Source organism: Macaca mulatta, chromosome 10, assembly GCF_049350105.2.
Source record: "Macaca mulatta isolate MMU2019108-1 chromosome 10, T2T-MMU8v2.0, whole genome shotgun sequence".
In the NCBI taxonomy this organism is placed as follows: domain Eukaryota; kingdom Metazoa; phylum Chordata; class Mammalia; order Primates; family Cercopithecidae; genus Macaca; species Macaca mulatta.
The window spans coordinates 110,360,181-110,500,969 of NC_133415.1; the positions used below are offsets into that span (position 1 = coordinate 110,360,181).

The following is a 140,789-nucleotide window of genomic DNA, read 5'->3' on the forward strand; positions in this document are numbered from 1 at the left end:
ATGTATGGATGACAGCACCACTAATAACGAATGCCAGTGACCTAAACAGGGAATAACTTCAAATGAAACAAAATGCACCTTATATCGTATTTACCCTGAAAGACACAACTGGCTGAATAAAATCTGATTAAATGAAACCTAGCAATGGGTTGATAATTTTGGTGGAACTTGATGATGTGTGCATGCCCAACACAGTGTGACCCAAGCCCCCTGGGAAGGTCCTCTAAGTGAGTTTGGTTGGAGGCTGCCATTCACAGTGCCTTGCATTTGCAGAGCGGCTCTTTCTAAGCCCAGTCCTGGGGTTATCTCCGGGATCATCCCACATCCCAGTGGGAAGATGGGCCAAGTCCCCACCTGACCTCATCTTAGGCAGAGAGGCTCCACGGAAGTGTGGGCTGGCTGTGGGGAGTTGAGGCCTAGCCCTGCTCTTTTGACGTTTCACCCCGTGTTCTCCAAACTCCAGCAAGCAGCTTCCATAGTTCATTAAATTGGACTGAAAGTCTGATGGCTTGCAAAGCAAATTCTTTAAAACTGTTATAAAGGTTTCATTGCTTAAGCATATAATCTAGCAAAACTGCCGTGCCGCCTCCACTCCCTAAACTCTAAGACTTGCCAGGGAAGTGAACAGTGTCTAGTGGACTGCAGGAGTAACTGCCCTCAGCCCAGAACTCCCTGGAGGACACAGGGAAGGTTCTGGAAAGTTGATGGTACCTCACAGGGAGGGACATGGTGCTCCAGGCCCCAACTTCCTCGTGTTCAGATACTCACTCTGCCACCCACCAGCCAGCTGGTAGTAGCTACACAGTCTCTGCCTCAGTTTCCCTATCTGTATATGGGTTGTTCATAGTCTCCACCTCAGAGGGTAGTAATAATGCCAAGCTCTTAGAACAGTGCTCAGTATGTGTGCATTCTGTGCCTACTCTATGCCAAGCACTATAGATAGAAAAATGAACAAAATAGGGAGAAATCCCTGCCCTCATGGAGTTTACATCTGGGGCGGTTGGGGGCACACAGCAGACAATCAATAGAGTGATTAGCCCCCAGTTAGGTTAGGTATTTCCAATCTTTGCCTATAAGCCACATATTTGCCCAAGTTAGGTTGCATTCTTCCCATGCACTTTGACTGTGAACTTTGACTGTGGGATGACATCTTATAGCTGTGGTGTTTTGCCAACCAGCAGCTCTTGGCACACAAAATGTGCTGCCAGCAGCCCTTGAAGTCCGGTAGGTGACCTGGGCAGCCTTGTCCCCGACCCCACCTGCCTGTTAAGAAAAGAGTGTTGTGTTTTGCATCAGCAGTAAAATGGGTCAAGGTTTAGTCAATTGGAAGTTGTGTCAAAACTCACTACGGTTGGTTGAGGGCCCGAAGTCTCCCAGCATTCATTAACAACTATTGTTCAATGATTATCTCCCTGGGGCGTGTTGCAGTGAGTTGGCTCAAAGCATAACTGACCCTGGCCATGATCCAGAGACCTGCCCCCTGATGTCAGTGGCGAGCCTCCCTGGGTGCAGCCAAGGGGCAGGACTATTCTTTTCCACGGTATTTAAAGCTGAGAGGTTCTGCCACGGAGCACGGCCTTCCCACTGGGAACACAAACTCGCCAGCAGGAAGAACCCGGAAAGAAACCTTGGATCTCCCTTCGAGATCGTCCAAAGAGAAGAAAGGTAAGTAGAGCTTTGCATTTACATTTCGAAAAATTACAAAGATGAACTCACTTTTTTCCTGAGAGTAATAACTATTTGGCAATGCACGGTCCCAGCTAAAGGCCGTCGAATGTGTTTGAAGATGTCTGTTATTGTTTTTGTTCAGGACGCTTGCGTTTTCTATTTCAGGTGACCTCACATTCGTGCCCCTTAGCAGCACTCTGCAGAAATGCCTCCTCGACTGCAAAACGGCCTGAACCTCTCGGCCAAAGTCGTCCAGGGAACCCTGGACAGCCTGCCCAAGGCAGTGAGGGAGTTTCTTGAAAACAGTGCTGAGCTGTGTCAGCCTGATCACATCCACATCTGCGACGGCTCCGAGGAGGAGAACACGCGGCTTCTGGGCCAGATGGAAGAGGAGGGCATCCTCAGGCGGCTGAAGAAGTATGACAACTGGTAAGCTCGGCCCCCACTGCCTGCCCCAGGCCCCTGCAGGCAGGGCTCCCCTGCGTCTCCTGGAAGTTGGTGGAGAAAGGTGAATGAAGGCCTCTCGGGAGTTTCAGACTCTTGAGAAGTTGAATGCAATGGTCAGAACAATACAGATTTGAGTTTTGTGACATTAGTGGGCTAGCCCAAGCTTTAAATGAGGTGGTGTGCACAAAAGCTCTGCCAACTAGATTCTTGATAAAAACGAAAGACAGCCCCTCTCCTACAGACTAGCTCCTAGTTGAGTAAACGCCCACCTGGCCATGTCTTAGATGGTCTGTGTGTTCACACGGATGGACTGTTGTTAGCATGCTCAGTGCTCTGCTAGGCATGGAAAGCCACGGTATTGAAGGAGATGGTTCGCTGCCCATGGTGCTTGGCTGAAAGGAAGCCTGTGATTTTTACAGCTGGTTGGCTCTCACTGACCCCAGGGATGTGGCCAGGATTGAAAGCAAGACAGTTATCATCACCCAAGAGCAAAGAGACACAGTGCCCATCCCCAAAACAGGCCTCAGCCAGCTCGGTCGCTGGATGTCAGAGGAGGATTTTGAGAAAGCGTTCAATGCCAGGTTCCCAGGGTGCATGAAAGGTGAGCGGAATATTGATTTGATTGGGAAAAATAGCAGAGAACCTTTTCTTATTACATCTATCCTAATGGTAATTCAAAGTGTAATGGAAGCTCCCACCACCTCAGACATCTTTCAGTTCCATACATGAAGTTGGCAATGTATCGAAAATGCACATCCCTCTTCTGCTTTTACAGACTGTCTTATACAAACGTGGAAACTATTTCCATGCATGTGGGTTTTAAATAGGTTGGTGGGACCTGGTTGCACATTTATGAAAACTCTTTAATTTCAGCAGGCTCTTCACTCTCCAGTGGCCTCCCCTAACCTAGGGGGGCTGGTGGCCAGCAGGGTGTGGTGGTGTTAGTGGAAGACTGTGAAAATGGGTCTACCTGGGAAAACAATGCTGGTTGTGTTCAAAATCCAAGGTCATTTCTCACCAGTGCCTACCCATCGCACCCTGTAGGTCGCACCATGTACGTCATCCCATTCAGCATGGGGCCGCTGGGCTCGCCTCTGTCGAAGATCGGCATCGAGCTGACGGATTCGCCCTACGTGGTGGCCAGCATGCGGATCATGACGCGGATGGGCACGCCCGTCCTGGAAGCACTGGGAGATGGGGAGTTTGTCAAATGCCTCCATTCTGTGGGATGCCCTCTGCCTTTACAAAGTAAGTGTATTATTTCACAATCAAAAGTCAAAATAAAAAAAGAAAGCTGAACAACAAACCCCAGCGGGTGCCTCGGGGACCCCCAAACAGAGCCCTGGCGCACTGACGTGGGAGGGGTCCTTGTTCACAGAGCCTTTGGTCAACAACTGGCCCTGCAACCCGGAGCTGACGCTCATCGCCCACCTGCCTGACCGCAGAGAGATCATCTCCTTTGGCAGTGGGTACGGCGGGAACTCGCTGCTGGGGAAGAAGTGCTTTGCTCTCAGGATAGCCAGTCGGCTGGCCAAGGAGGAAGGGTGGCTGGCAGAGCACATGCTGGTGAGTCTGCAGGAAGCCCTGACGTGCAGATGAGAGGCCCGGGGGGTGGCAGAAACAAACAGCATTACAGTTCCCATCCAGCAAGACCCAGTACACCTTTCCGAGCATGCAGGTTCCCAGACAGATTGGGAAACCCCACCAGTAATGATTAGTGCACACGTATACGTCACTTTTGAAGGGCCCCAAACACCAGGGGACCATCGAGATCCTTTGGACTTCATGATTCTGGGAATGTTTGTTTGCACTGATACCTGAAGAAATAGATCTTGAGGGCCTACATTCCAACCTCTGGGCTGAAGTACCAACCTCGGGGAGAAGGGAACAAAGATCACAATAAAGAATCTTGTCCCCGGTGGGCGCGGTGGCTCACGCCTGTAATCCCAGCACTTTGGGAGGGCGAGACGGGCGGATCACGAGGTCAGGAGATCGAGACCATCCTGGCTAACATGGTGAAACCCCGTCTCTACTAAAAAATACAAAAAACTAGCTGGGCGAGGTGGCGGGCGCCTGTAGTCCCAGCTACTCGGGAGGCTGAAGAAGGAGAATGGCGTGAACCTGGGAGGCGGAGCTTGCAGTGAGCCGAGATCTGGCCACTGCACTCCAGCCTGGGCAACAGAGCCAGACTCTGTCTCAAAAAAAAAAAAAAAAAAAATGAACCTTGTCCCCAACAGATCCTGGGTATAACTAACCCCGAGGGTGAGAAGAAGTACCTGGCAGCTGCATTTCCCAGCGCCTGCGGGAAGACCAACCTGGCCATGATGAACCCCAGCCTCCCCGGGTGGAAGGTGGAGTGCGTTGGGGATGACATCGCCTGGATGAAGTTTGACGCACAAGGTGACTCTTTTAGACCCAACTGTTGGTAACGATTGGACTCAAGTGAATTATCGGCCTTCAAAACATGCCACGTTCTCCTTGATCCAGTGTTTGGATTTTTAAATTCTGTTAGTCCAGAGTTGGCCAAACCTTAGAAATACGTATTCTGTAAGAATTCTTCAATTTAATATTCAATCTGGATTGAAACTGGGCCATATGTTGCTGTTTGTTTACATACATACATTTGTTTAAATGGTATTGGTGGAAAATTGTGGAGGAAGCAAGAATTGTAAACATCTCAAAGTTGCATATGATGCTTGGATGAAAAGAGATAAATGTACATTCTAGGGAGGGAAAAAAGATTTGAGAAGTTGGCATAGAAATTAGTCCGGCAAGATATAAGAGTGTATGTTCTGCTTTGCCTGGCACCCACTACTACTTCTCTGGTTTAAATCTCCAGGTAATTTAAGGGCTATCAATCCAGAAAATGGCTTTTTCGGTGTCGCTCCTGGGACTTCTGTGAAGACCAACCCCAATGCCATCAAGACCATCCAGAAGAACACCATCTTTACCAACGTGGCCGAGACCAGCGAAGGGGGCGTTTACTGGGAAGGCATTGATGAGCCGCTAGCTTCAGGCGTCACCATCACTTCCTGGAAGAATAAGGAATGGAGCCCAGAGGATGGTGCGTCCCCGCCAGAGGCCTCGGTGTGCTGGGCTGCAGGGACTGCCTGTTTGAGCCAGGCACTCATGGGCCTTTCTCCATCTTATAGGGGAACCTTGTGCCCACCCCAACTCGAGGTTCTGCACCCCTGCCAGCCAGTGCCCCATCATTGATGCTGCCTGGGAGTCTCCGGAAGGCGTTCCCATTGAAGGCATTATCTTTGGAGGCCGTAGACCTGCTGGTGAGGTTCTCGTTCATTTAGGCTGGGAACATGGGTGTGCTGGGTACCGAAGGGCATCTGTGAAATCTCTGCTTTTCCATGACCTTGTCAGAGGGTGTCCAGGGGCTTCCTTTCTTGAGCTTCCTTTCCAAAGAGCCAGAATAATTGGCAAGTTCAAATGTAGAACCCTTCTGGTCACCTGGAACCTTTCTGAATCCTTAATCTATCACAGCTTGATCAAATTTTACTTTTTACTTTGTGGCCTCAGTCACGTAACCTTGACTTAGCAGTTTTCTGCAGTTTAGCTTGGTGAATGCAAAACTAGCTCGATTACAAAGTTATTGTCTTTCCATGACTTTCCATGTTGTGAATAACACCACTGGTTGTAGAGGCTGAATTTTAAAGCCTCTAATGAATGTTTCTTTTTTTTTTTTTTTTCCTGCTAAAGGTGTCCCTCTAGTCTATGAAGCTCTCAGCTGGCAACATGGAGTCTTTGTGGGGGCGGCCATGAGATCAGAGGCCACAGCAGCTGCAGAATATAAAGGTAAGTCAAAGTCCTGATTTGAAACCACAGAGAAGTGGGATTAGAGCGCTCTTCTTCACTCTTATGTCTCTCTCCTTCTCTGTGTCTGTGTGTGGGGAAAGAGAGAGAGAGAGGAGAACAAAGCATGCTGATGTCAACAATCAATGGGGCCAGTTTTGCCTAGGAGAGCATCATTTACCAATGGAAGCTCCCTCTCTGTTTAACAGGCAAAATCATCATGCACGACCCCTTTGCCATGCGGCCCTTCTTTGGCTACAACTTCGGCAAATACCTGGCCCACTGGCTTAGCATGGCCCAGCACCCAGCAGCCAAGTTGCCCAAGATCTTCCATGTCAACTGGTTCCGGAAGGACAAGGAAGGCAAATTCCTCTGGCCAGGCTTTGGAGAGAACTCCAGGGTGCTGGAGTGGATGTTCAACCGGATCGATGGGAAAGCCGGTGCCAAGCTCACACCCATAGGCTACATCCCCAAGGAGGATGCCCTGAACCTGAAAGGCCTGGGGCACATCAACGTGATGGAGCTCTTCAGCATCTCCAAGGAATTCTGGGAGGAGGAGGTGGAAGACATTGAGAAGTATCTGGAGGATCAGGTCAATGCTGACCTCCCCTGTGAAATCGAGAGACAGATCCTTGCCTTGAAGCAAAGAATAAGCCAGATGTAATCAGAGCCTGAGTGCTTTACCTTTAAAATCATCCCCCTTCCCATCCATAAGGTGCGATAGGAGCGAGAGAGGGCAAGTTTTCCCAAATTGATGCCACCATAATAATCATCACCGCCGTGCGCAGATCTGAAAGGCACACTTTGATTTTTTTAAGGGGAAGAACCACAGAACACCAGCTAGTAGCTAATGAAAATGAGAAGGGAAATCTTGGCATGCCTCCAGAAATTCACACCCAATGCATAGTTTGTTCAAATTTAAGGTTACTCAGGCATTTGATCTTTTTAGTGTTTTTTCACTTTAGCTATGTGGATTAGCTAGAATGCACACCAAAAAATACTTGAGCTGTATATATATGTCTGTGTGTATATGTGTGTGCATGTACGTCCACATGTGTCTGTGTGGTATATTTGTGTATGTGTATTTGTATGTACTGTTATCGAAAATATATTTAATACCTTTGGAAAAATCTTGGGCAAGATGACCTACTAGTTTTCCTTGAAAAAAAGTTGCTTTGTTATTAATAAGTGTGCTTAAATTATTTTTATACACCATTGTTCCTTACCTTTATATAATTGCAATATTTCCCCCTTACTACTTCTTGGAAAAAAATTACAAAATAAAGTTTTATAGAAAAGATGGATTTGCTTTGCTCGGTTTTTCTTATTTGAGCTACCAAGCAGAGTGAACTCTGATTAAGCATCTTGTGATTTAAATCCCTGCCCCCTCCCCAAGAAGGTGTGGACGTTCAGAATCACACTTGAAGAGCGGGTGGGTTGTCTGGTCCCAGGGAGAAGGAAGGAGCAGATGGGGAGGAATGAGGCCGGGAACCGTGGTTGGGGTTTTCTGAATTTGTTGAAGCCACTAGTTGGCGCCCTTTAACAATTCTACAAACCTTTAGATGGTGAGGCTTCTGTGGCTGGACTGGGAAGGTTTAATGTCTGCTTTTTGACAATTTGGGTCTGGAGGGGGCTTAGGCTTCCACAAAAATTACTTTGTGGACAGTTTCATAGGCTTTTGCCTTTTAACTCTTCAAAGCAACAGTTTTCTCAACTGTCATCCCCGCGGGGGAGTGGGGAAGACAAGTGTTCTTGAGAAGGAAAAGCTGACAGGATCTGGGTTGAGCAAGCATTAATTGAGCGCCTTCTGTGTCCTGGACATCATGCCAACACCATGGGCAGCCCGAGAAGAGAGGTGGGTGGTTTGGACCCCAGCTCTGCCTTGAACCTCACCTGCTCTCCTCTACTCCCAGTGTTTATTGGATATTCCAGAACGGTACAAACAAACCATAAACCTTATATTACAGGTTCATTCTGTGTAAATACTATTATCTTCAAGTTGTAGTTTCTTTCTTGGGTCCAGGCTGTGAAATTGGCTTCACCCCTACCACACCCCAGCGGACAGGCTTGTTCTCATGTCACGCTCCACCCCTCCAGTCTCCTCAACTGGAAAACTTGCCTCTTTTCCTCACTTCCTCTGCTCCTTACGATGGCTTCACATGGAAGGTGAAGCCGAGATCACCCCAATTTTACAGGCGAGGAAACTGAGGCCAGGAGTGCCTATTGGGGCTGAGAAATTGCCAGGATTTCCTTCCCCATTAAGGAGCTGAGAGTCCTAGCTCCAGACTCATTGGCTTGTTCTAACATCAAAACCACTGATGGGAAAAACCACTTAGTGGAATTCAATGCTATCTGCTGTATTAGTTTAAATCAGTGGCATTCAAACTTGTTTCTCCTTTTCACTGCAGAACACGTTCTTGACATGTACTTGACTCAGAGTCCCACGACTAAAGGAGACAGAGCTCAAGGCAGCCCACCTGAGGCTGGGGAGGGAGTCCAGAGTGCAGGCCACCTGGCCTCCATTTCCCCACCCCTTGGGGGCCTTTGGGCAGCTCCTTGAACCCCTGAAAGGGGCCACCAGGATAAAGTTTGTTAAAATGCATGCCTTGTGCCCCACTGTCATATGATGGGCTTTTGGTACTCTTCACTCCCCCAGCAGGCAAAGACACTGGCCATCCCCAAATTCCTTCCCCTCCTGCACAGCGTCACCCACCTGCCAAGCAGCCTCATGTTGGACCATTTGCCAGCAGGCCCTGCAGGTCTGGGGGACAGCCTAGAGGTGGTGACTTACATGCGCAGCATAAGAGTTTTCAGGGGACCAAAAGGACTCAATACATGCCATTGGCTCCTGACTCAGTTTCCCCAAGCCATGCCTCCTGAGTGCTCCATCTGTCTCCAAATCCTGGTTTCTGTGCGGGGACCTCTGTCTACAATAAACAGGATACTATGAGCTCATTCTTCAATGTCCTCTTGTCATGCTTTCAGATGATTCAAAGTATATAAGCTAAGCCCATTTGCAGGAAGCTCATAGAGGGCGACTGGCTCATCACTTGAAAATACGGTTGGAGTGAGATGGAGAGCCCAGAGTCTCCTGATTCCTGGTCTACCACCGGACCACATGGCTCCAAAACCAACACTGGAACTGACGTCCTCTACTGGAATCCAATGTAAGAGCTGCCCCCTGACCTCCAGGAAGCTGTGCTGGAGTCTGGGTTAAAGACCAGAAAACAATAGTTACGCAACAAATATTGAACCAGGACAACAAACCTGCCCTTATTCCCAGTCGAGTCATTTAGGGGGCACTGGCAGGTAGGCAGGTGGGGTGGGGTGGCTAGGTGGAGCCGGGCACACTTGGGAGCCAGGAATTACAGGGCTCTCTCTCTTCTCTCTCTCTCCCCTGGGGCCCACCCTAACCTGGAGCCCCCTGGGCTGCTCACTCAGCCTTCTGGGTGCCAACAGCCTGCACCTTCCAGAGTGCACGGTTCTGGCTTTAAGACCGCAGGGCATGGGCCCTACCAAGCTCCCTTGACCTGCAACCCTGCCAGAGGGCACCAAGCCAGGGGAGTAGCCTCTGCTTTGTCCTCGCTGTCAGCAATTGCAGCAATGGCCCCAGTGAATTCATCTATAAGAAAGAGCTGGCCACCTGCTTCCTCCCTCCTGCCCTTTTTCCTTCCCTGGGGGCAGTAAACACTGGCAACCTTGAACATATCACAGCTCTGCCGCTGGCCAGTGGGGTCTTCTTCTGTCTCCTCTGTGCCACTGGGATCATAATATCTCTGGTGGAGTCCGATAAGGATGAAATAAACTAGCCCAGTGCAGTGCCGAATCTGTAGTCAGGAGGGTCTGTGTGTGAGCCACAGCCCTACATCTCCCTGGGAGTGTGCCCTTAGGTGAGTGCAGGAAATACTGAGCTTCAGTTTCCTCAGCTGTAAAATGGGCGTGATGATTACTTTCTCCAGGGGGTTGTTGAAAAGCATGAGATGATGCCAGCCAGGAACTTGGCACACAGCTGGGCCTGGTGGGGGCGGCTGTTCTTGTTTTTATTTTACCCCACTTCTCCAGGCTATGGGAGCTCGGAAGCTCGCTCCCCCACCAAGCCGCTGTCCCACTGATGACCGGCTGTGGCTCTGGAGTTGAAATCTGTCCTCGGTGCAGCCTCCACAACTCCTACTTTCACTGTGCATTTCAGGAAAAGGAGCTGAAGAGCGAAGTCAATCAGGAGTATCGGAAGCATTTTTTCTCCTGGTGTAGTGAACCCATCCCTGTAGGGAGCCACCTTCACCCTTCTCAAACATTTTAGCAAAAGACTCAGAGTTTGGGTCCAGGAATTCTACCTTTAAGAAATGTGTCCTAAGAGAAAAATCATGAAAGTCTGCATAGATTTCATTGCAAGGATGCTCATTATGGAGTTGTTTATCAAGGCCAAATTTAGGAACCAACCTAAATGACCAACAATAGGAGATTACCTAAAAGAAACTGTAGTTCTTTTGAGAACAGACAACTAGGCAGTCATTTAAAATGACTCGGCAAAAGATAAGTTATTGACATGCAATATTTGCCACCTGCTTCACCTGTCAAGGTAGATAATGAAAGCGTATCGAGTATTTGTACATTTATGCTTAGAAAAAAAAACCTTTAAAAATACCATACAATGGTAACAGTAGCAGCTGGGTCCTGGGTTGGATGGTTGGGGGAAGTGCACTGCGTCATTCATATTTTCACCATGTCATTCAGGCTACACGAACTACCCCCAGAACTTTGCTGCAAAAAAGGGAGCTTGGCAGAGGCAGGGGGTGCCCCCAAATTGAGAAAACCCTGAAGGAACTGACTTTACCCCAATGATATAAGATAAAGTTTCTTCCACGGGATGAAATGGGGGCTTGAGACAGAGATGAATTTCAGATGGGTTATCCAGCAGATGAACTTGTTTCTGCTTTCCTAAAGTTTTGTCTGGAGTTTTTCTGCTCCTCCTCACACAGGAAGCTCAGCACAGCGAGGGCCCTTGAGAGGGGTTCAAAACACAGGCACTTGTGAAGGCCCCGCTCCCAGGACCCCCAGGCAGATTACAGGAAGAGTGGCCGGCACCGGGTCGATGCCGGGCTGATTGTTGTAGAACTGTTTCCACGCACTATGTTCTCTCTACCTTCTGGGCCCTCTCTTAGCTCCAGGACTAAGCTCAGAGTTTTCTCCGATGCCGCAGAGCCGGGACTTAGGGATGCCGCAGAGGAGCAGCGGACGTCATTTGGTCCACAGTAGCACTGAAGTGGGACCAAGAACACATTTGCCTTGTTGACACCTGCTTGTGTCTTTGCGTTGGACACTTATTCCTGGGGGCGCTGGGCCTACGCAGCCTGAGCTGCCCCAGAGCTGTTTCGTCTGTGAGCCCCTTGGTAATGGGATATGTAAATGTGTGAGTGTTCACCAGTCTGAATGGCAAAACTCCTCTCCAGGCGAGGCAATTTGCAGCAAAATATGCTGTAAATATTTGTTCAGCCTGGGAAAATGACTCTAATTGCATAATTAAACTCGTTGTTGATGTTGCTTCCGGACAGAGTAACTGCAGAGGAGGGCCCAGCCTGCAGCTGCCCTTCAGAGCTTTTTCAATAGAGGGACTGACTGTTTGCAGAGATTTTCTCTGGCCCCCGTCTCTTCACAGGGAGAACGAAGAAAGGAACTGGAAAGAGGTTGTCTGTGGGGGAGATGAGGGTGTGGAAAGGTCCCAGAATCAGAGGACCACCAGTGTGGGGCCTCGCAGATCTTCCCTGAGGATTCGGGCTATCTTCCAAATGTCCAACACACGTTCCACATTCCACGGACAGCTGGTAACTTGAGCCAATGATTCATTCACTCAAATGGAAAAATATTAGTAGATTGAAAGAGATTTGCTTAAAAAGACGTTAGATCCCAACTGGATTCAAAACCAGCATTCCTTGCCAAGGTAACCACAGAAAGACAATGCGAAGTGAAAGAAGCAGGCCACACAAGACCCCTGTATTGCATGAGTCCATTGATATGAAGTGTCTGGAATAGGGAAGGCTGTAGAGACAGTAAGTAGTTAAGGGGTTGCCGGAGGTCAGGGAAGGAAGCAATGGGAAGGGACTGCTGACCCCTGACCCTGATAGCCGCAGGGTGTTTTGTGGGGGGTGATGAAAATATTCTAAAGTTAGATTGTAGTAGAGTTTCCAGAATCCTGTGAATATATTAAAAACCATTGAATTGTGCATTTGAAATGGGTAGGTTGTTTGTTTGTTTGTTTGTTTTGAGACAGAGTCTAGCTCTGTCGCCCAGGCTGGAGTGCAGTGGCGCCATCTCAACTCACAGCAAGCTCCGCCTCCCGGGTTCACACCATTGTCCTGCCTCAGCCTCCCGAGTAGCTGGGACCACAGGCGCCTGCCACCAAGCCCGCCTAATTTTTTGTATTTTTAGTAGAGATGGGGTTTCACCATGTTAGCCAGGATGGTCTCGATCTCCTGACCTCATGATCTGCCTGCGTCGGCCTCCCAAAGTGCTGGGATTATAGGCGTGAGCCACCGTGCCCAGCCTGAAATGGGTGGGTTTTATGATAGGTAAATTATAGCTCCATAAAGTTGTAAGTAAAAGAATAAATATAACTAAGATAAAATATACCAAAGGCTTTGAGTTAGAGGCCTGCATTCACCTTGTTGAAAGGAGAATTGAGGAAGGAAGAGGTGTATGCACCCCACTGAGACCCTCTCCTTTGAATCTGGAGGAGTAAAAAAAAATGGAAAAAGGATGGACTTTCTCCTTATAGATTCAATGTCATTTAATGCCAGGCCAATGATCCTCCTAAAACTACCACGAATACCATAAAATTATGTCATGTCACCTGCAACTGGATGAGAAACTGAGGCCACAGAGAGCAAAGACCTGCAAAAGTTACTTGGCTAGCAGGTGGGAGAGTAGGAGTCACCAGGAGCCTCAGCTTCTAGGCTGACCCCACTGGCATTGAGTCAGGAGACCAAGAACCCCACCCTAGCCTCTCGGCCCATCAGGAAACCCACACAAACTGCTTAGGCAGCTGCAGGGAGGGTTTGGCTCGTGTCACTGCATAGGGGAGGGTCTAGACACAGGGCAGGGGCCCTGGACCCAGAGGCTCCAATATGGCAGGAGGGTCCTATTTCCTTCTCCCCTCTCCCTAGCAGCAGAAATCTCTGGAATGGAAGTATTCAGTCTAGCCACTAAGCTCCTGGGGTGGCCTGAAGACAGTCCCTTCCTCTCCAAGTCTATTTCCCCAGCTGTACAATGAGCACTCTGCCTTGGTCCCTGAAAGTCTTCCCTGCCATGAGGTTGGAGTCACATGGTTCTTTGGTGGGACTCTTAGAATTAGGATTTGGTGAGTCCAGGTCTAGGCGTGGGGAGAGTGACAAGGCAGAGAGTGTGGCTGACTTCACGAAGACATGATGGGAACAATTCCACCCCAAGTAGTTCATTGCAGCTTAGCAGCGTGTCTGAAATCCCACCACTGGGGACGCCTCCCACTCCCCTGTTTGCCCCACTTGATGACACCGTCTATCCCCACCTGCTCCTGAGTTTTTCCAGTCCCAAGACCTGGGAAAGGACAGTGGGGAGCACGAGGTTTAGACTCATAGGCATAACCCCATATCCCCTCCGTTCTGGCCCAAAGCCTGGTTCATCCACAGGCCACAGAGGTCAGCTAGAAATCCCCAGCCTGCTGCTGGTTGGTTGTCTGCAGGGGCATGTGTGAGCTGTTTAGCTCAGACCTCAAGACAATTGATCTCTCTTTAAGAGAAGCCCCTGGCTTCTCCCAGGGAGATGAAATTGGACCTGTTCTATGGCCCAGAGGGCAGCATGAGGACCCTCATCCCAGTAAAGCCAGCATCTGGAAGACCTTGTCTGCCATGCCAGCTGCCAACCTCTGGAGGGTTCAAGGTTATTTTTCAAGGATAGGTGAAGATAGCTCCTTGCACCCAGTGGAAGCTGGAAGAGTTTGTGAAATTCTCTGCCAAGGCCAAGGCTCCCAAATCTAGGTGAGCGGACACATGAGCCTGGGCTGCCCAAGACTGGCCCTGGGAGACAAGTCTAGCTCAGTTGGAGCCTCCTGGGCTGAGCCCAGCCCCTGGAGTTGGCATTAGCCCCCTGCCCCATAGTCTCCCTGGTTAATAGAATACTCTGCCCACAGAGGTGAACTCAGGTCTGGCCTCTATGGGTGCGGAGGCTATGGCTGTCTGTTTGAAGCCTCAACAAGGGTTCATCACCATTAAGGACGGAGACCAGGGAGCCGGGGGGCCGGTGACTCACTCAGCAGCTGCTCCCCTGTTATGTAAAGTGGAGCTCAGAGCCATTAGCCGATAGGAGATGAAATTTACATTTTGAATTAACTCGGATCATCAGAATGCTTCATCTCGACCTAGGGAAATTAAACATCAAGTTGGAGGGAACTGTGGGCAGGAGGGGTGGGGGCTCAGCCAAGCATGCCGGATTGACTTTTTCTTTTCATTTTTTCAACAGGCTGCAGGCAAAGGGGACAGGAGGACGCTGCTGTGAAGTCAGTCTTAAAGAGAGAGGGAGAGAGAAAGTGGAGTTACTCTTTTTCTCTGTTTTCCTTGGGCAGAAGCACAATAAATCAGCATGGCAGAATTAAATTCAGATCTGTCCGATTTCCTCCATCTCACCCTCTCCTAATAATGGTTATTTATTGAACGCTTATTATGTGCCCAGCACTTAACTAAACACTTTATAGATAAGGCAGAAGTGAATTTGTCTTTCCCCTTCTTTGTTTCCCCAACCAGCATTCCTGAGGGGTCTGATGAGAGAAGTAGAGAGAACGAGTTTTATGAACACAAAGTGCTGAGTTATGTTAGGAAGAGTCTGCTGGGTCTTTTAGAGGCAACATTTGGGAATCTGAGTCCCTAAAGCCTCCTGTGACCACAATGCACAATGAAACCTGCTGCTCTGTCCCAGGGGCCCTGTGGACGGCACCCCTGGAGGTGTGCATTGTACCTCTCCTTTCGGAGCCCAGATGAGAGACTACACTGCTGTTCTGAGTCCAGCCTTGCAGGCTGGGATGGGGACTCAGGAGGAAAGGTGAAGGTGTTTCCATCTTCCTTTGGCCTCGGAGTTTGTCTGTGATCAGCTGCTAGTGACAGTTTCCTTCCTGGAAAGGGACTTAGTCCAGATGCCCTTCTAACTTGGTTTAGAACAGACTTCCTGTGTTCAGTCCATCAATCAGCAACCCTGCATCCATCCTCGATCTGCTGTCAACTCCCCAACAACTCAGGCTGTGGGAACAGGGGTTCTCTTTCTACTGGGTCTTCCTGGCCTCATGGACAAACTGACTCCCAGGAACTGGGTTACATGTAACTCAACTTTCTGTGGGTTCACTTGATGCAACCTCATGCCCTTCATGTCCTGCCCCGAGATGCGTCAGAAGTAGTCAGACCTCCTTGTACTGCGGGTATTGGTTCTATCCGTGAAGTGATGTTCCCTGGGGCCCCTCTAACATGGGGGTTACAGTCACTGCATAAGTGTGGAGAACAACTACTGATTCAAGGCTGTGCTGGTAACAGCAGGGTCAACTTTTCATGTTGCTGAGCATGAGAGAATGTGCTCTGAGGAGTGACATTTTTGTTCTGTTCCCAGCTGGCGGATGCTTCCCTAGAATGGCAATTCTCCAAGATCAATCTGTCACTTTCCAATGAATAGTTATCGAACAGCCTCTGACTGCCTGGCACTTAGAGTCAGTCCAAGTGCTTAGATGAGCTGATCAGGACTGTCTTTCATAATGAATTGGCCCCACAGGGGGCCCTGTCCTTTTCCCAGGGTCACTGAAAAACTTCAAGCCTCAAGGTATAAGGAGTAATATTTTGTCTAAGGAGAATCTACGTTACTATTCTGCCCCATTCAGAATTGCCTGATGGTCAGTCTCCTGTTCCATCCCCTCACATTTTGGAATTCTGCTTGGGCAGTGAGGGAAGGTGCATTTGCATTCTGCCTGCCTGCCTGCCTGCCTTCCTTCTTCCCTTCCTTCCTTCCTTCCTTCCTTCCTTCCTTCCTTCCTTCCTTCCTTCCTTCCATCCATCAATACTTCTGTCCATCAATCCATCCATCCATCATCCTATCCATTGATTCATCCATCCATCCATCCATCCATCCATCCATCCATCCATCCATCCATCCATCCATTCATCCATTTGTCTATCCATCCATCCATCCATCCATCCACCCATTCACCCATCCATCCATCCTTCTGTTCGTTTGAGTCATCCATCCATCCACCCATCCATACTTTTGTCCATTGATCCTTTTATTCATCTATCCATCCATCCATCCATCCATCTACTGTCCATCCATCCATCTGTCCATCTATCTATCCATCCATCCATCCATCCATCCTTCCTTCCTTCCTTCCATCCATTTATCCATCCATTCATTCATCCATCCTTCTATTCGTTGTTACAACCCTTTATTCTTCCATGTAATTATTCTTTCTCATATTCGCCAACTATCTATGCCTCTGGATGCTTGTCTCCATCTGTACATCCATCTAATGGTCCATCAACCTCCAATAAGTCACTCTTCTGATCTCCATTCAGTTCATCAATCAGCAACCCTGCATCCATCCTCAATCCGTCCTTTCATCTTATCACTAAGGACACATAGCTCCCCATCTGTGAGAGCCAGAGTTCGAATTAGCCCTGCCTGGCTTTTCCACATGCCTTCAGGATACAAAAAACTGCACCTGGACATAGCAGACCAGCTGGGTGCCCTGAGAGGTATAGACAGGTTGTTTCAAAGTTTCAGAGGAAGGAAAAGAGCATCAGGGAAAGCTCCTCAGAGGAAGCAGTGTTTGAGTACAATCATAAAATAACATCATATTTGGAAAGTCAAGATATAACTGGAAAAGTGTAGGCATTCCAGGGGATTATGGGATCTGAGTGAGGATTGGGTGGATGGAGGTAGAGTGGTTGGAGAATGAACAAAGGGTGAGTAGAAAGGCAGATGCTGTGTAGACGGCTGGAGGTTGAAGGGATGGATGAGTGGTTTGGTCAGATTAAAAGGTGTGGGAGTGGGAACAGAAGAAAGGTAGTGTAGCCCCCTCCCATGCTAGGGCAGATTATGAAAAACCAGGCCATGTAACTGAGCAAAGGTTGATTTTATTAGACAGGGAGGTAGAGAAGCTTGTTGATGACGAGCGAGCTCCCAGGGAGAGTGGCCTTGTCCAAAACCTCCTCTGGTATTCTATACCCTCTGCACGGGGGTGGTGATCAGTGTTGTTCTTCTCAACTTGGGGATATTGGGGCCAGAGACACTGTGGAGTACAGGCCCCAACCCTCTGGCTGTTCTGCAGTCTGCCATCAATCGATTGCTCATGGCTAAAACTCCAGCCAACAAGGAACTTGAACAGCACAAGTCTAGAAAACAGGCTGTTGTCAAGAGTTTGACTGATGGTTTGGAGCTCAGAAAAAGTTTCCCCATGGTCATTTCTTAATGGCCGTTTCAGAACAAAGGGGCAGAGGCAACCAAACACCTTCCCAGGGTCTCGCCTCTGGCAGGGGAGAAATTGAGGTCTTTGATAGTTTCAGATGTAAGTGCTGCCCTGCTGTTAGGCTAAAATTTCCAGTATTTGAAAAGTTCCAAGCTAATTTTCAGGGAGGAAATTAGATGAGAAGTGGCTTTTAAAACATGGAGAATCTTATGTTTAAAAACTTGGGTTGCCAAGGAAACTCTCTCTCCAATATTTCCTTGCCACCATGTTGTAAATTAAGCCCCTAACTGAAAGGTAATTAAGGTAATTGGTGGCACCGCTGCAGAGAGAATGTGGCAACGTAGCCGGAGAGAAGGAGCCCCCAACTTTTTAGGGCACACAATCCTCTTAGCTCTGGGGAAGCTACATCCATTACTGCATGTGGGGCCCTTGAAGGCACCTTTGGAGGAGAAGGCAGAGCAGAAAACAGCTGTGAGCCGTGCTCAGTGAAAGGCCACAGAAAGCAAATCTGAAATGTCATGCTGCTACCCTGTTGGTTTCGAATAGGTGAAAGCTCCATGAGTCAGTTAATGAGCAGATCGGGAAGGCTACAGTGTTCTGGCCCCCTGTGGCCAGGTTAATGTATGTGGTATCAGGAGAGAGCTTCAGCAATCGTTTTCTGCCACCTTCGGGAAGGAGGCAATTTAGCATTTAGTTTGTGGTCCCAGCCATCCAGCAATCCATCTGTCTATTCATCTATCTCTCTATATGTTCATTCATCTAACTGTCCTTCTGAACATCCGTCTACCCATCATCTATCCACCCACCAAGTCAGCCATCCACCCATGTATTTGTTTATCCACTCATCCATCTATCTGTTCACCTGTTCATCCATCTACCCACTCTCCCCACATACACAGCTGGATGGATGGGCATGTCAATGAATGGAAGGATGGATGTATGGATGGGTGGATGGATGGATGAATAATGGGAGGGGTGAATGAGTGGACGGAGAATAGACAGACGGATAGTGGATGAGTGCATAGCTACTATCCATCTGTCCACCTATCTCCATTTACCTATCTATGCAGCCACCCTCCTACACATCCATACATCCATCATCTATTCGTCATCCATCCTCCATCCAACCATCTATCAGTTCATCCCCTACCCATCCATCTAGTAAGTAAACATTTCCTAAGCATCCATAATTATAGTGACAACATCTCCCACTCACTGAGTGATAAGGTATGTCAAGGCCTTTCCGGGCACAATCTCTTTAGATCCTTTCCTCAACACTGTGACTTGAGTTATTATTCCCATTCCAGAAATAAGGCAGTAGAGAGGTTCTTACAGCTAGCAAAGGTGACAGCTTGGATTTTAACTCTTGTCTGCACCCTGGGTGCAGATTCCTAGGAGAGGGGCAGTGGGTTTTATCATCATCTATCTCTGCATCTTTGAGCCCGGAGAACAAGATGTGGAGGAGGGTGGGGACAGAGAGCTTGGCTGAAGCACTGGGAAAGAGACCTGCGTCTCAGGCTCCAGGGGCCAGGGGCTCTCAGTGGCCCAGGTCCAACTGCCTTGGCCCTGACCTCCTGCCCTAGCACACCCTTCTGCACTTTTCTAGGCCTTTCCTCTTCCCCCGGGGTAAACACTGCCAGCGTGGTCAGGTTGCTGGTGCCAAGGTGAAAAGTCCATGGATCAGAAACCTGGCCCCCCTGGGAAGTGCTGTTCCCAGAAGCTGAGACCTTTCTTCCAGTAAACTTTGGCCGCCTCCTTTCTGGCCCTGACTCCCCGTGCACAGGGAGTCCAGGTTCACATCAAAGGGGTGGGGAGGGGGAGAGAGGGGTGTGCAGCTGAGCACCCCACGGCCCGGCGCTGCACTGTGCTGGGGCTTCAGGTGCTTCTTCATAGTCAATTCAGTCAACATCCCAACTGGGGACAGGTCTCAGTCTTCTCATTTTGCAGAGAAGGAGACTGAGGTTCGTAGTGGCAAAGTAACTCTCCCCAGGTCACACAGTTGGTTTCAGGGAGAGAAGTCTCACCTTGAACCCTGATATCAGCAGGCAGCAGCTGGAGCCAGACTGTAGTGGGCCTAGGGGTGAGTAAGTGGGCTCCACTGTAAGCCAGTCACTTCTGAGCTGGGTGACCCTAAGTGAGTCCCTTAACCTCTCTGTGCCTCATCTCCCTCTTTCTACTTTCAGGGTTGAGAAGACTCACAGAAGGGGTGTACACCAATGCTTTGGATACTCTGGGCACTCAATAAATGCAGGCTCCATGTGGTAACTGTCTCCCATGTGTACTGGAGTTCTGCAGGGAGAAGTTCGTTGTGCGGAAGAGTCCCACGGCTGCATGCTGGCTGAGGGCTGCAGCTGCACATCGCAGAGGCTGAAACACCGGGAGAGGAGAGGATCGATCTGCTGTCATTCAGCCCCAGCAACAGCACCCCGAGGCGTGGCAGCTCCTCCACCACTGTTGCAGACTGCAGTCCCGGGAGAGGCTGCCACCTTGCTGAGGGGTGGGTGGGAGCCGGTCCCTGGGGGCGGGTGGTTCTCCTCCACAACCCTCTTCACAGGCAAAACTCAGGGACAGGTGTTAAGAGCTGTTTGTCATCCATCTAATGAACATTTGTTGAGTGAACCTCCTAGGAGCAGGAGCTGTCTTGTCCTTATCTCCTCTGACTCTGGTGCCCAGCACACTGCCTGGTGATACCCACTGGAGCTGACCCTCCCAAGGGCTCCTGTGTACCAGCAGAGAAGGCATTTCCAACAGGCTGCCTCTCCAAGCCCAGTCTACTCTCTAAGGCAGCCGTCTCCTGTGTCCTGCTCACCAGGCTTAGGGGGCCAAGATAACCAAGGTCACTGGGATCCCAAGGGACAGAGTGGGATTTGAACCCCAGTGTGTCTGCTCCGCCCCAGAGGCACTGCCTCCGCCACTCTCTCCATCTGCTGACCCCCAACTGCTTTGCAAATGTTACCAGTGTCCTACCGGTGGCAAAGGTTTGCTCAACCCGGGAGCATCTACTGAGTGCTGTCTCCATGGCAGGGGCTGGGGGACTCACGGGAAAGCCAGACACAGCCCAACCGGGGCTGAGGGCTTCTGAGGACACTGCGCCTGCTATGGTTTTCTGTCAGGGGCACCTGCCCGGGAGTCAACTATGGAAACACTTTGGAGCTGCTTCCCAAGGCCAGAGAGAAAGTCTGCCCCACTGCTCCTCGTGGAGTAAAATCGGAGTATTTACTCCCTGTGGAGTTTGCCCCAGGTGCCAGGGGCTGTACTGAGCCCCTTCCCACGGTCTCCCCTGAAAGCCCCTGAGGGAAATGCTGTCTTCATTCGCATGCTGTTAAAGAGAAACCCATAGGGAATTAGCCGTGAGCACCACCATCTTTCTTGTCCCTTCGAACATCTCCAAGTCAGATAATCATAACAATAGTGGCAGGCATTCCACATTCATACAAGCTGGCAGTCCATCCTGCCTTGGCCCCCGGCCCAGATAAGCAGAGGGACGTGGTGCTGCGCCCTGTATCTCTATGGATGGGGAAACTGAGGCTCAGGGCCGGGAGGAGGCAGATCTGAGGGCTCCCAAGTTTCTCCTCCTCTCGCAGACAGACTAAGAGAGTCACCCAAGGTCATCAGAGCTGCCGCGGCGGCAAGACAACAATGTTCTGACTTCTGGTCAGGTCCTCCTTCCATCACGACGCTCCAGCAAGGGAGGGGAGGCAGGCGTGGGGGCCGTCAGGGGCCTCTTTAATTCATGAGTTACTGGCAGAAGCACAATCTCCAGGGAAGATTGATGACCGGCTGCAGGTATTGGTGGGTGGATTCATAAAGCTGTCGGCAGCGGGCCGTAAATCAAATGAATATTCAAGATTCCGCCTCGGGAGCAATTCCCTGGCTCCGACAGTAACAAGATGGATGTGGGCAGGAAGGCAGGCGTGGTGGCCTCAGAAGCCCTTGGCCCCGGAATGAGGCACCGCACCTGCTCAGAACTTCTGCATCTGCCTGGGAAATCTGGGCAGCTCAGAAGAGGGAGGAGAGCAGATCATGGACCCCAGACCCCAACGTGGACCCTATGTTGAGGATTATGTTTTATTGAGGCATCATTTACTTGCCGTAAAATGCAGAGGTCTTAAGTGGAACGTGGGAGGAGTTTGGACACCTGTGTGTAATCACCACCCAGATCAAGGTCTAGAACACCCCATCATCACCCCAGAAAGTTCCCTTGTACTCTTCCCTGCTTACCCCCATCCCGAGCCCCACGCAGCCACTGCTCTTCTTTCTCTCACTGGAGTATGTGGACTTTTGTTGAGGACGTGGACTTGTCTGCCTGTTTTGCTCAGCTTTCTCTGTGTGGCTGAGCTGGGAGCAGCTCCCTGTCCTGCTCCGCTGTGCGGTCCCCCATGGCAAGCATCCGCCACCATGGTATGGGCCATTCCACCCTTCGTGGCCACCTGGGCTGTTTCCACTTTTGCCGTTCTGAAAGTCTGCTGTGAGTTCCTGCAAGGGTGTTTCTGGGAGCTTTTCTTCGGGTAAACACCTGTGAGTGGAAGGGCTGAGTGGAAGGGCTGGGTCCCAGGGCAGACATAGGTTTACCGTTTTAAGGAACTGCCAGACAGATTTCCAAGTGACTGTGCCTCTGCATTCCTGCCAGCAGCGGACCAGAGTTCTGGCACTCTGTGCTCATCCTTGCCAGCGGTGTTTATGACACCTGTTCAGCTGAGTGCAGTGGCAGCTCACCAGGAGACCCCCCAATCCTTTGCTCAATTCACCAAGTCTCCACTGGTCCTGGGACACAGCCTTTGCTGTCCTCTTACGAGCCTTTGGGGAAGGTAGCTCATCTTTGTGGCTGAGTTCAGGAGCTGAGTCTCCAGGATCTGCCCTCCCCACCAGGCTGCCGCATGTTCCTGGGGCTGCCGAGGCTGGGACTCAGAGCTGCCTTTTTAAGAACCCTCCCATGGCTGCCCACTGCTCTCAGGAGGCAATGCACTCTCCTTCCGGTGGACACGAGGCCCAGTGTCATCTGACCCTGGCCACCTCTCTGCCGCCACCCCAGGCCACCATCCCACCTGCTAACCATGGTCTACTGCCTGGGATCAGGTCCCACCCAGGACCTTTGTCCTGGCTGTTCCTTCTGCCTGGACTCTATTCTCCAGCCCCTTCTGTTGATAGCTGTGTCCAGGTGGAAGGAACGGCCACTGCCTCTGACAGTGATGAGATTGCTGTGGGCGAGATGCTGGGCACTCTCACCAGGGGGTCCCATCACCAACCTCATCCTCCAGACAAGGAAACTGAGGCCCAGCAAGGTCACTGGAACTGCTCAAGGTCATGCCACAGGTCAGGGGCAGAGAGGAGACCCGCCTGCATCTCAAGCCTGTGGAACCATCCCCTCCTCCGGAGTGGCCTGGCATCTTGTCTGGGAAGGAAGCTCTGGGCTGGCCTCGGGCACAGGCTAGATGATATGAAATGTCAGCCCCTCTTGGGATCCACACTCCCCCAGTAGGGCAAAAGGCACACTCGTGCCTCTTCCTCTACTGGAGAACATTTCCCCATTTCCCAACTCAGCATCAACTTCTTTCCTAATTCTGGGCCATATTGCTTCACCTCCATTAGCCCCTACCACAGACAAGTGTTCTGTGGGATGGAGAGGCTTTAAAAGTTAACACAGGAGAGAGGTGGCCAGCACCACTGGGTTTCCCCTACGATCTGGAGCCCCTGTCCATCCTGGTACAAGACCGGCCCCCAGGACTCATCAACATCCTGGAGGTCAAAGTCTCCGCAGGTGGGACAACCCAGAGCAAATCTTGTCCCACGAACTCTAGTCCCTTTGTATGCTGTTCTGTCCGGGGCAGGCTGGTGACAGAAGACACGGTGACCCCCACGCAGCCCAGGTAGCCCTGCCTTCTCTCCCCAGAGCCGAGAGCACTGATAGCCTCAATTGTTGAAGAAAGGGACCTGTCCCAGGGTCTTCACTTTCTAGGTCCTACCAGCAGCCCTGATGTCTACTGATGTCTACTGATGTCTACTGATGTCTACTGATGTCTACTGATGTCTACTGATGTCTACTGATAGAAATAGAAATCATTCTACTGATATCTAATATTGCTGTCATCCATCAGCGCCCCTCAAATCAACTCCCCAAAAAACAGTCACCTCAGATTCTCCCCGTTGAAGTAAAACTTTCTTTTCCCAGACTTCTCAAGTCCGAGAACAAACCTTAGCAACACAGGCACGTCTCCTGGGCAGAGGCGTGCGTCATGGAAAACTTGGAGGTTGGTGATTGGGCCGCCTCTGCTGCAGAGTCAAGTCCCCGAACGCTTGAAAAACAACATAATGTATTCCTGTCTGCAGCTCTGAGCAAAAGCTCATTTTGTGTCCTGTGTTTCCATTTCCTGAGGATTAATAAGTGTGGAGGGGAACTCGGGCTTCGTGCCGAATATTTATTTAGTCAATATACACATCAATTTAGCAAATTAGAGATCGCAAGCCATTTCTAAGCAATGCTGTAAAAATAATAGCTGTACTTTAAACTTGTAATGGATTTTGGTTTGGTGGGAGGTGGTGGCTACTACGTGCCTGGCACTTGATAAACACAAAGAAGTTTAGTTCTCCTTAAACTTCAGTGGATGTCTGAGTCATTGGAGATGTTTGTTTACAAAGCAGACAGATCCTGTTACCCAGGGCACAGGCTGAGGGGTCTGGGGTGGGGGCTCTGGAACACAGGGAAGAGTGGGCTTCTGGTGAACGACCCTGTGTCTACCCCCGGCTGTGGAGGGCAGGGTTTCTCGCCGCGGGGCTGCGGTCTTGAGGGTCTGCGTGCCTGTCCAGGGTGGGGGCTGCTCTGCGCACCGGAGAATGTTCAGCCTCACCCCCGTCTCTGTCCACTAGATGTCAGCAGCAGCAGCCCCCTCCCCAGTTGTGACAATCAGAAATGTCTCCAGACACTGGCACATGGCCCCGGGTGGGCAAAATCTCCCCCAGCTGAGATCTCCTGATGTAGCGCAGGGTTCTCAGGTTCTCTGAGCCCCATTTCTTCATGGAGACACACATTCTCATGAGCAAGGGTTCTATCCCACAACCCGGTGAGAGCACAGCTGCTGCTCACATGGCAGAGCTGAGAAAACTTTGATTCAGAGAGGCACACCGACTTGCCCAGGGGTACACAGCACCCGCAGCTGACCTGGGGTACCCAAGGCCCTTCCAAGTCCTTGGAATGCTCAGTGGCCCCTTCTCATCCCTCGAGTCTCTGTCCCAATGTCACCTCCTCAGAAGGGCCCTGCCTGTCTCCCTGTGCTAGGGTAGGCTCTTGCCCCTGCTCTTCTGATGCTCTTTCTTACCCCTCTGCCGTGTCCCCCACAGGACTTGGCCTAGCAAGCATCGTGACTGTGTGCGTATTGACTTGTCCACTTCACTGTCCCCCACTGACCTGTGGGCCCCTCAAGGTGGGGGGTTCCTGAATGTGCTCCCTGCTGTTGCTCCAGGCCTTGGTGCAAAGCAGACGAATCACAGAGCAATCAAATGGCTCACTGGAAAGGTTCCCAAGGCAAGGCTGCTGGCTGCACCACACCATTCATTCTCCACATATTTTTTGCTAACAAGGCCCCTGATTTTTAGCTCCTGGTCATATGGAAGTATGACCAAGTGCTGGCCAGTAAGATGTAAGTAGAAGTCTTGTGTGAAGTCTTTTGGGAAGTGTCCTTACAGGAAGAAGCAAGCCCCTGCTTATCCCTTTCTCTTTCCTGATGACTGAAGGTGGGATGTGATGGCTGGAGCACAAGCAGCTGCCTTGGACAACGAGGTAGAAGCTCTGTGTTGAGGATGGAGGGTCAACACGGTAGAAGGGATCTGGTCTTTGGAGACTTCTAGAAGTTGCCTTACCATGCCAAGCTGGGCTTCTGTTACATGAGGGTGAAGTCATCTTCTGTTTCATTTAAGCCATGCTGCCCCTAGGTCTCTGCTCCATGCACCACACTGAACCCTATCCAGTCCTCTAGGCTCTGAGACTGCCCAGGATGGAAAAGGGAGCAGATGTTGGTTCTGCCCAGGCTGTTCTCAAATAAGTGGGTCCCATGAGGTTCTTTAATTATTATAGAAGGAGCTCGCATATGCACTGTTGAGGCTAATCTGCCCATCTCCCAAGGTCAGGGGATCATTTGTGCCCCCAGGCGACAGGTGCGGTGCTGAGGGTCACAGGGATGTGAGGGGAAGTAATGAGCTAGGATTCAACTCCAGTGGTACCAGATCCTGGACCTGTGTTCCTTAGATGACACTGCTGCCTCTGACCTTCAGTCATGCCCATCCATCCATCCATCCATCCATCCATCCATCCATTTCTTCATTCACTCAATGAGTGTTCACACTATGCTTGCTAAATGCTGGGGACAGGGTAGTAAACACTACAGCTTCTAGAATCCTGGAGTGAAACAGACTAGTAGGTGGAGATAGACTGTGAGCCACCAGACAGAGAAACAGACATGGAGATTACAAAGCACTGGGCAGGGAGTCAAAAGGGGAGATGGAATTGAAAGTGACTAGTAGGGTGGCTTCAGAGAGAAGAGATGGGAAAGTATGCTCTGATCAGGGGAAGTGAGGTTGAGAAGTGAAGAAGTGGGGACTGAGAGCTGTGAGAGCTGGTAACGGTGCTCCAGGGAGAGGGAACAGCCAGTGCAAAAGTTATAGGCTGCGGGTGGCCCAGGCAGGTCAGGGGATGGGGAGGCTGGAATGGGAGGGGCCAGTCTTGAATAATTTTTGGTGAGGGGATCAGACCATGTGGACCCTGGTCAGGGAATTATAAGAAGAGCTGGTACTACACAGGCTCTTACTCAGTGCTTTGCATGTCATAGCTGATATTTTTGGTACCGACTTGTGTGCCCTTACTATTCATCCAGTGGTGACCAGCAGCAAACACCCATGACTTCCTGGGCTCGGAGACTTTCTCAGACCACTGCAGCTGCTCTTCCCATGCACTGGCAGGCTGTTCACACACTCCCTGGCTAGAAGCATCCTGCAACCAATGTCTGCCAAGATGGGTGGATAAATACCTCAGCTCCCTCACCTCCTGGCTGGAATAAACTTGATCTCAGGGTTATTGATGGTGCACTCTTCACTGGCTCCCAAAGTTCCCAAGAAGAGTTGAGCCCCCAGGGACAACCTACCAGCTAAGATGCCCTGTGTTGCTGCCTGCCTTCCCCTTCCCTGGCTCACTTTCTCCTCTCCTCTGCTAGGGCTTCCTGGGATCGCTCATGTTCTTGTCTCCCAGTCTGCTCCTGGGACAACCCAACCTGAAACACAGAATTTGCTCATTAGTCCTCATGGTGATGCCAGAGAGGAGGCACTATCATTGCTCCCATTGCAGAGAAGAAAATCAAACCGAGGCACAGAGACATTAAGTCATTTGCTCCAGGACACACAGGAAATGGCAGAGCTGGGACTTGAACTCCATGGAGGCTCTGAGTCTGTGTGTTGACCACCCCGTCTGCAGCATCGTTTATATTTGGTCCTGACTATGACTTGAGGTAGGCGGGGGTTCCATGCAGACCAGCGGTTCTTCAGCTGTGGTTCTTCCCTAGCGACAGCAGCAGCACCTGGGAATTTGTCTGAAAGAGCGATTTGGGTGGCTCACCCCCAGAGCTCGATTCTGTGGGTCTTGAGGTGGGCCCAGGAGGTTCTGGTGCACGCTCAAGTTTGAAAACCATTGGTGTAGGAGAGTGGTGTAGACATGACCTGCAGGAAAGGAATGGGAAGCAGCAGAGGAGTCTCCATCCCCGGGAGGAGAGGCTTCAGGGGAGAGAAGGGGTTCGGGGGGTGGAAAGGGGTCAGATTCAGGCCACATTGGGGGTTGAGCCGACAGACTTGGAGGTGGATGGGGTGTTGGGGGTGAGGGGAGGATAAACCAAACATGACCCCTAGATGTTTGGCTTCTGCCAGCAAGTGGATCTCAGCAACATCCCCAGAGTGGGGAACACCAGGGGAAGCTGGCTGGGCAGGGCTGAGGGGTCCATGTGAAAATGAGGGGGTGGCATGCATTGAAGGGGAGCTGCCCTTCTCCCCAACCCTGAATTTTCCAGAAGCAAGACTTTTTCTGGGAACCTGACTCCCTCTGAGAACAAGCCTGGCTGAGCAGCTTTGGGAGGAGTGGGTTGGGGCAGGAGCCGGGGCCACTGGGTGGTGGTGAGGGGGGAGGGGTGGTGCACACACTGCAAAGTCCAGTCCTGTGGCCTGTGAAAGGAGCAACAACTGTGGTACTTGAGGAACCTCTGTTCCTGGAAGGGATGGTCAGGCAGAGGCTAGCTCACCCCACACCCCAGCTGTGATGTCCTGACTCCAAAACATCTAAAGCTCAGGGGAAAAAATAAGATAGCCGCATTTCACCATTGCATTTCAAAGCTTTCAGACAATGGTTGCCACCCAAAGATGGAAGCCCCCAAGGCAGGTCACCCTGCTGTGCAAAAAGGGCTTTGGCTGGGACATCAGTGGGCTCCCTGTGAATGGTCACATTGGAGAACAGAGTTATCCTAACATCAGCAACTGATTTAAGAAGTAGGCGATTCTTTTAAAATAGCATTTTAAAATATTTTCATCATTTAATTGTGTGCAGTATTCATATGCCCAGAAAAGCAATCTCCATTACAACACAAGGATGCATGGGCAAGGATTGGGTAGTGGGGGAAAGGGGAATGCTTAGGACTTGCAGAAATATGGAGTTCAGTGGAGAGCTGTAGAATGGAAAGGATCTGAAGAGATGGCATATCAGGGAGGAGGACTGCCATGGAGAAAGGGATGGTAGTGGGAATGACCGTGTCTGGCCATCAGCTGGCAAGATGGCCCTCTGAGCTCAGTAGGAGATACCTGTGATGGGCCAGGTAAAGAAGCAAGTCTGACTGGAAAGGCAGGTGCGGATTCACTGAGCACAGGAGTATGATTTCTCAGGGCTGACAGGTAGAGAAGGAAAACAGACACTTGTTTCTGGAAGGGGATAAAATCTTTGATTTTACTCAGTCTGATCCAACATATATTAATTGTGCACCTACCACGTGTAGGCACAGTTGTACGCATGAAGATACAATGGTGAACCAGACAGACATGGCCCTGTCCATAGAGCACACACTCTGAGGGTGACAGCTTAGAGAGCATCACGTGATGTTTTGTTGGTGTCGCCTGATGGGGTGAGGGACCTGCCAAGGTCACACAGGGCTGGATCAGAATCCCAGGCCCTGACTGCCAGCCCAGTGCCTTTCAGCCTGTCCTTGAGCAGGGACTCCTGGGAACACACTGTGGGTGCACCAGGTGGCCCCAGTGCCCTCGTGAGCAGCTTCAGCAGAGGGTAGTGAACTCTCTACCCTGTGGATTCTTCTGGAAAGAAAAGATATGTTTTCTTGCTGCTGGTGGAACTTTAGCCACAAGGAACCTACTTTTCTGCCATATTTCTCCATACTGAAAGGGGTCTCTCAATTTGGGGCTGAATCTCAGACAGACTGAGGGGAGGGTGCCCCCCAGGCTCCTCGGGCATCCTAAGCATGTATCTGGAATTCACAGGAGGCATGGAATAAATTTAGACCAAGGGTGGAGAAGGCAGCTGTCAGAATTTTTAGCCTCCTTTCTTGGCCTGGGCAATTCTGCTCAGCCCAAACTTGCTTAGCCAAACCAAAGCCCTTTGGGGCATGGCTGTACCTCCTTAGAAGATGTCTGAGGTGGTATCTGCTGTTGTCCTGGCACATCTTCAGGAAAGAGGTCTCATCTCCAGTTCAAGTAATTTATCCTGGAATTCCTTGCAACCATAAACACACTAACCCTGAGAGGGGATTGGATAAATGTGAATTTCTCCATCTTATCACACTCTCACAGATGTCTCAGCAATGAAGCAGCTGGGGCCAGGGAGCATCTAGACTCACTTCTTAATTGGTCTCTCACTTAATGCTAAGCCTTCAGTACTTTCTCACCTGGGTGTCCTTTCTTCATGCTATTCACATATACAAAGCCACCACAGAATCATACGATTTAGGACCAGAAGGGATCTCTAAAAAATAACCAATGTGTTTCGGGTGCTACGAGCCAGGGACTGTGTTAAATGCTCAACCAGGATGAGCTCATTTGGCTTCCATTGTGAAACTGCTGCCTTAGGGAGCTGCCCAGCCCAGCCTCTTCATACACGCCACCTCAGCGACACAGACAGGGAGACAGCCCCCACCAGCCTGCAGGGCTCCCCTGATTTGTCCTGAACAGCCCTGGTCTTTTAAGGAGGCTTTTGAGGTTGATGTTGCCCAACATTAAGCAGAAGTGAGGAGGAAGCAAGATGGAAAAGGGGCACCCACTTGAGTGTGCTTGGACCCTCAAGCTGGCCCTGCAGACCCCACTGTGTCCTGGGAAGGCCTGGGGGGAGGTTCCGCCTCACTGTCTTCGGGGTGGTGATAGAGCCACCCATACTGCATCTCCAGCTCTTGTAAGCTCTGCCCGTGCTCTCATCCCTGCAGCCACGGGAGGTGGGGGCCACCTCTCATGCCCACAGCTGGCTCTTTGGGTCACGGTAAGAATTAAATGAGAAAACACATGTGGAGGGCTTAGCATGGGGCCCTGTGACTGGCAATCTGTGACAGGTGCAAGCTTCTCCTGAGTCCCACTTTACAGATGGGGAAACTGAAGCCAGAGAGGATAAGTGACCAAGCTGGGTTTATGACTGATCCTCTGGAGCCCTGATCCCATGCTCCTTGTGGACTTGAATGCTGGATGCCGCCCAGACCCCGAACACGTGTCCGGGGAATCAGGGCACCAGTAAGGAGGATGAAAATGAGGCTGTGCACGTGGAGACAGTAGTGTTTTCCCAGCATGCCCTATTAGGGAGGGGCTGTCAGTGCTCTCATTGTATAGATGGGGAGACCAGACCTTTTTGCCTGAGGCCACACAGGGAGGCAGGATTTGAATTCAGGTCTCTCAAACAGCAGAGGATGAGGGCTTAACACTACCATCCCTACTGGTTCCTTCTCACAGGCAGAAAGGCAGGATCCCCCTGAGGCAGGCTCCCAAAGGCTGCACCGTTTCTGCTGACACCCCCAGGACACACCTGGAGGTGGCCACAGTTTCAAGGCTGTTGGTGGCCGGAGGGTGTCATGGGGAGCGTAAGGACCCCGCAGCTTCACTGCCTGGGCTGGCGTCCTGCACAGCCACTTGCCACCTGTGTGATCCCAGCCTGTGTCTGCTGCTCTGAACCCGGCTCAGAGTTGGATAACTAGAGAAGAGCACATGGCACAGCTGGGATTGAACCCAGTCAGTGTGGCTCTCAGTCCATCCCAACTTCTTGCTACCCACTGCCTCCAGGTCAAGCATGTAAGGCTCTTAGCACCACTGGGCACACAGCAGGTTCCTCACAAGCCCCACTCCTGCTGTGTGCCACGAACACCCCTGCTGCCCACCCTCTGCTCTGGGCTGTGTTCTGACCAGGGCCTGGCTCCCCAGGAGAGAGGAGGTATCCAGGGCAGAGGTACCAAGTCTGGGGGGTGGCCCTCTGTGAGCCTCTGGCCTGCTGGGCTCCTGGCTTGCAAATAGCCCCCTCCCCCAGAAATGCCTCCAGATTTAAACACACTCATGTGCTGAGAAAAATACCAGGCCCCCTGCCCCCAGTGAGCACCAACCAGCACCAGGGATTTTGCTGTCCCGGCAGTGGGGGTGTCCCCCGTGTGTTCCCTTCAACATCCACCTCCCTCCCAGGTGGCTTTGCAAGGCCTTGTTTTTCTTGACCAAAGTCCTGAGCAGAGGGGACGAGCTCAGATGGGGTGGGGCTGCTCCCAACTAACCCATAGCCAGAGTCTCTGAGAGCTGGAAGTTTCCAGCAAGAAATCCAGCCCGAGCCAACTCCGTTAATCATTCTCCGTGGATTCGGGACTCGGCCTGGATAGAGTTTTCAGGCCACAGGACGGCCCGGGCCCAGCATGAGGACGGGCACAAACATTCCAATGGGGGTGCTCTGGTGACCTGCCCAGGGAAGGGGCAGGGGCAGGGGTGGGGAGAGCGAACGCCCACCCTGTGGCTGGACAGAGCCAAGGGAGGCCCTGCTGTGATGCTGGAGGAGTGCTCCCCTGGGCTTGCTCACACCTCCTTCACCATGCTCCTTCCAGAGTCAGAGGGGTGGGACGGGATAAGATGAGAAATGGACTGGGAAACTGACCCTGGACAGCTGCAGAGACGCCCTCCTGCAGCCCACAGAGCAGGCTTCTGTGTATTCCTAAACACCCATGCGTACTTTGCGGAGTGGACTATGCCGGATTCAGACACGAGAAAGAAAAGAGAAGCATGGTAACAGGTGCATGAAATCAACAAGGAGAGGCTCAGGCCTACTGGGCACATACTGTATGCCAGGCACCATGCCCAGCGCCCAGGAGCCACCTGTCTAATGCTCCCGCCATGCGAGCAGTAAGGACTGTGACTGTATCCACTTCTCAGGGGGAACACTGAGGCTCCATCGGGTTAGACCTTTGCCCAGGCCCCATGGTAAGAAATGGCAGAGCAGGCTGGACTTACATCCGAGCCAGGTGTGGAGCGGGCCTGGGTGGAGAGGGGCGAGGTCCACATGTCCCCTCAGAGACCCCGGTCCAACAGCCAGTTCCCCATGATGTGGTGTAGGGGTGGCTGTAAACTCTTAGATCCTGGGATCACAGACCCCAAGGCCAGGATCCAGACCTACCGCCACTAGCTGGAGTGGAGGGGACGTCACTGGCAGGGACTTGGGGCAGTGGGTGCAGTGTGGCCCCATGAGGGCCCAGCAGGGACCAAGCCGGGTGGGCAGCTGCACCCACTGACTCCTCTGCTTCTCCCTCTGTTTTGTTCTCTCCTCTCTCACAGGGACACCCACAGCCTCTGTCCAGCCAACTGAGCAGCTATTCATGGGGCCAGGGCGGTTCTCCTAGGAGAGCAGCCTACACTACAGGCCCATGAGCAAAGGTTGCCCAGAACAGGGCATCTGAAAGGGGCCTGGGGGCCTGAGGGCACGAGTGTGTGAAGAAGCGGGAAGGGAGCTCCATGAGAGGGAATAGCATTATGGCGGGGCTCAGAGACAAGGGCTAGGCCAGGTGCGCCTGGAACTGGCTGCACGGGCGCGTACGGTGTGCTGAGTTCTGGCTGGGGAGCAGGAGGAGGAGGAGGAGGAGGAGGAGGAGCAGAGGGCTGGGTCTGGCGAACTGAAGGCTGAGTTCAGGAGTTCAGTGTTCTGATCCTGGGGGCGATAGGGAGCCACTGAAGGTTAGGGCCAGGGAGTAACAGGACTGGAGTTGTAGCTCCCAGGATACCCTGAATGCTGAGAGAATGGACGGAGGGGCCAGAGGGACATGGGAGGCCAGTGGAGAGATTCCTTCCATAGCCAAGAGAGATGTGGTGGCTTGGCTGGAGGTGGTTTTGGAACTGGGGAGAATGGGTGAGTGGAGGATTCTACAAGTGGGTTTTGATGGGACCCTCCCCAAGGAGGCTTCACCAGAAGCAGAGAAGATCTTCCTGAGTCCCAAGGGAAGATGTGGGGACCCTACCCTGCTGCTGGGGTGCCAGGAGGGGCCCTGTTGCGTTTCTCATTGCTCTGAGGGCTCCTGCCCCCTCTTTGGGGAGACAGGCTCTTCCCGTTTCACCAAGGAGCAGCTGGAAGCCCTCAGAGCAATGAGAAGGGCAAGGAGGACACGGGAGCTATGCTGGGCCTTGTCACCCCCTACCAGGGGAGGACAAGCTGGTGGGGAAGGAGTGGGCCAGCCGGGAGGCCCCTCTGGATGTGCGGGCTGGGATTGAGGTTCGGGGTTTGGGTGGAGGCAGAAAGGCGGTTCTGCCTGGACGTTGACAGTCAGCAGAGAAGGTGGGAGGGAGCTTGTCACTTCCAGACCCATCCTGCAGCCCCTCATCTCAGGCAGAAAGTCTCTGGATGGTCTATGACACCTCCAGCCCTGGCCTTAGATATCCCCTGTCCGAAACTGGAATCAGCCAGAAAATCAATGCTTAATCTGGTGACTTCAAGAGGAACATTGGCCACCACCTCGGAACCTGGACCCAGACCTGCGTTTTCGTAAATACCCCGGCTTGGAGTGAAGTCCTTGTTCAAAGTCCCCCACTGGTTAGTGGGATTCAAACCCCAGCTGAGGTCCAGAGATCGTGCACTTGGTTCTGCGTGGGGGTGCGTGGCAGCCAAGGAAGTGGGTTCAGAGGCCATGGGGCTTACCAGGCACCTTGATCTTTCTGGGCCCAACTGTGGCCCCCAGGGAATCTGAGATGCATCCTGGCTGCCATGGCCCCGGTCCAGGAATCACAGTGGGCTGGGGTGATGGGACCAGCCTGCCTGGGCACAGGGGCCAGAGAAAGGAAGGGAAAAGATGGCATCCAGGGGCCTCCAGCTAAGGGCACAAAGGTGAAGAGGACACCGGGCCTTGGGGAGCTCATGGTGCTGTGGGAGGACAAGCGGAATGAGGGATCCCCATGACAAAAGCAGACACCCAGGCTCGGAGGGTCGCTCGCAGGCCGGTGGCAGAGCAGGGACGCGAAGCAGGGGGAGCCTGCTGCAGCCGCCACCTCTCTGGGTGGGAGTGTGCTTCACTCGGGGCTTGCTCTCTGTGTGAGGCTGACTTTTTCTTGTCCAACAAACACTTACTTGCTGTGTGTCAGGCCTGTCCAAGCGTGACGAGTGTCCACTCCCTAAAACTCCCACAATAACCCTGAGGTCAGTGCTGATGGGAAACCAGGCACAGGGTGGGTGGGCACTTGCCCGGAGCCAGGCAGCCTGGGAGAGGGCTCAGCTACCCAGACAGCTCCAGGGCAGAGCACATGCCCCGGAACAAGGAGGACCAGGAGGCCTCGATTTACCCTTCAGCCCGGGTCCCACAAAGGGCCAAGGTCAGGAACTGCCCCTTCTCTGTCCTTAATCTCACGCTAGGACCTGGGCCAAGTAAGAGGTGAGTCCTCAAGGCTGCCAGCCACAGCCTGTGTCGGAGCCTCCTGGGGAGGGGCTGCTGAACCCCTGGTCACACCCGACTTCTCCGCACAGTGCCTGGGGCCGGGGCCTTGGAGTTGTGATTTGCATCCCGTCCCTTGGCGGATGTCAGCTGCCACTCACACTGGGCTCTGAGTACAGGCCTGGCCCCCGAAATGGTGTTGCTCATTTGAGAAGACACAAGCGTCTCAAGCAGAGCATAAGGGGCCCATAAGATGTGGGATAGAGTTTACAGGACACAGAGAGAAACTCCGCCTCAGAGAAAGGCCCGGGAGGGCTACAGGGTGGAGGAGGAGGGCAAAGGGCCAAGTGAAGAGGCAGGACGTCCAGGCGGAAGGCACTGCCCAAACAGAGGCCCGGAAGCTGGAGAGGGGTGTTCCTGGCTGCCGTAATTAGACCCCGGGAGCGAATGAGGAAGAAGATATAAGAGAAGGAAGGTGGGTGGGTCGGGCCGGACCCCGAAAGGCCCCGAGGGACAGGTTAATCGGCCAGGTTTCCAGACCCACTGGGCATCAGGGTCACCTGCGGGAGTTCATTCCCTCACTCATTCAAGAGGTGCATGCTGAGTGCTACTGTGGGCCAGACATAGTTCTCAGCCCTGGGGGGCCCGGGGGGAGCTGATGGATGAGACCTCTACCCTGGTGGAGACAGAAGCGTCATCAGAGGACAGAGACTGTAATTAAAGAAACAGCATATAAAATAACGGCAGATCCCTCCGGGTGCTCAGAGGCAAATAGACCAGGACACAGTAGAGAGCGTCTGAGCTGGGAGAGGGGCCATTTGAAACGAGTCCCCGAGATGAGCCAGAGGAGAAATCTGGAAGTGGGTGGGAAGCCCCCAGAACAGATGGACGCTGGCAGCCCCTGTAGGGACTAGACACAAAGCCGCTGAAGGATGCATCGAGGCCATCACCTCTGGGCAGATGGTCATGCGCAAGGCATCACCTGTGCTCTGCAGATGAATGGCTTGACTTGGGATTTGAGGGTCTGCAGAGATGGGATGGATGTAGGGGGTCTCAGAATCAGAAACTCTGACCCTGGGTGAGACCTCGGGGACCAGCCCCTGGCCCAGGGGTCCTCAACCAAATTGAGGCAGAGGGCTGCATCCATGCCCCCGCGCCCTCCTGCCCTGGAATTCAACCGCGGGCTTTGTTTGCAAAAGCAGATCAGGGGCGCCACCTGGTGGCTAGAGCTGAGACCGTGGCCGCTTCAGCCCAGGCCGGGGTCCAGGGTGGCCAGGGCTCAGGAGGCCGGTCCCCTTAGGTCACTTCTGATTTTGTAGATGTTTGTGGTTACACAATTAATATGTGTACCTTGCAGATACAGTAGAAAACCCAGATAAAGCTGAAAGAAAGCAACCACCTGGAATTTCGCACCCAGAACAAACCCTTCTTCACGTGTGCACGGATTTCTTTCTAGGCTTTTCTTTATCCATCCAGGCATTTTCATACAAAAAGTGAATCATACCCCACGGAGAGTCTGTAACCTGCCAAGCTGTTTCCCACTCACCGCTAGATCGTGGCTCTCCTTCGTGCCAATAAATCTGCTTTTACAACATCATTCCTGTAGCTGTGCACGCCCTTTGGGTGTGGCCAGAAAAGTGATTGAGGCTGACTGAGCCCCTGTAGGTTGGATTTCTTTGGAGCAAGGTGAGTTTTCTGGAGTTTTTTCACTTTGTTTTTGACTCCCTTGGGGAAGATAGGAACTTTAAAGCCCTCATTTCTCTGGTGCAGAATGGGTTTTGACAAATCCACATTTAGGGGTAAACTTCATGGTGTCGGTCCAACCCCTGCCGCCTCCCTGTGTCTGAAGCTGGGAGCATTGGGGCACTTGCCACTCACGCTGTGAACTGCCCTGGGCCCCTCTGGTAGCCTGAGGGTTTACACCGCCTGAAGTGGACGCACAGGCAGATCATACGCCTCACAGGGCTGGTCTGTGTTCAACAGGTGGTCTTCGTAAAGCACTCCACGCGCGCTCAGCCTGTGGTCAGCCCTTGGTAACTGTCAGCTTTGTTACCATTCAACGGACCACAGGGTGTGGGACAAGAGCACTGCGGCCCGCCAGGCCTGTGTTCTCGTCACTGGCTGTGGGATGGGGGCCTGTTCTCGTCACCTGCTGAAGGGCTGGAATGCCTCCTTGGGGGTCATGGTGGGGCCTGACTTAGTGGGTACTGAGTTAGATCACCCTTTGCTATTCATGAGGCTGTGGCTGTGCCAGGAACCGCAGGCGCTGTGACCACATGTGGAAACGGAGGCACAGGAGGACTAGGTACTTGCCCAAGATCACACAACTAGAAACTGGTTGGGCAAAACCTTGGGTCTGGGGTGGACCAAGTTTGTGTCTTTGGCCCTACGCTGTTGTGTAGACCTGGGAGGCATCCACCCGCATGGTGAGCCAGAGGGGCCTGTGGGCCGACTGTGAGCTCAAATGGGCTCTCTCTTCAGGTCCTGCAAATGAGGCGCCGCCCCACCTCCCTACGTCCCAGACAGGAGGGTTGATGATGTGGGTTTTCTTCCACACTTGGAGGTTGTCTGTACTCATTTTGTGCTCTGGGTTTAATCCTAGAGGGCCATTCACTGGCTGTGTGACCTTGGGCAAGTAGCTTAACCTCTCTGTGCCTCCGCTTTTCTCCATGTGAAACGGGGTAAAGATTCCTTTCTTCGTGGAGTTGGTGGGGGGATGAAGTGAGTGAGTGTCTGTGGGAGTCCAGAGAGCATCAGCTCCTGCAGGGGTCCGGACTTCGATGCCACAGGAGGGCTCGCAGGCAGGGTCCTTGGGAGTCATGCAGGAGCTGGACTGGGGACTTGAGCGGGTACCCAGGTTGCAGGGGTGCTCCCCACGATAGAAGAAAATCAGCCTCTGAAGGGTGCTGGGTTTGTGCTCCTTCCCCCAAATTTGGGGCACTGGCATCAGCTGGAACGGAGGCCCCCCCCAGGGGAGAGCAGAGCAGGAACTTCACCTGGGGTCTGTGGACGGGCTGCAGACCTTGTGCACCACCCCGGAACCGTCGGGGAAACGCGTGTGTCTGGCTGCTTTGTGGGGAAGGAACAGGAGGGGTCACACCGGATCCCCTACCCCGCCTGACTCCACCTCAGGCCTTGGAAGTTTCCGAGCCCAGCCTGGTGAGTGGCGGCCGGCGGCGTGCGGCCAGCAGGGGGCGCTCGGGCCAAGGCTGTGAAAGTGCCGAGCGCCTGCGAGGCCGGCCCCGCGCTCCTCCCCTCCAGGCCGCCCCTGCGCCGAGACCTGCGGAGGGCGCGGGCCGGGGCTGGCTCGGCCTTAAGTCTCCGGGAGCCCGAATGGGGCCGCTGGGGCCACAGCTGGGGCAGCAGCCCACCAGTGCCCAGCTGGAAGCCGCCCCAGACATCTCAGCCCGGGGCGGGTGTCACAGAGTGAGTTTTGACAATTTCCCGGCCTAACCCCACCTGTACAGACGGCTGTCAATCAATCCCTGGGAGGGCCTAGGCTTCAGCCCCCAGGTCTGGGAACCACTGGGCAAGGACTCCCTTCATCCTCAGCATGAGCTCCGACCAGGCAGGGTCTGTCCCTATTTCTGCCCATTTTACAGAGTAGGAAACTGAGGCTCGGAGGTGGCGGGACTTGGCTGAGATTACAGTCAGATTACACACACAAGGGGCTGCGATGCCAAGCCCCATTATTTTTTTTTCCCATTTATTCTTTTATATTCGTGATATTAACAGCAGCAGCAGCAGCAGCGGCGCCTGTGACGGTACCTTCTCAGTCTGGGCCCTGCTGGCACTCTGAGCTGGATGTCTGTGTGAGGGGCATGGGGTGCGCTGCTCATTGAAGGGCATGGGTTACCCTGCACATTGAAGCACGCTCAGCAGTGCGGGCTGCGTGAGGCTTCCGAGGACGATGCCCGTGTTCTAATCCCAGAACCTGGAACATGTTACCTTACATGGAGAAACAGACTTTGCAGGGGTGATTAAGTTAAAGATCGTGAGGTGGGGGTTCATCCTGCATTATCAGGGTGGCCTTGATGTCATCACAGGGGTCCATCTAAGAGGAAGGAGGAGGTGAGAGGGAAAGGCGGAGGTTCAGAGCCGGTAAGCCGGTGCTGGGGGCGGAGAGGAGTCACAAAAATAGGGCGGGTCCAAGATTTACCACCAGGATCTCCCAGCCACGCAGTTCACCCCCCACGCCCCCGACCTGCAGGCACAGCTGGGAGGGCCAGGCCTGTCCCGAGCTCTGTAGCCAGGGGCGCCACACCCCCTCCCTCCCTGCCACCACCCCCGGACCCCCAACTGACACTCCCGCCTTCAGGGCTTTGCTGGCATTGGCCCTGCTGGGCTGCTTCTCCAGCAGCTGGTGGCACTCAGCTGATTGTGGCAAAGGTCACTGTGCCCCGGGGTGGGCATGGGGGGGCAGGTGAACGAGACATAGTGGGGGAGCTGACCAGCCAGGGGCTGGGTGGTGACAGCCAGGCCGCAGTGATATGTCCTAGGCAGCTTTTTCAGTAACATGTTTAAGAGCACTGGCTTGCAAGCCTGCCTGATGGCTAGGTTTGAATCCTATCTCTGTCCTGGGGCAGTAGTTCAACCTCCCTGAGTGGGCTGCCTGTGAATCATGCAGGGGTGGCTGCATCGTGCTGCGTATCCACAGCTGTCCAAGGAACCCGTTTCACAGGAGCTCTTGCAGAAGGAGGGATTTCGTGGAATGCAAAATCCTGGTCCTGCTGGCCCCTCCCCAGCTGAGGCGGTGTGGCTGCCTGTGGGTGAGTGCCAGTCTGCTTTCATCCACAGGAGCTAGCACCCTGGCGGATGGGAGTGTTAACTCCTCCGTGATGGGCTGACCACCAGGACTGGGAAAATCTGGTTTTCAATCTGAAATTTTGAACGTGGGTCTCACTTGTCAGCCATGTGGCTTTGGGCAAGCCTCCCTTGGTCCCAGTCTCATCATGTACTTAAGAGTAGGATTAAAGAATGCTTAGAAAATGCCCTCATCACAGAAGGTCCCCACCATTCTAAGCACCCCTAAATTCAGGGGTGAGCCTGGATTGGCTACAGCTAATGACTCTCATCCCCATGCCCAATTGGAGGTGGTAAATACTGGGGCGGTTTAGAAATTGCTTTTGCCCCCTGTGGGAATGTGAGGTCTGGAACCACTGCAGCCACTTTGTTGCCAGCAGGGAGGAACTCTTAGTGGCTGTAAAGTCTCGGTGTGGAGCCTGAAAAAGCTGAGTCTGTGGGAAGCCATGCAGAGAGACGGCGGGACGGTGGGTCCTGAATCACATTGTTTGAGCTTCTGGATGAGGCCTTACCTGAACTCTGATAGTTTGCAAGAGTCAATAAACACACTAAAAAAAAAAAAACACTCTTCTTGGTTTTGAGTCAAAAGTACCAATAGATCTGCAATATCCCACCTACAATATTTAACAGATGCCTAAACATACAGTCATCCCCTGGTATCCCCAGGGGATTGGCTCCAGGACTCCCTGTGGATACAAAATCCATGGATGCTCAAGTCCCTGATATGAGATGATATAGTATTTGCATGTAACCTATGCACATCCTCCTGTATACTTTAAATCATCTCTAGATTACTTATAATACCTAAAACAATGTACATGCTATGTAAGTGGTTGTTATACTGTATCATTTAGGGAATAATGACCAAAAAAGTCTACATGTGTTTCGTACAGATGCAGTCATCTTGTTTTTCAGATATTTTCAATCCTCAGAACCCACACATACGTAACTGACTGTATTTTTAAAAATCTTATCGGTTTCATTTTTCCCACTTGAAACTTTATTCCCACATTCACTCAGCCTTCCATTCCAGGCCACACCCAGTGGCTTCGTAGGTTTTCTGTGCAGTGTGAGGCTTCAGATTCTCACAACTCCTCAGGCAGGGTTGTTGGGTTTTTTGTTTTGTTTTGTTTGTTTGATTTTCTGTGTGGTCTTTCCTGGCATGTCTCCTTTTTTTCAGAGGGACCATCCACCAGTCTCTTCCTGAGAAAGGGGGCGTGGAAGGTAAGTGTATTAGTCCATTCTCATGCTGCCAGTAAAGACATACCTGAGACTCAGTAATCATAAAGGAGAGAGGTTTAATTGACTCACAGTTCAGCACGGCTGGGGAGACCTCAGGAAACTTAAAATCATGGTGGAAGGGGAAGCAAACATGTCCGCCTTCACTTGGCGGCAGCAAGGAGAAGTGCCAAGCAGAAGGGGGAAAAGCCCCTTATAAAACTATCAGATCTTGTGAGAACTCACTTAATATCATGAGAACAGCAGCATGGGGGTAACCACCCCCACGATTCAATTACCTCCCATCAGGTCCCTCCCACGACACATAGGGATTATGGGAACTACAATTCAAAATGAGAATTGGGTGGGGACACAGCCAAACCATATCAGAAAGTTTTCGAGCCATTTTATTGGATAATATTCTTGTCAATCCATTCTCCCAGTGAGCACTTTGCAGGGGGATAGCAAAGCCAGGGTGGAGGCATCTCCCTGAGGATTCCGAAGGCATTTTCCTCCACCCACCATGTTGCCACTGAGCCATCTTATGCCATTGAAGTTCCAATAGTTTTTCCTGGTGTGTGACCATTTTTATTTTGTCTCCAAAGGCTTTTAGAATCTTCTCTTTATTTCTAGTTTTCTAAAATTTCATCATAATGGATGCCTTGATTGGGGCTTTTGTATTCATTGTGCCAACTATTAGGAGGGCCTTTCCATCTAGAAATTCATGGTCTTTCATTTTGGGACTTTTGTATTTTTAAGATAATATATACCTCCCACTTTCCTCATACTTTCTACTTATGAGATGTAGGACTGACTTCATTTATCGAGTAATTTCTTTTTTCCCCTGTTGTTTTCCATCTTACAAACAAATCTTTACATCTGGGAAGCTTTTTTTCAACTTTATTTTTCCAACCACCATACTATTCCTTTTTAACATTTTTTCAGCTTTCATCCTTCCAATGTCAAGGAGCATGTTCTGGTTCTCCTAAACGTCCTTTATTCAACAAATCATTCTTGCTTTCTGGTTGTGATAACCTCGCCTCCCTTGGAGGGTGTTAGTGACTGAGCTTTGATGTTTTCTTCTGTTCACTGCATTTTCTCTTCTTCCTCCTAATTTCTCTTGTATGTTTGCTTGCTTTTGTCTGACCTTCATATTAAAAGCTTTCTTCAAATGTCTTGCGAAAACACCTTTTTACATAAAGAAGTTCATTTGAGTAGGGTTTTCTGTAACTAACAGGCTACTAGTGACCCCTCAGTCCACCCCACCTTGCACACTCCCAAAGTGAAAGCCACCACGACCATTAATTGCATCTTGCCCCCACATTTTGTGAGGGAGGCAGAGAAGAAATTCTTGGTGTTGCACAAAGTAGGGACAGAGGTACAGGGAGGGTCAAATGATGGGCCCCTGGCACAAGGAGGGCTGGGCAGCACCTAGACCAGAACCCATCCTCTGGGCTGCACCTGTCCCTGGCATCTGCCATCTCTGTGTAAGGCCACTGTCCATCCCATGCATCCAACCTGTAGCCAAGGAGGATGGTGGGAGCCTGACACCCACTCCCTGTAGGAACCTTGGAAGAGCCTTTAATCTGTGAAGTTCCTCAACATCACAATTGTCCTTCAAATGAAGGGATGTTTTGTCTTTCTTTCTCTAAAGAAAGGCTTTCTGTGTTTCAAGAATTCTGAAAAGTAACACCCATACATACACCATTCCCTGAAGTAGACACTTGGTTTTTGTGGGTGCAGCACTGCTTCCCTTTTCTGATCCCAGAACCACTCTTTCTTGGGGAACACATCCCACATAGAGGACCTCAGCCTCCCCTACTATGAGAGAGCACATTGGACCCCACAGTAGTCAATCAGGGAACTGCATTCTCCCTGACTGGTTCAAGGATCAGCATATGACCCATGCACAGCCAATCTGAATCCTCCCTGCAACATACTCCCAGCAGCATTTGGTTTGAGGATGGCTTTTTCTCCCAGGGTTTCCACATTGGCAGACCGTGAGCCTTCGGTGGCTGGGGCCCTGTGGAGAGAGCCTCATCAGAGGGATGGAGAGAAAGAAACCTGAAAGGAAGGCTTAAGCCTCTGGATCCAAGCATTCCTGAACATGAGTGTCCCTTGATTCCCCAGTTGCATGAGCAAATATATTCACCATTGTGTCTGAGCCTGGGGAGCTAGGCTTCTGCCATTCAAAGCCAAAATGCCCTTGAGTCCCTCTGTAGACTCTTCTTCCTGCTCTAAGCATCCGCTTTTGGTTGCCTGGTAAAATCCCACAAGTGAGGAGTCCTGTCTGAGGTCACCCAGAGAGGAGGAGAGCAGCTGGAATGAGAACATAGAATTGTATCTGTGAGCAGGTTGGTGGTTTCAGAAAATCATTTCCAACACCTGGAGCAAATTCCTCCTCCCCGCATCCAGCTCTTGGGGCTGCAAGCTCCATTTGCACACACCATCGCAGAAGGGAGGGGCAGATGGGCGGGCTAGCCAAAGCACGGGCTGAGAGGCGGATGGACTTAATCATTCTCTGCTTTTAACGGTATCTAGTTAATTTCCTTCACAAGGAGACCAACATTGACCTTCACCTCTGGCCCCCATTAACTGCTAGCAATGCTTTGTCAGCGTATTTATGACAAATTAATTACACAGGGAAAGTCTTGCTGGGAAAATGAGTATTCTGGTTCAGACTGGGGGTGGAAGCTGCATATTTTGATTCCTCATTGACAGGGGGCCTGGTTATCCACAGAGTTTGGCCAAACTTTGAGGCAAGCAACTGATTTGCAGCTCCATGCAGAAGGAAGACACGCCCAGAAAGAGAGCCAAATGCCATTCTCATCCCCTCCTGCCTAGTGACTCATGTTTGCAAACTGGATACTCCATGAGAAAATACTCTGGGGATCCCAGATCAGCATGGTGGTTGAGATAACTTTGCCTACAGTGTGGCTGAGCAGCTCCAGTCCATGGGACAAGAGCCCCTATCCCCCATAGTCAATACAATGGCCGTATGGACCCAGTCCTCCCTGTGGGCTGACTTGTGCAGCAGTGTCTGGTCCAAACTCCCAAGCAGCCATGGTCTGGTCCCTACCTGCCTCCCCAGCCAGCCTCCCTCCACTCTTCTTTGTGCTGGGCTCTCTGGCAATACCCAAACCACAGTGGTTCTCTGAATAACTCAGCTGGTTCTGATCTTCATGACTTTACCCCAGCTGTGCCCCTGCCTAGAGCACCATTTCCACCCTACACAGCCTCCTCCCGCTGCCTGGTCTTGAAAAATGGGCTCTTGAGAGTTTATTCCTCCTCCAGGAAGCCTCCTGAACCCCTCTAGGCTGTGTCTGCGCCCCTGTCCCACACTCCCATGATTCCCTGTGATTGTTCCTGCTCTGAACTCCCTGCCTGTGTGTGTCCCCCTCCTGGCTCGCTGTGAGCCACTATCAATGACAGGGTTTTATCTCCCACTCTCAGTAGCCCAAGAGCCCAGCACAGGGGTTAGCCTGCAGGATGTGGTCAGTGAAGGGCCTTGTCCAGCACACATTGGACCCTGGAGATATAAGAGTCAAAAGCCAGGGCCCCTGAGCCCAGTAAATTCCTCATTCGAAGCTGAGGAATGCAGCGGACTTCTGAGGTTCTAGCCTGTCCAGCATGCTTTTCCTGGTAACTTTAGAAAACAGCTGATCCATCACCCTTAGGCCATGTGACTGGGGGTGGTTGCTCCCCATCCTGGTTCCAGAGATAAGCTATGTGATACCAGTTGGCCAATCACTGCCTTCCATTCCTCTGGCCAATGAGTAGTGGGGAATGGGCATACAATTAAAGCCATCTGTTGTGGCTTTTGCTGTCAGGAGAGTCATCCCTCTCCACTGGGTAGCTAAGCTAGTGGTGTGGGGGCCTGGAGCTGCCAAGGGCTGTCTTTGAAAACAGAGGAAAGCAGCAGGGAGGTGGAGCGAGGCTGAGTTCTAAGACATCACCTGAGCTCCTGGATCTAGACATTCCTGAAGCAGGCTCTATGCCTGGACTTGTCCGTTAGAAGAGTCAGTGTATCCCCTTTTGTGCTGAAGCAGGCCTCAGCTTTCTGTCATCTACAACCAAATGAGTCTTGATGGACATAGAGCTAGACTAATGACAAGGAAATGTTGGGACACTGAAGTGTGGGTTTGATGTAGGGAGCAGAGGAGGCTTCAGGAGCAGACAGGAGGCATCCAGCTAGGCTGGGAGCTCTGAAATCTCCCAGTAAGGTCATGCCTCAGGTTGAGTAGCAGTGAGCTAAGGGGAGTGGGTAGGGGAGGTGAGGGAGCAGCTGCCCTTCAGAAATGGAAATCCCAGTGGAACCGGCTTCAGCACAAAGGGGACCTTTCAGTTCGTCTAATGGGTAAGTGCTAGGATAGGTTCCGCTTCAGGAATGACTGGATCTAGGAGCTTAAACAATGTCTTACAAATCCCCTTTAACGGATGAACTGTAAGTTCTACCTGTCAGTCTAGGTTCTGACCAATATGTCAAGGCATCTGCCTTAAAGATCCTCCCAGTTAAGTTGGGCAAGGAGACATGAGTTTGTTCAATAAGTGTTTTTACTGAGGCCCTGTGATGAGCCAGCCCCTCCCTACCAAGGTAGATATTAGCCCCAGGGGGCATCAGCTTTTGGATGTCAGATGCCAAGGCCAGTGAAGGAGACACAGCAGAGTGTGACAAACTCCCACCTGAGGGCTGGGTGTGGCATTGGAGTTGCGGGCAGCAGAATGCCTCTGTGTGTGCATGTATGTGTGTACACGTGTGTGTGCACATGTGTGCCTATGTGCACATTGAAGGAAGGACACAGCTCTTGTTCCACAATCACCCTGCCCAGCTGATCACCACCTCCCTCTATCCCCCTCTATCTTCCTCCCACCATGCCCCACCAAATCCCTCCACTACCCACCCCACCCCGTGGTTCGGGAAATGTTGCAGAGCCCATAGCCCTTCTAGGGGAACTTAGCCCCTAGCGGGGTGGTCAGGTCTGGTAAATAACAAGTTGACATGGTTTGGCTGCGTCCCCACCCAAATCTCATCTTGAATTGTAGCTCCCATAATTCCCGTGTGTTGCGGGAGGGACCCAACAGGAGGTAATTGAATCATGGGGATGGTTTCCATCATACTGTTCTGGTGGTAGTGAAGTAAGTCTCATGAGATCTTACGGTTTGATAAGGGAAACCCCTTTCACTTGGTTCTCATTCTCTATCTTGTCTGCTGCCATGTAAGATGTGCCTTTTGCCTTCTACCTTGATTGTGAGGCCTCCCCAGTCATGTGGAACTGTGAGTCTATTAAACTTCTTTTTCCTTATAAATTACCCCGTCTTGGGTATATCTTTATCAGCAGCGTCAAAATGGGCTAATCCACAAGCACTCTCTGCTGATTGGCTAGAAGAAGTCACCTGACCCATGGGTCAGCCAATGACTTCCAGCAGTGCCTGGGGACCAGGGGTGGGGGTGGGAAAGAATTTTCAGTTTGGGAGTTCAGCTGAAAATTCCTGAGAGATCAAGGCTGAGGAGAGAAGATTCTAGAAAGGTCGGGTGATAAGGAGGTCAGGTGGCCACGATGGGCCTTGAGGAAGTCAGACCTCAAGTGAGAAGAGAGTGGGGCAGTGTTTCAATTGGCTCAGGCTGCTATAATAAAATGCCTCACCCCGGGCAATTTATAAACAGAAATTTATTGCTTACAGTTTCAGGGTCTGGGAAGGCCAAGATCAAGGTGCCAGCAGAGTCAGTGTCTGACGAGGGGTTGGTCTCGGCTTTAACGATGGCACTTTGTTACTGCATCCTCACATGGCGGACAGGCAAGCGGGACTAACAGACCCCCTCAAACCCTTTCATGAGAGCGCTAATCCCACTCGCCCTCTTGACTCCATCCCCTCCAAAAGGTCACACCTCTTCATACCACTGCACTGGGGATTAAGGTTTTTTTTTTGTTTTTTGTTTTGAGATGGAGTCTCACTCTGTCACCAAGGCTGGAGTGAGTGCAGTGGCGCTGTCTCAGCACACTGCAACCTCTGCCTCCTGAGCTCAAATGATCCTCCCTCCCCGGCCTCTGGAGCAGCTGGGACCACAGAAACGCACCACCATGCCTGGCTATGTTTTTGTATTTTTAGTAGAGACAGGGTTTCACCATGTTACCCAGGCTGGTCTTGAACTCCTGAGCTCAAGTGATCCACCTACCTCAGCCTCCCAAAGTGCTGGGATTACAGTCATGAGCCACTGCGCCCAGTTGGGATTATGTGTTGATATGAATTTTGTTGGGACTCAAACATTCAAACCACAGCAAGTAGCCATGATGGAAGGTAACTCAAGGCAGGTGCCCCGAGCCCAGGAAAGAATGGAGAGAGAGGCCTGGGCCAGGCTAGGCTACCGAGCCCCACTCCCATCTACCCACCTCCTCTTGGCACACCAAGGGTTCCCCAAAGCAACTCCCTGTCATCTGCTCCTGGCCGTCAAAAGACCTGGCCCGAACTCATCCCCACACCAGGTCCATCCCCCAAAACTGACTCATGCAGGTTATGTCTGGAAGCAAGCAGGACAAACAAGACACTTAAGGAATGCAGAGAGCAGCAGGCTAGTGTCCCTAGCATGCACCCACCCCCACGTGTCCAAGCCCCACGTGAGGCTGTGCATGAAATCCCACCTCCCCACCAGCTCCCCTAGTGTGAGGCTTCATCCACATAGTCGCTGCCTTCTGCAGCTTTGTGACTCCTGTTTCCAAGAGTCATAGCTTCCAGCTTGGGGGTGAGCTTCGAGGAGTTTCGAGTGATGGGCTGACCAATGTCTTGAGGAAAGTGACTTCTGGATTGTGTGTCTGTGGGATGAGGACCTGGGGAAGAGAAGATGGGGGGTCAGCTTCATGGGCGCGTGGCCTGGGCGTTTCCACAGGGACCCGCTCTTGGAAGGATCTCAAGCTCAGCTTGAGCCTTTGTTGTTACTGTCTAGATTTGTACTAAGTCTTGAACAGGGAGCCCCACCTTTTCACTGTGCATTGGGCCCCCAGATCATGTAGCCAGTCCTGTCCTAGTTTCACAGCAGTGAAATGGAGGAGCAGAAATGATACCAGAAAGCCCCCATCCCAGGGCTCTCCCAGTCCTCCCAGGGGCCCCAAAGGATGGCTCTCCATGCCCTGGCACTGACAGTCTCTGATCAGCAATTTCCTCAAACAAAACAAAACAAAACAAAACAAAACAAAACAAAAACATTCCAGGCCTTACACCTCTCAGGATAAGGTCCTGCCTGCCACTCAAGGAGGAAGTGACAGGCAGACCTCATTTTATCGCACTTTGCCTTGTTGTACTTTGGTTTATTACACTGCATAGATATTGCATTTGTTTTTCATGAGTTGAAGGTCTGTGGCACCCTGCATGGAGCAAGTCTATCAGTGCCAATTTTTCCAGCAGCATATGCTCACTTCCTGTCTCTATGTCGTATTTTGGTAATCCTCACAATATTTCACACTTTTTCATTTTGATTATATGTGTTATGGTGGTCTGTGATTGGTGGTCTTTGATGTTGTTATTGTAATTGCTTTGCTTTGGGGTGCCACAAATATCACCTGTATAAGATGATGAAGTTAATTAATAAATCTATGTGTTCTGACCTGTCACTGCTCAGCCGTCTCCTCCTCTCTCTCCCTCTCCTCAGGCCTCCCTATTCCGTGAGACGCAACAATATTGCAATTAGGAAAATTCATAACCCTACAATGGGCCAGGTGCCATGGCTCATGCCTGGAATCCCAACACTTTGGGAGGCCGAGGCGGGCGAATCACCTGAGGTTGGGAGTTCAAGACCAGCCTGACCAACATGGAGAAACTTGTCTCTACTAAAAATACAAAATTAGCCGGGTGTGGTGGTGCAGGCCTGTAATCTCAGCTACCCAGGAGGCTGAGGTAAAAGAATCGCTTGAACCTGGGAGGTGGAGGTTGCAGTAAGCCAAGATTGCGCCATTGCACTCCAGCCTAGACAACAAGAGTGAAACTCCATCTCAATAAAATAAAAATAAAAAAGAACCCCAAATGGCGTCTATGTGCTAAAGTGAAAGGAAGAGTTGCATGTCTCTCACTTTAAATCAAAAGCTAGAAATGATTAAGCTTGGTGAGAGAGGCAGGCCCAAAGCTAAGACAAGTTGAAAGCTAGGTCAAAAGTTAATCAAATTGTGAAGGCAGAGGAAAAGTTCTTGAAGGACATTAAAAGTGCTACTTCAGCAAACACATGAGTGATGAGAAAGTGAACCAGCCTTGCAGCTGGTGTGGAGAAAGTTTTAGTGGTCTGGATGGAGGATTGACCAGCCACAATAGTCTCTGAAGCCTATACCTCATCCAGGGCAAGGCCCTTGCTCTATTCAATTCTAAAGGCTGAGAGAAGTGAGGAAGCTGCAGAAGAAAAGTTGGAAGTAAGCAGAGGTTGGTTCATGAGGTTTAAGGAAAGAAGCCATCCCCATAACGTGAAAGTACAAGGTGAGGCAGCACGTGCTAATGGAGAAGCTGCAGCAGGTTACCCGGAAGCTCTAGCTAAGATCATTGATGAGCACGACTGCATGACAGAGCAGGTTCTCAATGTAGACGAAACAGCCTTCTATTGAGAAAAGATATCATCTAGAACTTTCATAGCTCGAGAGGAGATGTCAATGCCTGACTTCAAAGCTTCAAAGGGGCAGGCTCTCTTGTTGGGGACTAATGCAGCTGGTGACTTTCAGCTGAAGCCTTTCCTCAGTTACCATTTTGGAAATTCTAGGGCCCTTAAGAACGATGCTAAATCGACTCTGCCTGTGTTCTGTGAATGAAGCAACAAAGCTAGATGACAGCACCTCTGTTTATAGCATGGTTTACTGAATATTTTAAGCCTAGCATTGAGACTTACTGCTCAGAAAAAAATATTCCTTTGAACATTTTACTGCTCATCGTCCATACCACAGGAGCTGGGTGTTCAGGATCCTGGGCTAAAGGCCAAAAAAAAAAAAGTTTGTTTGTTTGTTTGTTTGTTTGTTTTTTTCCTGCTCATTGACAATGCACCTGTTCATCCAAGGGCTCTGATGGAGATGTAAAAAAGAGTTAATGTTGTTTTCATGCCTGCTAGCACAGCATCCATTCTGCAGCCCACGGATTAAGGAGTAACTTCAACATTCACTTCTTATTCTTCAATAAATACATTTTACAAAGGCATAAGTGCAATACAGAGTGATTCCTCAGATGGATCTGGGCAAAGTAAATTGAAAATTGTCTGGAAAAAATCATCAATCTAAATGCCATTAAGAACACTTGTGATTCACGGGAGAAGGTCAAAATATCAACATTCACAGGAGTCTGGAAGAAGTTGATTCCAACTTTCATGAATGACTTTGAGGGGTTCAAGACTTCAGTGAAGACAGCAACTGCAGATGTGGTGGAAATAGGAGGAAAACTCGAATTAGAAATGGAATATGAAGATGGGACCGAATTGCCGCAATCTCATGAGAAAGCTTGAACAGATGAGTTGCTTCTTACGGATGAGCAAAGAAAGTGGTTTCTTGAGATGGAATCTATTCCTGGTGAAGATACTGCGAACATTGTTGAAATGACAACAAAGGATTTAGACTGTTATATAAACCGAGTTGGTAAAGCAGCAGCAGGGTTGGTGGGCTTGGTTCCAATTTTGAAAGAAGTTCTAGTATGAGTAAAATGCCATCAAACAGCATTGCATGCTACAGAGAAAGCTTTCGTGAAAGGGAGAGTCCATTGCTGCAGTGGACTTCATTGTTGGACTTCATTTTAAGAAATTGCCACAGCTGCCTCAACCTTCAGTAACTGCCACCCTGATCAGTCAGCAGCCATCAACATCGAGGCAAGACCTCCACCAGCATAGAGAAGATGACTGGCAGAAGACAGATGATGTTTAGCACTTTTAGCAATAAGGTATTTTCACATTAAGGTATATACATTGTTTTTTAGATACAATGTGATTGAGTGCATACCTAATAGACTACAGCCTCGTGTGACTATAACTTGTATGTGCACTGGGAAATCAAACATTTGCATGACTTGCTTTATTGGGGTGGTCTGGAGCTGACCCATAATATCTCTGAGCTATGCCTATAGATGTCTCTTGGCGACAAAGAGAGGTGGGTGGGTCAGGACAAGGGGTAAGAATGTCATCAGCTCCTCTGCTGGAACCTCAGAGAAGAATGTCAGGATGTGGCAGGACAAATTTGGGCGTGTGGTCATTTTTTAACAACACAGAGCTGTGTTCTTTCCAGAAAAAGGAGTCTTCAGTGGTCTGGCTTGAGACCCACAGGGTTCTGCAGACGGCCTGTGCTGTGGGGTCCTAAGCCAGGTGGGGGATGGAGGACTGGTGGCACACGCCCTCCTGGGGGTGCCCAGTGGCCTTGGAGGTTTCTGAGACTCCCTTTGCTGCTGGAAGGGAGTCCGTGCTCCCAGATGCTCATGGCCTGTGCTCCTGGCCTGTGCTCCTGGCCCCCGTTCCGCAGGTGTCACATGGGGCTCCCAGGGGTCCTGGAGGGAGAGTTTGAAGGCAAGGCACGTGGGGCCAGGGTCTCCTCAGTGTGCCGGGACAGCAAGGACATGGCCCTTGGGGTGAGGAGAGCCTCTGGACTTCCAGGACATGCGTCCCCTGGGCCTTCAGGCACTGGAAGGTGGATGCTGGCCAATCCTCCAGATTCTGTGAATCCACGTTTTCTACCCACTGGTGGGATTGGGTGTGACCCCTTATTCCAGATCCCAAAAGGGTAGGAGTGCAAATCCTCCTTCTAATTCTTTCTTCATATGGGAGGCATAAATCTCATCCTGCCCCTCTCCTGCTTAAGGCCCCCATGGCTCCCAGTTGCCTTAGCATCAACTGCCGCCTGGAGCTAGACCCTGGCTCTGCTCTCCACACTCAGGTCACCCTCAGACCCCTGTGGGTTCCTGTACTGTCATGTCCTCACCTCCAGGCCATTGTCCACACTGTTCCACCCACCAGGTACACCTGCCCTGTATGGATCCACCTTGTATGGACCTGCCCTATTCTCCAGCTGCCCCTACCCCAGGCCCCGAGCTCCCTTCTGCAGAGTTGGGATCCTCGGGCTCTGCAACCAGCCTGTGCAGCTTCCAGGGGCAGAACTGTGGCTGGGAAGGTGAACCGCGCTGGTGTCCCCTCTCCCCTCTTCCTGTTGGCAGTGGAGCCCCTCCCCTCAGTCTCTGCTGAGCTTAGGCTGCCTCGACACAGGCGGCACTTCCCAGATCCCCCGTGGCTAAGTGCTGGCCCTCGGAACAGCGCAGATGCGGTGGGTGGGCTTGGTCAAAGACAACAGCGGCTCTCTGTACCCTGTCTTGCCCCTCTGCTTGCTGGTGCCAAGTTCAACCCCACAGATGAGGATAGAGCCCCAGGGACAACTCATCCCTGAGGGAAAAGAATCCCTGGTCTGCTACCCTCACCCAGACATGAGACCTGGGCTTCGAGCAGGCGGGGCCACCATGTGTGGCGTCTCTGCTGCGGCAGGTCAGCCTGTGCCCTGATGCAGAACCTTATTTGCATGGCAACCCAGCACCTTTCTGGGCCCAAAACAATCATGACAGCAATAACACTCCTATCTCCTGAATGCTGGCAGGGCTGGTGCAGGGCTGAGCTCTGCCTTCAGATTTTATCTCAGCCTTGCAACCACTGTAGGGGTTGCTTCAGGCTATTCTTACCATCCCACTTTCCAGCTAAGGAGACAGAGGCTCCCGGGTGAAGTGACTTGGGTGGGCCCCTCCACTAGGCGGACGGAGCCTCGAGCTCTGACTGTAGAGCTGCTGCTCCTCGCTATGGGTGAGCATTGCCTCCAGACTCTGGGAAACCAGAGATTAGCGAATGATTGATGAGAATGAATGAATGAATGAGTGGAAGGTGGGGAGAGAAAGAGAACACACAGGGGTCCACTCGGTACCCCAGCTCACCTGCGTCCTCCCTTGGCTGCCTGTCTCCAGACCCTGCGACTCCTCCTGGGCCAGCCACCCCTGGGCTGATAGACATTTTGTTGCTGTTGCCGATGGTGGCATCCTCGAGAAAGCATGATTTCATGTAGATTCTCTGGGCGGCATCCCCCTTGGGGTGAATTCTTGGACTGGGCATTCTTGCTTCAAACAAAGCTTCTGGGCCGGCAGCAGTGGCAGAGACTGTGGGTCAAAGGGAGACAGGCCTGGAGCCAGGAGCAGCTGGATAGTGGCCCGGAGCCCTGACCCCCAGACTGACTCACCCTCCTCCCCAGACCTCCCACCAGCGGCCCACACCATCCCAGGCGCACAGCCTGTGCCTGCCCACCACACCTCCACACGTGCTGTTGGGCTGCCTGGGAAGCGTCTTTCCACCAGCTGGTGGGTCTGCCCCACTGATCCTGCCCAGCTGATCTGGACGCCAGTGTCTTCTGGGATTCAGCTCCTCTCTCCTCTGCTGCCTGCTTCCCACTGCACTGGAACACTGGCCCCCACTTTTGGTTGAAATCTTATGGGGGCTCCCAGCCTGGCCCCAGCCCCTGTCATCTGGCTCTGCCCTTTCCCACCCAAACTTCTGAAGAACCATCCACACTGAGTCTCACCTCCTCCACTCCCCAGACCCCTTCTGCTCCCTGGTTCCCAGAAACCACCCCCGCAAGGTCACCACGACCCCTCTCGCTGAACCCCACAGATGCTTCCCTGGGCTCGCCAGCCTGGCCGCTCTCTGGTGACTCCTTTCCCGGGGCCTCTGCTTTCCTCCTCCCTCTCTGGCTTCCCTGCTGGTTCTTCTCCCCCAGCCCATCTCTGCATTCCCACTGCGGGGGAGGCCTTTGCCCGGGGCCCTCTGGTCACTGCAGCCACAGCACCTAGTAGGGCACCTGTCTTCCAACCTCCCTAAACACCATTCCAGTATCAAACCATCACCCTACTCCAGCTGGCCCAGCCTCTGCTTCTCTGCCCATTTTACAAATGGGGAAACTGAGGTTTCCTGCAGTGGGTTGTAGGGGATGGGGATCCAGAGGGCTAGCTTTATTTTATTTATTTATTTATTGAGATGGAGTCTCACTCTGTCACTCAGACTGGAGTGCAGTGGTGCGATCTCCGTTCACTGCAACCTCTGCCTCCCAGGTTGAAGCAATTCTCCTATCTCAGCCTTCTGAGTGGCTGGGATTGCAGGCACATGTCACCATGCCCAGTACTTTTTTTTTTTTTTTTTTTTTTGGTATTTTTGGTAGAGACATGGTTTCACCATATTGGTCAGGTTGGTCTCGAACTCCTCACCTCAGGTGATTCACCCACTTTGGCTTCCCAAAGTGCTAAGATTACAGGTGGGAGCCACTGTGTCCAGCCTAGAGTGCTAGCTTTAAAAACCCCACCTGCTCTGCTCTGGTTCAGCTGCCTGGTGGAAGGAAAGGAATTTCCCATCATGCTTCTCTGCCCACAAAGATTCTGGCTCCAGTTCCTTCCAGTGAGGACCCACGGGGTGACAGGGGTGGGTCTGGCCTCTAGATCCCCAGTTACCTGGAGGGCTGCCAGGGGGGCTGTGGGCAGGGCCCTCGGACAGCACGCCGTGAAGCCTCATCTCATTGCTGTGTCCCAGCTGCACCCGTCTGAGCATGGACCGCTCCATGTGGATGTCCTGGGGCCCCCAGGGATCATTCAGGGTCCCCTGAGTTGAGGAATGACCTGGTGCCATTGAAGGGAGGTGGCGGGGACCAGTAGAACCTGGCAGGGGACAGTGGCACAGCCTCACCAGAGATTACTGCAGGCTTCTTCCCCCTCCTCACCACCACCCACAGTCCTGTCCTCTGAATTCTTCCTAGACACCATCAAACTGGGGGCCAAAGACTTCAGGCTCTGGCTTAGACAGCAAGAGTACCTGGCAGAATAGCTCATTTTGGGGCTCCCTGGGTTCTCAGGACTGGGGCTGGTGCCTGGATGTTGCAGGGACACTCACAAACCCAAACAATGAGCTCCTCGTTCTGATTCTGTCATTCCCGAGCCTTCTGATCTCATAGAGACAAAGTCTCCTTTGGTGCTAACACCAAAGGCTCAGAGCCTTCTGCAGTGTTTTAACTGCCAGGGACAACATTTATTTTTATGGTGATTTTAATGGTTTTCATTTAAAATAATACTATAAAATTGTTTTAAAATAAAATTTTAAAAATGTGCACTACTCAACATTAATTAAATAATCAGACATGGGTATGGCCAGAATCGGGAATGTGGGGCTCAGAGGATTAAAGCTGGGGAAACTATGATCTAGATTCTAGAACAAAGTTCCTAGTTTCACAATTGGGGAAACTGAGGCTGACAGAGGGGAAAGGTTCTCCCAAGGTTACAGGGAGTGTCCCGACTTTGGGGCTGAAGCTGTCACTCACAGGTGACAAGGCTGGGCTGACAGGTGGCTCTGTTCCCTCTTGCCACAGTGCCCAGCACAGGGTAAGGGCTCAAAGTGCAACACCTCATTTCATCCAAACCAGGATAGCACAGGTGGTGAGATGCACCCCAGTTTCCAGCCTGTTAAAATGTGGGGGAAAGTTGCGTGTCTCAGAACAAATACTGTGCTATGATCACCTCCCCTGTGGCATTCCCCGGAGGGAGAGGAAATTGAGTCGTTTCTCATGAAAAACACCGGACCCCATTGAAAATGAGGCACAAAGTCAGGTGCAACACAGAGCTACCCCATCTTAATTTTAAAATTTTATTAAAAAATAAAAATAAAATAAAATTTTAAAATGACGTAGAAGGTATCAGAATACAGGGAAATCAGGAGAGCTTTGATCCGGGCGTCCTCATTCTCAGGACGGCCACAAAGGTGGACTGTGGGGATCTGGAAGCAACCCTTTCCCCTTGGAGGGCTGAATTCCCCCATTCCCCATCCCTACCCTTTGCCCCCACCCAGTGGATCAGGTGGCCTCCCACCGAGGTCCCCTCCCCGGGCTCTCTCGGGTAACTCACCATCCTCCCTGGAGGCTGTGTGTCTTGTAATGATGTTCCCGTGTCCAATCTGGATGGCTTCGGAGTTTGCAATGGAAATCCGGCCATTCGGTCCATTCTGGCAGATCATGTTGATTGGATTGTGCTGGTAAATAATTGAGGCCGACTCTGCTCTTCTTCCAGAACCTTCTGCAAAATAATATTCAACTCTATCCCTTCGCCCCTCTCTATGGGTCAGGGGTTCCCAATACCAGTCGGCAGCACCAAATTCTCCTGGGGAGCTTGTTAAAATACCCTGGGCGTTCCGAGTCAGTAGGGCCAAGTGGGAGGCCAGAGCTGAGTGTTTAACAGACACCCCAGGTACCTCAGAGGGAGCCTCGCTTGAAAATAGCCCTGTGAGTCACCCTACCTGTGTCCTTTGCTGCCCCCATGGCTGGGCCGCCATGATTGCTGGCTGGGAGGCCGCCATGATTGCTGGCTGGGAGGCCGCCATGATTGCTGGCTGGGAGGACTGCAGGGGCCCCACACTGCTCTCCCTGGGGGGCAGCCACAGCCCGGACCCCCGAGCACCTGCACCATTGCCCTTCTCCCTTGAGTAGTGGCCGAGAGACAGCAGCCCATTGGCCAGATCAGTTGTGCTTTGCACCCATGACATTTTAGATATTTGAATTTGTCACTAGTGTTTAAAATCTGGTGACTGTCATGCATTATTCCTTCCTTATAGCAGCCCTAGGATGCTGAGACCCCCTCGGACACCCATCGTGAGTAGCTGAGTCGCCCTATGGCGGTCGAGGCAGGCACCTGCCCAGACTGTGTGGGGCCCATCACCACCCTCTGGGGTCTCGGCTCCTGTGCCTTTGTGGGCCCTTCCCCCATACACAAATATTTAAATTACATTGTATGTCAAGGATAACCCAGGCCGGATTTTTAAATTAAATTTAATTTAATTTAATTTTCTTTTGAGACAGAGTTTCACTTTTGTTGCCCAGGCTGGAGTGCAGTGGTGTGATCTCAGCTCACTGCAACCTCTGCCTCCCAGGTTCAAGCTATTCTCCTACCTCAGCCTCCCGAGTAGCTGGGATTACAGGCGCCGGCCACCAGGCCTGGCTAATTTTTGTATTTTTAGTAGAGACAGGGGGTTGCCATGTTGGCCAGGCTGACCTCAGGTGATCCGCCTGCCTCAGCCTCCCAAAGTGCTAGGATTACCGGCATGAGCGACCACGCCTGGTCCATTTTTAGATATTCATTATTATTATAGTATTCATTTCTTCTGATTTTAAATGAAATTAAAATTAAAACATTTTCAAGGACCCGTAAGAGTGCCATGGGCCTGTTGGATCTTGGCCCTGCGCCTATTAGATCTCACAGGGAAGACGACCCTGGGGCTCCACCCAGTAGGGGTCTGAGCCTAGTCTTGCCTTCTCTTCTGCCAACTTTAAAACCCCAACTTGGGCAAAGTGCTCAAAGAAAACTATTCCCAAACCCAGACTGATACCTGCACCTCAGAGCTGAGAACATTGGGAATGGGCCACCTCCATCCCATTCGCTGGCCTTCTGCAACTGCAGCCCTTGGGCCACGACTCCAGGAAGCTGTTCCTGGTTAATCCTGCCAGCACACCCCTTCCTCCTGGAAGCCCTTGCAGTGAACTGTCAGTGGGACCTCCAGAAGCTTCTGGCAGTTTCTGGTGAGCTTCTCAGCAGAGCACCCAGCAAAGACCAAGCGCTAGTGTCATGGTTTCCCTCTGCAGCCCAGGTGCAGGCAGCTGGGGGCCTACCTGGGCAGTAAATCGTCCACACTTTGGACTGCTCATCCACGTCCAGAAGGTGCCTGCTCTTCATCCTGTACAAGTCTGGGTTCACATCTTTTGCTGTCCTCATTCCCAGTGCCTGGGCGATGACCAGGGCCCTCTGGGGACCATTGTCTTTGAGAAACCTGTAGATGTCTTCCTCTGGGAGGCAGGACGGCCACGTGGTTAGAGAGGAGTCCTAGAATTTGCATCTGCCTCACCCACCGCTTTCTAGCTGTGTGGCCCTGGACCCAGCCCCTCGAGGCCTGGTTTCCTCATCTGTAAAATGGGCACCACGATAACGGGGTCATGATGACGCACCGCAGAGGTGCCCTGAGGATGGGGGATGTGCACGCAGTGCTCTGCCCTGGGCCTGGCACATGGTGGGTGCATGGTGAGGGTCAGCTATTGTCTGACTGGAGAAATCACTGCTCGACATTCAGATTCTCCCGCTGTCAGGGCTGGGTCTTGGCTCTGAACACTGTTTGGGAGCCACCTGGTGGGTGGGACAGGGCCCCTGAACACTGGTGAGATCTCGTACCCTCAAGGAGGGCCTGGGGTTCCTGAGGAGTGGGATCCTGTGTCCCGGGAGCTGAAGGGGCATGCAATGACTTACCCCGCTGTTGGCTGAACTGAGGGCTAGGGGTCTCTGGAACTGTAGCTACACATTGCTGGGGCCTCTCGGCTGGAGAAAGAAAGACGGGTCAGAGGGGTGGGGGACAGAAAACAGCACCAGGGCTCCACCCCACAAAGGTGGGCAGCACCCTAGGGTGAGCTGCAACGCCGGTAGTTGCAAACTCAGACTCCAGAGTTAAACACACTTGACATCAAGTCCTGCCTGTGCCCTGGCAGCTGCGGCTTCCTGCTGGTTTACTTCTCCGGGGCTCAGCCTGCTTTGCCTCCTGGGGTTGTGTGAGGGCTGGGTGAACCCTGAAACAGTGCCCAGCTAATCTTAAGTGCATGACAAATGGCAGCTCTTTCTGGCTGTGGGCTGTAAAGCTAGAAAAGGGGGGCTGGTGGGACTGAGTGTGTTCTGTGATTAGGACCATCATGTCATTGCTGTTTCCATCATGATGATTTTCTGTTATAATTGTTAGTGTTCCGCTGAGTACTTTCTGTGTGCAGGGCTGGGCTGAGCCTGATGCAAGGCCTTCTCTCAGCAACCCCTACCAAGCAGCCCTGCTGTCAGCTCCATCAACCAGAAAAAGAAACCAAGGCACAGAGATGAAACCCATGAGCTCCCAAGTGGCAGAACTCAGATTCGAACCCAGGCTCAAATCTGTGCTTGTCCATTGCCAGGATGGTCCCTGCCTGGTCAGACCCACCTCCCCAGGGTGGCAGTTACCAGGGCTGGACAGGGCCAGCTCTGCAGGACCCTCGCCTCCAGGACCAGTCCCGCCCAAGCGCCAGGTGGCGGGGGCTGTGAGGGAGACTTTCAGCTCCTTTAGCATTCGGTAGAGGACTTGGTTGAGCTCCCTCTTGGGTGCTTGGCATTCCTTCACCAGCTGGGCAAGCTTCACTGGGGAGCCAGCCTCTGTCAGCACCTGCAGGATCCTCTGTTCAAGGTGGCCTGGGGGAGTGAGCGGGGGACAGAGATAGGGACTGAGTCTCCCGGGTCCCCACAGATGAGCCCAGGCTGGAGGCTCCAAGAGGCACGTGAGGCCCCTTTTTGAGAGGTGTCCAGGGCAGAGGAGAGGGCAAAGACCCCAGCAGATGCCCCCTAAGAGCAGCAGAGCAGCTGCCCCTGCCCAGAGAGAGGCATGCAGGCTGATCAGAAATGGCCTGGCAGCCAGAGGAGGTGCCGCCTCGCCTGTGCCCTCCCCGGGTGTGGGTGCCAGGGGGCAGTGGGGTTCCTCAGCTCTCAGGTGTCCTCAGGGCAGAGGGGAGTAGAGGGCAGAAGGACGGAGCCAGAGGGAGGCAGGGGGACCTGAGAGCACAAAGGCAAGTCCTGCCTGGGTGTACCTGATGCCCATTGCCATCCTCCCTGGGAATCAATCGCCTCTTCTCAGCTCACCATCCTTCCATGGTGCCACTATCCATCGAAGCCAGAAACCGACCAGACATCAGAAACAGACCTTTCCCCCAGTGCCCAGTCGTGGAGCCCTGGAAATGCCATTCTTGGATTTTCTGGAATTGCCCCACTCCTCTCTTCTGCCGGCACCACCCGCTTCCTCACCACCATCTCCTGGGTGCAGCAATAGGCTCCCGGTTGGCCCACCAGCTCCAGTCGGGTACCCTCCAGATCTGGCTCTGCCGACCACCCAGCTTGACCTGCACCTGCTCCCAACTTCCCTCCAAGTGCTGGCCTGTTTGTGCTCCCTTTAGCCCCACTCACCCCAGCCCCTTTGCACACACTGTTCCGGCTGCCAGGAACACCCTTCCCCCACATCCCAACCTGTATGATGTCTACTCAACCTCCAGCCTCCTCACATGCCACTTCCTTGGGGAAGCCTGTCCCTGTGTTCCAGAGTGGCTGGGATCTGCTTGTGTGTGGGTCCCCTCGTGTCCCCTGCTGTACTTGCGTGGCTCACTGTTGTACCGTCAGCATGTAGCACAGTGCTGGGCACACAGGACGTGCTCAGGAAATGGCAGTTGAATGTATGAGTGACTGAGTGAATGAATGAATGAATGAATGGGACCAGGAGTGGTGGCTCACACTTGTAATCCTAGCATGTCAGGAGGCTGAGATTGGAGGACCCCTAGAGGCCAAGAGTTCTAGACCAGCCTGGGCAACATAGTGAGACCCCCATCTCTACAAAAACAGAAAAAAAATCAGGTAGGTATGATGGCACGTGCCTGTAGTTCCAGATGCTCAAGAGGCTGAAATGGGAGGATCGCTTGAGTCTAGGAGGTTGCAGCTGCAGTGAGCTATGAATGCACCGCTGTACTCCAGCCTGGGCAACAGAGCAAGACCCCATCTCTGGAAAAAAAAAAAAGGACTGAGTAAGTGAGTGTCTGTCTCTAGGGACAGACATTTACTCAGTAGACCCAGGCAGCTCCTCCTTGGCCAGTTGGCAGGTGCTGCTGTTTCCTGGCCTGAGTTTAATGAGCCCTAAGCAGGACCCCAAGAGATTCAAGGAGGAATTCTCCAAATGGCCCCTGCTCCTCCTGAGGCAGCTCTTAAAAATCAAAACCATTAGCTCAAACAATGATTAAAAAATCAAAGCCAGCCACTGCCCAGAGATGAGGCTGGGGCAGACACAGGGTACAGGCAGCACCTGCAGCCAGCAGCCTGGGAGAGCCACGGTGGGGGGGGGGCCCACCTGTCACCAGAAGGTTCTGCTTCAAGGAACCCGAGGGCAGTGTGTGGGAGAGCTCTTCTGGGAAAGACCCGAGTTCCCCTTCCAGGACAGTGACTCAGTCCTTGTCATCTGGGCTTTCTTCCTGTTCAGAGGATTCTCTAGGGTTGCCCAGGGATCTTCGGTCGCAGCACTTGTAGGGGAGGGAAAAATCAGTTTGTGCCTCGCCCTGATGGCTACAATGCTGACAGGCTACCGTGTGCAGGTGAAGAGAAATTAGAAGACCTGGGAATTCCCACTCCTGCGCCTACCAAACTCCCCCACCGGCAGCCAGCAGCATCCCCGTGCACCTGACTTCACACCTGGCTTCGCCTTGTCTCTTGGAGTTTTTTGTTGTTGAGACAGAGATTCACTCTTGTTGCCCAGTCTGCAGCTGCAGTGGCGCGATCTCGGCTCACCACAACCTCCACCTCCTGGGTTCAAGCAATTCTCCTGCCTCAGCCTCTTAAGTAGCTGGGATTACAGACACGCACCGGGTTCAAGCAATTCTCCTGCCTCAGCCTCTCAAGTAGCTGGGATGACAGGCACGCACCACTACACCCGGCTAATTTTTGTATTTTTAGTAGAGACAGGGTTTCCCTTTGTTGGCCAGGCTGGTGTCGAACTCCTGACCTTAGGTGATCCCCCCAACTTGGCCCCCCAAAGTGCTGGGATTACAGGCGTGAGCCACTGTGCCCGGCTGCAGAGTTTTGATTCTGGAAGGCTGACCCTAGGGAGCCACCACCTCTGCTCCACAGATCCAAGAGGAGATGGGGGTCAGAGGTGTGGATGCAGGACAAGCCCGGGTGCTGGGCTGGACTCGACCGCTAAGTCCCAGGCTCCTATGTCTGAAAATGGGAAATTGTAAAATGGAGCAGGTGTAGGCAGCAATTTGGTCACAAAAGGAAAATCAACTGGGGAGGAAGACAAGGAAAGCCAGCGAGGGCTGAGTCCGGAACCTCTGTCAGCACCTGTGAGTCCCCGAAGAGGAAGCACCACAGGAACTCGGTGGCCAGCGCGGCTCCTGGCCACACCCTGACATTAGCCCACCAGGGGCACAGTCTGGGTTGGTTTTTTAAAATTTTGATGGCTGATTTCCTGGGTTTGAGCTCCTAGCCCTGACAACTACTAGCTATGTGACCTCCCCCCGGCTTCAGGTTCCCCTTCTGTGAAATGGAGACAATAATAACTACTTCAAAGATTGCGGTGAGGATTAAAAACAAAACAAACCCATCCCCCAAACTGCAAAACCACACTTCACCTACAGTCCACAGCGCTTCGTGGAGACCCTAGAGAACAGCAATTGCTTGATACACTATTGGCTTTCATTGCAGCTCTTCCAGGAATAAAATGAATGAAATGTTAGTTGAGGAAAGAATGCAACAACAAGGAAAAAAGGCATACATGTACCTCATCAAAGCAAACTGCTTTGTTCTCGATATGACTGTGACATGGGTGTTCAAACGCTAGCACCAGTGCTCACCAGCTGTGCTACCCCGAGAGTGTCATTTCACCTCTCAGGGCCTCAGTTATCTATAAAATGGGAATGACATGGCACTTGTCCCTGCAGGCCATTGAGAAATGCTTGCGAAGCTTGTTTTGAGGTGCCCGGGGCATAGTCAGCTGTCGAACGACAGCTTTCTACTTTTCTTTTTTTTTTTCTTGAGACGAAGTCTTACTCTTATCACCCAGCTGGAGTGCAATGGCGCCATCTCAGCTCACTACAACCTCCACCTCCCGGGTTCAAGCGATTCTCCAGTCTCAGCCTTCTGAGTAGCTGGAATCACAGGCATGCACCACCATGCCTGGTTCATTTTTGTATTTTTAGTAGAGACGGGGTTTCACCACGTTGGCCAGGCTAGTCTCAAACTCCTGAGCTCAACCAGTCCACCTACCTTGCCTCTCAAAGTGCTGGGATTACTGGCGTGGGCCACCATGCCCAGTTGGTCTACTATTCTTTAGGATACCGGTATTGTCATCATGATCTGGGCCAAGCACAACAGGAAGAAAGAGAAGTGGAAATCTCACCCCGGGAGCCACCGCTGGTCCTTGGAAGGAAGGAGTACTGTACCTTCTCTGCCCGGGTCAGCAGGAGCCTGGGCCATGCTCACAGCAGCTGCAAGGAGCCGGGGAGACTTGGCAGGTGGTGCAGGCTTCTGCACTGTGGCCTTGAGAGGGTGGGCTAGATCAAGGCTGGGGCTTAAGTGGCCAAGCCTGGTGCTTCTTGCAGCTCTGAACCCGCAAGGGAAGGGACGCCAACTTCCACCGGGCGGGTGTCAGCTGCTTACAGTCCGGAAATAGATGCCTAGCCAGGCCGGCCAGATTAGGTTTCAGGAGAAAAAGAAAATGAAACTTCTCTGTGTGTCTTTTGAAAGAAAGACAATTGGAAGCTGGGTGGATGAGCAAGACAGAGTTGGGGCCCTGACTTGATGTTGACAGGGAGGAGCTGTAAACTTGGCAAGACCAGAGCATCCTCTGAAGAGGCCTTTGAGACAGAGGACTTCCCTCACCTTCCCAGTTCCAGACACAGCCCACCTGGACCTCCACATTTTTATTTTCTGAATCAGCATCAGAGAATTAAAAAAAAAAAAAAAAAAAAAGAGCATGCACCATCTGGAGGGGGGATGTCAGGGCGTGGCATCACTCTGATGATGTCAGGAGCTGGGGCTGGTTTCCCGGTTTCTGTGTTTTTGTTTGTTTTTGAGGCAGGGTTTCTGTCATCCAGGCTGGAGTGCAGTGGCGTGACCATGGCTCACGGCGGCCTCGACCTCCCGGACTCCAGCGATCCGCCCACCTCTCAGCCTCCTTAGTAGCTGGGACCACAGGCCTAAACCACCCTTCCCGGCAAATTTTTGTATTTTCTGTAGAGATGGGGTTTCATCATGTTGCCCAGGCTGGTCTCAAACTCCTGGGCTCAAGCGATCTGCCTGCCTTGGCCTCCCACAGTGCTGGGATTCCAGGCGTGAGCCCCCACACCCGGCCCCCCTGGTTCCTGTGGTGCTTCCTCCCCGGGGACTCACAGGTGCTACAGAGGCACCATCCCCAGCTCTCAGTGGCTTTTCTTGTCTTCTACCCAGTTTATTTCCCTTGCTCACACTAGGGGCAGAACATTTAGGTGGGTGAGTGCCCTGAGATTGTTCTTGTATGTATCCATGTGAGTGTCTTTAATGAACACCTACTATGTGCTTTCCAATCGCAAGTGCTCCTCCAACCCATCTACAGGGTAGGGGCCAGTTCTGACTTCTTCTCAGGGGGGAAACTGAGGCTAGAAAGGCAAGATCACTTGTCCAAGTCCACACAGAGTCCATGGCAGAGCTTGTCCTGTCCATTCCCCAGTTGTGTTTCCTTATCTGTAACACCTAGAAGTCATTGGTGAATCACCCTTAGTGCACAGATGGCATGGAGTTCCCAGCCTCATCATAAAACTGGCTTATTAATTCCAGAGTCAGATGCCTGGGGTCAGCATCTGAGAACCGGCAGCTGAGTGGTTCGGAATGCAAGCCTGCGATCAGCATGTTTGGGTCCAAACCTGGCTCTGCCATTTACCAGCTGCGTGACCTTGGACAAATTATTTAACCCCTCTGTGCCTCAGTTTCCCCATGTGTAAAAGGACTTAAAGGACCTAGCTCATGGGGTCGAGGTGAGGACTTAAGGGGCTAATCCAGTTCAGCTCTCGGGCTAGAGCCCCAGAGCCATCCGTAGTCATGGGCACCGTGGTCACCCTCACAGGAATGCTTCTGGGAGAGGACCCATTGCTCACACAACATTCTCAAAAGGTCCAGTGACCCCAGAAAAACTCAGAGCCACTGTTCTCTTCCAGACCACAGAAGGGGGAACTGAGGCCCACAGAGGTGAATGCTGTGTGTAAGGCCTCCCAGCTCTTGGTAGCCAATGGGGTCGAGAGCTCAGCCCTGAAAGTCCCTGGACTTGGGGTCTGTGTCTCATCTGCAGAGGGCTGGGAGGGCTAGAGACGTCTGCGCTCCTTGCAGACCCCATTTATGCATAAGGAGCAGCTTAGCAGCAGATACAAATGGAAAGGGGGTCTGGAGGTTTATCTTGAAGCTGTCTGTCTTTGCAGAGCGAGCACCTGGAGCCCAGGTCCTCGGCCCTGCCTGCATGTTAAGGGTTTGAAGAAAAAAAAAAAGTCTCAACGCCCAGGCTGGCCCAGACTAATCAACTCCAACCTCTGGGGCTGGGGCCCAAGGGCGAGATTTTTTATGCTCCTGGGTGACTTTTCCTGCTTCCAGGTTAAGTCTGTGGCAAGTCAGTAACAGCAAACTGCAGGATGCTTTTATTCTCCTTTTATGTAAAAGCGAAAACTGCGTGTGTCACCCTATGAAATAGCAATAGTGCTCTTTAAATGGGGGGTAGGTGGGGTGCTGAGGGAGACGATGAAGACGTCCTCCAGGAGGGACTCCTGCTGAGCCCTGCAAGGCTGAGCCCCTTGGGTGTCTGGGGTGCCATGCCCGAACTGGCCACCAGGTGACGCCGCTCACCAACCTGGGTTTGGGCCCACCTTGGCTTCAGGTTCCCTCTAATGTGCAGGGAGGAGCTCCTACCCCAACCGGTGGTTGGACTCCAGACTTGACGGCTCACAAGACAAGCCCACGGCTCCAAGACATGCCCACCCCTCCCACTGCCTTGTCCTGCATCATCCTTTACCCTTCCTGTCTCTTCAGTCACCCATCGTGGTTTCTTCACTCATCTTTTCTGGAAGGAGTGAGATTCTAGCTGTTTATCTGCGAAGCCTCCAGACAGTTCTTTGTGCTCCTCCAGCCTGGCCTCCCAGTGTTGGTCTTGACACAGCTCACCACTCCCTTGTGGGGAAACCGTCTCTCCCCCTTCTCAAGGGCCCATACTAGCTTCTCCCCTTCCTTCCGTGGCCTCTGCAGCTCAGGCCTTGACCCCAGGTCGCTGGTTGCGGGATATTAGCTCAGTCTTGGGTACCAGCCTTGCTTCTAGGAAGATGACTTCTGCTGCAGGGGTGGAGGCTGGTGACCCTCATGGCTGGTCTCCATCCAGACTGTGCTTGGATGACCCCTTTCTGTTCCCCTGGCCCTGTCCTGAAGCCACATGGAGCCCCCTGGGGCCCGAGCCATTCTTAGGAGTCTGTAGCAGGGACCGCCGTGCCAGCGGAGACCAAGGGCCTCGGGCAGTTCCCTGGACAAGGATTCTGTCTTGTCTCTTCTCCAGGGCAGGTTCTCCTTCCCAGCTGTGTGGCGCTACCTCTCTGAGTCGCAGTTTCTTTAACTATAAAACAGAGATAATAAGAAAAAGCATTTTTGACACTTAATATATGCTCACAAAATTTGCATAACTTAGAAAATGTGATGCATCTCCACAATATCTCTTTAGACACCAGACAAACGAAAGGGAGCAATAGACAAAGAGAAAGAAAAAACATTTCGCGTGGGTGGGTTCCACCTTTCTTTGCATTCTGTGGGACATCTGGAGATGAAGCCAGGAATCTGCTGTGTGCCTGTCACCCCACTGAATGGGAGTCTTACTTTTAAATACTTGGATTGCCTTTATTTTTCTTCTCTATTTAAGAGCTGTTTAAGTTGAGTTTGACCCTAAGGATTATCTTTATGCCTAAATACCAGTGGCTAAAACAATAGAGTTGTGTCTTTTTCTTGTAACAATTGTAGGCATTCCAGGTTTAGTGTGGTGACTCAGGGTCCTTCTATGTTGTTGGTCTGCCATTTGTGGCCTTCATTCCCCGGTTTGCCTTACATTTTACAATGGCTGCTCAAGTTCCAGCCATTACATCTGCATTCCTTCCAGCAGGGAGTAGGAAAGGGAACAAGGGCAGCTATCTCCCTTTAAGCACACATCTTGCCAGTTGCACACACATTCCACTAATACCCCATTGGTCAGTCTTGTGGCTCTTACCTGCAAGGCAGACCTGGAAAGATGGTCTGTATTGTGGGTCACCATGTTCTCAACTAAAATTGGGATTCTATGACTTTAAAATGGGGGACAGTAGATATTGGCAGAGACCTAGCTATCTCTGCCATTTCAAGGCTCCATTGTGTCCCCAAGGAAGGAGCAAAGATACCTCCTCTGCACCTTCAGGTGTGTCCATTCATGGGGTTTATTTATTCAGCAGTTGCTGTGCCTCCTTACTCTGCCTGGAAAGGGCCTCAAAGGCTGCAAGACTTCCAAGATGGCACCACTGCCTGCTGGAGTCCACATCTCCTTTTGCCTTGGAAGGCGCACTCCCTGTTCATGGCTTGTGTTTTTCTGGAAACTATTAGAGCTCTCCGCCCAAACCAGATGATAATTACATGTTACTGATCTTGAGTCTTTAAATTTTTCTCTCTCTCTTTTAAAAGAGAGATATTTTTACTGCACATTGTGTTGACAAAACCCGAGTCTCCTTTCTACCAGGCAGCCTGGATTTTATTTTCAGATTTCCTCTGTGAATTCATGCACAGGGAGGAGGTGGAAAGGTACTGAATGTGAATAATAACATGTCTTTGGTCAGGGACAAGGGTCAGAGGACCAGGGGTGGTTGAAGAGGGGAATGAAGATTGCCCAAGGTCACAAAGTCATCCTCCAGAGGCGGAATGAAGACTGAGTAAAACTGATGTGTCTAGGAAAGCAGGCTTTCATTGCAGTCCCTAGAGGAGTCTGCCCTGGCCCTGTTCTCTGCTCTTCAAGGCAGAGCTGTTGATGGGACCTCCGTTATTTATCTGTGTCCATAGGAGCTGAAGAGACCTGGGGTTCTGGTCCTGGCACCCACCTTTTTAACTCCGTGCCTTCAGCAAGTTACTGCTCTGTCTGAGCCTCAGTTTATGTCTTTGTAAAGGGGGTCATAGAAGTATTTACCTTGTGGGATTGTTGCACAGGTTAAATGTGATTGTGTATCTGTAGGTCCTAGTAGAGCATTGGGCACCACAGTATGTGCTCAATAAACAGGAGCTAGGCATGTTATCACCATGTGATGCTCAGCTGTCCCTCTCTCTAGTAATAAAGCAATCCTATTCACTCATCTGATCATTTGCCAAATACTTTCTCATGCCTTGCTGTTATCAGGCCACAAGCAGGGCCTTGCAGGGCATGGGAGAAACGTCTCTGTCTTCGTCTGTTTTCTGCTGCTCTAACAGAATGTCACAGCCTAGGTAATTTGTAAACAATAGGATTTTATTTGGCTCATGGTTCTGGAGGCTGGGAAGTCCAAGAGCATGACACCAGCCTCTGGCAAGGGACTTCATGATGTATTATCTCATGGTGGAAGGCAGAAGACAGAAGGCAGAAGGGCATACAAGCATATGAGACAGAGAGGAAAGGAGCTGAAATCCCAAGATAACCAAACTACACTGGCAAAAATAGCATTTGTCCATTCATGAGGGCAGAGCCCTCCTGACCTAATCGCTTCTTAAAGGTCCTGCCTTTTTAATACCATCACAATGGCAATTAAATTTCCACATGAGTTTTGCAGGGGACATTCTAACAATAACAGTTCTGTTTGCTGATTCCTGCCTCCATTTCCCACTCTGGCTGCAGAAGAGGCCACACTGCCTGGTCCTGGGATGAACAGGGTGGCTCAGATCAAGTCCTAGGGCTCCAGCACTGACTGGTAAAGGCGACCTGAGTGGGGGAAATCAGCACCTGCTCTCAAGTGCATATGAGGTCAGGGAAATGGGCATGGCCAGGGCATGGAAAGTCCTGGTAGAAAACTGAGATTTTTACCCAGGAGGTAAGGGAAGGGCTAGGGGAAGATTTTCATCTAAGGCAAGTGGAAGATTTGGAAAGGTGGCCCTGGTTGCTGGGAGAACAGGTGACAGGAAGTGGGCAGGGGGAGAGGGAAGGCAGCCACTTCATATTTAACTTTTATTATAATCAAAAGATTTTAAAAATCATTTTGCTTCCAAAATTATTTGCCTACAAAAAATTCACTTAATTACAATTGGTGACAATTTACCAAGAATTATTCTTGGGAATTCTTGCAAAATGAGGAAAATTTCACCACCTATAAATTCTTTTCAAATATAATGCAGTGTCATGAAATTTTTATGAGAACTAAATGGAACAATTAATGAACTTGCCATAATGTTAGTTTTGTAGATGTTTAATTAAACATTTATTGATTTTAATTTTGCAGTGGGTTTTTTTTTCTTCCATATTTTTGGGCACAAACATTTTCAGAGGCTCTTGAAATGTCTGTTGGCCTGATGTTCTAAGACTTTCACACCTAAAAAGTAAGATGGGGAAATGGAGGGACACACATCCAAGGGACAGGTTCCCTGACCTCCCAGAATAGTGGACAGGGTGTGAATTGATGGTGGCGTTGGGTGTTGCTGAGTGTGGGACAGAAGACAAGGCAAGGGGAGATGGTTTTACATGTTAATGTGTAACTTCTTTTCATTTGGTAACCGAACAGCAACTTACATTTATTTGGAGCTTACTGTGTACTCAATTTCCAGTGCCTTACATTTCATTGACTTCTTATAGCAATACTATATGGTAGGCAACTAAGATTAAATCTGCATTTCACAGACAAGGAAACTGAGGCATGGAGAAATTACCAAGTCGACTGGCCAAGATCATAGAGCTGGTGAGCATTAAAGATGGGATTGCTATCACACCCTAGAACCCAAGCTCTTAACAATTCTAATATTGCTAGGAACAAATCTGTTGTTATAATTCTGCAAAGATAAGAAGAAATGCTTTCTATGCCAGACAACTCTGCTATCTAGCAAAGCTTTTAAGTCCTGTCAGAAAAAATAAGTTGCAATGTCATTGTTTCCTAAGGTTTCTTTGACTGAATGTGCCCAAGGGAACAGGACACTGGGCCAAGTACTCAGGGGCATAGAAAGCTGACCAGCTAGAAGAAGAGAATCTAATATTTAAGATTTTTTCCTCGTTATGGTTTTTAAAATATTGACTACATGTTGAAACAATATTTGATATATATATTTGATAAAATATCATTAAAATTTTAAAAAATAGAACAAGGTGAATATTTGTGCACACTGATCTCATATACACAGCCCCGGACACACACATAGCCTCTCTGTGCTTTCACCTCCCTGAGCCCTTCTCCTCCAAGGTTCTCTGACTTTCTCACTTACTGACCACTGCTTTCTAGTTTGTCTGAGGCTGAGCACTCCCAGAAGCACACTCCAAAGGAGAGCTTTGAGTGCAAGTTGGTTATTTGAGAGGTGGTCTCAGGAAATTCTGGGAGGTGGGTGTAGAGGTGAGCCCAGGAAGAATGGAGAGCAGTCAAGGGTGTGCCATCTGCTGATGACTTCTGCGGGCAACTGGAGCTCAATCCTGCTTGACAATGCTGGGAGAGCACATGCCTCAGGGTTATCTACCCATGGGGCGAGGGAGCTGGTGTATTGATCCACCCACTTCCATCATCACTCAGTGAGGTTGCCCCTGGGGGGTGTTAATTCCCTGGCACACTTGGCCTGCTGCATGGGGACCAGAGGAAACTCCAGGAAAGGCACAGATGTCATCAGCTGGAAGCTGGACCCATGTGGACAGAAATGCCAAGGGCCAAGTGGATGTGGGTGGGATACCAACCACATGTGCAACAGATTTCTGTGTAAGTTGCTCCTTATGGCTGCTGAGGCCTGGAATGGTTAAGTAGCATGCTGGGGTTGAATAGCTGGGAAGGGGCAGTGGAGAGAATTTGAATTCAGATTGAATGACCGCAGAGCTGGAGTACCTGACCTCAGGCTTTGCAGCTTCCTCTGCCTTTGCCAACTCCTATGAAGGGCAGGCAGGACTCTAACTCCGTGAATTTTAAAAATTCATTTTTAAACTCAATCATTCACTCAATCAACTTAGAAGCTTTTAAAGACAAATTTAATAAGTTTGAACTCAATAAAAGCCTTTTAATAAGTTGAACGTCATGATTTCAGCCCTCTGCTCACAGAGTTATTAGGCAAGATGGCGAGGGGGAGGGGAGGGGGCAGGAAGGGAAGTGGGGGCTGAGGGTGAGAAGGGGAAGTGGGCTAACACACACAGACGGGCACACACACAGATGTATGTTTCTTTTTAAAATTTATTTGCACATTTAAATCGATGGTTTGTTTCAAATTGTTTGATTGTGAAGCTTTTATAATATTTTGTTTTATTTTTAGAAACAGTTCTTTTACTTCAGAACAACTGTACAAAGTGCTAAAGAAAATGCATTGCTGACTTGGCACGGGTTTGCTGTGTGTTCTGTCTCCTCGCTGGCTCACACATTCTTCCTCACACTGAACGTTCCGTCTAGGCCTGCGACTGAGACAGGAAGCCAGACACACATGCTGAACTAATTTCAACAAATATCAACTTAAAACCAACCTGAAGTCGTCGGAAATGGACAGGCTGGTTCAGACACGGTTGCCTTCTCCAGCTTCGTGCACAGGAAACTGCGCTGTCTACACAATGCAAGAGTGTTGCCATAGCTAGAAAAGTCTTCCTGTTTTTCATGATTAAAAACTTGTCCAGTGTAGTGAAATCTGTTCTTGCTAGCTGCCCAGCACCCAACCCCTTCTTCTGGTAAAATCACCTCAATTTTCCTTTGAAAACCTCCTCTCCCCTTCTCAATCCGTGTGGAGCGGACTCTACCTGCAAGGGTCAGGCCAGGGTGTGGGACTCAAGCCTGGCCAATTAGAGCATTCCATTCTTGTGGCTGCAGTGACTGGTCCAGAGATGGGCACGTGACCTAAGCCAAGCCAATCAGCTTCAATTCTGAGACTTTTGCTGGAAGGGCTGGGGACTAACTTCTTCCAGGTGGATTTATAAGTGTAAGGAAATGAGCCTAGAGAAAAGGTAGTGCCAGGAGGGGAGAATTTGAGCAGAAATCAGTAGAGAGAACAGCAGTTTGATGGTGGAGACAAACTCCTCCCTAACACCACCATGAGCATGTCTAGATCCCATAGCGAATAATCTAGCCCAGCTCTAGACTGTGGCTTTTCAATTATATGAGCCAACAATGTCCTTTTGGGCTAAAAGATCTCATTTAGGTGTAAGTCACTTATTATAGAAAGGTTTAACTGATACATAAACTTATTTTAATTTTGTTTTAACAGAAAACCAAAATGTTGAATCAACTGGTTCAAGATCACTGGGTGAAGGTCTAGAGATGAAAAGCATTTTTGAGAGAGTGTAGTCAGTCCAGAGAATGCCTCTGTCCCAACATTGCCATGTGGTCTCTGCTTGTTCACCCTCAGTGACGGGTCATTCGCTATGTGTGTGTAGCAGTGATAATAATCAGAGTTTCTTTCTTTTATCCTAGAGATAATATTACATTGTTCAAAGATGTATGCATGAGATGTTCATTACAGGATTGTTTACAAAGGTGAAGGAGGCACAAACAACCTAGATATCCAAACAAAAGGGATCAATTAAATGAATTAGGAAGTCTGTACAGTGAAATGCTCTGAAACTATGAAAAATGGGATCTAGAATTGTATTTATTGATATGGAAAAGTGTTCACAGTATATTGGGAAAAAATGTTCATAAATTGTATGATTCCATTTAAAACTGTCTGTGATTATCCATAACCCAGAAAAATACTGAGAGTATGGAGTGTGTCTCCGAGATATATAGGTGATGTGTATTTTAGATTTTCTTTCTTTCTATAGTAAAAATGGATTACCTGTGTTTCTTAGTCAGCTTGGGCTGTCATAACAAAATACCATGGCCCGAGTGGCTTCAACAATAAGTTTCTTTTCTCACAGTTCTGGAGGCTAGAAATTCATGAGCAGGGAGTAACCATGGTCAGGTTCTGGTGAGGGCTCTCTTCCTGGCTTGCAAATGGCTGCCTTCTCCTTGTGTCATTGACAGAGAGAGAGACCAACTAAGATCTCTGGTGTCTTTTCTCAGGGCACTGATCCCAGCATGATGGCCACATCCTTATAATCATATCTAAACCTAATCACCTCCCAAAGGCCTTATCTCCAGCTACCATCCCACTGGCGCTAGGGCATCTACTTATCAATTTGGAGAGGACACAACTCAGTCCATAGCACTGTGTAATAAAAATAATAGCAAAAATCAATTATTTACATTGCATGAGACTTTGCAATGCAGTGAACAATATTGGCATGCAACGCAATGAACAATATCGGCATAGTCACAATGTAAACGCTGTTTACTGAGTTTCATATTTAGAAACATCTCACAGGTAAAGTACAGATGATTCATTATGCTGCAGGGCAGAATCCAGATGTCATTAATGTTGAAGAGTTGGACATAACAATGAAGAGGCCAGAGGAGGCAGTGAGCTGGAGGCCAGGGTGGGGCTCCGGATTCTGCACTGGCACCATGGGGAGTGTAGAGCCGAATCCCCTTTTGTGGAACAAGAAATAGAGTCTAGATGAGGCAGGGAAGTGAAATTTTTCCCCTGAAGTTTTGGAAAATTGAGACTATAAAACAAACAGAGAGTAGACAGATTAACTGGAAAAAAGGAATACAAATGTGTTAGGTGCACTGTGTGCACAGGAGTCGTACAAAATATGAAAACTCAAAGAAATGTCCAGATGGCTGATGCTTTTATAGCATCGTGAGCTTACAGAAAGAATAGTTTGGCGTATGGAACACATGTTATGGCGGCAATGCAGGTTATGAGAAGGAGAGAAGCGGAGGAAAGGCATGGAGCAAAGACAATTTGTTTTGCAGATGAAACCTCCCCTCAGAAAGAATAGATGGTAGCCGGTGGGAATGTTTCTCTGTCAGAACTTTAAAGGTGTCAAACTCTCAGTTCATTTTTTTTAGATCCGGACAAGATGGGCTTAGAGAGAGCCTGTTCACATCTGTTGTTTACTTCACTGTATTTCCTCTGCAGATGCAGCTCTCCCCTACAAAAGACATCTTTGCAGGGCTAGCCTTAGGTTCACAGGCCCTCTTAATAGCCATCTAGAAATACGTCAAAGAGATATATTTTGGGGTGAAATATTTTTGGTTTCCTTTAATAACAGGCATGTATAGGAAACCCAGTCTAGCAACAAAAAATACACATCCTTCTCCAGGGCAAGTGAAAAATTATTCAAGATAGACCATATATGGCAACTGTTTCTTTAGCATGACACTGAAATTTTAAAAGGAACCAAAGAAAAAAATAGATAAATTGAACTTCATGAAAATGAAAAACTTTTGTACTTTTAAAGAACATTATCAAAAAGGTGAAAAACAACATAAAGAATGGGAGAACAATTTTGCAAACCGTATATCGGATAGAGATACACTATCTAGAGTGTATAAATACGTATTACAACTTAACACTGAAAAGAAAAATTGCCCAAGTAAAACATGAGCAAAGCATTGAAAATACATTCCCCCAAGAAGATGTACAAATGACAAATAAGCACAGAAAAGGATTCAGAATGTCATTTATCATTAGGGAAACGTAAATCAAAACTTCAGTGAGACACCACTCTATACCCACTAAGGTGGCCATTAAGAAAGAAAAGGAAAATAACAAATGTGGGTGAGGAAGTGGAGAAATTGCAGCCTTTATAAATTGCTAGTGGGATATAAAATGGTGCAGCCACTGAGAAGACAGTTTGTTTCTTCCTGCAAGTAGTTAAACATAAAACTACTATATGACCCAGCAATTAATTCCACTCCCTGGTCTATATCCAAGAGGAATGAAAACATGTCCACACAAAAACTTGCACATGAATGTTCATAGTGGTATGATTTGTAGCAGCCAAAAAGTAGAAACTACCCAAATATCGATCAATTGATGGATAAACAAAATATTGTACATCTATACATGGAATATTATTCAATCACAACAAAAAGGGATGAAGCACTGATTCATGCTACAACATGGATGAACCTTGAAAATATGCTGAGTGAGTGAAGCCACACACGGAAGACCGCATATCATATGACACCACTTAGATGAACTGTCCAGACAGGCAAATCTGTGGAGACGAAAAATCGATTAGGGGTTTCTAAGAGATGGCAAAAGAGGGAAGTGAGGGAGCAACTACTAATGGCAATAGGATTTCACTTTGGAGCAATGAAAATGTTCTGGAATTAGATAATGATAATCATTGCATAATTTTGTGAATATGCGAAAAGAACTCTGAATTGTACATTTCACAAAGGTAAATTTTATGGTATGTGAATTGTGTCTCAATTTTTTAAATAAAAAAAAAAAAAAGAAAGACAACCAGGCATGCTGGCTCATGCTTGTAATCCCAGCACATTAGGAGGCCAAGGCAGGAGATCACTTGAGATCAGGAGTTCAGGACTATCCTGGGCAACACATAGTGAGACCCTGTCTCTACTGAAAATAAAAACTAAGAAATAGCCAGGTGTGGTGGTGCGTGCCTGTAGTCCCAGCTACTTGGGAGGTGGAGGTGGGAAGATTGTTTGTGCTCAGGAGTTGAGACTGCAGTGAGCTATGATTGCACCACTGCACTGCAACCTGGGCAAGCTGGTCATTGTGTGCACCCACCTTCATAACTGTGGTCATCTGAAATACTGTGACAAACAACTTAAGTCTTTGATGAGGTTGTTCAAAAACCACAGTGGATTACCACTACACATGCAGATCCTGTCTCAAAAAAGAAAGAAAGAAAAAAAGAAAGAAAGTGTTTCAGGAGAACTTCTGTTTTCAGCTCTGACATGCTAACAACTTAGAAGTTGTCACTCTTAACCCTTACAACAAGAAAATCTGAACACACTGAAAATCAACACCTTTTCTTTGACTCATCAGAGAACTGAGGTCAGAGGGCAAACAGCCACCCTAAAATATGCAGAGATGACTGAATCCAGTGACTCCCAGCTGATATCTGTTTACCTAGGGAAGAAGCCTGTGGAATAAATTGGTGGAAACACTTAACTGGTAATTTTGGTGAACTGTTGGAGGATGAGTGTGTACTAGCCTGAACGTTAATCCCGGCAGCTGCAGTCTTAGGGGGCCCCCACATTTTCGTGGGTTTCACCTCTAGGAATCCCTCTAGGTTTTTAGAGTAAAGAAGTGAGAAAGTAGCCCACCTGGGCTGGCAATGGAAGGGAAAGAGTAGCCATTGCAATTCACCCAGAGCATCCTCCACAAAAAAGTCCTGCTGTCCAGGGAAAAAGACTCCACCAGAGCCCTTGGCCTTCCTATCTTACCTAAGTAGGGAGATAAAAAGCTAATCAACACTTGTGAAGGTCATGGCCCAGGAACAGCAGCACACTAAGTAACTCAGATTCAATCATAAGATTATAAAATACTTATCTTTTCCATACTATACTACTACACCAATAGGGCTTCAGGAAAATGGGAGATGTCACCTGGAAAAGTAGGAAGACACAGACTGTCTTTGAGGAGGAATACTTAGGAAAGCCCTACGTGAACAGGGATAATGAAAACAAGGACACTAGAGGAATTTGAAGTCTCTGGCATTACAGCTACAGAAAACATTAAATACAGCCCAGCTGCTGGACAGAATAACATAAAACCTCACACTTAAGGCCTCTATACCTCTATTCTTATTACCCAATACTTGATGTCCGATTTTCAATAAAAAATTACCACACATGCAGAAATGCAAGAAAAAACATGATCTGAAGAGACAAAACAAGCATTAGAACCAGGTTCAGCAATGACATAGATTTTGGAATTATCAGGCAGAAAATTAAAATAACTATGATTAATATGGTAAGGGTTCTAATGGGAAAAAAGTAGACAATATGCAAGAACAGTTGGGCAATGTAAGCACAGAATAAAAATGCTCTAGAAAGACACAAAAGAAAATACTGGAAATAAAAAACACTATAACTGAAATAATGAATGTCTTTGATGGGCTCGTCAATAGAATGAATCCAGCAAAGGAAAGGAAGAGCTTGAAAATACATCAAGAGAAACTTCCCAATTTTAAAAGCAAAGAGTGAAAAGAATGGAAGAAAACAGAATAGAAAATCTAATAACTGTGAGACAATTTCAAAAAATTTAATATGTGGGCAACTGGCATACCAGAAGGAGATGAAAGAGAAAACAGACCAGAGGAGATGCTTGAAGCAATAATGACTGAGAATTCTCCAAAATTAATGACAGACACCAACTATTTGATCTTGGGAGTTCACAGAACATCAAGCAGGATAATCACCAAAACATCTACCCAGACATACCATATTCAAAGTGACAAAAAAAAAACAAAGATAAAGAGAAAATAATGAAAGAAGCCAGAAGAGAAAAAAGCCCCATCTTACCTATAGAGGAACAAGAAAAATAGTTACATCAGACTTCTTTTCAGAAACCATTCAAGCAAAAAAAAAAAAAAAAAAAAAAAAAAAAAAAAAAAAAAAAAAAATTGAGTGGACTAAAACAGTTAAAGTGTCCAAAGAAAACAACTACCAACATACAATTCTATGTTCAGTTAAAATACCCTTCAAAATTAAGAGAAATAAAGACTTTCCCATATAAATCTGAATTCCCATGTAAATTGGAGGAATTATTGCCAATAAACCTGCTTCACAAGAAATATTGAAATAAGTTCTTCAGGGAGAAGAAAAATGATGTAGGCCAGAAACTCAGATTTACATAAAAAAATGGAAGGGCGCTCAATCAAGTATAAGTGGAGACAAAATTAAATTTTATGTTTCTTATTTTGATAATTTAATGGGGTAATAGTTTAAAATAACAATAGAAACAATATATTCATTGATAATAACTTATGGCAAAGTGAAATGAATTACAGAAATGTTGTAAATAACAGGAGGGAGGAATTGGAATTCTGTTGTGGACCAAATGTTTACGTTCCCCTAAAATTCTTACATTGAACTGCTAATTCATAATGTGATAATATTTAAAGATGAGACCTTTGGGAGGTAATTAAGAGTTAGACTAGGTCATGAGGGTGGGACTCTCATAATGGGATTAGTGGCCTTATAAAAACAGGGATCTCTCTCTCTCTGTCTCTCTTTTTTCATCCCTCTGTCACTCCCTACCTCCCCACACACATACCCTGAGAAAAGTCCATGTGAGACCACAGCAAGAAGGTATCTGCAACCCAAAGAGAAAACCCTCACCAGGAACCCAATCAACTGGCATTTTGATCTTAAACTTCCTAACTTCCAGAACTGTGAGAAAATAAATTACTGTTGCTTAAGCCAGCGAGTCTATGGCATTTTATTATCACAGTCTGAGCAGACTGTTATAAAGACACTCTGTTACAAAATACATGCACTCTCCATGAAGCATCCCATTTTTAGAAATTGGACTAAGAATAATTGTAAATGTATATTGAAAACTCTAGAGCAACCACTACATTTTAAAAAATGAAATACTGATTTGTTAAGAGAAGGGAGAAAAATGGAATCATATAATGCTTCACTAAAGCCAGACATCAGAAAAAAGGGAAGATAAAGAATGAAATAAGGAATAAGTACAACAAAGAAAAACAGCACAAAATGGCAGATATTAGTCCAAATATATCAATAATCACATTAAATGTGAATGGGCTAAATATACCAGTTAAAAGACAGAGTGCCAGAATAGAATTTTAAGAAACAATACCCTTTTATATATTGTCTACAGAAACCCACTTTAAATGAAATCTTGAACAGGTTAAGAGTAAAAGAATAGACAAGAGATATACTATACTAACACAAATCAAAAGAAAGTTGGAATAGCTATGTTAATTTCATAAAGACAGACTTCAAAACAAGGAAAGTTATCAGGAATAACGAGGGACATTACCTAATAATAAAAGGGGTAGTTTTCCAAGGAGATACAACAATCCTAAACACGTATGAACCCAACACAGAACATAAAAATATTCAGGACAAAAACTGATAGAAATGAAATAAGAAATAGAAAAACCTACTCCTACAGTTGGACTCTTCAACACCTCTCTTTAGTAACTGATACATCAAGAAGGCAGAAAATCGGTGGGAATAGAATCGATCTGAACAGCAGCGTCAGTTGACATGATGTAATTTGCATTTATAGAATACTCCATCTGACATCAAATTACAACATTCTTCTCAAGCTTACATAAAGCTTTCACCAAAATGGACCAAATTCTGGGCCATAAAACACATTTTAACACATTTTAAATAATATAGGAATCATACATAGTATGTTCTCAGACCACAGCAGATTTAAATTATATCAATAGTTATCAATGTCTAGATGTAAACAACATATATTTGGATCATAATTCCAAAGGACACAATCCTGAATGCCATAATCCCAAATGTTGAAATCCCCAAAGATAAAAATCTCTAAAGTCTAAATTTCTAAAATCTCAAATACTGAAAATCACAATCACAGGATGGTTGCATCATGTCAGGCAGAACTACTACCTTGTTATTGTCTTTATTTAAAAATTAAGTATGACTTAAGGAGATGTGTATATGGGAGCCAAATTGACCAGGGGTGAACTTTTAGACTTAATTTTAGGTGTTGATTTGACTGGATTGAGAAATAGTGGATTTACTAGAATCCTAGTAAAGCATTATTTTGGGTGTTGCTGTTTGATTGCCAGTATTCTTTCTGCCAAATCTGGGGTCTGTAATGTAAGTGCATGTGAAATGGGTTTTTGCATGCCCGAAACAACACAGAAGTATGGCACAGAAGATAGGAAAATACAATCGGGAATGCTCATGTCAGTGTCTATTAAATCACAGAATTTCAAAAAATGCAGCACCATATAGAAAGTGAATGTGAACATTTTCTCTGAGGACAGTCATGTGCTAAAAGGAAAAAGGCAGTTATTCATCATGATGCAAGACTTCAAAACATAGTTAATGACCATGAAAGTCAGCCAGCTTTTATGGACTATCCCTATGGAATTACGCATAATCTATACCTGAAATACATTTTACTTATGTTAATTTGTTTAGGTTTTTAGGTTTTTCTCCTTTTGTGTGTGTGTGTGTGTGTGTGTGTGTGTGTGTGTGTGTGTGTGTGTGTGTGTATGATAGGGTCTTACTCTGCAACCTAGGCTGGAGTGCAGTGGTGAGACTCCACTGCAGCCTTCACCTCCCTGGCTCAAGCAATTCTCCTACCTCAGCCTCCAGAGTAGCTAGGAATACAGCCACACACCACTATGCCTGGTTAATTTCTAATTTTTTTTTGTAGAGATGGAGTCTCCCTATGTTGCCCAGGCTGGTCTTGATCTCCTGGGGTCAAGCACTCCTCCCACCTCCACTTCTTAAATTGCTGGGATTACAGGCATGAGCCACTGTGCCAGCACTTTCTTTTTTCAAGTTTTTTTCTCATTATTTTAAATTGTCAGCATTAGTTTTTACCATTCATTATGCTATGCATTTCACGTTTACATCATTTCCAATACTGAAAATATAAATTGTATAGAGACTTTGACAGAGCTCTAATTCACTTTATGCATTTTTTACAAATTTGACTCCATGAAAGTGCACTATCGCAACGTTGACTTTGTGTGTAAGCATTGTGCATGTATGGAAAAATGTTGAAACTGTCTCAATAAACGAAGAGATGTCCTTTTTGTACATCTGCATTTGTGAAAGATAACATTTCTTGAGATCTTGGCTCTTTGGGAAGCTGTATATGCAGTGGTAATCTATTGTGGGTTTTTAACAATCTCATCAGACTTAGATTGTTTGTCACAGTATTGCAGACAACCACAGTTAGAAAGCTGGTTGCCTACAATTACCAACTATAGTGATACACGTTTATACGTTCCTTTTTTGATCTATTTCTTTACACGGTTTGTCTGCTCATAACTGTTATACCCATGTGACTGACTTTAGTATACCTGCTTGCAAAAATATGTGTTTTATTGCCTATTTTATTGTGTAAAGTGGCCTCCGAAGTGTTCTGTTTTTATGTTTCTCAAATAATTTCCCCTTTAAAAATTTCTTCTTTAAAATGTCTTTTAAATAAATATTTTTTCAGAATTATATTTTTGAAATTTTGATCTTTTGGAATTGTAAATTTTGGAATTTTAGACTTCGGTGACTTTTATCTTTTAAGATTTCAACATTCAGGACTGTGTCTTTGGGATTATGATTGGCTCTCAAACAACACATTCCTAAATAACCAATGAATCAAAGAAGAAATGACAAGGAAAGTTAGAAAGTACTTTGAGATAAATGAAAACATGAAACATACCAAAACTTATAAGATGCAACTAAAGCAGCACTTAGAGAAAACTTTTAGCATTAAAATGTAAAGATCAGCAAAGAAGATCTCAAATGAACAACCCAAGTCAACACCTGAAGAACCTAGAAAAAGGAGAGTAATTTAAGCCTAAAGCAAATAGATGTGAAAATAAAAATCGTAAAACAATTTTTAAAAAATCAACAAAACCAAATGTTGGTTCATTAAAAAATACCAATAAAGTTAATAAAACTCTAGCTAGGCTAACCAAGAAAAAAGAGAGAAGACATAAACTACCAGTATCTGAAATAAAAGAGGAGTCATCATTACTGATTCCCATAGACATTGAAGGATAATAAAAAATACCAAAAATTGCCGGGTGTGGTGGCTCACACTTGCAATCTCAGCACTTTGAGAGGCTGAGATAGGTGGATCACTTGAAGCCAGGAGTTTGAAACCAGCCTGGCCAACATGATGAAACCTCATCTTTACCAAAAATACAAAATTTAGCCAGCTGTGGTGGTATATACCTGTAGTCCCAGCTATGAGGGAGACTGAGACCCAAGAATCACTTGAACCCGGGAAGTGGAGGTTGCAGTGAGCTGAGATTGTGCCACTCTACTCCAGCTTAGGCAATAGAGCAAGACTCTGTCTCAGACAAACAAATTTACACAAACAAACAAACAAAACAAATTCTAAACCTACAGATTTGGTGACTTAGGTGAAACAGACCAATTCTTTGAAATATACACACTGCAAAAAACTCACACAAGAATAAATAGTCTGAATACCTATGTCAACAAATAGACTAATTTGTAATTAATAAACTTCTAATAAAGAAAGCATCAGGCTCAGATGGTTTTCTCTGGTGAATTTTGCCAAACATTTAAGGAAGAAATGATACAAATTTTCTATAATCTCTTCCAGAAAATAGAAACAGAGGAAATGTTATGTAAATCATTCTATGAGGATAGAATTACTCTATTAACGAAAGTATATGAAAACTTCACAAGAAATAAAAACGATGAAACAATATCTTTTTTGACCATAGGGCAAAAATCCTTAACTGAATAATGGCAAATTGAATCCAACCATGTATAAAAAGAATTATACACCATGACCCAGTGGTATGCAAGGCTGGTTTAACACTCAGAAAACCCGACATAATCCATACTAACAGGCTAAAGAGGAAAAATCATATGATCATATCAGTGATACAGAAAAAGTATTCGACAAAATCCATTATCCATTCTTGATAAAATGTAGTAGGAATGAAGATGCAATAGTCGGACTGTGTATCCCCAAATGTATATGTAGAAATCCTAACTCTTAAGGTGGTGACATTAGGATATGGGTGCAGGAGGAAAGAGCTTTCATGATTGGGATTAGTGCCCTTATAAAAAAAGATTTCAGAGAGATCTCTCACTCCTTCCACCATATGAGTTCCCAGCAAAATGAGAGCTGTCCATGCACCGGGAAGCCCTCACCAGACACTGAATCTACCAGGGCTTTGATCTTGGGCTTTCCAGCCTCCAAAACTGTAAGAAATACAGTTGTGTTGTTTATAAGCCACCTAGTCTGTGGCATTAATGTCAGAGCAGCCCAAGTCAACTGAGACAAGAGGAGAACTGCTTCAACTCAATAAAGAGCAGCTATACAAAGAACTTACTGTTAACAGTATACTTAATGGTAAGAAGCTGGATAACTTCCCTGCTAAAATTAGGAAGAAGGCAAGGATAGTCTTCTCACTTTTTCTGTTCAATACTGTTCAACATTGTACTGAAAGGCCTAGGTAACTACCTAGGACAATAAGACAATAAAAGGAAATAAAATGTGTACAGATAGAGAAGAAATAAATAAAACTGCTTTTGTTCATAGATGACATTATTGTTTATGTAGAAAATCCTAAAGAATCAACAACAACAACAAAAACTACCTGCAAATGATAAGAAATAATAACAATGTCTTAGGGCATAAGGTTAATACAAAAGTCAATTACTTTCCTATATACCAGCAATGAACAATTAAAATTTGAAGTTAAAAATCAATATCACTCAAAACAGCACCAACCAAAAATGAAATACTTAGGTATAAATCTAGCAATATGTAAGATCTATATGTCTAAAACTACAAAATCCAAATAAAAGAAATAACCAGATCTAAATAAAGGGATAGTCTGTGCTCATGAATTGGAAGATTCAATATTATTAATGAGTCAATTTTTCCCAAACTGATTTATAGAGTCAATACAATCCCAATAAAAATCCCAGCAAACTATTTTGTAGATATTGACAGACTGATTCAAAATTTTATATTGAAAGGCAAAATATCTAGAATAGCCAAGACAATAATGAAGAAAAGAAAAAAGTTGGAGGGCTCACACTAACTTATCTGAAGACTTACTATATAAAGCTATATCAATCAAGATAGCATGGTATTGGCAAAAAAGTGGGCAACTTGATTAGTGGAACAGAATAGAGGCCCAGAAAGAGACTACACAAATATAGTCAACTGATCTTTGATGAAAAAGCAAAGGCAATTCAATGTAGAGAGGAAAGTCCTTTTAACAATTGGTATTTTTAACAATTTTAACAGTTGGAACACTTGGATATCATGTGCAAAAACATCAGCCTAGACGCAATGCTTAGGCTTTCCCAAAAATTCACTCAAAATGGATCCTGGACCTAAAACATCACATCAGATAAAGGACTTGTATCAAAAACATACAAAGAACTTGTGAAATTCAACAATAAGGAAAGAAACAACCCAGTTTAAAAATGGGCAAAAGATCTGAGCAGATACCTCAACACAGAAGATACACAGATGGCAAATAAGCATATGAAAAGATGCTCAAAATCATTTGTCACTAGGGAATTTCAAATTAAAACAACAGTAAGTTACCATCACATATCTATTAAAATAATTCAAATAAAAAGAAAACCTGACAATACCAATGCTGGCAAAAATATGGAGCAACAGGCATTCTCATTCTTGCTGCTGGTAAGAATGCAAAATGGTACAGCTACTTTGGAAGATAGTTTGGTAGCTTCTTACAAGGCTAAACTTAGTCTTACTATGTAATCCAGCAATTATGGTACTAGTTATTTACCCAGAAGATTTGAAACTTATGACCACAAAAAAGCCTGCATGTGAACATTTTAGCAGCTCTATTTGTAATCGCAAACTAGTGATTATGAAACAACAAAAATGTCCTTCAAAGGTGAATGGATAAACAGAACATGGTGTATTCATACAATAGAATACTATCAGCAATGAAAGCAAATGAGGTATCAAGGCACAAAAAGACATGGATGAGTCTTAAATGAATATTGCTAAGTGAAAGAAGCTAGTCTGAAAATGTTGCATATTGTATGATTCAATTACATGACATTCTGTAAAAGGCAAAATTATAGTGATAGTACAAAGACAAATGGTTGCCAGGGGATTGGGGGGATGGTAAAGGGGAGAAGGAATTCATTAGGTGAAAAATGGGAGATGTTTAGGTCAGTGAAACTATTCCAAAACGATGGGGTAGGAGGCAGGACTTGACTCCAGAGGTGGGGCTCAGACACTAGGCCAAACTGAGGACTAGCTGAAACAGGGATGGAGTGGAAGCAGCTTTCCATGAGACACACCACCAGTGTGCCTTGTCAGTTTACCATCACCATGGCAACACCTGGGAGTTACTGCCACTCTCCATGACAATGACCTAACAACCCAAACGTTGCCACTCTTTTCCTAGAGATTTCTGTGTAAACAGCCCCTTCGTCTACAGTATGTAACTAAAAATTGGTATAAGTACGACTGCAGAACTGCCCTGAGCTGCTACTCTCAGCACACTGCCTATGGGGTGGCCCTGCTCTGCAGGAGCAGTCATGGGACTGTAACACTTTTAGAGCTCTAATAACGCTGCTTCAGCAAAGCTGCTTTCATCTACCTTACCACTGACTCACCTTTGAATTATTTCCTGGGTGAAGCCAAGAATCCTTGCAGGCTAAGCCCCATTTTGGTGTTTGTCGGCCCTACATCAATGATACTGTAACAGTAGATTTATGACACTATTCATTTGTCAAAATCCATAGAACTTTACAGAACAAAGAATGAACCTTAATGTATGTAATTTTTTTAAAAAAATTAGGAGGTTGAGGGAATCTCAGGATGAAATGTAGAATGTGACCAAACAATCTAACTGCATTACAAATGTAGGAAACAATCTCACTGAAAGGGAAAGGGTGTTAACCTAAGTAACTTTGAAAATGAGTGGAGTCTATAAGACTAAAGACAAAAGGAACTGTACATAGAAACTGGATGCTAGTTGATAAAATTATTTCCTATGAGGATACCAGTTAACAGTTCTGATACTGCTACCTACATACACTGGAATTGGATAATTAAATAAATGGATGATGAGTGATGGGACCATGTTTCTCATTGCTGGGGTGAGAGATTGCAGATAAGTAAGGGGAGAAGGCTAGAATAATTCATGTGGTGACAGATTAGGATTGGAGATAGCAGTATGAATTTATGTTTAGTTTAATTTAAATACAGATGGTTACATACACAAATATTTATAAATATATGTATATACATGGGCTACTATACACACATATATTTCCTTGCTAAGTCAGCTGAAAAGGCCTAGAAACAATAACACCCTATAATAGCATGCACACCTAGAGTTTGGAATGTCCTAGAGACTTGTTGAATGGCTTTGTCCAAAATGCTGACAGCAATATGGACAATAAAGTCCAGGCTGAGGTGGTCACAGATGGAGATGAGGAACTTATTGGGAGGTGACTCTTGTTATGTTTTAGCAAAGAGACTGGTAGCATTTTGCCCCTGCCCTAGAGATTTGTGGAACTTTGAACTTGAGAGAGATGATTTAGGGTATCTGGCAGAAGAAATCTCTAAGCATCAAAGCAGTCAAGAGGAGACTTGGGTGCTGTTAAAGGCATTCAGTTTTAAAAGGGAAACAAAGCATAAAAGTTTGGAAAATTCACAGCCTGACAATGTGATATAAAAGAAAATCCCATTTTCTGAGGACAAATTCAAGCCAGCCACAGAATTTGCATAAGTAATGAGGAGCCAAATGTTAATCACCAAGGCAATGGTGATGGCAGCCCCTCCCATCATAGGCCCAGAGGCTTAGGAGGAAAAAATGGTTTAGTGGGCCAGTCCCAGGGTCCGTCTGTAGTGTGCAGTCTAGGGACGTGGTGCCCTGCGTCCCAGCTTCTCCAATCATGACTAAAAGAGGACAAGGTAAAGGTTGGGCTGTTGCTTCAGAGGGTGGAAGCTTCAAGCCTTGGCAGCTTCCCCATGGTGCTGAGCCTGCCGGTGCACAGAAATCAAGAATTGAGATTTCAGAGGATCTATGGAAATACCTGGATGTCCAGGCAGAAGTTTGCTGCAGGGGTGGGGCACTCAAGGAGAGCCTCTGCTAGGGCATTGCAGAAGGGAAATGTGGGGTCAGAGCCCCCACACAGAGTCCCTATTAGGGTACCACCTAGTGGAGCTGTGAGAAGAGGGCCACCATCCTCCAGAACTGAGAATGGTCGATCCACTGACAGCTTACACCGTGAACCTGGAAAAGCCACAGACACTCAACACCAGCTTGCCCATGAAAGCAGCTTGGAAAGAGACTGTACCCTGCAAAGCCACAGGGATGGAGCTGCCCAAGACTGTGGGAGCCCACCTCTTGCATCAGCATGACTGTGTTGTGAGATATGGAGTCAAAGGAGATCATTTTGGAGCTTTAAGATTTGACTGCTCTGCTGGATTTTGTATTTGCATGAGGCCTGTAGCCCCTTTGTTTAGACCAATTTCTCCCATTTGGAACAGCTGTATCTACCCAATGCCTGTACCCCCATTGTATCTAGGAAGTAACTAACTTGCTTTTGATGTTATAGGCTCATAGGCAGAAGGGACTTGCCTTGTCTTTGATGAGACTTTGGACTGTGGACTTTTGAGTTAATGCTGAAATGAGTTAAGAATTTGGGGGACTGTTGGGAAGGCATGATTTGTTTTGAAATGTAAAAAGGATATGAGATTTGGGAGGGGTCAGGGGCAGAATGGTATGGTTTGGCTGTGTCCCCACCCAAATCTCATCTTGAATTGTATCTCTCACAATTACTACATATCATGGGAGGAATCTGGTGGGAGGAAATTGAACCATGGGGGTGGGTCTTTCTCATGCTGTTCTTGTGACAGTGAATAAGTCCCACAAGATCTGATGGTTTTAAAAACACAAGTTTTCCTGCACAAGTTCTCTTCTCTTGTCTGCTGCCATGTGAGATGTGCCTTTTACCTTCTGTCATGATTGTGGGGCCTCCCCAGCCACGTGGAACTGTAAGTCCAATAAACCTCTTTCTTTTGTAAATTGCCCAGTCTCTGGTATGTCTTTATCAGCAGTGTGAAAACGAACTAATACAGCAGAGATCAGAAAACTTTGGCAAAGGGTCAGATTGTAATTATTTTAGGCTTTGTACATCATATAACCTCTGTGGCAATTACTCAACTCTACCATTGCAGCACAAAAGCAGCTATAGGTGACCTGTAACTAAACTGGTGTGGCTGTTTTCCAATAAAACTTTATTTACAAAAACAGGCAGCTGGGGATTTGGTGTATGGGCCAATGTTTGGTGACTCCTGGTCTAGAGAGACGATGCAAACAGCCCAGGGCCCTGACACTCCTTAGAACATCTTGCTTTAGAAATAATGCATTTCCTAGTCACTGAAATCCCTGTTTGCTTATTTTTTGTTACTTGCAGCCAGAAGCCCCCAGACAGATACAAGTGTGCCAGCTCTTGTGCCCACTCTTTCCCTGTTTCCTACTGGCTGCACTGGGGTGAATGAGGGAGGCCGGGGTGAACAGGCAGCTGGATGGTGCACATCTGTCTGCCCATGTCTGACTGTCTGTCCATAGGAAGATTTTGAGGAAATTGGATGAGGAAACAGCATGGGTGGGATAGAGCATCCCAACTCTTCCAAACTGGTGACACGGAAGGCCGGCTGACTTCTCTGCCTCAGTTTCCATGTTTGAAGAATGGGGTGTTGTGAGAATGGAAGCAGTTGGGGAGTGCAGGCCTGGTCCCGCCTGGGAGCACATGTTTATCCCCCATAGACAATGGACATGAGTCTGGCCCTAACCTCAGGCAGTGCAGTGACCTTGGGGAGGAGCCATGAATGCCACAGGCAGTGCAGTGACTACCTCGGTAGAGCCGGCACAGAGAAGCCGGGGGCATCCTGGAAGGCTTCCTGGAGAAGGTGCTATCTGAACTGGGTCTGGGTCTGAATGATGTCAGGGAAATGTGGGGTTTGAGAGAAGGGGATCACAGGCAGAAGGGGCAGCAGTGAGTACAGCCGTAGGTAGAAAACGGGGTGTGTGGGGAGAAAATGGTGTGTGTTGCTGGAGCATCTGGGAGACACCAGAGAGAATGGGAAGACTTTGCAGGGCCTTGTGAGCCTCGAGAGCATCAAGGCTTCCTCGTGAGGCCATGGGGGCCACAGAGGATTCTAAGCTTCCCCAGATTTGGGGGTCCCCCAAGAGAGAGGGAGGAAGACAGGAGGCAGTGGTGGGCATCTGGGTGGCGTGGGAGCCTGGCCCAGACCACACGGTGGGGACGTGGGGAGGTATGGGTACCAGCTAGTTAGGGGTGCAGGTGGGTGGCATGGAGGGGAGGGAGAAGGGGCATCTGGGAGGAGCAGCGGGTGGGCAACAGGAGGCTCTGGTCAGGCGGATGACGGTCGCCACCAAGAATAAGCTCAGGAAATTCCCTGTTGCTGCTGATGGATTCCAGACGTTCCTCAGGAGGTGCCCACTGCTAGGCCTGATGCTCAGTGACAGACATGGAGGCGGCCAGACCAGGCGACTTGCTGGTGTTCAGGTAACTTCCGGTCAGGACGAGCAAAGATTGGACATGCCAGGGATGCTCGCGTACCCACAAAGAGGCCCCGAGGCCATCCCCAGGGCGGCCTCGTTGACATCAGGCCTGTGAGGGGGAAGTGGGGGGCCTCTGCCTGCCACTGCAGCCAATACCAGTCTGCAGGTTCCAAGGCAAGGATGCATCTGTCTGGTCAACCGTGTCCCTGTCAGTGGCCCCTGGCACACAGTGGGTGCACAGTGCCTGCTCATCAGGTGGACCTAAAGGCACCCAAGCCCAGGTCCCTTCTCGCTGTTCTCTCCGGTACCTGTGTGATGCTCTGAAGCCACAGGAAGTGACATTTGTGATCATGCTGGGGCCGCTTGTCAGCCCACACTCATCACCCTTCTGGGCTGGTGTGCTGGAGAGTGGGGGGCCTGCCTCCCTTTGCAGGGGTCACTTTGTCATATCGAGCAGCAGCAGTGCTAAGTCCCCTCCCAACCTGGGCTCATGCAGCTACCCGGTTCACCCTCTTCCCTCTTTTCCCTGTATGGCAGGTGATCTCTTGATCTCTAAGCTGAAGATCCAGTCTTCTATAAACCACCCCCTTCCTCCAAAAATCCCACTCTCCTGCCCCTCACCTTACTGTGCTGGGGTTCCAGTTTGAGTCTGCCTCTAAAACCTGAAGGTGAATCCTCGGCGGTCAGGGATTGCGTCTGAGTGCTGGTATCTCCCAGCAGCTATCTCAGCCTGGCACCCAGTTGTGATTAAAGAAAAAAAAATGTTGTGGATGGAGTGAAAGATGAAACCTTCCAGGTGACTAGCTGCTGCCGTCAGAGAAGAACTTAGCATTGAGCTCGGCACTTAGTAGGTGCTCAGCAAGCGTCGACTGCTCTGATTTTGATCTGTGTCTACTTGGGCTATACTCAAGGATTTCGGGGGATCTCCTTCTTGATTAGAACCCAAGACTCCTCTCTCCAGCTGGGAAAGGACCTCTATTCTGTCCTGACCACCTGAGGGACACAGTTCTGTCTCCAGGCCCAGCCCAGGACCTGCAGGCTGATCCGAAGGTTCAAGGGATTCAATTGTAATATGAAAGCCCCATGTAGATGTCCACGTTAGCCTGAAGAGTGGCTAATCCTTGTGGGTACCAGACACCCTGCTGGGATGATGTTACAGGCATTATCTCATCAGAAACACCAAGTGCCAGCATCTCATGGTGCCCACGTCAACCTCATGCTAGGGACCTGGTGGTCGAGGGTCTGCAGGGGAATGACCCCTAGCAGGAGGCAGCTGGGTTATCATGTTTGGTCCATTGCTCTCACCACCGAGGAGTTACAAGCTCTTTTGGTTTCTCTCCAATTCTTCATAATATCTGAGGTTTTTCTCCACCAGCAAGGGCCCTGGGAAGGCAGAGGGTGCTGAGTTCTGTCCTGATCACGTGGGCTGCTGTCTTGGGCAGCATTCCTCAAAGCAGTGAGCTGTTTCTAGGGCTCTGAGATACAGATGCTTAGGAAACCCTGGGGCTGAGGCCAAATGGTGTCCAATCCCTCATGGTGGTGGGGTCTTTGCATCTTTATATTGACTGATTAAAAACAATCTTAATCAGACATTAAAGTTGATTCAGTTGACCCTTGGAACAACATAGGTTTGAACTGTGCAGGTCCACTTATACGTAGATTGCTTAAATTAATGGATTGGAAAATATTTTGGAGGTTTACAGCAATTGGAAAAAACTCACAGATGAACATGTAGCCTAAAATATTATAAAATGTTAAAAAGGTATGTCATAAATGCATGAAATATATATAGATACTAGTCTATTCATGTGGCAATCGACTGTTTATTAATCGGTAAGGCTCCCGGTGAACAGTAGGGCTATTAGTAGTTAAGTTTTGGAGGAAGCAAAAATAAAGCATAAAGCCGGTGCAGTGGCTCATGCCTATAATCCCAGCACTTTGAGGAAGCTGAGGGTGGATCTCTTGAGCCCAGAAGTTCAAGGCCAGCCTGTGCAATGTAGGGAGAACTCATCTCTACAAATAATAGACTAATAAAAAATTAGTCGGGCGTGGTGATGCACACACACCTAGTCCCAGCTACTCAGGAGACTAAGGCAGGAGGAATGCTTGATCCTGGGAGGTCGAGGCTGCAGTGAGCTATGATGGTACCACTGCACTCCAGCCTAGGTGACAAGGTGAGATCCCCATCTCTAAAAAAAAATTTTTTTACAAGCAACGCATGAACTTTTGACAGCAGAGGGTTTCAGTGTGCCTTGAACCCCTCGTTGTTCAAGGGTCAACTGTAGAAAAATAAATGAGACAGTTTCTGTAGTGGTTACTGCAGGTGCCCCAGTCCCCATTGGAACCCTTTAGTGGGTCTGTGTAGCCCTCCCCCTGCCTCCATGAGCATTGCTAGTGGTTGACTTCTGGGAGGACAGTTCTGCAGCTTCTGAGACTCACTCCTCCCTCTTGTGCACCAAGAGCCAGAAGGGTCTGGGACTCTACCTTTCCAGGGTCCAGAGCCCCGACAGGTCCCCTTGGGATCAAGTTGACGCTGGAACTTTGTCCACAAGTGTCTACCTTGCTCAGCTTCTCCCCCTCCTTGATCCTCTTCCCTGACTCCCTTAGCTGAAGCTCCCTGGGAGCACATCCTTAAAATGTCCTTAATCCCTTGTACACAAGACCACGTCTCAGGGTTACTTCTGGAAGAACCCTACTTAAGATAGTTTTTTTTCTTGCAGACCTTATCAGAGCTTTCGTCATGCTATGGGGAATAATGATTTCCCAAAAGGGAGGAAAAGTATGCAGTGTTTTGCAAAATCATTTAACAATGACCACCCCCTTTACCAGAACCTGCCTGAGCTAGTGTTTTCACGGGGCTCCCTGAATGCTGCTGGAACTAATAAAACAGAAAGGTTGAATGAATTGTTCAAGGTTACACAGCAGCTCCAAGGGATCTCTCCCCCTCCATTGAATGCATCCGGGGTTGTTGTAGAAACGGGTGGGGAGTGAGAAGAGCTACATTTGGCCAAAGAAGTGAAAAAGCCTCATTCCAAAGAATTGTAAAATTTATTGTATAAGTATTGCAGCTTTTCAGAATGTCATCATTGCCACTAATGATTACTGATACACAACAAGCAGTTTCTTCAGGCCTGTGGATTGGCATCCAAATACAGAGTCTTATGCAGCGGGGCGTGGGTGCGCGCCCCGCGTGCCACAGAGTGCTTACATAAGTTTAACTTGAACAGAGCTTGGGAAATGGAGCTGCAAAGGAGAGCAGTTCCCACGCCAGGAACCAACGTGAAAGCATTGGAATCAGCACAACAGCCATGGAATCAGGCAGGCAGGGGAGGACGGGCTGTGTCCTTCTGAGCTCTATAGTACAGCAAGATTTCAAGCAGTTTCCAGAAAAAAACACAACAACAACATTTTCTTTCCTTATCATCGGTATATTTCATGGTTCTGGAAGCTTCGTGTTGCACATAGGAAAAAAAATTTCTCTGAAACGTACAATTCATAGGGACGACCAGTGAGGACAGGGCATGAACCTGGCTCTCCCCCAGCCCTGATTTTTGCTACATATGGGGTCCCTTTTCATTCTTTGCAAAAACACTGGGCTTTTTGAGAACACGGAAGGTTCTTAGCACAATTTGCGAAATCGTCTGTGCAGAACCGGGCTTTGCAGGGGAGATAATTTTCCTCCTCTAGAGGAAAGGTGGTGATTGACAGGCAGGGAGACAGTGACAAGGCTAGAGAAACAGTGACGAGGCTAGAGAAAGTCACCCTCGGCCTTCCCTGAACCAGGATGGAACGGCAGATCCCTGAAACCAAGCTGGTCCCCCTCCAACTAGCCACTTCCGAGAGCCCCATCTAACTTCCTACTGGAAAAGAGGGCCTCCTCAGGGGCAGTCCAAGAGTCTTCAAAGATAATGTGACAACTACCATCTAGAGGAAAGGGTGCACCCCCAGCAGAGAAGCGAAGAGCTTAACTCTGGTCGTTTCCAGAGACGACCTGCTGGCTGTCTTGGGATGCGCCCAGCCTTTGATAGGTCACCACCCCCATGAACTTCTGCCGTCCGTTGGGCATGAAGCCGGGGACAATGGGCTTCAACACGGAGTTGTCACGAGAGGGACAGGCTCTGTCCTCAAGCCGGCTGAGGGCAGCAACCACTCTCCTCCCTTTTCTCATGCAAAGCCATTCCCACAAATCCAGACCATACCATGATGCAACGAGACCCAAACACTTTGGCTCAAGAGGATATGGGGACTGCCTCAGCCTGGCTTTGGGCTGACGCCATGCACACACACAAGGTCCACTTCTAGGTTTTCAGCCTAGATGGGAGTTGTGCACAAACCTTGGCAAAAAAGATTGGAGGAGCAGGAGGGGTCACCTCACCAAGCTAGGCACCTCCTCAGTGTACAGAGGGTGAGGACGCGCGAGGACGATGGGGTGTCTGAAAAGCAGGAGCCCTTGGTGGACCCTGGGAGGGGATACCAGTCCCAGGTGAGTGAGGCACTGGCCAGGAATGTCCCCACCCTGCGACAGGAGTGTCACTGCTTCTTCAGTAAGGCACTAGAGACACGTCACATAAAGGAAAGATACGTTTCAATAATCTTTACAAATGTGTCCTTGTACCTTTCAGGATAACCTGTATTGATTTCTCTGCAGGACCTTTTCAAAGAATCCTCTTCTAGAGAGAAACAAATTTTAGGCTGACAACTTCACGGAGAGGCAGGTTCTGCTGTTGCCAACGAACGAGAACTTTCTACTAGGCTGGCGGCACGCAGAGCCCACGTCTGTCAGCTGCCACCTTCTTAAAGCACATGTTTCACATGCATGCAGTTCAGGTGGCTAGAACTTCAAAACTGTGCTCAGGTTTTTGTTTTGGAAGTTAAAAAAGTTGTTCACAAACAATAGTTATTGCCTCTTATATCTTTCTTTTATGTTAGTCTGCTAGTCAGCATTCTGCCCAAAAAGGAAAGCCACTCCCATGGGAAGGGAGGGGGTAGCAGCTGGGAGTCTGCTCTTCCAGCTGGGGGACCTCCCACCCCCATGGGGAGGAAACACGTCGAGCTCCAGCCACTGGCCCCAGTGGGTCCCAAGGCCCCACCCTTCATGCTCTCCTCTCGTCACCTCTATTTATGCTTGCGTGCCCCTTCCCCCCTTCACCTGCATGTCACCAGCAGGTCCCGCCAACCCCAAACCTATTTGGTGAAAATCTGAAGAACAAGAGCAGAGCCTAATAGAGATGTAAATGAAAACACAGCTCAACAGACACACCAGAAGTGAAGCGTTGTTTCTGCGGGGTAAGGAGATGGAAAGGTGGGAAGAGAAAAGGTGAATTCTGCACCCGCAGCTTGGGTTGGTGTTGACTCAACTGCTTTACTCACTTTAACCCTTTCACCTATCCTGGAAGAAACCTGAGCTTGTCACCTTTTCATGTTGGGTTATCTGTTTATTGGCCTCTCAAGTGGGAATTGATCCGTGAAGGGAAACAGACAGGATGAGGTCAGATTTCGAATACCCTGGGCCTTCCTAGGGTCCAGTGCGGCAGTTACCGCACCTGCCTTCACCGGTGAACCTTGAGCCGGCTGAACCACCACCAAAGCGCCCTGCACAGACAGGACATCGAGCCCTCTGGCTTGTCCCTGGCAGCCCGTGCACCAGCCACTGCGGCTTGTGAGGGGCACCATGCTCCACCCCACGGGGACCTTCATGGTTGGAAAAAAGAAGAGGAAAAACTAATTCCTTCGGTAACAGTTTATTTTCATTTTTGGGAAAGGCAAAAACCACTACGTGGAACTCCGTGCCTCCATGGTTAACTTTCCTATTTTGCTTGTGATTTAAAGGCTGTTCTGGGCCAGAGGGGGAAAAAATGTGTCTCCTTCGGTAGGGAATGTATAACGTGGTGATAACCTGTCACTAGGCAGAAGCAGCATCCACTCTGCAGGGACAGCGGCCCCTCGGAAAAGCCCGCCGCTCCCAGCCAAGGCCTCTCTGCAGACTCCACGGGGGGCTACCCTCTGCCGTCAGGCGACTCTGAAATTCCGACATTTCTCCCTTAAAGTCTCAACAGACACGAGAGAGGTTTCCATCAAGCAAGCACTGACATATTTATATTAAAAAATAGTGCAAAATCTCAACATTTATATAAATAACTCTAAACCCCTGCTTTGTAATTTTTTTCTTTACAAGGTAATACACACTTTCTGACTTGGCACTCAAAAATTGCCATTTTTTTTCCTCTTCTAGTTCAGAAAACAACTTTTTTTTTTAATAGGCCTCTTCTAATACAAAAATACTCCTGCCCTCGCACATACAGTTTCTCTTATCTTATATATATTTATATATATAATATTGCAGATCTTTAAACAAAGGTTTTGTGCAAATATGTCTTTAAAGTTAAGTGAAATTATCATAAACAAAAGAAAATAAGCATTCACGCACGCAGCTCAACTAGAAACAAGAAAGACTACTGTAGAAACTTTTTTCTCTTTTGCCTTCAAGACACAGCTCAACAAAGAAACGTGTTTTTTTTTTCTTTTTTCTTTTTTGCAAGCTCTCTTAGCTTGTGCATTCAGACCAGACATCACATGTAAATATTTATACACAGGGAGGTGGGAGGGGAGGGGTACACGGCGCATTGCTGTGCCCCTGCCTTCCTCTCACTCCTCTTCTAAGAAGCGCGGAGTGTCCTGCCTTTTCACCTGCGCAGCCCCAGCCCGGCCCCCTGGGGACCCTAGAGAGCATGTCCTTTCTGTTTATCCTTCTCTTTGCTCCAGATGGCTGCACTCTCTAGGGGCGCGATGTGTGTGTGGTGGAGCCGGGTCCCCTCCAGCAAGGAGGGCGGCCCACTGCTCTGCTGGTGCTGGAAGGAGGACCCCGGGTAGTGGCCGATGACCTCGCTGTAGGTGGGCGGCGGCCCCTCCATGCGCCCGCCGCTGCCGTAGCACGTGGCGCTGATGCCCGAGTTACTGCTGGGGGGGCACGGGCCGCCCAGCCTGGCACTATCCATCAGGTCACTGTCGAAGATGGTTCTGTTTGGGGGTGCGCGCACCGACTCCCGGTTCAGTTCCAGCTGCTGCTCGGGGTCCCGAAGCTGGAGGGTGCAGGGGCCCTGGTAGGGTGGGGGCTCCTCCCCGTCCGACAGCGAGATGGTGGGGGGCAGGTCGATCTCGTGCTGCAGGTACGGGTAGGTGGGCTGGAAGCGGTGGAAGCGGTCCCGCTGGCCGAAGGGCGGCACGGCCAGGCGGTCGGTGGGCCGAGGCGGGGCGTAGACCTGCGGCTGGAGGAAGCAGAGCGGGAGTGAGGGAGGGCGGCCTTCTCAGGTCGGTCGTCCAGAAGCGATCCTGAGCCTGGAGTTCTGCTGCATGGGACTTGGCTCTCTGGGGAGAGGGAGAGGGCGGCAGGGCTGGCGGGGGCAGGAGCCGACAGCCTGATCCCGCGGGGGCCCCTGGCCTGTGGGCAGCACTGCAGAGCTGCACCGCCTCCTCGAAACAGGGGCAGCGTCCGGGCTCCCGTGTGCAGAAAGCAGAGAGCTGGACTGCTCCCTCAGGGGCAGGGAGCAGATTATCTCGGGCAAGGAGGATCCCAGCAGCAAGGACACTGCAGAGAAGCGCGGAGGGGTGAGCCTTTAGCAGCCCACACTGCTTTCGGGGAGCAGCCCGGGGTGGGGTGGGGCTGTTGGAGGGGAGGCCGAGGGAGGTCTCACCTCTGGGATTCCGTTGCCTGACACTGTGCTCTCGGAGGGCCACAGGCATCCTTCCTGCATGGGAGGAAAGGTACAAGCAGGGTCAGTGGGGTGGGCAGGAGGGACAGCAAAGGCTCAACCCAGATTCGACTCTTAGGCCTTTACCCTGGAATCAGCTCTTGAACCACCCACCTCTCTGCTTCCGCACCAGCTTCCCCAGCCCTGGCCCTGGACGCTTTTCCAGGACATGACCACAATCGCCTCCTCACTGATCCCTACGGTGCCCACTGCTGTCCCCCGAAAATCCAGCCTGACACTTTCCAAAACATACACCAACTCGTGAGGCCCCCTTCTCAAAGCCGGCCGTAGCTTCCCAGGGGCCTTAGTGGCTTCTCCTGAGGCTGAGCGTGGCCTCAGCCCCTCACCCCTGGCCCCACTCCCCTGGGCCTGGGCCCCCTGCTGGCTGTGTGACCTGCAGCAAGTTATTTAATGTCAATGCTGCAGTTTCTGTACCTGAATTATAGTACTTGCGATTAGAGTACTTGCCTCACTGAGTTGCTCAAGCACTTGCTGAATTTGAACATAAAATCCACCCGGAGCCCACGTGGCACTCAGGTAGCATGTGAATGTGCTGGGAGTCACTCCAGACTCCCACCAGTCACACTCACTGGCCCCATGGGGCCCCAACAAGCTGAGCCTGAGCCGCAGGTCCTTTGCACGGCCGCCAGGCTGCACGGCCAGCTCCTGTCCACTTTTAGTTCCAGCGTCCCCTGCAGACCCGTAGAGACCAGCATGTAAAGGGCCTCTCGGGAACCTTGTCATCTGTTGATTCCCTTTCTAGCACCTGTCCTACCTTAATCGTTGCTTCTATGCATTTATTTCTTTACGGTCTTTCTCTCCCTCGATCTAGTGAGCCCATTATTACTGATATCCCAGTTCACAGGTGAAAAACAGGAGAGTTGAGGAAAGTACTCAAGGCGGTTGCTCTGCCATAAAACAGTGATTCGGTCTCCGGCAAAGGAGGAGTGTGGTTCCACTGCGGTGCCAAGCTCTGGTCTGGGTGCAGGGGCACAGCTGCCACTTCATGAAGCTTATGCCATCTGCTCTGAGATTATAGCAGGGGCCTGGACCTCCTCCCAGGAAAATGAGACCCCATGCCAGGGCCAGTTCCTCTGAGTTTCCCCAAATGCCATGACAGTGAGCCCTGGGCCCGGGGAAAGGGATGTCTGTTACTTTTATAGCTTCATTGAAATATAACTGATATGCAAATAAATGGACATATTGAAAGCATACAATTTGGTAAGCTCGGGCATATATTTATACCAAGAACCTCTTACCACAATCAAGAGAATGAGTATGTCCATCACCTCAAAAGTTCCCTTGGGGCAGGTTTTTTGAGGGTTCCCAGGTAGGATACCGCTCACCTGCAGCCTGGGTAGGAACAGCTAGAGGGCGGTAATTTCCCATATGGCCACTAGGAGGCTCTGTGGCCCTCAAAACTGTCCCATCAGAAACACTCCTACCCCTTAAGGAGGTCTTATCCTGCCTTGTCTCCTGATTTAGTGAATGGGCTCTGACATTCTTCAAGTTGCAAAGCCAGATCCACGGGATCATTCCTGACAGCTCCTCTCACCACCACCCTTGTTCCACCCACCCACCCTTGATCTCCTCTTACTTCTCCCTCTATTAAACAGTTCTATCCACCTCTCTCCCCAGCATCTGTGCCTAGTAGACAGCAAAGTCCTCTGGAACCAGCGCCTCCACGTGTACACATTCCATCTGCAGCCTGCAAAAATACAGATTCTGTAGCAGGAGGACTGGTGAGGCTACGTGTCTCACAATCTCCCAGAGGCTGCGAGTGCCGCTGGTCTTTGAGGTCCTTGAGGGGTCTTCCAGGGTCTCCTCCTCCACTCTTGCCCTTCCCCATGGCCCTTCCTCCTCACAGAAACGGGAACATCTCCCTCACACCCCCCACCCCACACCCTGTCACTCCACTGCTTAAACCCTTTGGGCCCCCCACTGCCTCCAGGAGAGAAAGTTCCAACCCCTTACTAAGACCCATGCCCCTGTAGATGTCCACGGCTGTAGTACAGCTGTTTACTTCAACGAGTTTTCCTATCTGTATAGCGGGCTGATGACAGCACCTGCAATGCATCGTACAGTGTGTTCTGTAAGGTGCCCGGGGAACACAGACTCTCACGTCTTGCCCTTGGATTTGAGCCCATTCTGGGCCTGGACCAATGGCCCCTCTTTCCTCCCTTTCCTGAAGAACTTTGACCTTCCCCTCATGCCTCTCGAAGGCGAAGACGTGCTAACCCCAGGCGAAGACATGCTAACCCCGGAGCTCTCCGTTAGCCCTCAGGCAGATCAGGCACCTCCTCCAGTCTCCTCCAGTCCCCTCCTGCACCAGAGTCTTTGTCCCTCTGCCCCTGGTAGCCTATTCATGGGTTTCACTCGCCGTACAGGAGCTGCTACCATTTCCCCAATGCCAGGCGCCGCGTGGTATGCAGTCAGTGAGTGCTCAGGTTGCTACTCGAGTGCGAAAGTTGCTGGGTGACCTGTGCAAGTCATGTTTGTGGAATTAAGTCCCAAAATGACCTGAGAAGTGGAGGGAGGGGGGCTCAGCTTCAGAATCATCTGGAACCTTCCCCAGCCTCTGGCTATGTCTGGCAGTCATCCCCAGGTGGAGGACAAGGACAGGTTCCAATCCTATAGCCACTGCTGACAAGCCCCCTGCTCCCAGCAATCTCCAACCACTCCTAGGCTGCAAGGGCTTGGGGTGGACTCCTCTTCTTGGAAGTGGGTACACCCAGTCCGCCTGCACCTTCCCCATCTAGAGGCTTCTAGACCAAGGGTCTGAAAACTGTTTCCATAAAGAGACAGAGAGCAAAATATTTTCTGCTTTGTAGGCCAGCGGGTCTCTGTCATACCACTGAACTTTGCTGCTACAGTCAAGCGCAGCTATGGGCAAACGCACTGGAAGAGACTTCATTCACACTTGGAGAAGACCTCAGTGACAAAACCAGGCAGCTGCAGTGAGCTGACGCTCAGGCAGCTCCTCCCAGACTTCTCCAGAGTCTTAACACCACGAGGCCAGAATGCAGCTCCCCATTCTTCCCCTGGAGTCCCCAGGCACAATCTTCCCATCCCAGGGGATGGGATGGCCTTCCACCGAACAGCGAGGACTCAGAGCTGTTTCTAAAGAGTGAAAGATGATTCTGGCCAGGACACAACCCAGCACAAGGGGCCTGGGGGAATTCGGTATGTCCCGAGGCCATGGGAGTGGATGCAAGGTCTTTGGTTCCTGCTGCTGGCAGATGGTTGCACACTGGCCTGGCCACAGTCTTGTCCTTGCCCCTGGGAAATAGGCCCTTGGCGGGCTGGGTTCTCTCGGGAGCAGGAGACCCACACTGAGGACTGATTTGGGGATAAAGAGGACAAAGGGTCACCCCATCGAAGGCCTGAGTTCCTGGTCCGAGCAGGCCTTGGGCACGAAGACTGGGATTGCCTTTCTGGATAAACCTGAGGTCTGGGCCAGTTGGTGGCTGGGCGGTCACTGCAGTGACGTTCTGCATCACGTCCCGGATACCCTCGGAGCAGCGCCAGGGTGGAAGCGCCATTCCTGGCCGAGGGGCTCGCCTGCACTGCAGCCTTACCCTCAGAGGGCAGATCCTTGCCCAGTGTCACACAGCAAGGAGGTGACAAGGCTGGGACCGGACCTCAGAGCTCAGGGTCTTACCCGAGATGGTGAGGCAGGTGGGTGGGGCACAAGCTCTTGTCTCCATACAGGCAAGAGGGGACCCCCAGGGTCACCCTGAAAAGGGGCTGAGGTCGGATAGTCATGCCAGGAGCAGAGCATGGGTGGGCTGGGGGGATGTAGACTGGGCCTGGGGCAGACAGGAGCTGTGTGTGGATCTCTATGGAAGGCCACAGGGCACAGGGACTCCTGTCTGGCAGGGGGTCCCCAGGGGAGCTGCCACATTCTGTTTTAGGCCTAGTAAGACTCTGTGTTTACCCAGCCAGGCACCCCAGGGGCTGTGCAGGTGGCTGGGTAGACAGTGGGAGGGGACTTTCTATTGGCCGCAGGTGTCCGAGAGCCAGGACAGAATTCTACCCCCTTCCTGGCAGCAGGATCCCAGGTGCTGTCTCCCACTCCACAACAGCAAGGCCCCTCCAGTCCGCCTCTGGGAAGGTACACTCTCCCCTAAGTGCATCCTCCCCATGACCACGAGCCGCACACGTGTAGCTTCTACCCACTGTGCAGATGCACACACTGAGGCTCCCAGGGGCAAGGTGAGCCCAGCCTGGAGTGTGTGCCCCTCCAAGGCTGGTGCCTTCTGGAATGTCCAGGGCACCGTCACTCCCCAGCATCTGAGGGAGGACAGAATAGGCTGTGGGCTCTTCAAACCAGCAGTGACAAGTAGTGTGGCCTCAGGCAAATGTTCCACCTCTCTCATTCCCAGTTTCTCCTCTGGAAAGTGGGGTGAACCCTTGAAGTCCCTGACGACATCCCTGGGCAGATGTAACCGGTGCTTGTTGTTGGAATGGTAGCAACAGCAAATAAACACGTAGGTGCTTGAGAGCAGGTCTGCAGTACGCCCTCCGGACAGCATGCTGGGATGCACAGTGGGTCCCGGGTCTGGGGAGCCTGGCATTCCCATCAGAGGTCCCACGGCTGATGCTCCTTGCCCTGGCAACCTGGTGACGCACTGAGGCTGAGGCCTGACGCAAGCAGAGGTGCCCAGACCTGCTGGCTTGGGACCATGGCCAATAGGCTCCTCAGCTGACTTGGCTCAGCCCAGGGACTCTGAGCACCGCCACCAACCCCAGGAGTCCCCGGAAGTGTGGAGGCCACACCCAGTGCTGCCTGTTCTGTGAGTCCTCCCCACACCTGGCGAGTCCCGGCTCAGAGATGTGCCGCAGCCCCGGGGCTGGCCACGTGCCACCTCCTCCCCGCAGTTCCCAGCCTGCTCTTTAAACAGCCGCTTCCCGCCCCACGTTGTTGAGTTACATATCCTGGGTGCAGAGATGGAAGCCATTCAGAGATTAACTCTGCGCCAGCCTTTGGTCCACCTGCGGAAGGATACCCAACGGCAGGGTTTCAGGCGGCCGACGTGGAGCCGGGAGTTCACCGTCAGAGGCAGGCAAGTTCCCACCCACCTGGAGCTGCCCTGTTTGCCCCTGACTTTGTGGAGGCTTGAAGGGGCAACTCTTGGGGTTTCCAGAACGCCCATCAATTCTCACAACTCTGAGAGATCAACACCCAGGACTGTAATGGAGAGCAGGGTCCCTCCTGAAGGGCTCTGTCCTCCTCACACTACCGCTCCCACTTCACCTGGTCCTTCGCAGCTCGGCCTCCAGAGCAGCTCGCCCCGGCTTCCCAGCCACAGCCCTCGGCTTCCTTCATCCATGCACCTGCTCTTGTCTGCACCCATCCAACTCACCAGCAGCACCCCCTGGGACTGGCTCACAGCCACTTCCCAAACGCAGGGGGAGTTCTGCGTACCCCATGTGTGTGCGCTGGGTAGAGATCAGTCGGGCAGATAGATGGATGGAAGTGCTTTTACAGCCAGTAGTGGCCGGACCCGTGCTCTGTACTAAAGCCCCATATCTCCGGGGAGGTGGACGTGACTGTCAGCCCATTTTACATGTGGGGGACCTGAAGCCCCATTTTGGGGATCAGGGACAGGTCTGAGGGCACGTGGCCAGTACTGGTGGAGCTGGGATTAAACTCGATCCCCAGGACCTGGTGTCCTGTTGCCTCTATGGCTCTCCACAGCACTGTGACCACATGACTAGATGTCAGCATAGCACAGGCGCGAGGGCAGGGCTGCCACCTCCCTTCCGTCTGGGTCAGGGCTGCAGGACTGCAGGCACCTTTCCCACCACTACCCCAGTGGGTGTGGAGCCAAATGCCGGCCCCTTGTCTCCACCATCCTGTTGCATCAGGCCTCTGTGTGGGCCCAGAACGCCTTCCTATGCTGCCTGCCCCAGGTGCCTCCCTGCTTTCAGTCTCATCCCTCTAGGTCTGTCTCCACTCAGCCCTGAGAGATGTGGGTCAGGGCAGGGGTCAGCTTGCACTGCTTGTGAGCCCAGCCCTGCCTCCCCAGCCGAGGGTTCCTCGAAGAGGCTCCCCCATCCCCCAGTGGTCACGTCTCCCGCCGCATGGCGCTATCACCACCGGGTGTCTCCTCATCTCCCTCCTGGAACGTCAGCTCCGTGACAGCAAGGACCTGTGTGCTGCCCACTCCCGGGGCCTCGCAGAGCCTGGGACCCGAGGCTGCTAGAGAGTCAGCTGAGTGCGTGAGTGGATCACGAAGCCTCTTCCCAGCCCAGCTCTTCATTCCCCATGTTCCTCCAGCATCTCTGAGGCCCGCCTGGCGGGTGCTTTCCTCCCATTTCAGGGGAGGAAGCTGCTAGCAGGTGGGGTCCTCAGACCCTGTCTTCCTGCCCTGAATCTGTTTCCTGCAAACACCGCCATTGGATCCCGTTCGAGTTTTTACAAGGGGCGTCCCACTGCCGCTGGGGCCTCAGGCCACAGACAGGATGGTGGGGCACTTACTGAGGACAGGGCATCTTCTCTCCTCCGCCCCTGGCTGTGCCGGCTGATGAAGGACCGCGCAGACAGCTTGTAGTGGCTCAGCAGGCAGGTGATCACCACCACCATCACCATCATCACCACCACGATGATGATGATCTGAACAAACTCCAGCTCCGCTGTGGAGACAGAGAGGGACACGTGAGCGCCTGGACGCCCGCAGGCCGCTGTGCTCAGCGCTCAGCCCTTTTGAGCTTTTGTACCTGCCTAGGGGGACGAGAGTGCAACCCCGACTCAGGAAATCCCCCGCCACTGTCCTGGCAAGGTCACAGGCGATGCCTGAGGCTGGGGTACGCGCAGGGAAGCCGCTCTTATGGGGGAGGAAGGGGTACTGCTGGCTGGGAGAGCACCTCAAAGGAGTCCTGGGACCCAAACACCCCCTCTGTAGGGACTGACCCGAAGGAGGTAATGGGACAGGCAGGAGGAAGGCCCTGCTCTCTGCTGTCAGAGCCTCCTGGAGCTGTTCTGCGGATGCACGGCGTGATCTGACCGGCAGAAAGGGAGCCCTGCGCACTGGTTCCTGTCGCTGGGCAAAGGCTCAGGCAGATGGTCACAGACCTTCAGCTGTCTTAGGTGCCCAGGGAGAGAGCAGTTGGTAGGAGAAGGGGACCCGAGTGCGGAGAGAGGAAGTTGGCACCGAGTTTGGGGGTGGAGCTTTGTGGAATTAAATGAGGAGGAGCTACACGTGAATGTGTGTACACAAACCTATGCAAACCTGACATTCCTACATACACATCAACACCCCAACATACACACCCCAACACTCCTAACACACAATACACATGCCCCAACACTCCTACACATACAATACCCCAACACTCCTACACACACATCAACACCCCAACACACACACCCCAACACTCCTATACACACACCAACACAAACGACCCAACACTCCTACACACGCAACACCCCAACACTCCTACATTCAAGTTAACACCAACACACACCCAACACTCCTACACAAATAACACTCCAACACGTACCCCTAACACTCCTACACACACGTCAACACCAACACACATGCCCCAACACTACTACACACACGACCCAACCCTCCTACACACATACCAACACCCCAACACACACCCCTCAACAGTCCCACACACAAGTCAACATCCCAACACACACTTCCCAACAGACACAAACACAGTGCGCCACACGTACCCACACACATACACATCTATGCCACGACTCACAAATATACGCCATGCTCAACAGGACGGGGGTGTCAGGACCCTCCTCCTGGTGAAAAGGCCTCAGAAAACCCACATTCCAGATGGCTGCAGATGTTGCGATTCACATTTTCTAAGGTTGGTTTTTTTTTTTTTTTTGGTTTTTGATTTGTTTTTCCCCTAGAAGGCGGAAAAACCCTCAAGTGCTGGAATAGGAAGAAGGTTATTTTGATCCTGCCTGAGCCGGGCAGTTTCTGCTGACTCAAGCGGGTCTGTGCCGAAGCGGCCTCGGCAGCTGGCCGAGCACGGTGCCAGCAGAGCCCCCAGCAATGGGCAAGACGCCGGGTCCCTTGGAGGTGACATGGCAGAGTGGGCACCAGCCGGCAGCATCCAGGGCTAAAGCTCCTCCAGCTTCGCCCGGCCCAGGACACCCTGCCCAAGGTGTGCGGGAATGTGACTCCCAGACCCTGTCTGGCATGGGGGCAAGGAGGACTCCCCATGGCTCCCTGGCACTAACAAGCAATTAGCCAGGCTCCCTGGGGGCCCCAGTTCAAGCCCAGTGCCACTGACTCAGCTCCTCCTCCTCCCAGGACCGAGGAACCAAAGCTGGGGGAGGGGGATTGGGGTGGGCAGGTGTCAGGTGGGAACTGGAGAAACAGGCCGTACAGAGCCGATGCCAGGCGCTTGGGCCATCAGACGGCCCAGGCAAGCACACTCCAAACCCCTGGGAGGGCCAGCCGCCTCCTGCCACTGGCTTTGCTCTCCCCAGGGCAGGAAAGCAACCCATCCTAGGTGGGAATGTCACTGTCTGGGAAGCGGCAGATGCCTCTCCACAGAGAAGCACTCCCACATGTGTGTCCACTGCCACTCCTTGTTCCCCACCAGGTTTTCCAGCACTTCCCCGTCTCAGGCACTTTATGCATCTGCGCAACCGCTCAGGGCGCCCTTGTCTACACTGCCATTGAGCCCGTGTTGCTCACCTGGGGCCGTGTCTGCACCCAGGGAACATGTGGCAATGTCTGGAGACACTTTTGGTTGTCACAACTGGGGGGTGCTCCTGGCATGCAGTGGGTGGAGGCCGGGGCTGTGGTAACCGTCCTGCACCGACAGGACTGTCCCGCATGACAAAGAGTGATCCGAGCCAGTCAGTCGTGCTGCGGGCTGAGCACACACCTAAGAACAGGCGTTTTTATTATTATTCCCGTTTCACAGGTGAGGAGACACAGGCTCAGAGGGAAAGTGATTGCCCTCGAGAAGTCCAAGCCCCTAGAGCTGGCGGGTAGCCCCACTAGGCAGCCGGCCTCTGCACCAGGAAATTCAGTCTGAGCCTAGGCCTGGGTTGGGGTTCCCAGGCGAGATGCGTCCCCATCTCACCCTGGTGAGGCCAGGAGGAAGAGGATGAACTAACCAAGGGCTTTGGTGAGGCTTTCCTGAGCCCCGAGAAGGCTGCGGCCCTGCCTGCTGGGAACTCAGGCCCCAAGCCCTGCGGCGCCTGTGGGATACCCGCATGTTCCTGGTCAGGAGAGATCAGGCTTCAGACCCAGGTCGCTGTGGCCACACCTCCTGTCTCCCCAGACAGGCAGGTCCAGGGCCGGGGCAGCCCGGCCTGATTCTGTAGGGCCCAGGTCCGTCTGTTAGCACTCAGGATAAAGCCGCATTCAGGGTACACACAGGGCTGGCTTTGTGCAACACCCACGCCCCCCCACCCCCGGGGCCTGCAATTCCCTGCCCCCCAACCCTGTGCACTCTTCACCCCAGTCCCCCTCCCCAGCTGTCTCCAGGGACCCTGCCCACACCAGCCCTGGAGGGAGGGAGGTGTGTGGCTGTCTTTGTCCCTGTCCCGGGCCCTGGCAGCCCGCAGGACCGCAAGACCCAGACAGCAGCGAGACAGTAGCTGGGGCTGCAGGGCCGGCGGGATGCAGGGGCAATGGAGGAGGCCCCTGCAGACTGAATGGGTGTGGACAAATCCTCATGGCTCTCCTGGCCCCGCCAGGCTCAGCCCCAGGGGCAGGCGGATCTGACTTCTGGATGCTTGTATCCACAGAGTGAGAAAAACGCTCCCAGAAATGAGCACCGGGCTCAGGAGGGCATCAAAGCGTCACCCTGGTCCCCGGGGCACCAACCCCCACTGAGTCACAGGCCCAGGAAAATTCACTCACACGGGGGAGGGGAGGGAAAAACTCTCCAGAAAAGAGGAACTACGACTGACTGCTGGCGAGACCTGGTGGGCCAAGGGCCCGGGGCCAGGCTCAGGGAGAGGGAGATCTGCAAGGGTTGCCGAGGCTGTGGCTCAGGAGCATCCTGGAGAGGCACAGGAGGTGACAGGGAAGCACAGTGGCTAGCTCAGAGGGCCCGGGCCCCAGCCTGGCTCTCGGGGGCACGCTTTGAGTCCATCACAGTCACCCTGTGTCAGCGGGGGACAGTGGGCAGCAGCATGTGCGGGGGGCACGTGCTCAGCGCGTAATGCTCCCTGGAGGTGGACCCGGACACACGGGGTGCTCACTTCCACCCCGGCTCCACCAGAACAAGGGTGGCCCAAACCCATCCACCCTCAAAGAGCCGACCTGCGCTGGAATCGCAGAGGGAGCATCTAATGGGAGACCCTGGAGGGCTCCCTGTAAGGTGGGCACTGAGACTTTTGGTGCAGGGCATGGAGGGAGAGGCAGAGGAGGGCACAGGCAGAGGGTGTAGGTGAGCAGAGGCTGGAAGTTGGATCCTCCTGGATGCCCCTGGACATGATGCCCAGACATGGAGGTGCTGAGGGGGGCAAGAAAGGTGCCCCAGCCAGCAGCTGGGTCACCCCCACCCATCAGTAAGGGAACACCCTGGGCTGAGTATTCTGGCCAAGGAGACCCCGAGATCTCCATCCAGCTCCAGTCAAGCCCCACCGGCCTGGATGCTGTGCGGGAGGAAGGCTGGTCAGGCACAGCAGCATCAGGGCCCACAAACAGGTCCAGTGAAAACCACCCCGGGCATGGGGTGAGGGGGCACCTCCCATGCACTTTTGCACCCCTGGTGCTGCTTCCAGGGGACGCTCAGCTTTAGGGGACAGGAGCACACTTCTCTGGAGAGTGGACCATGCAGTGCCTGCTGGTGAGGTCGGTCACAAACTGGAGACCCAACGGCATGTGCACCAACCATCCCTGGCCCCAGCCGTGTTCCCACCTGGCATTACAGGAGCAGGGCTGTGGGCGGCCACCCTCTCCACAGGTCTGGTCCCAGGACCCACCTGGCCTGGGGCAGCCATGCCCTGACACTGCCGCTTCCCCACCCCACACTACCCCGGGATGCCTGAGACTCAGCATACGGGCCTCTAAGGTGCACTCCAGGGCTCACTGCAGGCCGAGTTCATCAAGCATGGGATCCCTCCTCCAACACATCTCTCTGGGCAGGCACTGTGAATCCACCAGCAAAGACCCCCTGGGGGAGAGAAAGGTGCCTCCCCACAAGGGCCTCGGAGTCAAGTGCAAAACATGATGTGTGCATGAAGCGGCACCAATGTAAACATGGCTCTCCACCCACGGCAGCTCACAGAATCCTCCTGTGCACCTGTATTTGTCCCGAGGAGTGCAGGGAGGCTGGTGGGGCCCATTCCCAGTCGCAGCTTGAGAGCCGGACTCTCAGGATCAGATGCCTCGCGGGCAAGGGAAGGAACCCCAGCGGGACTGCCAACAAGAGGTGGAAGGAGAGGTGGCCCGAGGCGGCCACATCCCTCCCTCTCTCCAGAGGACCTTGGAGCCAGCTGTGAAGTTGTAGTCCTTTAAGGCTGGAACCTCATTCAAGAGTTTTAAAAGGGCCAAGCAGGCCACACCCAAGGCATCTGCAGGGCGGGCGGCTTCAGGATTTCTGGCCAAGAGTTGGGCCCCAGGTCACTCAGTGACTACCAGCAGATATGGAGCCACACCAATCCTGCCTCAGTTTCCCTAATCTGACAGACTGCCCCTTTACCAAGGCATGGGCAAAGACATCCCAGGTCAGATGCCCAGTATGACACCAGGCGTGGGTCCTACCGCTGTCCCTGACCTAGGGTCAACTCTGTCATGACCACAGGACTCACTGCCAAGCAGTCATGGACCACAAGGGACAGAGCAGGAGAGGGCAGGTGGTCTGGTTCATACCCAAACTCACTGTAGTCACTGTAAGTATTGTCATGATTCTAACACATGACCCGGGGCCACTGAGCTGAGCCTCCCCAGTTTAGGTACCATGCCCATTTTGCAGATGGAGAAACTAAGGGTTAGGGAGAAGTAGCCCTAGATGATGCAACTAGGAGCAGAGTTGAGACTTGAACCCAGAGCCGTCATATAGGAACTCAAAAGGGGGAAGGGTTTCATTCTCCTGCTAAATTTTCCTAGCTTGCCCACGGCGTTAGTCCGCCCACCCCTGCCCCGGGAATCTGAGGATGTGGTCCTCGTGCATCCATTGTCTGTGTGATGCTGTACGCATCTAACTCTGTGAGCAGAAGTTACCTCATCTGTAAAAAACAGAACCAACCAGGGGCAGGGGTGAAATAATGGATGCAAGAGCTCAGAACAGGGCAGAACACAGCACACTCCACTGTCACCATTGTCACAATTACTGACACTCCTCTGGGGACAAAAAGCATCCCTCGTCCCCATGATGCTCCCTAGAAATGCTGAGGTTTGCCAGCCTGCAGAGTACAAGCCTGCTCAGCCCGGTGTTCCCTGACTGGCTTCTGTCCCCAAGGTGGGAGATTTGAGCTCGAGTCAGTCCCAAAAGGTCACCCAGGATGGTGGCTGGACCCAAGGTCTCCTGGGAGCTAACAGGCGCTGGACCCCGCTCCAAGAGCCCACCGTGGGAACAGAAGCTGCTGGGAAGGAGAAACATCCCGTCGCTCTCATTTCATTCCGGGCATCAAGCCTGTGCTGGTCACTTGGAGGGCTGGGGGGCTCCTGCCGTTTTTCTTCATAATTTTTCCCTTGGGGAGGGTGGTGAATGCGGCAGGCTCTTGGGGGTGACCAGGCCCATCTTCCACACACAAAATAAGGTCACTCTAATTTAGTTTAGTGTCCTCTTTCTTTGTGAATAATTTCACATTAACAGGTTCATGTGCCTTGCTGGAGAGGCCCCATCCTCCTTTTCGTGGTCTCCTCCAGAGACAGGTGCAGTCCCTCTGGGAGGTGCGGGCACAGCTCTGCCTCTGTCCTGGTTCGTCCTACACTGGCAAGGCAGGAACCGTGAGCTGGCCGCTCCCTAGATGCCAGGCAGGGGGGCCGAACCCTTTACGCACGTTGTCCGATTGAATTCTCACTGTCGTTCTGTGAAGTCGGTGCTCACAGGACCTCCACTTTGCAGAAGAGGAGGCTGAGGCTGGGAGAGGTGAGGCAACCGCCAAAGACCACACAGTGCAGGGCTCAGCACTGAGTTCCTGTCACCCCAAAGCCTGAGTGTGCCCGACCCCCAGCAGTCCTGAGTGTGATTCTCCCAGAATGTCAGAAACAGCGGGAGATCGAGCCAAGGGCTTGTGTTGAATGTGATTAATCTTGGGGTCAATGACAATTGTCTGGCGTGTCGCCTCCAGCGACAGTCCATGAAGCTGGTATTTATGGCCTGTGGTGCCCACCTCCCCGCCAGCGCAGAGCAAAATCCGGATGGTGAAGAAGGAAGCAGGTGCCAGGAGTTCTGGGCACCTGCCATGGCATAACATAGACGCTGACAGCTGCCCTCTCCTCTGCCACTTCCTGTGTGCCAAGCCCCTCACCACGAAAGACTTCACCTGTCTCTGAGTTTTTCATGGCAAGCCCCAAGGGGCAGCACTGGACCCAGTTACAGGCGAGGGGACGGGCCAGGCCTGCTAAACCCCACATCCGGGGCTTCCGAGTCCCTTGCCTCCTCTCTCTGGGCGCCCTCAGTGGGGGAACAGCCTGTGACCCTCTCTCATAATGCAGTCCTGAAAACACATCGGTTTACAAAGGAAGCCATTTATATGAATAGTTTCCAAACTCCGAAGCGGACTTGTGACACGGGAATGACACACAGGATGGCACGTGTGCGACACAGAAGTATCATCGCATTAAATGACCTCGCAGTGGACACCCACAGGGTCCAGAGCTGGAAGGCCTGTAAGGGACACGGACCTGTGGAGGGAAGCCGGTGGCTCCCACCTCCAGCTGTGTCTTTGGTGCAGTCCAGGTGACGATGGTCAGGTGCCTGCATTTGGGATCCAAGGGGACCCCACCTTTCAGTTAGAGCTCAGGTAAGGCAAAGACACAATTCTTTCCCTTCCAAGTTTCTGGACCTCTGTTCTTGGGGACAGAGCCTGGACCTGAACTGAGGGCAGAGCAGGGGTCTCAGGGTTCGGATCCCTGTTTGGACGTTTCGTGGCTGTAAATGGGGCGGGGGTTGCTGGAGAATGTGTTAATGTGCAAGAAGAACCCGCCCAGCCCACGGGGGCACGGGTGGGGGTGCGGCAGCGACTGAGTTTCTCAGAAATAACGGGGGCGACACCGGGGTGCTGGGGCTCATTTCTCTCTCCTCAGCTGGGGAGCTGGGAGCAGAGTCCACCTGGTTCCTGTCGGCTCCATGGAGGTTTCCAGACCAGACGACCCCCCTCCACAGCCACCCCCACAGTCTGTCCCAGGGGAGGGGCAGCTGGCGTCCTTCCTGGTTAACAAGCAGCCCGTGCATGCGGCCCTGTCTGGCCTCCTGGCCGCACACCGAGGAATTAGGAATTGGCGCTGTCTGAAATTTATGAAAATCTAATCTTGTTAGGCCTGCCTGGATGAGACCCGCCTGGCAGGGCCTCATTGTCATTCTGCAGAACCCCAGCGGCCCTGGGGTTCCAGCCCCTTCATTTACTGTCCCCTCCCCCACCCACCCCCACTACATTTGAATGGGAACCCACCTCCCTGCCCCCCCACTCCAGCCCCCCAAATTTTAAGTACAATCAAACCAGCCGTCAAAGGAATAACTTTCTGATCGCTCCTGGTGCCATTTCAAACACCCCCGACGGCACGTCTGTTTCTTAGGGTAAGACCTTTTATGGATAAAAAAATTTGCTCTTTCTCTTGAGGTTTGGGGGGCGGGCGGCAAATCTAGGCCAGTTCTCTCGTTTTTAAAACCAGACTGTACTGCTTTCAGAGTGCTTGTTCTGTGGCAAGCACACGGCTGAGCGCCTGGCTCCTGGACAGGTGAACCTGGGACACTGTCCCATGTCGGGGAGGGACGCTGAGAAGGGAGAAGTCACATGGTCAGCAAGGGTGGGGACTGGGGCCCACATAAGGGCCTGCACTGGCTCCCTGCCCTGCTGTTCTTGGTAGAATCTTAGGATAGAGGTTAAGAGCATGCAGCTTGCACCCAGTGGTCCTGGGCTCAAGTCCTTGCATTGCCATTTGCTGTGACCTTAAGTAAATCTCGCCATACCCTCATCTGAGAAGAAAATGGAGAGATAACTAAGTCCCCTGTACACAAGGCTGTAGCAAGAACTACTTGAGTTAACCTCCCAGATGGAACCTCTTGAGTCAAGAGCTCCAAGCTCTGGGCTAGGCTCCTCCTCTGCCTGTCCCCTCTCCCCACAAGCCATGAGCTGCAGGCATCCAAACTCACAGTGGGCGGAGAAGGTTCCCTTAAGCGGGCCCCGTCCGGCACCTTCACTTATGTGCAGTGTAAGCTGGAGCCCCTCCGCAGAGTGAAACAGCAACCTCTGGACATTTTCGGGGGTGAACCTTTGCTCCAGCATATCGACAGCTGGGAGCTCACCACCCATTTCCAGTTCCCCCGGGCTCCTCCCCCATGTGCTCTGTTCCAGTCACCTGTTTTCTGTTCTATAAAACACCATGCATGACCCACCTCAGGACCCTGGCACATGCTGTTCCTCCTGCTTGGAATGATTTTCCCTCAGTATCTGCATGGTTTGCTCCCTTCGTTGCCTTGATCCCGGCTCCCACGTCCCTGTCTCGGACTAAAACAGCCCTCTACCCTGCAGCCTCCAGGACCCCCATCCCTGTGCCCGCTTTACTGATCTCTGCAGTCCTGATCTGGAATCTGTATATGACCCACCCAACACTGCACTCTCTGCCTCTCCCCTCTGGAATATCAGTGACACAGAGCGAACTCATTCTCTGTGGTGTCCTCAGCACCTAGAATGGTGCCGTCCCCAAGGCAGGCACGCAGTGACTACATTGAATAAAAAAGCACATTGATTTTTTTTTAATTTTTTTTTGAGATAGAGTCTTGCTCTGTCGCCCATGCTGGAGCGCAGTGGCACAATCTCAACTCACTGCAACCTCCACCTCCAGGTCAAGCAATTCTTGTGCCTCAGCCTCCCAAATAGCTGGGACTACAGGCACCCGCCAACACGCCCAGCTAATTTTTGTATTTTTCGTACAGATGGGGTTTCACCATGTTGGCCAGGCTGGTCTTGAACTCCTGACCTCAAGTGATCCACCACCTCGGCCTCCAAAAGTGCTGGGATTACAGGCATGAGCCGCCGCGCCCGGCCCGAAACATTTATTCTGGTGTGCACAGATGATTGTGCACGAAGGCCCCCTGCAGGTTTGCACAAAGGTCACAATCACCCGGGAACCACTGAAATGTCCCCGGCAGGGCTGACAGCACCCTGGGAAGCACAGCCACCGGTCAGTCTGTGTCCTCACAGGATGAGCCCAAACTGGGTTAGAAAAGAACAACAAATACAGTTTTAAAAATACAGGTGAAATCTTCTGATACACACCTGTATTAATGAGTGACTGTCCATGTCTGCATAGACCAGGAACCAGCAGGGCATGCATGAAACTGCCAGCTGTGGGTCCCTCAAGGAGGGACCATAGACAGCAGGGGACATCCCCTTCCATGTAACATACTTCTGCGTCTCAGCATTTTAGGGCACATATAATTATATTTATAGTAAAAGAGGGAAAAAAAAAGATCTGAGAAGCATCTGTCAGTATCCAAAACAGACAGCTGCTCCCATAATGAGGTTTCCCAGGTGGTCTCTGCGGAGGTGCCGTCACCCTGGGCTGACAAGGGCTGCTGGCAGAGGGGCTCGGAATTAGGGTGGGAAGGCCGGACAGCCTCTGCCTGACCCTAACAGCACAGATACTGCACTGGGAATGGGTAGGGCAGGGAGGGGCACCTGACCACCCCCCACGTGCCCCTGGCTGAGGGCCCCAAGGTGACGTCCAGGTACCAGTCATCTCAGCTCCCCAGGCCTTCCCTCTCCTGGCCTGGAGGTAGGAGTGGGGTGGGGTGGCAGTACATGGAGCCAGCCGTGCAGGCTGCCCTGTGACACGCACGGGTCCACTGTCTCTCCTTCACCGGGCCACTCCAGGGAGGAAGGTGTCTTTGCTGGGCCTCCGTCGTGCGGCACAGCAAATGGGCTGGCAGATGACGGTTCTGAGGGTGCGGTCTCACCACCCTGCCTCAAGCCCCAGGATCCGCACTCATGCCCGCTGTCTACAGACCACTTCCACCTTTTCCTCACCTGGCCGACTAGCCACAATCTTTCCTCCCTCCCTCTAACCTCCCTCCCTCCTAGGTGCCAGGATCAAGGCTGACACGCCTGACAAGCCTCCACCCTCAGGTCGCATGCACACCTGCGATGCCCTGTTGGCCTCGTTCCTCTCCTTCCAGGCTCCCACACTAACTCCCACTCGGCCCCCTGCCCTATGGCCTGAGCCTCTCAGGCCGGGTGTGCCTGACTCAGGGTTGGATTCCGTCCCCAGCCAGCACAGACCCAAGAGAGATTTCAGAGATCAATAAATGGCACATACCTGGCCTGTGTGTGCTTCTCCTTTCACTGGTACCCTGTTCTAGTTTGCAAAGGGCCACTCGGTTTAGGGGTGAGCTGCCTTTTTATACGACACAGGGAGAACTGTGCAGAACGCCATTCATTTCTGAAGCTTTGGGAGTTTCTGAGCAACACAGAGAAACACATTCTTCCCCGCCGCCCCCCCCAGCCCCCAAATGGTGTCCCGAGTCATCGCGCAGGAGGTGGATGCAGCTGCAGCCGTGGGTGAGCCCTGGGTCTGAAAGTGCGTTTGGGGAACAGGAAAGTAAATGGTCCCTAGAATCATTTTAGAACCTGATGATTTTGGAATACTCCTTCAATAAGAAAAGACAAAGCCGTGCCTTTTATCCTTCTTGCTATTATCCAAATGGAAAGAACTAATGGGATTTTTGTTTCTATTGTCACTGACATCGAACACCTTTAAACATCCACTGTCAGCAAAATATCAATCACCGTTTGAAGTTATTGGCAGAATGGAGTGAATTCACCGTGAGCGAGCAGTCAGTGGACATGTCGGAGGTGCGTAACATGCGGAAGTTATTTAAAACAAACCAAATGTGTTTGTTAATTGAGGAGAGTGGACGACAAATGGGGAATGGGTGGGCGTGGGTGAGTGAGTCTGTGGTGGTGTTGATGGCCACAGCTGCCTTGGAGGATATTGAGCAGTGCCTGTCAACATTACACATGCACTTGACCTTTCAACCCAGCAAGTTCAACTTCCAGAATCATATCCAATGGAAAAATTCACAGAAGGGCCCAAAACGTATATATAGATATACACAAAACAGATATATACATATACGCACATATATATATCCTCGTTCATATATGTATATATGAACGAGGATATCATTGCATGGGGTGTTTTTTAAATGATCAACCAGAGACCATCTAAATGCCACCAAATACACCTTGGTACATCACATTATGGGATGATGAGGCCATTAAAACAGATGACAGAAATTTACACTGAGCTCTGAGCAGCGGACTCTGAGCTTGGAGCTGGATCATCTCTGTTGTGGGGCTGTCCTATGCAGCAGGGTGTTCAGCAGCAACCTGGACTCTGCCCACTAGAGGGTAGAAGCACCGTCACCCCCCCATTGCCACACTCAAAAATGTCTCCAGGCATTGCCAAACGCCCCCCGTGGGGCAAATCGCCCCTGACTAGGCCCTTTCGGTCCACTGTCTGGTTCCCAGGAACTGAATCCAATGCAGTCAGATAATGGATGGATGCTGGCAATTACTGTGGGGCAGTAATAATGAAACTGAAACAGTAAATAAAATATGGATCCAGTTTTACAGCAAAAATGAGGATAAAAATTAAATTGTTCATGATGACTTCTAGATGAGTGGGCTATCCCTTTTACTTTTTTGTATTCGTAAATTGTTTGCATTTTTATAACAGGCATGACACTTGTAATTTTTTCAACCATAACAACATACCAGAAAGACTCTCGCACGTGCACGTGTGTGCCTGCATGCACTCACATGTGTGTTTCCAACCGGCCGTCAGTGACGCACGTATGCCCTCGCCACTCGGCAAGCACCTCGTGCTCCTTGGGAACCAGCAGATGTTTCTCTCAATTACTGATTTTCAAGAGCCTGGTGTTTCCTGACATGAGCCAGGATGGCGGGCGGCGCCCGGGGGAGGGGAAGTGAACCAGGGCTCCGTTTCCAAGCCTCTTGGACAAAAAGCGAAGCCCCTGGATCAGGAAGCACAATGCAGCCGGTATTTAGCTGCTTCTCAATAGTGCCTCATTCAATCCCTGGGGCCTCATTGATGCCTGCCGCATGCTGGAGAGCCTCTAAGGGTCAGCCGGTGACGGGCACCGTCTGGAGGGGTCTCGGCGCTAACCCGGGGTGGCTCTGCCTTTCGGGAGCAAGAGGGGCCCAGCTGTTCTTGGTCTCCCCTGGGGCAGAGGCAGGGAGGCGGGCGGATGGGCAAGGTCAGAGTCAGAGAGGTTGGAGGAAGCAGTGAGGGTCTGGGCAGGCCCCTTGCACCATCGGGCTCCCAGGAGTTGAATTCAATTCAGTAAACACTCAGCAGAGTAGCTTAGTGGTTAACAGGAACCCTGACGCTGGCCTGCCTGGATCCAACCCCCAGCTCTCCCCATGGCCAAACACGGGACATCAGGAAGTGATTCATTCACTCTCTGTGCCTCGGTTTCCACATCTGGAAAAGCGGGATACCATTAGCACCCATGCATGGGTTGCTGTGTGGATGCAGTGAAGAGCCATTACATGCAATGAACGGCACCTGGTGCACACTTAGGTGCGCAGTAAGTATCAGCCGCCAGTAAGAGGGCTGCTTGCCGAGCCCAACATACCGGTTCTCCTGGGCCCCCGCCCTGACTTCACCAATTGCCCCTGACTGTGGTCCATGCCTCTCGGCCGCCAGCACCCTGGCTGCCCTGGGAGCAGAAGGCCTGCCTTCCTGGGGCCACACCTTTGCCCAGGCTGGCCCACCTGCCTGGGGTACCCGCCCTCCTCCTGCTGCCCATTCTCAGTGGCCCGCGTCTACCCCATTTCCAACGGCCCAGCCCCTGCAGCCACTTCCTTCTCTGGCTGTCTCTGGCGGTTTTAAACTCTCCCATGTGGTGGTTAATTTTGTAAATACCACCCAAGACATCTGCTATGACTTCTAAGAAAATGTCTAAGTCATGACTTAGCCTTTCCTCGGTCTATGTCTTGCTGCCATCGTTGGTCTGGCCACTCTGTCAGATGCAATCGCCTCGTCCTGCAGCCTCCTCAAAGCTGGCATAAGCCTGGCACGCAGGAGTCCTCCGGTCCAGTCTCTAACTGGTAGACTCCTCTTTAACCCTCAAAGCCCAGGGCTGGTCGCCTGAGAACTGCCGCATCCTGCATAGTCGTAGTAACTACTGTGGTATCAAGCGCACGCCACCACCATGTGGGACCCCCAGCTACAAGGAAGAGAGTGTCCCATCACGAGTGTCCCTTCACCAGTGTCCCTGGCACCTGCTCCACAGGCAGCAAAAAGACCCACAGCCAGTCAACACACGATCAGCCAAGCTACTACCTCCAGAGCAGTACAGGGGCTCAAGGTGTGAACCTGGATGTGGCATACACCTGCACACCAGTCCGTACCCTGCTACCTGCTACCTCAGTGCTACCCTCCCCTCTCTGGGCTTGCTTTCCCACCTTCAGATCCCATGAGCAAATGGGGCCTCACTCATGCAACCAACATGAGAGTTCCATAGTAAATGCCTCTCCCTTGGCCGACAAGTGGTAGCCACTATTGGGTTGTTGCTAATAGTAACATTATAGAGGTGGCCATTCCCACCTCCCTTCTCAAACCCCCTGTTTGGAGCAGAAAGCAAAGGACCTTGTGTTATAAACCTCTGTGCCCCTCCAACATATATTGAAGCCCTGACCCCTGGTGTGGCTGCATTTGAAGATGGAGCCTCTATGGAAGTAATTAAGGTTAAAAGAGGTCATAAGGGTGGGGCCCTGAACCAACAGGATTAGTGAACTGATAAGAAGAGACAGCACAGAGCTTGTTCTCTCCCCCCTCCCTCCATGTGCTGGCACCAAGGAACTGCCATGTGAGGACGCAGCCAGGAGGTGGCCATCTACAAGTCACAAAGCAGCTCTCACCAGAACCCAAACTTGCTGGCCCCTTGATCTTGGACTTCTTGACCTCCAGAACTGCAGGAAAACAAATGTCTACTGTCTAAGCCACACAGTCTGGGGTTATTTTATTACAGTGACCTGAACAGAATAATACACCTTGTGTAGACAGACAGAGGGGGCCGAATGGAGGGAAAGGAGCTGCAAGGTGAGGAGGCAGTACCCCTGCCCTGGACGATGGACTTGCAGAGTCCCAGCTGCACCCCTTTGGGACAGAATATCAGCAACCTGCCCTGTCTCCATGCAGGGATGCCCAGGGGGGTGTCTGATTTTATTTTCCATGAAAGACATTTTCTTCTGTCATCTAAATCTATCCTCAGGCCCTTTCCCTTCCTATTTCCTCACTGCGGCAGCGCATATATTTATCATGCCTCTGCTATATGCCAGGCCGTGCACAAGGGCTGAGGATTCACGATGACTGAGGCCAGGCCCCAGGAACCAGGGCATGCAAATTCTACTACGATCTGTCCTCTCTGGAGCAGAGCAATTTGATTCTGTACCCTGGAAATCAGGCTGGACTTCTATCTGGAGAGACGAATGTGGACATATGAGGAATAGCTTGGACCCTTCTAAAGCCGTTCTGACCACAGTGAACGTGCAGCACGTACAGTGAGTTCCTGCTGTGCTTCATGCCCCGTATGAAGGGGTTTCTGTCATCTCATTTACTTTTCTCAGCAGCTTCCCAAGAAGTACGCTTCTCTTATTATCATCCCATTTTCGTGATAAGGAATCTGAGGCTCAGAGAGGTGCAACAATGTCAGCACCCATCCCGCTCCCATGCCCAGAAAAGTCACAGAAGTTCAGGTGGGAGGGTCAGACTTTCCCTGTGCCTGGGACACGGAGCCCGGTGCTGTGACAGCTGTTCTCACTCGTCACAAGAGTGGACAACAAATTCAAAACAAAGTACCCACCCTGGAAAGCAGCCTCTAGCAGCCCCGACCTCTCCACCAGCAGCAAAGGCCTGAGTCCGTCGGGAGCCCCACTGAGCTGGAAGGTCACTGCCATCAGGACCCACGTGTCCCCCGACCATGCCAACTTGCTGACCCTGGCCTGGAGCTTGGCTCGTCACCTTCATGTGTGGCTCAGAGGCCCAGGAAGACCCCTGGCCCACAGGCGGGACACTCCTTGCTACAAGTGTTTTCCAGTTTGGGAGAGGAGGGTCTGGGAAATGCTACTGGCCCCGGAATGGGCCGCTGGGCCCGGCAGCAGCCCGAGGAGGGAAGGAGCTCAGGTGGGAAGGGCGACCTCGCTAGAGGCGGGGCTCCGGGGCAGCAAACGTGTGTCCAAGGGCGTCTGTGTGTCTGCTTCCCACCTTCGATTGTTTGGGGGTGTGTCCTTTCCGCTGGGACGTCCGTCCGTCTGTCTGTCTGTCTCCGGTGTGTGACTGTCTGGGGTCTAAATCCGTTGAGTCTTTCCCTGTGTCTCCATCTGTATGAGTCTCTTCCTCTTTCTTTTTCAGGCAACGTGAAAAACAGATTCCAAGAAGGAAGTTCTAAGCCTCTCAGACATCAGCCGCGTCTCCCTGTCCCCGCCCCACGGGCGAGGCTATTCCAGCCCTTGCTATCACTTCCTTTCGAAGCAGCATCTTCCAGAAGCAGAAAATCCCAAATTCTGGGAAGACGAGGTTCTGACCAACTGTTCTGCGAAGGGAGCAGGGGAAGCTTCTGGAGGTGTCTTTTCTCTGAGTGTCAAGACGGGGCACAGCAAAGCTGTGGAAGGCAGGCAGCCTGGCTCTGGATTCGAATCCAGATGCAGCCACTTGCTGTAGGTGTGGTGTCTGCGGTGACCTGGCCCCTTGCCTCAGCTTCTTCACAGTAAGGCATAGTAAGGCACGAATCAACAACAGTACCGGCCTCACAGGACTGCTTCAGGGTGAACTCAACAGGGACATAGGTACTAGCTCTCTGAACGCTAGCTGGTACACAGCAAGTGCATAATAAATGGTGACCATCATGACATGGCAAAGTAGGCATCCTCGCCTGACCCAGCGAGCATGGTGAATGTGTCAAGGACATCAGGCGCACGTTTATTAACGATCTGGAGTGGCTGATACTGAGCATGTAAATTCAATTTATAGAATCACAACAGGTACGGAAAGAGGAAGCAAGAGACATGGTGAGAAAACTCAAGAAACCAGAAACATCCATCAGAAGACAGATCTAGATGGGAGCTCATGGTCCAGCTGCAGAGGCTCAAGGGGCCGACTGGCTGGGGATGAGCTCTCCTGCCCTCGAGGGGCGGAGCTGCGGGACAGTCACTCGGAGCTGGACCCCCACGAGGAGAGGCCTCCCTGCACTGCTGAGCACCCACACGGGAACCCTGTGGGCTGAGGAGGAGAGCGCCTCGGGGCTCATCCCTCAAGAGCAGAGGGTTTGTCCACGTGGCCTCCTTGTCTCCCTACTTCCTCTTTTGCAAACACAACCCCAGTCTATTCTGCACCCTGCAGCCAGAGCAATCTTTAAAAATAATCAAGTCTCTGACTTCTCACACTATGCTCAGGTTAAAACCCTGCGAGGCCCACCCCACCTCACCCCTGCATCTCCCATCTCCTTCATCGCTCACCATGTGCCAGCCAGCCTGGCCTTTTGCCTGCTCCCACCCCAGGGCCTTTGCACATGCAGTTTTGGCTGTGGGAAGACTTTCCCTGGGTCTGTCATCCCACATGTGCTCTCATCTCTTCTCTTACTCTGCATCGCCTGGTGGCCTGTCTTGGTCACGAGGGGCAGTGCAGGGTATGGTGAGGAGCATGGATTATTCCGGCTGTGGGAGCAGCTGTGTGTCTCCACTTCCTTGTCTGTACCATGGAGTGAACTATGGCCCCGTCTCATTGGGTTGTTTGAGGATCATAAAGAACCCAGAAAGCACCTGGTGTGTAGGAAGCACTGAGTAAGTGTTGGCTGCTATGAGAAACCATCTTCCTTCTAAGTGCTTGCTTGTTCATCGTCAAGTGCACCTCACCAGCAAGAAAGTGCCTCAATGACCGTTATTTATCCTGGTGCTGTATCCATGAGGGCTAACACCATACCTGACACAACAAGTGGCCCTCAATTAATATGTGAAAGAGGAAGGAATCCATGCATAATGCCCGCTCCCCAGCACTCATATCTTTCCACCAAAGCCAGAGACCAGAGGAAGGCATGGAGGTGAACGGAAACTGAAGGGTCTTTCAAAAACTAAACCTGCAACTACCATCCGACCCAGCAATTGCACTCCTGGGCATTCACCCCAGAGAAACGAAGACTTAATGTGCACACAAAAACCTGTGCCTGAGTTCACAGCAGCTTTACTTTTCATAGCAAAAAAAACAAAAACAAAAAACTGGAAACAATCCAGATGTCCCTCAACAGGTGAGTGGTTAAACTAACCATGATGCGTTCATACCTTGGAACACTACGCAGCAACAAGAAGGAATGAACTATTGATACCTACGGCAACAAGGAGACGTCTTCAGAGAATTACGTTAAGTGAAAAAAGCCAATCTCAAAAGGCTACATAGTGTATGACTCCATTTCTATAACACATTTAAAATGACAACATTATAGAAATGGAGAAGAGATTAGTGGTTTCATGGGTAAGGGGGTGGATACAGTTAGAAAAGGGTAGAATGAGAAGTTCTTGTGATGGGACTGTTGTGTCTTGACTGGTGGTTACACAAATCTATGCATGCAATAAAATTGCATTGAACGAAAACACACAGACACACACACTCGAATGAGTGCGTGTAAAACTGGGGAAATGTGAGTAAGGTTGATGGTTTGTGACAAATGTCAACTGCTGGCTTTAGCACTGTACTACAGTTATGTAAGATGGTACCACTGTGGGAAGCTGGAGGATATCTACATAGAACCGTCTCTGTATTATTTTTTTACGACTGCATGCTAACAAACAATTGTCTCAAAATAAAAAGTTTTCTGAAAACAAGTGAACGTTCTGGGAGTGCCCTGTCCCTTGGCATCACTAGAATCCCCCTGGCAGACTCTAAGGCCAGCAGCCTTAAGCGGTCCTTAGGGCCTGGCCCAGGCCTGGCACTGGGGGAGCGGGTTAGTTTCCTGCAGAGGGAGGGTAAGAGCCGAAAGAGAAGCAGCTTCCCTCTCTCGCAGCCTCCCTCGCCTCCCGCTCACAGCATCTGCCATCTGGCTGCTGCAGCCACACGAAACCCTCTCTCGGCTGTCATCTTTCCACTGGCAGGTCTGGCTCCCAGGTTTGAAGATTAAATTCTAAACACGTCATTTAAAATTTAGAAACGAGGAAAGGAGATTTTAAGTAACCTGGAAGCATTGGCTCCTACTGTCTGCCCCAAGCAACAAGCATGGAACCTCCAACCTCTGTCTTAAAGGTGACAACAGCCAGGGGACGGAGGGCAGCTTGGGATTCCCCGATGTAAAGTGTCACTGCCTCCCCAGTACAATCAAATACTCCCAGTAGGATGTCCCATACTACCACTATATCCCCAAGAGAAAGTGTCATTGAAAAGTATCAACGTATTGCTCAGGAAGAACTGCAAACTTCTCTGCCAGTGAGCACTTCAGGTACACAAGAGTCAGGAACTGCAGGGATCTCTGAACAACACGAGTGTCTTTGAAGAAGAGTCCTCCTGTCTTCTCCAGAACATGGAACAGAACTAGAGCAGGTTTGTGATAATAAGCACCTGGGAGGGGGGACCTCCTTAGATGATCCAGTTAGGGACAGCCTTTCAGAGGAGGTGGCTTTTCAGCAGAGAACTTCAAGATGAGGGGAGCTGGGGAAGGAACACTCCTGGCTGAACAAAACGGCAGGGGCAAATGCCCTGAGGTAGGAACCTTTGTCTCATTCAAGGGCAAGAAACCCTACCTCCTGGGGCATAGCGTGAAGATGCAATGAGGAACTAATTGGGGCTTGGCAAAGCTGCATTGAGACTTCCTGCAGGTGGCTGTGTGTGTGTATTGGGGCAAAGGCAACATAGACAACGTGAACTTGAAACGATTCAGGTATCATTTTCCAGTGTGATTTTCCAAGCATGGCACACATCAGAACTCCTGGGGAAGCTCCTTTCAGCCAATGTGGGAGCCGTGTCCAACAGGCTGAAATCGACATCGTTCAGTGGTGGGTTCCGGGACCTGCAGGGAATGGCCTTACAAGTGCCCTACTACAGATGAACAGATTCTGACCAGGCGCTTGCTCCCTTAGTGGAGGAACCACCTGTTCAATCATGAAGCCCAGGATGTAAAAGCAACTGCTGGAGCCACATAGGTGAATTTGTTATGGTGGAAGGGGGTGGTCACCTGGCACTGTGAGTGGCTCAGAGATCCCCAAGTGATCAGAATTGTGAATGACCCAGGGGAAAACCTTGGGAAAAACTCACCCTCTTAGATACTGAGTCTCTAGGGGAGGAAAGTGGCTTAGAAGCCCCTAAAATGGGTCAGATGAGAAAAGGATGGGGCCAGAGATGGGGAGTTGCCCAGAGACACAGAGCAACTGAGCAAAGCGGGCCAGGGCCAGAGCCTGCACCTTCCAGTTCCTTGGGTACAGGCTGTCCACGCTGGCATTCCTGGTGGGAGTGAGGGTCACAATGGCTGTGACCTTGACCATCTTTGCAAGGTGAGCCTAGCTTGTGGCACAGAGTCCAGCTTGCACTGCAAGCCCCAGGGAACCGTGGAAGGGATGAGTGGATGGTAAAAACGACTTCTGCCCATCAGACACTCAGACACACCAGCGGGGAGAGCTGCAGCCACTCCAGCTTTAGCCGGGTCGTGCTAAGAGCTTTAAGTGCATTATATCATTCAAAGCTCCCAAGGAGCCGCTTTGAGGAGTCCCGTCATCACCCGCATCCCGCAGATGAAGGGACTGGGACCTCAAGGGCAGCTGCTAGGGCTAAGGTGTGGTTCTTATACCGGAGATGATTGTGCCCCCAGGGGACATCTGGCCATGTCTGGAAACATTTGTGGTTGCCACAATTGGGAGGGGGTGTTACTGGCATCTAGTGGGTGAGGGGAAGTAGCTAAACATCCACCCTGCCATGCACAGGAAAGTCTCCCACAGAAAAGAATTATGCAGCCCAAATGTCAGCGCCAAGGTCGAGGAACTCTGGATTAAATCAGACGATAGTGAATATCTAAGGCACAGTGCCGGGTGCATAGTGCTTGCTCAATAAACATTAGCCAGGCAACAGCTGATTCCTAATTAGGCCTCAATATGAAGACAGCAGCAGGGACTTAAATCACAGACAACCGGTTTAAAGAATAACAACTTAGTCTAAAAAAATCTATTTTGAAAGCAAACGCTTAGGAAAGGTCACTTGTTCATTTCACACTTGGATCGTACATTTCCGAAGGTTGGAGTCACAACTACCTTGATCAACGATCAATGCACACTAGCATTCGTAAATGTTTGTGAAATGAACACACGGGTGAGGGAACGTGGCGGAAAGCAGTCTGTGTGAGGACATAAGCACTGCTTCACAGGTCCTTCTCTGGAGGCAGGAGAATGAAAATCATCCCACGGGTCGGGGCCAGGTCAGTGAGGAAGGGAGGGAAGGAGTTCTGAGAATGTCAATCTGCAGGAAAACTGGAGTCTAGGACAACTTCTAGGTTCCACCTCTGGCACAAAGGGCAGTCACTGAGCGTCTTTTTACCCAAATGCATAGGAAACCCTAAGCTAAAAGGATTCTAAGAAACCAAGGGCCTTCATTCAGTCTTTATAAAGACCTGGAATGGCCCTGCGTGGCCTCTGAACTGCAGAGCTGTGCTCTGACTGGCTGGAAGCTCCCAAAGGCGATCTCTATTGCTGGTTGTTCAGGTGATGGGATTTCCAGGCACCCCAGGGCCTGGGAGTCCCCATTCATCTACCCCGGGTGCTACCAGGGACACGGCCCAGTGTGATTCGTGATGCCTGCCTGAGTGCTGGTGGGGCAGCTGTGAGGCAGGTGCCCATGTTCCTTCCTGACCTCTCCAGCATGCTCCATCCACTTGCGTGGAATCACGGCATTGGGGAACGAGAAGCACCCCTCCATCACTGCCACTGGGAACCCCCACCCCTCGAAACCTGCCACCTGCCTGAGCTCCTGAGGGCACCCTCACCCTGCATGGGTCTCCTTCCTGCCAGGGAGGGAGCCCTGCGCTAGGCAACCCGGAGTTGCCCTGAAGCCAGTCCCACTTCTAACATCTGTGGGTGATAGCCAGAGACCTCTCTAGGGTGTTCCCTTCCTGGGACGACTGTGAGGAAGGTGCAGCGCTGCCTTGAACAAGGGTGGTCCCAGCATCGAGAAGGGAAGGGCCCTCCCTGACCTTTCACTGCTTAAAATAACCCACTTTTTATTTTAGCAACCATTGTCGTTTCACATTCAATTTTGTAAGAAGTAATAGAGCTCTCCATACACCCTCCACCGCTTCCCCTACCAGCAGCACCTTACAAAACTCGATTCTCTGTGGTTTTCCTAGAATCAGAACTTGTGTACTTTTTAGTCACCCCCTCATTTTACAGAAGAAGGAACTGAAACCTGATCAGTCCCCCTCAAGGTGACACAGCCAGCGGGGAACTGGACATGGCCACCACATCTATCTGAGCACACCCCACCCTCCCAGCTTCTCCTCTCTGCCTGAGGTACTCCCCCCAAGGTCTTCCCACTGCTGACTCCTTCTCATCCCTCAATTCTTGGCACAAGGTCAGCCCTGCTGAGAGACCCTCTCAGACCTCCAGGAAAGCAGCCCCCAGGCACAGTCATGTGACGCTGTCGAGTCTCCTCCTCCATTCAGTATCTGACTCTGTTTCCAGACAAGTACTCCCTGAGGGCAGGCTCAGGCCTGTTCCATTCACCAAGTCCTCCCATCTCCAGTGGCACAGGGAAGGAGCTCACCTACTGGATAAATGAACAGGCGATGGGTGATTCACCCAAATACCAGGTCTGTCCTCCTTCCTTAGGTCGCTATTATATACAGACAGACACGGCTACCTCTGATGGGAGGTGACGGTGTAGCAAAGCCTCCCAGTGGGAATGAAGGCTTGAGCTGACAGTGAATGGTGCTCAGTTCTGTGCGTGACCTTGGGGAAGCTGTTCTCTAAGCCTCGGTGGTTTCATCCATAAAACGGGGAAATGACAGCCCGCTGCCCTTGCACACCTAAGCACAAAGTCACTGGTAACTAGGGGCCCAGGTCCTGGCTCTCCCTGGAGTGTCGGGGTCCTAGCCACCGGCCCAGAGAAGTTTCAAAGTCAGTCTTTAACTGCCCTCCCAGTAAAGAGGCTGCTAAACGCTACAGAGCAGGTTCCCGTGGCCAACGCCCCACACCTGGAAGACGAAAGGACACGAGAAGGAGAGGCACAGCTGCGTCGCTGGCTGTGACCCACACTCCTCCAGTTTTTGATTTAAAAAAAAAATCCCTGAAACAGCACCCACTCCCTATCAAGTCTGTGTCCCCATCGCCAGCAGAAACCAGCTCCTCCTGGAGGAAGGAAAGTTCAATGGATGAGCTATAAATATTTCTGCTAGATGCTGCCTGGGAGCTGGGCTTTCTGCATGAGCAGGCCCCGCTGAAAAGGAAGGCGGCTCGCCAGATTTGTTTCGAATTATGAAAATAGATGTTGTCTCCCCACCACATCTGTTTTGCCTGACAAATGAGCAGCAACTCGCCTCCTAAATAAGGCAGCACAACCAAGACGGTCTTGAAACTCTGGCTTCTACAACTCTTCAGAAAAGAAGAAGAAGAAAAGAAAAAGAGTCCAGGCCTCCCAGGTCTGAGCTTTAAAAGCCAGACCTTTTTCAATGTCATCTCTCACACCGCAATCTCCTGGGGCATTTGCGCCATGCTCGTCCTTAAGCTCAGATCTCCCTGAGCAGGTAGAGGCTGCTCACGTTAGAGGGCACGGATATCCCCCACTGCTTTTTAAAAAGAAAAAGAAGGCCAGGAGACACGCGATCAATTATAAAAAGTGCAAAGAAAGAAAAGCTCCCTAAACTCAAGCCAAGGGTGCGTTTTTGATGTGCTGAGAAAGGCCAATTTTTTGGAGGGAAACGTCAATACGGATGCCATTCAGTTCTCCATGCCATGCCAGCCTGGTGACTGGGTTAATATAATCATTTTCCTTTAATTACTCCAAGACAGACCCAATTACAGCGCAGACGCATCTGCCAGCCTGAGGATCCAATATTTAATAGCCCATCCTTCAGGAACATTCCTGCTTGGGAGCTTCCTGGAGAGAGCAGCCCAGCATGCATTACAAACTTGCATTACCGTACTAACTCGGTGGTGCTGTTCTGGCCGGTGTGTGTGTGTGTGTGTGTGCGCGCGCGCGCGCGTGTGTGTTTCTTTTAAAAGTCTCTTCCCCTGAAAATACTTCATGTTGATTTTTCTTCTTAAAGACGCTGTAATTATGAGAAAGAAACCCCTGCAGAAAGAAACCCCTGAATGATTGTATAACTTGAAATATTACAAGCTCAGTCACCCCACTTCCTCACCCCCGCGGGGAAATTTACAGGTTTCCAGGCTGCCACGAAGAGGAAAGGACTAGAGCCCAGCAGCTCTCAGAGTTCTTGGCCTTTGAAGCATATTGTCCGGCCAACTGCACAAAGCCCGTCATAAACCCATGCGCGCACAATGGGAGTAGCTGCTCAACAGACCACTCCTGCCTGTGTGCTGTCTGTTTTGGGAGTAGAAATAAAAAGATCTGGCCAAGAAACCCGGAGCGTTATGGGACGTCCTTCTCTATCTCCTGCATTCGAAACGTCCCACTGCGCACCACCCTCCGCCCAATACCACGGTAAAGGAGGCTGATAGGTTAGACTCGCTTCATCTGGCAGAAATGAGATGCAGTTTAGGGATCCCAGGAGACATCTGGTCAGCTGCTCACCCCTGACTCCCCCTCCCCACCTTTTGTGCCCCCTACCAAGTAAAAACCGGAGGGCAGATTGATGACTGCGGGAGGGGAGGTGGGTGGAAATTTATGGCTTTGCAGCAGGTCAGTGGTAATGGCAATAGTTTTCAGGGGTGGAGGTGGGGGAGTTAGGGGTCTAGCTGGGAGCGGGGCGGGCTGACTTCTCTCTACCCCGCAGCCCTTGCTCCAGAAGGGGACTCTGAAGCCTGCTTCCCTCCCAGCCTGAATATGTAGCGGGCCTGGAAGGCAACTGAATTTCCCAAGTCCACTGGGCTTTGTGGCTGCCTGAGAAGGAGCGGGGGCTCTGAGAACCGCCCCCACCACCCACTGCAGAGTCTGAGGGAGTCAAAGTGGGCCCACTTTCTGGTCGCTGGCAGGACAATGCCTATTTGGCCTCTGCACCGGTTCCTGTGGGGCGGGTGATAGGTGACTGGGGGCCCGGGAGACCCTCCACCCCCACAGCTTGCCCCTTTGTCACTGCGGTAACAATGACCTAGTCGCTATGGCAATGCGGTTAATTGATGCATCTATTTGGCAGAACTAAAACCTCGGACGCATTCAAGTAGCCCTGATATTTTCATCCTTAAGAAGCCAACCTCTGGTGTTTTATTTGTCTAGGCATGTAGGCATGCCACAAAACAAAACATCACCACAAAAGGAGGAGCTGGAAGAAGAAACAGGGGAAGTTGTGGGGAGGAGCTGGGAGGGGTCTCTGCCCACCCCTCAGAGAGAAGAAAACCTGGAATGTCACTTTTCCTTTTTTGATGATGGTATAAAATTAGCACAGTCAAGTCAATGTGTTATAAACACAAAGAGGCTGCCAGGAGGCAAAGTGCCTTAATTTAAGGAAAGGAAGAACGGCTGAGGGGAGTTTCAGGAAGGGGGTTGGGTGGTCAAATGGTTGGAGGGGGTGCCGTCTGCAACCCTCCCAAGTACTGTAACCAGAGGGAAAAGCCATTTCCCCCGAGAACGTGCATCTGCAGAACGTCTAGACAGTCATAAAGAGGACAATTAAAAAAAGAAAAAAGCTGCAAGCCGCAGTCACTCTCCTCGCCAGGGTACCCACCCGGCTGCAATCTCCAGCTAACTGCCCGAGCAGGTGAAAAATTATAAAAGCAAGAAAAGCCAGTGTGGGCTAGGAAGAGGCTGGGGAGTCTGGGCCGAAAACAGTTTATGAGCAAGTGTTTTGAAATCCCGCTTTAAATAAGCTGGTAAATGAATTCAACCTTGTCAGATCTCTCTCCCCTCACGCAGACCAAATATTCCGCTGGCGTGCTGTCTAGACACAGATAACAAAGGACTTTTTACAGCGCGCAGAGACGCGCTGACAAAGTAGCCATTTAAAGATGCAGTATTGCTTTCTCGGCCTAAAACGATTTGTCAGATGGACTCAAATGAAAATGCTAAGTTATCGGTCTGGTTTGGGGTCTGCTGGTGGACTGGCTGGGGGTAGGGGGCTGGCTGCTCCAGAGAACTAGAAACCATCGTCTGTGATTGGGCTGCCCTCCAGGTCGCTCTTAAAATAGGACTGTACGTGGCCACCCAGCAAATAATTCTGGCTCTTCTTGTTCTAGGAAGGCGCCTGCTAAGATGTTTCTAACACCTAGTGGCAGCAATTTTGTTGTAGAACTGTTCACTTAAAGGGGGGTGTGTGGCAAAAAAGGGGTTACATGGAAATGCATGGGGGAGAACTTGTTTCTACCTGCTCCGGGTGGACCAGAACCAAGAGGAGAGGAATCTGGTCTCACCTCCAACTTTCAGCCCTTGTTATACAAAGGGTCGCTGTAAAATGAGTCACCCTTCCTTCCCAGGAAAGAAAGACAGGGTTGGAGGTGGGCTGACTGCAAGGGTGTGGCCCAGGGGCACACTCAGGTGACACCTAAACACCCTGTAAACTGGGGAGTGGGCCTCCATGCAGCCAATGTTTCAAGGGTGGGTTCCAAGGGAGGAAGAACTGCATCCAGGAGCTCCTGGAGCCTCAACACAGGCTGTGCGCTGACCTCCTCCAGGTTACACTCCGGGTTAGCCGGACAGGGGTGGCTCTCCTAAATGGGGGAACTAGTTTCTTCCCCTGGGACTGTCAGCTTCCAATCTAGAGAAAGACCTGCTGCCTGCCAGATGCCCAGTGAGGGCTCATTCACTCCACCGACCTTTCTCTGATGGGGTGCCGGTCAAACGGTTACTTCCTTTCGATGCCTGCCCTGCTCATGGCAGCTTCTATACCAGACTGGTCTGCTCTCCTTCCTGCCCTCCCTTCATTCCTTCTTCTCTCTCAAATGTTGTAAAGCCCAGATGCTGGAATCGGGCAAAGCCCCTCTCTACCACCTTCAGGCTGTGTGGTCGAAGGGAAATCACCTCCCTGAGCCTTAGTTTACCCAGCTGTGAAATGCGGTCTCAATCACCTGTCCTGAAGGGCTATTGTGAGGATTAAATGTCCTGGTGCATTTAACCCACTAACCAGCCACTGGCACAGCATCCACTGGCCTCTTTCAACAGCGAGGCCCTGGGCAGGCCCGTTCCCCGTCTCTGGGCCTCGAGGCCCTCACCTGTGAGATGGGGTGACCAGAAGTACCTGCCTCAATCCCATGCAACGAAGAGGAGATGACAGTGCACGCAAGAGAGCGGAGCTCAGTGCTGGACCCGCAGCAGACACCCCACAAACAAAACCACGGTCAGGCTTAGGATCCCCACCAAAAACAGCTGTCTACACTAATCCCGCGGGGACAGTGCACCAGGGAGATACAACCAGAGGACCTCTCCAGCTGGTCCTTACAGCAGCCCCCCAAAAGGGTGATGGGTTATGTCAGAGGACTCAAGAGTTTTCCCCCATTTCTGATTTTGGTTTCCGCACTCTCATTTTTAATAATTGCTTTTAAATTGTTCCTAATCTTCACTCCTCTTGCAGCAAGCAGCCCACGAGCTCTGCCATCTGTGGGCACAGCCTCTGGTTCTGCCCCAGACATAGATGTGTAGGTTCTAGAGGGGATCTGCCAATGCGGAGGAATGAGCTCAAGACATGGAGCAATGTTCTTTTTCTGTTAAGGGGTTCAACTGAGCAACTTCCTTCTTCTCCAGGTGATCTCCTGTGCCTGGGGGCACCTGTGGCTGTGGCTGGTCCAAAGCTCCACAAGATAGCACATCAGTGAAGTGACCCAGAAGCCACTGACTCAGCATTGCCATTTAACAGAGGGACCCCAAGGCCAGAGGGGACATGGCTTATCCACAGCAACCCAACCAGGTCAGGAAAGAACCCAGGTGCTTTTTGCATGTATGACTTCGCCTACACATACCTACAGCCACTCCCTGCTGGCAACCATGGCAGACATTACTAATCAATTGCCACACTCCTTCTCAAAGAGCCCAGCCCTGCCTCCAGGAGCTTCCTCTCCCCACTGCACCAGGAAGGCTCTATCAGGCAAATACAACTTTTTTGGCCAACTCTTCCCCAAACATAGTCATGGGGTAGTTGACCTGAAAAGAAAGGATAAAGTATTCAGAGGAGAGATGAGAAATCCAGAAGGCCAAGATCAGGGGCATTCTGGGAGCAACTGACACAGCTGGGCTCCAGGAGTCACCAGAAATACCCACAGCAACGTCCGGCCTCTGCACCTGTGCCACAGGGCCCTGCTTGGCCCGCCCTTCTCAACTCCAAGCTGACCCAAGCTTGCCCAAACTCATTTCCAGCCCACAAGGGTCTCCGGCAGGGCTCCTGAGCCGTGAGCTCTCTCTAGTGTATGGGTTCCCTGCCCAGGGACATAAGTCTGACCCTGCGTCTCGATCGGGTCCTGACATTGCATCCACCCTGGGCTCAGTGTGTTTCCCTCTTCCCCTCTCACAGTGAGCACCATAAGGTCAGGCCAGGTGGTTCAGGCCTCTCTGCCACCTCTACCCTCACCTCGGGACAGCCTCAACTCAGACTCCATCTAGGGACGGCCTCAGCTCAGCTCTCACCTCAGGACGGCCTCGGCTCAGCCTTCATCTCAGGAAGGCCTCAGCTCAGCCTCCACCAGCTTTGAATTCCCCAGGGGAGCAGGCACCTGAGTGTTTCTCCCCATTCCAAGATGTCTCCATTTTTCCTGCTCAGGTCAGTGCAGCCGTTTTCTGTCTGGCCTCGTGTGAGCAATTATGGAGGAGCAAGAGCAAGTTGGAGAGGGGGTGTCTGGGGCCCGGACTGAGTTAAATCAGGGTTCCTCAACTTCCATCTGCCTGACCTTAGGAAGCAGACACTTCTTTGTGGGGTGGGGTGGGCTGGCATGGGCACTGCAGGCTGTTGAGTTGCATCCCTGGCCTCCACCCACTAGACGCCTATGGGGTGGGCACTTCCTCCATACCCCAGGTTGTGATAACCAAAAAGTCTCCAGACACTGCCAATGTCCCTAGGGGCCAGTTGAGAACCCCAGAGTTAGAGTATCAGGAAGCTACAAAGCACGGCCGGCAGCAAGGGCTGAATGACGACCACATCATCAGCCTCAGCACCCAGTGGTCGACCTCACGCTGCCAGGCAGGGAACTTGTTGCCAGGCAGAGCCTCACATTCATTCTCCCTAAGGAATCAGGGCAAACGCTCACATCCACATTTGACAGATGAGGCGAATGAGGCTAAAAGAGGTACAGGCCTTGCTAGGCAAGACTAAGCCTAGAGCCAGAGAATCAAACTGGAGATTCTGCCTCTCACCTGGGTCAGCACCTGGAGCTTCCTGTCACTAACGGCTGTGAGGACAAGGTGGCTTCGGGGATGTTTCCGCCTGCCCTCCCCTTTATGGGGCACCCAGGCATGGTGAGCATGCCCTGAGTGGGTGGGGGTGGGAATTCTGCGTCTTTCCCCAGGGGTTTCTTTGGCCAGACCTGGCTGAGCGCTGCCTCCAGGCCTTCGATCCCGGCTGGCAGCCCGCCCCAGACTTATTGGCACAGGCTGTGGGGTTTTATTTAGACGGTGTCAGCTAAACAGCTCTGGGCGCATGGGCCCGAGTGGGCGTCAGCTTGATTGGGTTTCAAAACGCGTTTCTGTTTGGGAGCTGCCTCTATCGTTAGAAATTGGTGCACGTTTTGTTGGTAGGGCTGGTCACTCGCCGGGCAGGCGGAGGGAGAACCGGCTGTCTCCTTTGAAGCCAGTTTCCCCTCACGCCACCCACCCCCTCTCTTCTGTCTCGGCCCAAATCCCACTTTCTGGGGCCCTCCCCCAACCCCTGACCCTTCGGAACAAAGGGAGCATGAGTGTCTAGACCGCCAGTCTGAACGTGAGAAGGGGGTATTGTGTGACCAGGACAGAGGCCTGGCCTTCCCAGGCAGAAAGGTCGGTCGGGGAGTGGGGCGAGGTGAGGGGTGGCTCTGGCCTGGTCCACCTCTGTGGCATCAGACACTGCCCCGGTCCTCCTGGGGAGTCCAGCATTGGACCCAGCACCGGGAATCAGACCTAGGTCAGTGCCAAGACGGGACAGTCTCCAAATGAAACTCGGGGAATCCCCTCTGTCCGTCGCTAAAGGAACTAGTTGAAGGAGAGTTCTCACAACCGTGCCCACATAAATAGCTGTTTCTCATGATGATCAGCTAAGAAGCTTCGAGTACATTCCTGGCGCGGGGGACAAGGCGACCCAGGGGCCGCCCTGCATCTGCCTCCCAAGACCATGGGGAGGTGCTCCTGCCTCCTACTCACCCTCTCTGGGTCTCAGGGACCTGTCTGTAAAAGAGGCTGTGGCCTTTCAGACATGTTTGACCGCAGAAGCCTTCAATTGTGAATCAAAGTCTGATTCAGCAGCTCCATATAGCGAAGGGATGTGGACACAGCGCTGCTCAGGCTGACGTGGATCCCAAGAGCCAGAGGCTGCATCGCCCGGCAGCAGCCGAGGTCCACGGGGCACTTACTGTGTGCTGGGAGTTTGCTGAGCTTCTCCCAACACCCGATGCACTCCTCACCTCAGCTCCGTGAGGCAGGAACTGTCAGTGTCATCCCATTTTATGGATACGGAGGGCGAGGCTCTCAGGTGAAGGCACAGCTTGCCAGATTTAACCCTCCCACCTGCCTGGCTTTCAGCCCGGGGGCCTCCATGTGAAACCCTCCCTGCCTTTGCCAGCTGGGCTGCCAGGGAGTCCAGAAAAGTCCCCAAGTGAGCCTCTGCCCTCACCCCTTAGGGAAGAGACACTGGGCAGCGGTGGGGGCACAGACCACCCGGCGGGGCCGGGCCCAGTGCCTGCACCCACCCCCACCACTGCCACCCACCCTGCGTCAGCACTACACATGCAAATGCTCCTGAGAATATCCCCCATAGAAGAAACTCACCTCCATGTGCTGGAATTGCAGGCATTTTGACTTTTCGCCTGTCACTTATCAAATTCTTTGAATTTTTGGTTAAATAAGGAGTGTATATCACTTTTTACAATCAGAAGAGCCATGCTATTTTTATTGTGAAGCAAAAAAGGTTAATTAACTCTAGCAGGAGGCGGGGTCTCCACTGCTATGTGGGGTGTACAGGGTCATGTGCAAACAGGTGGCAGGGGCCTGGAGAGCAGGCACACACCCTAGCCTGCGCTTCTCCTGCTTGGGCTCTGTCCTGGGAAATACTCACTGGGGATGAAGATGTGGCTTCTTCTGAGTTTTGTAAGTGACACGCCCGGCTGACCCCCACCTGCCGGACCTCTGGGGTGGAACCTGGCCGTCTACTGCTCACCCACCAGTCGGGGAGGATCCAGAGGCTGGGGATTCTGGAACTTGCACCTCCTGGGAGAAAATGTGTGAGCATGCAGGTTCCTGCACTCGCCCCATTTCAGCTCACATCCGAGGGAAGAACTGCGCCTGATAAATGCTGATGCCTCTACACCCTGAGGCCTGGGGATCCTGCTTACAAGGCTACCAGAGAAGTGGGGTTAGAGAAAGTTGGTCCTGGTGCCTTCTCCTCGTCCCTACCAGCCCCTCAGTCTTTTCCTACAGGAGTTCTGAAAAGCTGTTCTACGGTCATTGGTTTTCTGGCCAATTTCCTGTCTGCCACGCTAGAGCTGGCCTGTCTTTTTCACGGTTGTGTGCGTCCAAAACACTAGGGCCACCACATAGTAGGTGCTCAATAAATGTGTCAGACGAGTTCACGAATGGCATGAAATATTGAGTAAAATTACCCATTAGTGAGGTTCCTAATTGTGCAAAAAGGCAAATGCCACCCAGTCTTCTGGTGTCCCCCCCATTAACATGGCGTGAGGGGAGTCTCCTTCTCCCCAACTCTTCCGAAGTTCCCTCCAGCAGAGGGGCTGCGCTAGGGGTTCTTGTGCGGGATCTGAAGGAGGAGGAACAGACCGAGGACCAGCCAAGGCCCCAGACTGACTGAGAGTCGAATCACAAACAGTCTCTGGGCCGGTCTAGGAGGGCGAAGGTGCCCAGGCTGCAGCAGCCCCAGGGACAGGCACCACTGGCACCACTCCTCTCCCCTGAGCTGATGCCAGCTCCGACTCCCCAAACCTCCTTTCGTGCTTCCTCAAGGATGGGGTAGGGAGAACGTTTTCCCCCGAAGAAAATCATTACTCTGCTGTTGGGGGTTACACAGGTCACAGTAGAGGTGGGAATAAGACAGGGGAGGCAGGACCCTCACCCTCACTCTCACCCCTCTCAGAGGAAGACGCTGCGAGCTAGGGCCGGGTGCACCATCTCCCAGTCCAGACTGTGTCCATTTCATGTTCACAGGAGCTCAGACCCACCTCACCGGTGCCTGCAGCCCTTGTTCCAGAGCCACCCCCGCTGTGTGGTCTTGAACAACCGCCTCCATCTGCAGAGTGGGGGAAAAGAACCCTGGGTGTGCCCGGGAGGGGCTGGTTCCTGAAACCTCCCCCTGGGTAGAACTCCTACTCACGCTGCAAGCCTCATTCTCACATCTCCTTCCCTGAGGAGCCTCCCAACTTTTCACATCCCACCACCCTGTTCTCCCTTTTCATGGGTAGGTCCCGGGGCTTACAGAGCCACCGCTCCCCCAGCACTGGCTACGTCTTACTAACAGAACAGGCTGCGTTTCTCGAGCATTTACAAAGCACCCGGGACTGAGCTGAGCCCTTGCCACAAACGGTCTCATTTAATTCTTACGATGCCCCGTGTACTGGGAGCTTATTACAATCCCCATTTCACAGATGAACAAACAGAGGCTCATAGAGGAGATGCAACCCGGAGGACACTCTTATGTGGTGACCACTTACTCCCTATGGAGGGGGTGTGGCCTCACCTGGACTTGGGCAGCTGCAGGCACCAAGGCACAGCCCACCAGGTGTGGGAAGAGTCATGGGGGCAGGTAAGCAATAGGCTGTCAGGGCTGGTGGCAGGAACTCACAGGGCGGCTGGGACAGGGGACTGAAGCTCCCACCTCATGACCAGGGTACCCAGTACTCCTGAGCCCGGTCCCCTGAAGCCCCTCCCTGCCAGGCCACTGCTCCTTCCAAGGGCCCAGGTCTGTACCTGGCCTGTGGCTGGGGGGTCACAAGCATGGCCACTTTTGGCCCCAGGAGGATTTAATTCCTTGAGGGCTGAGGCTGTCAGATGCAGAGGAGGCCAAGTGGCTGTCCCACCCCATGCCAGCGGGTGCCACTGGCAGGGCGGCCTGTGGAAGCCATGGTCACCTGGAGCCTGAGCAATCTCCGTCCACCTCCTCTTGCCTCGATACTCTTCATTGTGGAGAGAAAAGGCAGAGATCCTGGCCAGGCTAAGTGGGAGGATTCTGTACTATAGGACAGCACTCAGCAATGTCTCAGGGCACAGGGGGGCTGCCTAAGTGCTGCTGGTATTAGGACTATTTTCCGGCTTTCACGACTCATCATAATCAACTGTTTATCTCAATCCCTGTTCTGGGTCAAGGTGTCCCAGGAAGTGGTCAAACCAAAACCTCATCAGAATTAACCTGGCAGAATCAGGGCATAAGGAAACATGGCAAAACCCAGACAAGTCCCGAGGCGGCAAACCCACGATGTCCACGCTTATGCTGTGAGGAGGCCAGGGGGTGGCCACCTCGCTCCGCGTCCCTGCCCAGCAGCCAGGAGCTGTGTCTGAAGCCCGCCTACCCCACGCCTCCCAGGGCCAGGATCTCACATTCCAGCCGACCTGCAGTGCCTCTGTGGGCTGCAATAAAAATTCCTAGACAGGTAGTCAGGTAGGAGGCAGGCCCACAGGATGAGCAGAGAGAGCAGGCACAGAGTGCCAGGTGCCCTCCCTGCCCCACACAAGTCAGAGCCAGTGGGCTCGGGAGCTGCCTCCTCGACCTTTCCCCCTAGTTCTTGTAGGATGAGACCCAAGCCCAGGATCTGAGACCTGCGTCCAGGAAGGTCTGCCAAACCGCAAGCCAGACAGGCAGCAGAACCTCCCCAACACCTCCCCGCCCCGGGACTTTTCCTAGCAGTAACTGGGTGAAGGTGGGGGCCAGCACACAGCAGGTGTATTTGCAAGGCCTGGGGCTGGGACACACCTGAGCCCTTTTCTTCACTTGCTTCCAATTGTCTTTCCCTCTCTCCAGAGCTAAAAAGGTACAGGAGGAGGCTAGATAATAAGTCACAAACCTATTCTGCAGAATATCCACCCATTTCAGACATTGTGAAACAATTAAATTATGGAGTTTTTCGTTTTTTGTTTTTTTTCCATTACAAAAAGAGAACGCTGAGATCTTGGTTAAAAATACACAGAGATCAGGATGCCACACAGCTGTGACCTGGGGCAGGATACAGACACTCTTTGAGTCTCAGCAGGCTCTTCTGCAAGCCTTGTGAGGTGTTGGGTGTTGACGGGGCACCAAAGAAGTACCCAGGGAAGTGCTGGCCTGTCCATCATCACCAGCAGGCTGAGATTCAGGCTGGAGTCCCATCACCAGCTGGGAGCATCTCTGAGCTTTCTCTGCAGGTGAGGACAAGACGTCCTTCTCCATCCACACCTCTCCACCTCCCAGCCCTGCAGCAGGGCCACAGAACTCCATCTACCACTTTCCTGAGGGCAACATGACCCTGTGACCTTGATCTCATTAGAATCGAGTTGCCCCTGACCTTCACATAGCTGGGTGACCTCCAAAGGCCAAAGAACAAAGTGCTTCCATCCTGCAGGAGGAGCAGCGGATCTGTAACTGCTGATTAAAGACCCACGAGGGGCTTGGGACACAGCTCCCAGATGACACTCTCAGCCTTCTTGATTTTTGCCATACCCAAGTACCCCATTAAAGGAATTAAAAAAGGAATTAAAATTCTTCAATATTTTTCTTTTCAACTGAAAGAAAATATTCAATTGATTTACTTATTACTTAACCCGATCTTAAGCAATAATACTCATGAAATCGACAATGTGCTTGTTATATTTTTCCTAACATACATTCACGTGAGTATGGAACTATTAAATTTTAAATGCCCATCCACGTGCCATCTCCAATTTTCTCATGGGCTACCGTTTGCTTTGTGTTTGTAGATTTCTTAGAACTGACATGGGAGGGTGGCTAGGACACAGGTGGGTGCAACGGGTTCCACATCCAGCCGAGCCAATTACCCTTGGGCAATTGACTTCTGCCCTCTGAGCCTCAGTCTCCTTATCTGTAAAACAGGTCTAGTAGCTCTTGGAGGGTTGCATGTAGCGCCATGTAAGACAGGTCTAGTAACTCTTGCAGGGTTGCATATGGTGCTGTGCCTGGCACATGGTAGGCACTCGGGAAATAAGGGTATGGGAGTCCATGTTGCCCTCACAACAGGAGGAAGTCAGGACTGCTTCCCAGCACTTCTGTCTCTAGATGAAAAACAGGCCTGAGAGCCACAAAGCTGGTAAGTGAGGCTGCCGTGACTGACCTGGCATCCCAGTGCTGCAGCCACACTGCTCTTTTCTTTTTCTTCTTCAGAGCATGCTAGAGTGGAGAGCGGAGGAACCACTGCCTGTCAGCCCATCTCACTCCAACGAGGCTCTTCCAATACCCCCTCAGCAGCCATGCCCCAAGCCCAGGACACGAAGCTCCACGCTGAGGTCCACGCTGTCTGGGAGGAAGGCAGCCTCGGTGTTCGCCGCCTCTGAGTAACCACCTCCCCAAGACATGATTCATACCCGTCTGGGGTCACCCACATCCTCGTTCCCTACAAAGGAATGCAGGCTAGGTGAGGCCGGCAGGCGGTGGCTCTGGGCTGGAGCCCAGTGGGGCTGGCATCAGTGGCTGATGGGCTGACCCAGCCCCAGAGCTGCTGGAGTCGGTCCAGTCTCCAAGGCTCTGCCACTACCCTGGGCCCCCTGGCCGGGGCTAGGACAGACGCCCAGGTCTCTGGTGCCCGTTATGGGCCCAGATTCAGGTTACAAAATGTTTTCCCCACAGAGGCACCTGGCATTTCACCGCTAGAGAATCAGACCTCCAGCCCAGCTTGGCCCTTTCACAATCCGTCTGCCCTGCTTAAAACTGCAGGCCTGGCCGGGCGCCGTGGCCTGTAATCTTTGGGAGGCTGAAACGGGAAGATCACTTGAGGTCAGAAGTTCAAGACCAACCTGGCCAACATGGTGAAAACCTGTATCCCAAAGTACTAGAATTACAGGCGTGAGCCACCGTGCCTGGCCTAGCAGTACTCCTCTGATTAGCACCAGAAGGATTTTGTGGCTGAAAAGTGGCCTGAGTTTCCTCCTCCCCATCACCAGACCTCAACTTACCCATCTGCAAGCTTGGGGCTGGGGGCAGCTCAGCGGGCTTGACTCTGCCACACCCTGCGATTACCTGGGGGGTTTTAGGAAACCCAGCTGGCCAGGCCCCATCCCAGAGGTAGTGGGTCTGGGGTGCCGCCACAGCCCCTCAGGTGGTGTTAATATGCGGCCAGGACTGAGAACTACCACATTTTGCAGAAGGCTAGAGAGGGTCCCTCCAGTCCAGATGTTCTCTGGACTCTCTCCTCACCCCTCCTGGGGAGCTCAGATTCTGCCCAAGCACCCCACTGGTCACAGGGACCACTTTCTCCCTTCAGCTGCAACCCGTTACCGACAATTTCTGCTCCCTCCCGCTCTGAGCCCAAGGGATCACTGTAGGTACCCTTCTAAGGAGGGAAGTGTGTGGAGGATGGGAGGAGAGGAGGAAGCAGCAGAGGCCCCCAATCAGCCCATCCCTTAAACCAAGTGACACGCGGTTCTGAGGCTCAGGGGAAGGTGGGCTCATCCCTGCCTAGCCGAGTGAGGCACAGGCTTCAGGAAGAAAGAGGTATGAGCCCGGGCGCCCCTGGGGCTCCAGGAATGCCAGGAAAACCTTGTGTCCAGAACTTTCCCCTTTGACCATGGGCTGGCCAGTGGTCCTGCTTCTCTGTGACTCTCCCTCCCATTCTGTGCCAAGACACTGCAGCCCAAGTTCAAACCCTGCTCTGTGGTGTGCTGGGCGATCCCTGGCAAATGACTCAGCTCCTCCTCCTCCACGCGACGGGGTTGCCATGAGGATGAATGAGACAGAGTGTGCAAAGTGCTCAGTGAGCACCTGAGCCACTGTCAGTAGGAATCACTAGGGTTCAAAACGCCACGATGTCACAGGCAAGAACCCAGAAAAACAATCAAGGAGATAAAGTTGTTGGGTGTCACGTTCATTCCCTAAATACTAACTGCTTCCCAGATTCTCCCCTTTCTTGTTTTTGTTCCTGAACCCCACCCTCAATTCCCCCCCGAGTCTATTCTGGGAAAAGGATCCAGAGCTCATTCTCACTAGAGTGAAAGGGAATGCCTCGAAGAGCAGAGCTCAAGACTTTTGTGTAGAAAGGCTGGCAAGAGAAAATGGAGGCCTCTGTGCATATTTCCGTTTTCACCCTTGATTTTTAAAAAAGAAAAATAACATACTGTCAAGGAACCAAGGATAACGCTTACTCCGGGCAGTCATGCTCTTTGGGGAGCCTTGCTCTTGGAGTCACACTTGGATGCTGCTTCACTAAAGTGCTGGAAGGTCCCCGCTACATGGCAGCTGAAGTGTGGGGCTAAGCCATCCACAGGTGGGGAATGTCCGTAGAACTCATGGAAGGAACTGCCTTGGGACTCACACAGGGTGACAAGGAGGAGCAGATGGGAGTTGGTCCTGGTGGCTGCATGCACCAGGATTTCTGCAGCCCCCACTAGTCTTTTAGTCAGCTGTTTGTCCGCACAACTTCCAGTTTCCTCCATAAGGATCATCCACATCCCGATGGCCAACAGGTGTCATCACTTGAGCCCTCTCTGAACCCCGACTGGGAGCAGACACTGGCAGTACCACCTCGGTGAGGATCTGAGCCCAGCAAGGATGGAGGGTGCAATTGATTAGCAATGTCTGCTATGGGCAGCAAATGGGGGATTCCGATCGAATGCCGTGCACTCAACATCCCTCATCTATACTTTGAAAGTCACCAGACAGCTCAATAAATACTGGCTGGATTCTACAGGGTTACTGGCAAATTTCTCCTCCAGTGAACTTTCTCATAGCCATCCAGCCAGCAGCTAGACAGACACCAATGGAATGCTTTGCACTTGGTCCTGGGCTAGGAGCTGGATATTCAAAACTACCTGAGACAGGCCTTTGTTCCCCGATGCAGAGTGGAGGATGCAGTGCAGCTATGCAGATGGGGAACAAACCAGAGGAAAGCACGGCAGGAAGAAATATTCCCCTTGCAGGCAGAGCCTAGATTTATATGGACAGTTGGAATTTGGACTCATAATTACACCTCTGGGCCATGTGGCAAGCAACTCTGATTACCCTCTAGATGGGAGGACAGTGACAATTCAGGGCCAAAGCAACTAATAAAATCAGGCAAAATAAGTGGCACCATGTGTAAGTTCACAGTTTGGAGAATAATGCAAAGAACTAACAACCGCAAACATCTAATAATTGTCATTGTTGGAGAAATGAGTGGGAAATGGGGCAGAGGCTCCCTTACACGTGAGCCTAAACATTTAAACATGTGTTTCATGGTAGGTCCAGCTGATACATTTTTTAAAGAGGCAACATTCTCTGCATCTGTGGCTTATGACTTGAAACGTCCCTCCAGGTTTGGCGGG

The 140,789-nt window shown here is 51.0% G+C and overlaps 3 protein-coding genes and 4 long non-coding RNA genes across 26 annotated transcripts in view; 4 read left to right on the forward strand and 3 right to left on the reverse strand.

The window, feature by feature from the left end:
• Positions 1–1,425: 1,425 nt before the first annotated feature.
• PCK1 (phosphoenolpyruvate carboxykinase 1) lies at positions 1,426–7,217 on the forward strand. Of its 2 annotated transcripts, XM_001086710.5 has the most exons (10): positions 1,426–1,665; positions 1,834–2,097; positions 2,535–2,716; positions 3,160–3,363; positions 3,494–3,681; positions 4,353–4,515; positions 4,955–5,179; positions 5,268–5,399; positions 5,827–5,922; positions 6,129–7,217. In XM_001086710.5, exons 2-10 carry the CDS (start codon positions 1,874–1,876, stop codon positions 6,581–6,583), a joined length of 1,869 nt encoding a protein of 622 aa, XP_001086710.3. In that variant the 5' UTR covers positions 1,426–1,665; positions 1,834–1,873; the 3' UTR covers positions 6,584–7,217. The 2 variants fall into 2 exon arrangements, with proteins under 2 accessions (XP_001086710.3, XP_015004211.2); XM_015148725.3 differs by lacking the exon at positions 2,535–2,716 and having other exon boundaries at positions 1,428–1,665.
• Positions 7,218–8,892: 1,675 nt separating this feature from the next.
• Positions 8,893–14,535, forward strand: LOC107000350 (uncharacterized). Its single transcript, XR_001447424.3, has 3 exons — positions 8,893–9,086; positions 11,576–11,741; positions 14,410–14,535. It is a non-coding gene; the product is annotated as an uncharacterized LOC107000350 (long non-coding RNA).
• Positions 14,536–19,087: 4,552 nt separating this feature from the next.
• Positions 19,088–23,979, forward strand: LOC114670512 (uncharacterized). Its single transcript, XR_003720179.2, has 2 exons — positions 19,088–19,466; positions 19,570–23,979. It is a non-coding gene; the product is annotated as an uncharacterized LOC114670512 (long non-coding RNA).
• LOC114670513 (uncharacterized) lies at positions 20,731–22,720 on the reverse strand. The gene is made up of 2 exons (XR_003720180.2): positions 22,633–22,720; positions 20,731–21,902 (listed from the first exon to the last, which is right to left on the reverse strand). It is a non-coding gene; the product is annotated as an uncharacterized LOC114670513 (long non-coding RNA).
• A 7,318-nt stretch (positions 23,980–31,297) lies between the features above and the next one.
• LOC114670514 (uncharacterized) lies at positions 31,298–50,314 on the forward strand. Of its 4 annotated transcripts, none has more exons than XR_013400067.1 (3): positions 32,516–39,041; positions 40,256–40,299; positions 47,936–50,314. It is a non-coding gene; the product is annotated as an uncharacterized LOC114670514 (long non-coding RNA). The 4 variants fall into 4 exon arrangements; XR_013400068.1 differs by lacking the exon at positions 47,936–50,314 and adding an exon at positions 45,976–46,105; XR_013400065.1 differs by lacking the exon at positions 47,936–50,314 and adding an exon at positions 43,034–45,600.
• ZBP1 (Z-DNA binding protein 1) lies at positions 45,947–62,660 on the reverse strand. 11 transcript variants are annotated; one of them, XR_013400064.1, is made up of 8 exons: positions 62,313–62,587; positions 57,580–57,648; positions 56,952–57,125; positions 55,198–55,365; positions 53,758–53,961; positions 52,201–52,419; positions 49,151–49,661; positions 45,947–47,117 (listed from the first exon to the last, which is right to left on the reverse strand). XR_013400064.1 is itself a non-coding variant. In XM_015148723.3 (8 exons), the coding sequence occupies exons 1-8, from the start codon at positions 62,344–62,346 to the stop codon at positions 46,948–46,950; spliced, it is 1,263 nt and encodes a 420-aa protein (XP_015004209.3). In that variant the 5' UTR covers positions 62,347–62,660; the 3' UTR covers positions 45,947–46,947. The 11 variants fall into 11 exon arrangements, 10 of the variants coding, with proteins under 10 accessions (XP_015004209.3, XP_077808150.1, XP_077808151.1 ...); XM_015148723.3 differs by lacking the exon at positions 49,151–49,661 and adding an exon at positions 58,309–58,533 and having other exon boundaries at positions 62,313–62,660; XM_077952024.1 differs by lacking the exon at positions 49,151–49,661 and adding an exon at positions 58,309–58,533 and having other exon boundaries at positions 62,270–62,580.
• Positions 62,661–91,179: 28,519 nt separating this feature from the next.
• PMEPA1 (prostate transmembrane protein, androgen induced 1) overlaps positions 91,180–140,789 on the reverse strand; it is a 63,568-nt gene continuing 13,958 nt past the window's right edge. For 5 of the 6 annotated variants that reach the window (XM_077952030.1, XM_028828526.2, XM_077952031.1 and 2 more), the window contains exons 2-4: positions 102,383–102,537; positions 95,842–95,895; positions 91,180–95,415 (exon numbers count right to left, since the gene is read on the reverse strand). In XM_077952030.1, the coding sequence (XP_077808156.1) occupies positions 94,870–95,415; positions 95,842–95,895; positions 102,383–102,496 (714 nt within the window). In that variant the 5' untranslated portion in view covers positions 102,497–102,537 and the 3' untranslated portion in view covers positions 91,180–94,869. Of the gene's footprint in view, positions 95,416–95,841; positions 95,896–102,382; positions 102,538–118,301; positions 118,321–140,789 lie in introns of those variants that run through there. The other variant, XM_077952028.1, reaches the window with a different exon arrangement.

Bases quoted from the DNA above. Each gene is read 5' to 3' on its own strand.
- ZBP1 (XM_077952019.1), bottom strand. From the start codon at position 62,346: ATGGCCCAGGCTCCTGCTGACCCGGGCAGAGAAG. The intron at 57,126-57,579 runs GTAAGTCATTGC...CCTGCCTCCCAG, and splicing joins TCAGTTCAGCCAACAGCGGG to AGGAAGACATCTACAGGTTT. The intron at 53,962-55,197 runs GTGAGTTACCCG...GTCCCCTGCCAG, and splicing joins CACAGCCTCCAGGGAGGATG to GTTCTACTGGTCCCCGCCAC.
- PCK1 (XM_001086710.5), top strand. From the start codon at position 1,874: ATGCCTCCTCGACTGCAAAACGGCCTGAACCTCTCGGCCAAAGTCGTC. The intron at 2,098-2,534 runs GTAAGCTCGGCC...TGATTTTTACAG, and splicing joins CTGAAGAAGTATGACAACTG to CTGGTTGGCTCTCACTGACC. The intron at 5,180-5,267 runs GTGCGTCCCCGC...TCCATCTTATAG, and splicing joins GGAATGGAGCCCAGAGGATG to GGGAACCTTGTGCCCACCCC.